At 35.8% G+C, this 144,179-nt stretch overlaps 10 protein-coding genes across 30 annotated transcripts; 3 read left to right on the top strand and 7 right to left on the bottom strand.

Annotated features, from left to right (window-relative positions):
* Nucleotides 1–71,242: 71,242 nt before the first annotated feature.
* On the top strand, nucleotides 71,243–74,993 carry Mrpl3 (mitochondrial ribosomal protein L3). The gene is made up of 8 exons (XM_076309833.1): nucleotides 71,243–71,386; nucleotides 71,461–71,579; nucleotides 71,772–71,859; nucleotides 71,936–72,157; nucleotides 72,248–72,382; nucleotides 72,450–72,610; nucleotides 72,685–72,874; nucleotides 74,701–74,993. Exons 2-8 carry the CDS (start codon nucleotides 71,518–71,520, stop codon nucleotides 74,932–74,934), a joined length of 1,092 nt encoding a protein of 363 aa, XP_076165948.1. The 5' UTR covers nucleotides 71,243–71,386; nucleotides 71,461–71,517; the 3' UTR covers nucleotides 74,935–74,993.
* Nucleotides 74,994–75,127: 134 nt separating this feature from the next.
* Kap-alpha3 (karyopherin alpha3) lies at nucleotides 75,128–80,225 on the bottom strand. The gene is made up of 9 exons (XM_076309820.1): nucleotides 79,896–80,225; nucleotides 78,173–78,275; nucleotides 77,903–78,107; nucleotides 77,665–77,825; nucleotides 76,886–77,112; nucleotides 76,440–76,805; nucleotides 76,119–76,353; nucleotides 75,944–76,035; nucleotides 75,128–75,851 (listed from the first exon to the last, which is right to left on the bottom strand). The coding sequence occupies exons 1-9, from the start codon at nucleotides 79,959–79,961 to the stop codon at nucleotides 75,759–75,761; spliced, it is 1,548 nt and encodes a 515-aa protein (XP_076165935.1). The 5' UTR covers nucleotides 79,962–80,225; the 3' UTR covers nucleotides 75,128–75,758.
* A 3,520-nt stretch (nucleotides 80,226–83,745) lies between these two features.
* Nucleotides 83,746–106,628, bottom strand: Crag (DENN domain-containing protein Crag). 5 transcript variants are annotated; one of them, XM_076325225.1, is made up of 21 exons: nucleotides 106,382–106,626; nucleotides 105,759–105,983; nucleotides 105,526–105,671; nucleotides 105,115–105,448; nucleotides 102,572–103,174; nucleotides 101,827–102,407; nucleotides 101,514–101,754; nucleotides 101,176–101,446; nucleotides 100,489–100,580; nucleotides 99,827–100,077; nucleotides 99,558–99,728; nucleotides 99,002–99,130; nucleotides 98,674–98,923; nucleotides 98,454–98,601; nucleotides 96,508–96,708; nucleotides 92,171–92,395; nucleotides 88,591–88,835; nucleotides 88,260–88,518; nucleotides 87,752–88,150; nucleotides 87,083–87,255; nucleotides 83,749–86,384 (listed from the first exon to the last, which is right to left on the bottom strand). In XM_076325225.1, the coding sequence occupies exons 3-21, from the start codon at nucleotides 105,556–105,558 to the stop codon at nucleotides 86,248–86,250; spliced, it is 4,743 nt and encodes a 1,580-aa protein (XP_076181340.1). In that variant the 5' UTR covers nucleotides 105,559–105,671; nucleotides 105,759–105,983; nucleotides 106,382–106,626; the 3' UTR covers nucleotides 83,749–86,247. The 5 variants fall into 5 exon arrangements, with proteins under 5 accessions (XP_076181376.1, XP_076181368.1, XP_076181340.1 ...); XM_076325235.1 differs by lacking the exon at nucleotides 106,382–106,626 and adding an exon at nucleotides 106,074–106,090; XM_076325261.1 differs by lacking the exon at nucleotides 92,171–92,395 and having other exon boundaries at nucleotides 83,746–86,384; nucleotides 106,382–106,628.
* A 1,319-nt stretch (nucleotides 106,629–107,947) lies between these two features.
* Nucleotides 107,948–112,361, top strand: Ppt1 (Palmitoyl-protein thioesterase 1). 12 transcript variants are annotated; one of them, XM_076325311.1, is made up of 9 exons: nucleotides 108,569–108,804; nucleotides 109,004–109,134; nucleotides 109,294–109,409; nucleotides 109,775–109,884; nucleotides 110,274–110,401; nucleotides 110,798–110,956; nucleotides 111,126–111,243; nucleotides 111,461–111,619; nucleotides 112,138–112,361. In XM_076325311.1, the coding sequence occupies exons 3-9, from the start codon at nucleotides 109,304–109,306 to the stop codon at nucleotides 112,261–112,263; spliced, it is 906 nt and encodes a 301-aa protein (XP_076181426.1). In that variant the 5' UTR covers nucleotides 108,569–108,804; nucleotides 109,004–109,134; nucleotides 109,294–109,303; the 3' UTR covers nucleotides 112,264–112,361. The 12 variants fall into 12 exon arrangements, with proteins under 12 accessions (XP_076181436.1, XP_076181426.1, XP_076181416.1 ...); XM_076325301.1 differs by having other exon boundaries at nucleotides 108,956–109,134; XM_076325290.1 differs by having other exon boundaries at nucleotides 108,569–108,890; nucleotides 109,007–109,134.
* On the bottom strand, nucleotides 112,325–113,943 carry Pmvk (Phosphomevalonate kinase). Of its 2 annotated transcripts, none has more exons than XM_076325377.1 (4): nucleotides 113,384–113,943; nucleotides 113,098–113,303; nucleotides 112,775–112,924; nucleotides 112,325–112,639 (listed from the first exon to the last, which is right to left on the bottom strand). In XM_076325377.1, the coding sequence occupies exons 1-4, from the start codon at nucleotides 113,515–113,517 to the stop codon at nucleotides 112,506–112,508; spliced, it is 624 nt and encodes a 207-aa protein (XP_076181492.1). In that variant the 5' UTR covers nucleotides 113,518–113,943; the 3' UTR covers nucleotides 112,325–112,505. The 2 variants fall into 2 exon arrangements, with proteins under 2 accessions (XP_076181492.1, XP_076181501.1); XM_076325386.1 differs by having other exon boundaries at nucleotides 112,327–112,627.
* Nucleotides 113,944–114,076: 133 nt separating this feature from the next.
* Rpl29 (ribosomal protein L29) lies at nucleotides 114,077–115,342 on the bottom strand. The gene is made up of 4 exons (XM_076325399.1): nucleotides 115,268–115,342; nucleotides 114,983–115,037; nucleotides 114,715–114,779; nucleotides 114,077–114,249 (listed from the first exon to the last, which is right to left on the bottom strand). The coding sequence occupies exons 2-4, from the start codon at nucleotides 115,017–115,019 to the stop codon at nucleotides 114,136–114,138; spliced, it is 216 nt and encodes a 71-aa protein (XP_076181514.1). The 5' UTR covers nucleotides 115,020–115,037; nucleotides 115,268–115,342; the 3' UTR covers nucleotides 114,077–114,135.
* Nucleotides 115,343–116,103: 761 nt separating this feature from the next.
* Nucleotides 116,104–120,318, bottom strand: LOC143155042 (calcium-independent phospholipase A2-gamma). 3 transcript variants are annotated; one of them, XM_076327288.1, is made up of 8 exons: nucleotides 120,268–120,318; nucleotides 118,699–119,101; nucleotides 118,255–118,624; nucleotides 117,972–118,184; nucleotides 117,236–117,444; nucleotides 116,965–117,163; nucleotides 116,663–116,869; nucleotides 116,104–116,568 (listed from the first exon to the last, which is right to left on the bottom strand). In XM_076327288.1, the coding sequence occupies exons 1-8, from the start codon at nucleotides 120,288–120,290 to the stop codon at nucleotides 116,315–116,317; spliced, it is 1,878 nt and encodes a 625-aa protein (XP_076183403.1). In that variant the 5' UTR covers nucleotides 120,291–120,318; the 3' UTR covers nucleotides 116,104–116,314. The 3 variants fall into 3 exon arrangements, with proteins under 3 accessions (XP_076183403.1, XP_076183392.1, XP_076183411.1); XM_076327277.1 differs by lacking the exon at nucleotides 120,268–120,318 and adding an exon at nucleotides 119,694–120,156; XM_076327296.1 differs by lacking the exon at nucleotides 120,268–120,318 and adding an exon at nucleotides 119,363–119,391 and having other exon boundaries at nucleotides 116,105–116,568.
* A 577-nt stretch (nucleotides 120,319–120,895) lies between these two features.
* Nucleotides 120,896–122,054, bottom strand: LOC143145814 (mitochondrial inner membrane protease subunit 1-like). The gene is made up of 3 exons (XM_076309566.1): nucleotides 121,630–122,054; nucleotides 121,315–121,503; nucleotides 120,896–121,131 (listed from the first exon to the last, which is right to left on the bottom strand). Exons 1-3 carry the CDS (start codon nucleotides 121,723–121,725, stop codon nucleotides 120,964–120,966), a joined length of 453 nt encoding a protein of 150 aa, XP_076165681.1. The 5' UTR covers nucleotides 121,726–122,054; the 3' UTR covers nucleotides 120,896–120,963.
* A 2,390-nt stretch (nucleotides 122,055–124,444) lies between these two features.
* Nucleotides 124,445–128,072, top strand: LOC143145792 (apoptosis-inducing factor 3). Of its 3 annotated transcripts, none has more exons than XM_076309530.1 (7): nucleotides 124,445–124,708; nucleotides 125,813–126,105; nucleotides 126,187–126,523; nucleotides 126,590–126,940; nucleotides 127,009–127,214; nucleotides 127,307–127,523; nucleotides 127,598–128,066. In XM_076309530.1, the coding sequence occupies exons 1-7, from the start codon at nucleotides 124,636–124,638 to the stop codon at nucleotides 127,855–127,857; spliced, it is 1,737 nt and encodes a 578-aa protein (XP_076165645.1). In that variant the 5' UTR covers nucleotides 124,445–124,635; the 3' UTR covers nucleotides 127,858–128,066. The 3 variants fall into 3 exon arrangements, with proteins under 3 accessions (XP_076165645.1, XP_076165654.1, XP_076165636.1); XM_076309539.1 differs by lacking the exon at nucleotides 124,445–124,708 and adding an exon at nucleotides 125,240–125,386 and having other exon boundaries at nucleotides 127,598–128,069; XM_076309521.1 differs by lacking the exon at nucleotides 124,445–124,708 and adding an exon at nucleotides 125,393–125,530 and having other exon boundaries at nucleotides 127,598–128,072.
* A 130-nt stretch (nucleotides 128,073–128,202) lies between these two features.
* Nucleotides 128,203–129,070, bottom strand: LOC143145825 (uncharacterized). The gene is made up of 2 exons (XM_076309591.1): nucleotides 128,838–129,070; nucleotides 128,203–128,544 (listed from the first exon to the last, which is right to left on the bottom strand). Exons 1-2 carry the CDS (start codon nucleotides 128,885–128,887, stop codon nucleotides 128,280–128,282), a joined length of 315 nt encoding a protein of 104 aa, XP_076165706.1. The 5' UTR covers nucleotides 128,888–129,070; the 3' UTR covers nucleotides 128,203–128,279.
* Between the last annotated feature and the right edge of the window lie 15,109 nt (nucleotides 129,071–144,179).

The following is a 144,179-nucleotide window of genomic DNA, read 5'->3' as shown; positions in this document are numbered from 1 at the left end:
AAAACGTGACTAACCGTTTCGCTGCGTGGGCGCCTTGTTTTGAGAGAGGCTGGCTTACGTTCCATGTATACGTGTATATGTGGATGCTTTTTTTTTTAATTTAATTTACCTTCTTTCCACCGTTTCCTTTTCACCGAATCGTTAGGTAACTTTAATAAATGTAAATGTTTCGACCGCGAGAGATTTTTGAACAAAAATGGAAACGTGACTGACGTTTGCGTGGACGCCCCGTTTTGAGAGAAGCTGGCCTACGTTGTGTGTGTGTGTATATGTGTCTGTGTGTGGATGTTTTTTTTTTAATTTAATTTACCTTCTTTCCAACGTTTCCTTTTCATCGAATCGTCAAGTAACTTTAATAAATGTAAATGTTTCGACCGCGAGAGATTTTTGAACAAAAATGGAAACGTGACTGACGTTTGCGTGGACGCCCTGTTTTGAGAGAGGCTGGCCTACGTTGTGTGTGTGTGTATGTGTGTGTGTGTGTGTGGATGTTTCTTTTTTAATTTAATTTACCTCTTTCCACCGTTCTCTTTTTACCGGATCGTCAAGTAACAATTATGTACAATCGATATAAACATTTGGACCACGAGAGGCCTGCGACCAATTAGACCAATTCGAGGGATTGCATTCGCGAACTTTCTATTGTTGAAACGTCACAGTGTTCTTTGTCACGTTTGTGTAATCGGTTTGTGAACGAATACAGGCGATGTCTGCGTGCGGATAACGCATTAAATGCAAAATAAAGAGTGGGTTGGAAAACAGTGTTCGGAGAGTTTAAATTGTGTATCGAATGAAATATAAAATACAAGACAGAAAGTGCAGGGGATAGAATAAGATAATGAAGCATAATATTTATAAAATGTACGTGTTGTACGGAGTGAACTGCTTCTTCGTTTTTAATTTTACAGTGGAGCCCGTGAAAACCTATCGAGTTGTTCGGAAAGTCATTTCGTGTTTTTTTTTTTTTTTGGTGAAAATATTTTATCAAATTATATATATTCTCCATTTTGAAAAACGAAACGACTTTCCGAACAACCCAATATTTCAACTATAAACGAGCATCGAAGCTCCAGTTGAAACTGAAGAATAGTACAACTTACAAAAACTTCGAAAAGGATTTAAAAATTACAGGAATTTCAATCAACTGTTAATGTTTCACAAGTTTCGTGTAACAACCCAATATTATCATCTATTACAACTACGATAACTATTACAACATATCGTTCCACCGTACAAGCTCGTTTCAAACAGACGATCGAACGAGCTACTACCATCGTCGAGTTCTACGAAAGAGTGAACCTCCGACGTCCAACGAAGGAAAATAAAAAAAAATTCCCCCGTCGAAGTTCTCGAAAGATCGTTAAACAACGCGACCTTTTCATCGTAACTCGATCCAGGGCGATCGAAATGGATTCGCAACGCCGTCTCTGGAAACTCTCACCACCGATATTATCTTCCCGTGGGTAGTTTCACGGCTCCATGCTCGGGGATCTCCCGCTGTTTGCACAGTTACGCGCAAATCTTTGGTCTGGGCACTGGCTCCATATTAAAACACCCCTATGTGATCCGCTGATGGTAACAAATAATAGTCGAGACGAGGGTCGAAGGGGGTTGCCTCCGCCCCTGCCGCTCGCGCACGGTCCCTCTCCACCTTGGCTGATTTTTCGTCTCTTTTTTTCCTTGTATCACACCCCCACCACCCTCTCGATCGTTCTCCATGAAGCAATTTATCTGCATTATACCCTCAGTTGGCCACGGTGAGTGTTTTGACAGGAACAGCATTATTAAATGCCCTGGATATCTGATCCTCGACACCCCTAATCTGTGTAATATGCGTTTACCTTACGCGCGAACAGACATCGCTCGTGACGACTTTCACATAGTCGGATTTAAGCGATTTTTTAGTTTGCCTTTCTCTCTTCGAAGAAAAATCTTCCTCGATCGTGGATAAACCCAGCAATGTGGAGATCGGTGGGGTAAGAGAACTTTCGACGCTGGTTCTTTGACACTACGGGTCAGTTTCGACCCATTGTGTCCACGTCAAATATCGTTTCCCTGGCATTCGAGTTATTATGGTAGATGATCCTATATTTATTTAGATTCCGTTATTGTGTTGTATTATACACTTAAAAGTATAAGTTTCGCACTATGGGTCATTTTCGACCCATCGTGTCCTTGTCAAATATCTTTTCCCTAGCATTCGAGCTATTATAGTATATGATCCTGTATTTACTTAGATTCCGTTATTGTATTGTATTATATACTTTAAAGTATATAATAAGTATATAATATATATATTTAAAAGTATAAGTTTCGTACGGTTCGAACATTTTCGAAGACGCTAGTATATTTAACACTATGGGTCATTTTCGACCAATCGTGTCCTCGTCAAATATTGTTTCCCTGGCATTCAAGCTATTATAGTAGATGATCCTGTATTTATTTAGATTCCGTTTTTGTATTGTATTATATACTTAAAAGTATATAATAAGTATATAATATATATACTTAAAAGTATAAGTTTCGTACGGTTCGAACATTTCCGAAGACTTCGAACGAATGAAAAACGTTACTATCCAAGCTTCGGTGTTGACTGAAAGAATCGCTATACTACGAATATCAACATTTTTTTTTTCACTTCGTGTTCGATGTCAATTACGAAGTATAATTCATTATTAGAGCAAGCGAACGTACGATTTATAATATTTGCGTGCATACACGAGCAGCAGTTTCGAGAGAAAAAGAAACGAAAGAAAAACGTTACTAATCAAGCTTCGATGTTTCCCGAAAGAATTACTATACTACGAATATCAAAATTCTTTTTTTCACTTCATGTCAATTACGAAGTATAATTCGTTATCAAAGCGAGCGAACGTACGATTTATTTGCAGTTTTGAGAGAAAAAGAGACACGCGATGCTTGGAACAAAAACGAAACGAAAAAAGGAGGCGGAATATTCGAAAGAAATCTCGCGAAAGGAAAATTAAAGGTCTGCAAAATGGCGAAAGCCCCCTGCTAAACGATCCCCGGTTGTCCGATCAAAAAGGTGGCTTCTTTGATAAGGAGTGATGATGCGTAAAAGCGAGCAGTCCCCACCCCTCCGGAACGGAACCCCAACGTGACGGGTGTCTTGTCATAATACAGGCGTAGTACAACTTAATGATCTATTGGCGCGGCGCAGTCGGGGATGTAGCATAATTCTCGACACGCTTCCTGTCGCGTGGATCGACCATTCGATACGTCCTCCTGCCATTGAACGGGATTACAGGCGTACATTGCTAATTTTTCTCATGCCCACTGTCAGCCTGTTATCTCGGGATGATCCGGCTTCCATTCAGGCCACGACATCCTGTCAGTCCATAAAGAACGTGGGATTTTGTCTATTCTTGTCGTCATAAAATCGAGCACCGCAGATAAGAACGACTGGTGACTTTCACAGTAGCTGGAATCTACACGATACTGTGTAGATTGCTCCTGACCGCCGAGTCCTGTTCTGCGACACGTCACTTGTGCTGCACTTAACGTCATCGGTTTCAACCTTTTCGAGAATACTCGAAACGAATCTTCTACTGTTACCGTGACGTATCACTGAGAAATTTCACTCACAATTTTTTATCGTTCTTTACAGGTTACAAGAATAAACATTTTAAAGAACTTGATTAGTTCCCTTTGAAAATACCTAGAATTTTGAGTCTTGTTACTTTTAGTACCTCCACAGACTCTCGAATTTTATTTATTTAGTTAACAGTGGAGATACTCTGTTCAGAGTATGTATCGCACTATAGTTACTCGTTATACATTTATATGCCAATAGCAAAATCCAAAAGTATTGACAAAGTGTAACACAAATACACTTCCAATTACAAGCAACATCAAGTTACTCTTCAAACGTTATAATTCGCAAACCCCACGAATCTTTACAGATCCCTCGAAACTTTCGAAAGTCTCTCTTCCGCACAATATTCGAAATCCAATTTCGATGTTTAAAAAACAAATCGATCCCATTTCGAATCGAGCTCGTGGAATCGTTCGATGGTTTCCACGGATGATCGAAACGAGTGGAAGAATTCTCGGGCCGTTCGTGCGCACGACAATCGACTTTCCTCCTTATCCACTGTTACCAACCGTTACGCTGTCTGACATTCAATATCTCCTTAATTCTGGCTTCCGAAAAGGGACCCGAACATTTCATTTCCTCCAGGTATATATCCTCCATTCACCGTATCCCCGCAACCGATAAATCACTTTTTAACTAGCCTGATAACCCGTTCACCGGAGCTCATCCTCGCCAGCATCGATTCCCGATTATCGGCAGCCATTTCATTCCAAATGAATCACGTGTCTTCGAATCGAAAACCGAACTCAGACTGGTTTTGCGTGTAATAACGAGAGCCGGGCAATAATTGCGGTACAAGTACGTGCCCGCGCCGGGGCACAGTTTAATTCTGAGCGATATTATAATTAAGTGGTTCGAACGTAATGGCCGGCGTCACGTAAACCGCTAACGGGGGCCTCGGTGCTCATCATGCTGCTTTGTTCAAACAATCAGCGACCCGATGGTGGCCGTCACGCGAACGTTTTGCCGCGTTCAAACTGGCCTTCCTGTCTTCGAATCGTTCCATCTCGAATCGCACACTTGAAACATTTATTGACGTTCCTGGGAAACCGGGACCAGGCAAAACGATTAAATTTATGGTTACGTGGACACGTTTTGCATAGTTGCGAAAGGCTTCATAAGGTAACTGTCGCGAGTTACCGGTTAATCGGATCGGTGGCTACGATTCGTTGTTTCGGTTATTTACCGATCTAGCTTGGAAACAATGTACACGTTGAGGGAACCGAAAATGGAATAAAGACAGCGCGCATTCGAAAGAACTCGAGTTTCGACGAGGGAAAACTTGGATTTTAATTGCAGGCAAATTTACTAGGTTATTTGATTAGTTTTGTCGTTTTTTCTATTGTAGAAAAATATTGTGATACTTTGTCTGCAAATTCAGCAAAGAAGAATCATCTTGGGTTTATGTTTTTTCCATTGTAAAAAATACTATGACACTTCGTCTGCGAATCCAGCAAAGAAGAATCATCTTAGGTTTATACTAGGTTATTCGATTAGTTTTGTCGTTGTTTCCATTGTAAAATAATACTATGACACTTTAATTTCGAGCAACTGTAAATATACGAACATCTACATGAAACTTTACACAGTAAATAGCAAACAGTAATAATATCTCTAGAAAAATAAAACGACGAACCTAACAGCTCCATTTCTTATCGAACAATGAAACTTATCGAACAACCTATTACGTCTTAAGAATGTAATATGGTATTATTTTATTTTTGTTATTTTTCGACTTTAAGGGAGAAACTACCCCTTGTGTCAGAGCTATCTATTTTATTTGTATCTATGGAACTCTTCAAGTATAAAAGGTATTGAAAAATGTTTGAAATAAAAATTGTATGGGTAGTTCTGGAGGTTTGTACATTAATAGGTAAATAATGTGTTAATTTTTTTTTTCGAATAGTAGAAATTAGTCGAAACATTTCTCTCTACCAATTTATAGACTTTCGTATACGGTACAATTTTGATTTTAAATATTTCTGTCTCTTTTGTAATTTAAGAGTTGTGTGGGTATAAATAAAAAGTCATCGTTTAAGTCGATGAAATATAAACAGCGGTGAATTCGATATATTTTTACCGAGGTGAAAATCAGAAATTTTAACAAGGAATTACTGTTTCGGGGAATACCTGAACATCCATTTTGAATTTTAAGCAACAAGGAAATACGTTCACCCAGTAATAGAAATTCGTACCGAATTAAAGATATGTCACCCGCTTGACGCTACCTCTTCTACCCCTCAGCCCGGCTCTCGACCTCGCATGATAGTAGATGCGCAGAATCATTATCCAGCTTTCTAAACATCCTACTCACCTGTTACGAATCGCTACAAAATGAAAACTGTCAATACTTTATTACACATACAACGGATTACAAACATGCAAAAAAACTCTAGAATATATCAAATTCTATATTTCGACAAATACTTTTACGTATTTTGTTATCTAACATTTTTAAAAATATAATGTTACATACTACGTTACGTGCGTGTAATATTTTTTCGTAGATGGCATTCAAATGATGTACGCATTACATTAGTGTCAAAATTTGTTTTCAAAATGCAATAAAATATACATAATATATAATGATGTAATTCTTAGATGGATAAACGACGTTAAAATTTAAACGACTCGGTTCTATCGATGAAACGTTGTTCCACAACGATTCGTGCGATTCGTCGCCCATAAATAGGTTAGATCGGTCTGCGCTAAATGTTTCGAAAGGTTCGAACTGCTCCGTCGTGCAGTCACTGTCATAATGATTCTGCGCACCTATGTCGCGCAGCTTGACGGCTGCACACCTATGCCATCAAACTCCTTAGCCCGCGAAACTGATTGTGAGAAGCGTAGAAAGGAGAGGTGGTAGTCTAACTCGGCCATTTGTCTCTACGACGAAACGAATCCGTGCGGCTGGCTGTATTATATAACACAATTTAAACGACTCTGAACGACGATGAACATTAATTTTCTTCTGTTAAAAAAAAAAATTTTTTTCTAACCGTCAAAGTCGTTGTTCTTTTACTCGATGGAACTAACCCCTTGCATATTACGACCGACACGAAAACAAGAATTTACACATTTAGACACAATAAAAAGTACGATGTTAAATTGTAGGTACACTTTTAGGTTAAGTGTCTCTCCGAACTTGAACAACTTCATGCGACGATAACGAACTATGCGTTCAGAGCTTTCAAATATTACACTCGAAATTGTAGTCGGTAAATCAGTTTTCATTGAAACTTAATTTATTAATTTCATAATTTTACTCATTTTCGCGTACAACTGAGAGGTAAACGTTGCTTTACAAGGATTACTATCAGTTTACCGAAAAGCGTCTTAAAACCACCTTAACGAGCAATACCGTGCACGTGTATTTGCTTCGATACGTATAGACGTTAAGGAATCGGAATAATAAAAAATTGAACAAATTGCAACGAAACGTTGGTAATAAGGGATTGGAAAATTGAAAAAGATGGGATTGTCGAGCGAGATGGAATTGCTTCTGGTCGAAAGTCAATGATTCAACCACGCCAAGGAAACGAGCACGGAGAAAAAAAGAAAAGAAACGATTCGACTTACGGAGAAATTTGATCGGGTTGTGATAAACCAACAAAATGAAAGGGCACGCGGCAGTCATGCTCTAATGAACCTATAATTCTCGGATGTCGCTCGAATTAACATACGTCAATCTGGATTAGACTTATCACTCCGATGAGTCGAGTACTTGGAGCAACCCAGCCGACGAACCGCAACCGGAAATTGGCTGCCCGGTTATCAAAGTTTGCGGCTTGCGTGTCTACCGAGCTACGAAGAGAGAGGTAACTAGGGGGGTGGGATACCGAATAGGGTGGGATATCCATTAATAAGCGAGTGAGAGCTCGGTGGTTCGGTAGATTGGGGTGCCAGGGAAGGTAAATATTAATTTGCTCAAGCGAGCGTCACGATCGACTCGCGGCCACGAACAGGTGAAACTTGTTTCGTGCGTTCAAATAATTATGGTTCTTACGTGTAAAGTGAAGAGTGGATGGGTGTAGGTTGTATCTTTCTCCATTGTGCAAATCCACTGCACTCGTTCAACGTTGTTCCGATTGTACGGGACGTTTTATTCAATTTCCTGATTTCACTCGACGAATAGTTCGTTTCGGACGTTATTAACGCGATCGATCGAATTATTGTAATACACGACACGGAGTGTACGCGCTTTGTAACTTATTTCATAGTTTTTTTTTTTTCAAATAACAACGCGAAAAGTAAATTATCACATTTATCCGTGTGGAAGTTATTTACAAATGTATAGGTACACGTTAGTTATTTCAACGAGCTAATTATTTGCTTCGTATTTAAATAAATTCCTCCCGAAATAGCTTTACAAATAATTCCCGATATTTGAGAGCGAATACCATTGAAACGCAACATACTGAAACAAATCGAAAACGTTATATTTCAATACTATGTGTTGTATTTAAAATTCACGATGTGAAATATTAATTAGCAAAGTACACTATTTTGTTGCTAACGAACCAGTTCGGGTTAACCCAGGGGCGATCAAAGTACAAATACTTTTAAATATTGAAATAAATTTACTAACTGGTCCTCGCAACTATTCAATTTAAGGTTAGGTTGCAAAACCTTGCACCTCACTTCTTCCACGATAAATCATGTCTTTGCAAACCTATATTTTGCTTAATTACGTCAAACAAAGCTAATCTATCGTTAAATAAAATAGTAAGATACCTATAGATTCGAACTGCAAACAAAAAAACCAATACAATCCCTATAAATTTAAGGTTAGGTTGCAAAACCTTGCACCTCACTTCTTCCACGATAAATCGTGTCTTTGTAAATCTATATTTTGCTTAATTGCGTCAAACAAAGCCAATCTATCGTTAAATAAAATAGCAAGATACCTATAGATTCGAACCACGAGCAGCGAAACTAATGCAATCCCGGTAATAGTAAGGTTAAGTTGCAAAACTGTAATTAACAGCTCTCCTTCGGCCGGTCTCATCCACGATAAATCGCGTCTTCTTAAACCCGTATCTCGTCCCGTTCCTTCGAACAAAGCCGTTAAATAAAGTAGCGGTACGCGTCTATAAATTCATACCGCGAACAGCAAAACTAATACAATCCCGATAAATGTAAGGTTAGGTTGCAAGGAACCTTGCTCTTTCGGCTCGGTTCTTCCGCGATAAATCGCGAACCCGTATCTCGTCCCGTTGCCACGAACAAAACCGATAAATAAAATAACGAGACACCTCCGTGGATTCATACCGCGAACAGCGAAACCCTCTTCTAATCGTTCGGTACGGGCGCGCCATAACCTCCAGAAAGCTGTACTGGAAACCGGGGTACCTGTAACCGGCGCGCCATAAATCCAGCCAGCTGGGAACCCATTTTCTATTCGCGTTTCCACGATATCGTTCGCGGGATCGGCGCGGCTGCCGTCGCGAGAGCTGAATAATAAATTACGCAGTTAGTTGAAACAATTAATTAATAATTCATGATAGGCAAGGAGGGAATCCGCCAGGTGGAAGGGAGACGGTGCCACGTGGGTGTGGGGTGGCGATACCGGGTATAGGTGGGGAACGTGGTAGGTTGTAATTCGCGTCTGCGTCGACGGGACGCCGACCGAAAATCGGGGGTTGAAGAGACGCGAAGAGGGTGACACATCCACCATGCTGAATATAATTTACTTGAACAAACTAAAATCCCTCGCAGCCGGGATCCTCGTCGCGCTTCCGCGACCGCAACGCGTTGTCCTTTTCGAGCAACCCTTCCTCGCAACCCTTCCGCTCTAACCACCCCCCGAGCCACCCCGCTCATCCATCCTGCCGTTCGTACCGCACCCGCGCTCCTTTGCGAATACTTTATAAGCCCGAAGACGCGGCTCAATGCCGCTCAAACTTTATTCTCTATTTATGTTTATCCGCGGCACCGAAACACGAGCTTTTCCGAAGAGCTCTTTGGTTCTCGAACGCGCGGGGAGGGGAGGGGTGGGGGTAGGTTCTCGGTGGCAGGGAGGGAGGACACGTGGCTTGATGGAGACACTGGCGAAGGAGAGATTATGGCGTACCGGGGATATGAGAACCGTTCGCGGAGAAACCGATACGATTCGGAGAGATTCCGCAACGGTTTCAGAGAATTGGGACGTTGTTGTTGTTGTTGTTGTTGTAATTTTATTCGCGAGTTCGTTCGCTGCGACGGTTCCACGGACGGTTGGCAAACCTTTGGCTGGTTTCACGTCTTCGCGATTTTAATTTCTGGACTCTTTTTCGTTTTCTCGAAGACGAACCAGAGTGTCATCGATGGAATAGACGGTTAACGAAGTACGTAAAGTTAACATTGTTTTCACGGAACTTCGATCCGTAGTACATTCTACTAAAAAGTTCCAATGAAACTAATTTCACGTACGAAAGTTTCCATCGCCTTTCTGTAAATTTCTATATCAATAATCGCTTCAAGATTTATATTAGGTTCTTCGGAAAGTCGTTTCGTTTTCCAAACTGAAGAATGTATAATTTAATAAAATGTTTATACGCTCTAAAAAAATCTTGTTTCGTTTTCATAAAAAAAAAATGAAATTACTTTCCAAACAACCCAGTAGTACCGTTATAGTATTACATATGTATATTATTATAGTATTAATTAGATATCTTGACGTCAAGTGCAACATTCTCGTGACAAACAAAACATACTTCCGTTGAAGAAAAATACCGATGACCTTGAAACCCCTGAGACAAGGGAATCTTATATTTTCGGAGGTATCAAGGTGATCTTGAGTTTTCTAAATGACTTTACATAGTATTTTTAAGTCAGCTCAAACTCACCTTACTATCACTCATTAGATAAGACGTTAAAAGTTAGAAAAACATTCGATAGAAGTATTCATATTTCGTACGAATCTTTTTTCAATCGAATCAAAACAGTCAGATATTTCAAGTAATATTTTCTATCAATTCACCCTGTTCAAAGTTCCTTAAAAATTCGTGTATTTCGTTAGCCATCTATTCTATCGTACAAGCATACTCTCGTTCGTCTTTGACAAAACGAAAACAAGCCCACGAATTAAAATCGCCAGATCGCTCGTCGCAGAGGCGAAAAATCATTCACGAGATTTCTCTCCACGAATCAAAAGCTCACTTCTCCCAAACTTTACGTACATCGTTAACCGGTCTATTCGATCGACGACACTCTGGTTCTTCTTCGAGAAAAGGAAAAAGAGTCCAGAAATTAAAACCTCGGAGACGAGAAATCATTCACGAGAGTTCTTCACGGGTGTCAAAATACCCAGAAAATGAATCCCGGATTGACGACACCCGGATCGAGATGAACCATTGGCGAGAGTGAATTCCGCCACGGCCGCGAAAAATCCAAAAAGGATCGAACGCTGGCTGACTTTCATTTCATAGGGAACCATGGAAGACGAGCATCGTGATGTCGGTGGGAGGTAGGTGGAGGTGGAGGAGGTGGAGTAGGAGGAGGAGAGGAGCGGAGAAGGAGGGGGGGAAGAGGACGCGCGGCACAATCAGCAGGAACGACGCCGGGCGGAACGAAGGGATGAGCCGGCGTTCATAAATCTCGGCAGATTACTAAATCCCCGGTTTGATGAAACCAGGCTACGTACATACGTGTGCCGGCTACAGCGACGAAACGCGTTCGTGTGTGTAGCGATGCAGCCGCGGGTGTGTTGGTATCGCGCTAGCTCATCGGGAGCCGGGCGCTGATAACATTATCATAAAACGGCAATATCGCGCGGATATTGGTCTGATGGAGCGCCGCTGTACCGGCAGCCGGCGGCTATCGAACCGAGCGAAGAAGTGATCTAGTGCGCACGGCTTACAACTTTTTCATATGCAAACGACGAATCGAGACGCTCCGCGACGGGGAACGGCCGACGACCGATTGGAGGGGATCCACGGGAGTGTTGGGGGAGTGTTCATCGGAGAGACACATTTTGACGTTACTTTCGAACGATCCCCGCGAACATTGCGGCGAAATAACCTATCGCGGCTCTTACGGGCTAAATTAACCATTTTCGACGTTTTTACACCGATGGGATCGTCTCTACGATAGTGTATAAAATTATCGATCGGGAAATTTATACAATAGGTGGCTTTCGACGTTTTTACACCGATGGGAATCGTCGATGAGAAACACATTTACATTCTTCGGGTAGGAAAACTTCGTTACTCGTGACCTATACTTGCTATTTATATTTGTAACTTACAACTGTAATTTATGTTTATTATTCGTACCCGTAACTTATAAATAACGATTTCAACGTTTTAATCTACACTCCGTGTGTAAAATTATCGATCGGGAAATTTATACATTTTCGCGTTTTGGAAAAGTAACAGATGTTTGGAGAATTCGACAATTTTTGTGAAAACCTACCAGACTTGCTTTTGGTAATATTTTTAGGGAAAATGGGAAAGAGAAACTCGATAGATTGATTTTTGAACGAATAACGAAACTGCTTAGTTTATTTACGGGAGGAGGGTTTAAGAAACTTTTCTTCCAGAGGTATCGATAATTAAAAGTAGCTTCCATTTTCGTACTTTAATCGCTACCTTGGATAAGTTGGAAAACTTGGGTAAGGTTTGAAAAATTTATTATCCGATTAGAATATACATACTTGCGGATCGATTCGATGAAACCGGATAGTTGAGATCGTTTATTATCATTTCGAAGGAAATTTAATTTCGATGAATTTCACGATCGATAATATTACACGAAGGAAGCAAACATTGCTCGAATTAAGCAACCCTGGTGCTGTCTGCTCGTTATCGAATCAAATTAAGAAGAGACCCAGAATGCCAATCTGCTTTTGCAACTTGTTCACATGCAAATTCCACTTCGAATTGCTCGCGAACTCGAGAGTCGTGTCTTTAATCGAGTTCTAAAGAGCTTCTTTCGAAACTTTAAATGAATACCTTATTTATTACGGGGCAAGTTGGCTGCGTACCTCTCGTTGATGAAACTAATCATTTTTTATTTGCCTCTCCGGTTTGTTAATTAAGTAATAAAACGGTGAACGCTTTTTTTAATGAATTTAGTTCGCAAATTCCTGCGTGTAACTTCCGTGTATCGAATCGTACCGTAAGAAAGTATCGTTTTCAAAACACCGTTGAATTTGTAAAATAAAATTACAATTTAAATTCCACTCTGCACAAATTTTACAAATAATCCATTGATCGTGACTCTGAATATTAATAAAATTAATACAGACCAGTGTCACGTGTATGGTAATTGTTCGAAATATTCGGTTGACCGATTGGATACTTTTTATTTATATATAGTTAAAAGTAGGCACTACGTTAAATAGAATTACTACAAATGGCGGTCTGTGGACGGACACGGTTTTCTAACCGAACCTAGTGGTAACGAACGTGTTAAAATTTCGGCAAAGCGAAGTTGGAGAGCTAAAATCGACGGGTTGTTAAAAGTCCAAATTGAATTGAATCCAAAGTAAACCGGTGGAGAATTTCCAAATAAGCTCGGTGCTACAAGATTAACTATTTATTCGAACGATATAAAAAAAATTACGAGAAATAGAGAAATGGTTACCAAACGACCAAGTGATAACGCTGGAAGAGATTAGAATTATTACCAAATCACGAATCGATCGTAATACCCGAAAACTCTCTTATTTACCAATACCATAATCCCCGATTCGAAATCAGGATTGCCATTCCGCGTTCGCTTGAAAGCGGGGTAGAGGTTTCTATCCCCAGCCGATAATTGCGTTTACCGTTTAAATTCATAATGAGACTCGCGTTTCATCGAGACGAGTTTACCGATCGTTACAAGAAGAAAAATATACAAATTTTAATTTTCCTTAGTAAATGAAACTACATCGATCTTGTCTCGTCGATCGCGAGAAGACGATTGCTTGTATCTGTGTTTCATCAAGACGAGTTTACCGATTGTTACAAAAAGAAAAATATACAAATTTTAATTTTCCTTAGTAAATGAAACTACATCGATCGATCTTGTCTGGTCGATCGCGAGAAGACGATGCTTTTGATAATATTTTTGGGGAAAAAAAACTCGATAGATAGTTTTTCGAACGAAATTGCGTACCGCGAGTCTTATGGGGAAGATTAACAATTTCAACGTTTTTATAACAATGGGAATAATCTACACTCCGTGTGTAAAATTATCAATCTATTTATATATTTTCGCATTTTGGAAATGTAACAGATGTTCGAAAAAATCGAAAATTTCAGTGAGAACCTACTAGACTTGCTTTTGATAATATTGTTGGGAAAAAAGAAAAACTCGATAGATAGTTTTTCGAACGAAATTGCGTACCGCGAGTCTTATGGGGAAAATTAACAATTTCAACGTTTCTACAGCAATGGGAATAATCTACACTCCGTGTGTAAAATTATCGATCTATTTATATATTTTCACATTTTGGAAAAATAACAGATGTTTGAAGAGATCAAAAATTTCGATGAACGAAGTTGTATCCGATGCAAAAAGCAGTTGCTTGAAAGCGGGGAACCACATTTCACTTCTCTCGAACAAACCACATATATAAATATTTTCCTCCCGCGTGAATATCCGTCAAAAGTATCACAATCGCAACAGTATTACCAAAACGAGTCCCAATTAATAAACAACAGACAGTACTTGAACGACGAAGACTAAAACGAGGCTGTAGAATCGTATCCTCGCGACCATGAAATCGTCGTCTCGCACCCAGTGATCTCTAATATAGCAGAAGGCCTAGATGATGAGACTTCGCCCCGCCTCGACTCAGTTCAGCTCAGGTATCAGATTATGAATATTCATGGCGGTGTGTCTGCGCGGTGCTTCATTACACCTTCCACCCCCGGGCGGCTGCCTCCGTTCTCCGTTTCACCCGTTCTTCGTCGCCCGGCCTCCTCATCCCGAGTAGCGTCAATCAATATGCAACGGCACATCGAGCTTTGCTTATCTTCTGCGAGCCGAGCCAGCCACGTTCTCGCGGATGTGCACAAAGACGGGGCCCCGACGACACGAGGGTTGTTAATTGCGAGGGTGTTTAGAGAAAAGTGGAGTTTCGTGAAAGGGTCCCGGTGGAATTGCTCTTTTCACGAGCTTCGGTGACTTTTCTTCCTTTTTTTTCACAGATTTAAGAATCGGCGGTGTGATTCGGCAGAGAGTTTCCAAAATACTGTTCGAAATATAGGTTATGAATTTTTTCCATCGAAAGAAATGATAGAAACGAAATTTTTTAATTCTACAGACCCGCGCACACGGGGTCATCGAATTACGTTCGATGTCGCGTAATTCTTCCAGCTGGGTTAGGTTTCTTCTTCTTGGACCGATTAATTTTTATTTTCATTACGAACGACACGATTCAGAGGTGAAAATGTTAGGTTTTTTTATGTATTTCTTTTTAAGGGTTCTAGAAATCATTTTTAATTTTGTTACTCGTAACGGTATGATTATTTTACTTGTTATTTAATTGGAATTGAGAGAATGAAAGAGTGAAAGGGAAACTTTAATTATATCGATGAAACGTAACGTTGGGAAGGAATAGCAGAAATTTCTGTTTGGTGATCGTTGAGAACGTTGGGTTATATTATTAGGTTGTTCGGAAAGTCATTTCGTTTTCCAAAATGGAGAGTATATAATCGATTACAAAAACATGATTACAAAAAAAAAAAACTATATGACTTTCCGAACAATCCAATAATTCAGATCGGTAATTTCTATCGAATAAATAACGCATCAATTGTTGCTTGTCTTTTATTTAGATAATCTTTATCTAAAGAGTGTTTGTAATTTAAAGAAAAGAAGCTATCCGCCAAGAACAGGATCCGATCAAACGTTTTTCTAAAATAAACACGTCACTAAAGAGTTTAACATTTATAAATAGAACTAACGTTAAATTCCTGCGAGGAGCTAACAATAATAAAATTCGATAAAAATTATCCACTCGAGAAATCTTTATACACACAAATTACAACAGAAGAAACCCTTTTCCACAACCAAAAACATCAACCAAACTCGTCAAATTCTTACACAAATATTTCCCTCAAAAAAAAATATCTTGCATCTGATTCACTGAAAAAGAATTCAAAAATATTCGTAAATCGTGAAAAATTTCTACACACATAAATTACAAAAGAAGAAACTCTTTCCCACAACCAAAAACATCAACTAAATTCATGAAATTCTTACCCAAATATTTCCCTCAATAAAAAAAATATCTTACATCCGATTCGCTGAAAAAGAATTCAAAAATATTAGTAAATCCTGAAAAATTTCTACACACATAAATTCCAAAAGAAGAAACCCTTTTCCACAACCAAAAACATCCTCCAAACTCGTGAAATTCTTACACAAATATTTTCCTCAAAAACGAAAATATCTTGCATCCGATTCGCTGAAAAAGAATTCAAAAATATGAGTAAATCCTGAAAAATGTCTACACACATAAATTCCAAAAGAAGAAACCCTTTTCCACAACCAAAAATATTCTCCAAACTAGTAAAATTCTCACATCATTGTTTCCCTCAAAAAAAAAAAATATCTTGCATCCGATTCGCTGAAAAAGAATTCAAAAATATTCGTAAATCCTGAAAAATTTCTAAACGTGCAAATTACAAAAGAAGAAACCCTTTTCCACAACCAAAAACATCGTCCAAACTCCTTAAATTCTTCCACAAATATTTCCCTCAAAAAAAGAAAAAAAAACGAAAATATCTTGCATCCGATTCGCTGAAAAAGAATTCAAAATTGTTCGTAAACCGCGAGAAATTTCTATAGACATAAATTACAAAAGAAGAAACCCTTTTCCACAACCAAAAATATTCTCCAAACTAGTAAAATTCTCACATCATTATTTCCCTCAAAAACGAAAATATCTTGCATCCGATTCCCTGAAAGGGAATCCAAAACAGTTCGTAAACCGCGAGAGTATCTTTAATCCCGCGTGGAAGCAGCACCTGTACCCCGTAAACGATCGCCCTTTCACCGTACCGAGCAGCACCCCGATACAAAAGGGTACCACCGCGATGGTCGGTTTCGTGCAACGCTCCCGACCCTCGGACATATGCGCCTCTTTCGTTCCCCCACCCTTCTCAATGGAACGCTCGAGCGAGGTAAGCATAAAAACGATGACCCGATTAGCGGCTGCGCGTATCGGCTGAGATTACACCGCGTCCCGACGCTGTCGTGTATTAGTCACATGACCGGCCAGATTTGACGTTCTGGCGCCCCGCCGTCGATGGAATTAATAAAGCGCGGCCGAGCAATCTGCTCCCGTGCCGGAACGCTCGCTGGCAATATAACAAAGTGGACGGGGGCGCCCCCCGTCGCGTCGGATCCTGCATGATTCGATTAGCCTCAGATTGACCCCACGCTTCTTCTCTTCGTCTTGCACGTACCACCACCGCCCGGTTTTCCTTCGCCGGTTTCCTTCTATCCCCCGTCCTTTTAACCTGTCTCTGGATTTCGTGCCCCCTCCGGTTCGCTCGCTTACAAGTCTCGCTTTTTACGCGACTCGCAGCCCTCGCAGCGGCCGGTTCGCTCCATTAGACTTACGCTGGCCACTTTATGTCGGGAAATTTGCAATCTTTTCATTTAATATATCGAAGCCAACGCGACCGGGGGCCGGGGGCATGCGATTTGAATACATTAAGCGGACACCCGGGTACTTGTCGGCCCCTGTCTCGCGCGCGTGCATCGCTCGGGAAACGTGACGACGTATACTCGAACGAGGAGGGCCGAGACACGATCCCTCGATGGGTGGGTTTCTTTTTTTCTCTCCGAGTACGCTCGGGGAACATCCGTGAGCCACCTCAGACCCGATTTCGGATGAAAGATTTTTCTTTCTTTCCTTTTTTTCTTTTTTTCTTGGCCGGCCGTGTAGATTAAGATCGCATTAATTTCTTGGTCAGCCATGGGGACTTTTAGGCGTATCATTCGATCGTTAATCTTTTTTCCTTCGTTTCTTGAACGAATTGAAGTCGGTGGTAAATTTCTTATTATTTTTGGGCGTTACGGGGTCGTATTTTGTATTTGTTGGGAAGTAATGTTTCCGATAGGTTTGAGTAATCTGTCGAAGTTGGTGAAATTGGAGAAACGAGGTGTATGTATTTTTTCTCAGTTACGAAAACCTTTTGAAGCTTCGATCGAGTAGTTCTTGAAAACTGATAATATCTCGTGCAAACTTTATACGATTTCCAACGGAGAATCATGAACGTAGATCTAGCCATTACTTTATTAGTAAGTTTATTAGTACTTTATTAGTACTTTATTCATTAATTACTTTATTAGTACTTAAGCATCGTTAATTTCGCTTGTAAAATATTCTAGACTAGTATAGTATCATAGATCTCTGTATCACGTTACTTCGTGATTTATTATCGTTATAGTTCACCTATCTTTCAATAGTTCAATGATTTATACTTTTGCATTCTTATTCCCTAGAAATTTGACTTTCCAAGGAAACGAAAGCTCATCTTCTTTCTTCAAATTTGATTATGTATCCACATTAGAAGAGCTCACGTTTCAAAACCAACAGAATCGACGAAACTGTCCCTACAGTCATTTTTCTTTAATTCTTTCAATATTAAATGCCATCGTCTCAACTTAACCAGTTTTACAATTTTCCAATTCCTCGAGTTCTCGATCGTTCGTCGAATTTTCCCAGTTTCTTTCGTCGATCGAAGAAAATATTCAACGAAAAATTTCGATGCACCACAGTGTCCCGAAGCGAGTCGATGAAACGCGCGAGAACAAGCACGGAAGATTCATCAAACGAGCAGGAGTCTCGCACGATGAAAAGGACTGTCGCTGAATCTGCTTATACGACGTGGCAGCGAAACCATGGGACCCCATCTCGGCATTCTAATGGTAATAGGCATGCAGTGAATATTACTGCCAGCATTTGGTACGGTAGATACGGATATAGAGGGATGCTAGTAAAATGAATGGAAGAGTCAGGGGTTAATTTGCGACAACACGTATAAATGTAGTTAATACTGGCTGCCAGGGGAGTAGATATCGGCCAAGGGTGTGTTACCCCCTCCTCCCTCCAGAAATATTGCCACCAACAACCCTCTGCAATCGAAACTGCACATCTGTCTCGATGCTCATATTAGAAAATACCTCTCGCGAAGCTGTAAATTTTTGCACGTTCTCTGAAGTTGTTTCGCTGGTTTGTAAATAGAAGCAATAAATTATCAATTTATTTAACAAGCGTAAGTATAATTCGAAACTCGAACACGTAATGGAAAAATACACGAAGACGATTTAGAGAAGAGTAGCGGTGCATCGAGTTATTTAACATGTCGTAAGTATTACAGTACGAAGACTCCGTTAGTTATTAAAAAAAAAAGAAGTGTGTATGTATATTAAATATGAAAATTCTGTACACTGTCCGAATATTTTCGCAACTGTGTATCGTTTCGTTCAGAAATCGTTGTGCAAGAAAAAAATTACCGTAATGTAACTATTATTATCTATTATAACTATTACAATTTGTATCATAATTGTATTATATTAGATAGAAATGAATACGGTAGTATTTTTATAATAATTATAATCTTTATATTTACTAAATGGTTGTAAATTAAATACGGTAATATTTTTATAATAATTACAATCTCTGTATTTACTAAATGGTTGTAAATTAAATACGTTAGTATTTTTATAATAATTATAATCTCTGTATTTACTAAATGGTTGTAAATTAAATACGTTAGTATTCTTATAATAATTATAATCTCTGTATTTACTAAATGGTTGTAAATTAAATACGGTAATATTTTGATAATAATTATAATCTCTGTATTCACTAAATGGTTATAAATTAAAAATATAAGTCAATATTTTTATAATAATTACAATCTCTGTATTTACTAAATGATTGTAAATTGAATACGGTAATATTTTTATAGTAATTATAGTCTCTGTATTTACTAAATGGTTGTAAATTAAATACGGTTATATTTTTATAATAATTACAATCTCTGTATTCGCTAAATGGTTGTAAATTAAATATAAGTCAATATTTTTAATAAAAATAGTAAAAATAGTTGTTTTCACTGTTGCGAACCCGAATAAAATAAACAATACCTTTAGTTTATTTTCCGTGAGATCGAAGTGCCGGGTTCGATTCCTAGACTAGAGGTCGAGCTAGACAGGTAAAGTTAGAAGATGATCTTCGTTATGGGCACCGTCCGGTTATATCGAGTTAGGGACGACTCGGACAAGGTTGAATGTGGCTGTTAAGTATAATTCGATTAGACGTTAACCTTGCAAGGCTGGGGAAAGATCCGGACACCGGGGACGAACGAAGAAACTCCATGAACTTTCATTATGTTACCTCACCCGCTCGGTTGTCTGACATTAGTGTTAGCAGTAACGATTTCCTCCGCTAAATTAAAGAAGTTAAATATACGTAAGATGACCGGAGAGCAATCTCACCGAGCGGACCGGATTATATCACGAGTTGTGATTCGTGTCCGACCCGGTTGACGAGTATCTACAGCTTGATTCGCTTTTATCCGTGGCACGATACTAATGAAAAACTCGTGTCAATTTTTCAAACACGATCGAACCTCCGTTGTCCAAATATTCAACCACTCGAGCGTTATACTCTTGTAATTTCGGTTGTCCGAAGAAATTTGTCGGAAATGGGTGGCTCTTTCGTAGCCACGTGGCAAAAATTTAGCGAAAGAAACAATAGGCTGTGTGACGCGTATCGAGTGAAAATTTATTAAATATATCGACTTATATTTAATTTACAACCATTTAGTGAGTATAGAGATTGTAATTATTATAAAAATATTATTAGAAAGTGTTCCTTTCTATCTAATACAGTACGGTTACGATACAAATTATAATGGTTATAATAGATAATAATATTGGGTTGTTCGGAAAGTGATTTCGTTTTTTTTTTGGTGAAAATGAAACACGATTTTTTTAGAGCGTATAAACATTATATTCGATTATATATTCTCCATTTTGGAAAACGAAATCACTTTCCGAACAATTCAATATTATTATCTATTATAACTATTACAATTTGTATCATAATCGTATTATATTAGATAGAAAGGAATACGGTAATATTTTTATAATAATTACAATCTCTATACTCACTAAATAGTTGTAAATTAAATACAAGTCGATATCTTTGATAAATTTTCACGCGATACACGACACACAGCCAATTGTTTCTTTTTTCACTAAATTTCAGCCACATGACTACGAAATAGCTACCCACTTGTGATATTTTTTACAGCACTTATTCGTAAAATTGGAGGGATAGTAGTCGGCCATCCGAGAAGGCAGAAAACTCCATAAGACTGTCAAATAATCCGATGCTCGGTTTATGCCAATTGTTTCTTTTTTCACTACAATTTCAGCCACGAAATAGCTACCCGCTTGTGATATTTTTTATGGCACATATTCGTGAAATTGGAGGGATAGTAGTCGGCCATCCGAGAAGGCAGAAAACTCCATAAGCCTGGCAAATAATCCAATACTCGATTTATGTCAATTGTTTCTTTTTTCACTAAAATTTTATCCACGAAATAGCTACCCACTTGTAATATTTTTTACGACACTTATTCGTAAAATTGTAGGGATCCTAGAAGGCAGAAAACTCCATAAGCCTGGCAAATAATTTGATGCTCGATTTATGCCAATTGTTTCTTTTTTCGCTAAAATTGTATCCACGTTGCTACGAAACAACTACCCGCTTGTAATATTTTTTACGACACTTATTCGTAAAATTGAAGGGATGGTGGTCGGCCATCCGAGAAGGCAGAAAACTCCATAAGCCTGGCAAATAATCCGATGCTCGGTTTAACGACTGCTAAGTTCCGTAATGGCTGTCCGGAGGAGTGCAGGAAGGACCATGAGGGCATCGGTGAAAAATGGAGACGTTGGCCCGGGAAGAAACACTGGTCGGTTCGCATCATATATCGCCCGAAAGGAGGAAAACTACTCGAAAGGAGGGTCAAAGACGTCCGTTCCGTGCTGCAAGATGGCTGTCGTGGAAAAGAGGGAGTTGGGGGGAGAGAGAGGCGCGCAGGCAGAGCGTCACCGAAGGCGCAAGATTTGTTGCCATAAAGAAAATTGCTCGGTGCTAATGAAGAAACATTACCTCGACGATATTGCGCCCTCTTTTACCACGCCTGCTTGTATTTATGGATGAGGAGATAAAGAGGATCGATCGATTCGAACGTTGTCTCGGAAGAATGAAGTTTACACAAAAGGTGGGCGAAGGTCTGATGACTGGCCGACGGGGCGGGTTGAAAATATACAGCAGCAAAAACCAAGCAGAGAATTGCCCATTCGGATGGCTTTATCGTTCAATAAAGTATCCAATACGTGGAAAGTACGCTACATAAATTAAACCTTCCGTAAAAATAGCCCTTCGACCTTGATATTTCGTCCATTGTGCTTGGGTCACCTTGGAAACACGAATTTTCAGACAATTGTTTCGTGCGATCTACTCGCGCGGCTGTTCCGCTCGAGACGATTCGTGAATCGATTTTTCGATCGGTATAATTTTTTAACGATGCTCTGAAAAATTTACCTACAAAGTTTCACTACAATATTTGCAAAACTATCGACGATACGATGGATTGAAGGTTTTGAAGGTATAATGTTTGTAGAGGTTTGACACTTAGTCACAATATCGCTGTTGTTAAAACAATGTCGATACAATGATACGGTGTTCTAATTTTTGGACTATCTACTTTCAACAATTTCCAATTTTGCTCCTTTGGGACTTTTTGGTCCTTTATTTATTCACAATATCGCTGTTGTTAAAACAATGTCGATACAATGATACGGTGTTCCAATGTTTCGACTATCTACTTCCAAAAATGTCCAATTGTGCTTTCCAAACACCTGTTTGAAATTTACTTGTCGCGTTTCTTAATTGTTCGATGTTTCAGCCATGTTGTTTCTCCTCGCTCGCATAATCGACAAGAAAAATTCCGCGAAACATACCTCCGGAAGAATTAGAGCGATTACGCGACGACCGCGTAGTCTACATATCAAATGTGTCCTAATTCGTGGCAGTTGAACTAACTTTGACCAACTAGTGTCCAAGCGGAAAACTACATAAATGATGCAATATGGTTTATTTTGTTTCGACTGCGAAAATATAATATTAAAGTTTCGTTAATTCGAGAAACCAAGTTCCTGTCAATGGTAGCGAACAAAACCATAAGATTTCTACAAATCAGCGTAACTGTAGCTTCAGTTGGACCAGGTCATCGGTAAAGATGTTACATATTAAGTTATTCGGAAAGTCATTTCGTTTTTCTTAGTGAAAATAAAACACGATCTTTTTAGACTGTACAAACATTTTATTAAATTATATATTCTCCATTTTGGAGAACCAATAATTTCAAGAGTAGTTTTCTTCCTCGTGCTCGTATCTACCTTTTCGATCACCTTCCCAAAAAATGCCCCATGATACGCAAACTTATCAAAAGCTGACCTACCAAAAGTTATCTTTCCATAACTCGCTATCAAAACTCGTCAACCACGTATCGACGAGTTTCGAGCCGCGTGAAAGCCGAAATCTGGTTTCAATTTTTCCCCGTGAGATTCCAAAATCCCAAACAAACCCATAACCCAAGTATACTTCCGTTTCGATCGGCCGATTAACCTCCCGGTAATTAATTCCGTAGAGTCTGACGCATTAGCGCAAAAAAGCAGGCCTCTTAACAAAGAAAAACTCGTTAATCATCGGGCCCCTGTACCGTGGCTCTCCCACGGGTGGAATCTATCGTGCTTTCACTACCAGCAGATCGATCGACCGGGCCAGAAACTCTGATAACGAGATACATTCAGTAACACACTGATGATTTGTGAAACTGTCCGGTCAGCAAGTATGTCAGAATGTGTACGGGGTCCGCGCAAGCGCAACTCCTTTTTCCGACCCCATGTATTGACGCAGTGGTCACCCTCACTGACCAGCACCCCTCTGTTCCGTTCGAGCGTCCACGGAGAAGGCTGTATGTCTTACGGAATGCCTATGATGCCTTCCAGCAGCCCTTCCAGATCCTCCACACCCTACCCCGGAGCAACCCCCTCCAACCGGACCCGTCTTCTGCGACAGCCACACGCTCGTGACAAGTGCGAGGCGGTCATCCAATAACCCGCACCGGCCACTGCCCACCACCACCCTACACCACCCCCCTCGTGGACCAAACCCCGCAACGGACCTGCCAAGTTATTGAGGACTCAGAGGAATTAGGAAACGGAGAGTGGCCTCCTCTTCTTCTTTTCTTTTCCCCGGTTTTCTCTTGCCGTCTGCTCCGCGCGTCTCGACCACCCTCAACCACCCGCCGATACTCCCCCATTCTCGATCGGTCCCTCTCAGAGGGTTATGACCGGCGACCACGAAATACCCGGAATTTCGCGTAGTCGTTCTTCTGAAATTCGATCGGAGACATGGACGACCTTTTTAACCGGTAATGAAGGCCTCCGCGCGGAAAGGAACAAAAAGGGGGCACGGGGTTGGAGGAAGCAACTCTGGACGAAAGGGATGATATGGAATGTCCTTATTGCGACCAGAGATGCTCTTTGAACTCTCGTGGAATTGTTTAATCGGTGGATAATCTTGTACGGTTTTCTTCTTTTTTTTCTTTTTTTGTACGTTTCTTTTTTCGGAACTTCGTTCCACTCGCAGGGAACGAGTGTACGGGGTGTCTCGAAAATCGTGCCAGAGGAAACGAGGCGATTCTTCGTGAAAAAAAGATACCTCCGGGGCTAGGAGAATTATATGGAATGTCGTTATTGCGACCAAAGGCTCTTTGAGCCACCGAGGAATTGTTTAATCGAGAGCTTCGGCGTCTTTTGAAAATTTGTTTCGGTTCTGGAGATTTGATACACGGAATGTCACGATGAGCGGCGTACGAACGAGAAAAGGGTTCTCGGTGAGAAATCGAATAAAAAGTGCGGGATGAAATTTTTCTCTATGATTTTCCGTTAGCGAGAGACAACGTGTTCAAATAACCTTGAATATCTAGAAGGTGTACGAAACAAATCGACGATACACTCGAAAATGCACGTGCACTTTATATATGTTACTTTATATATGTGAGTAGCTTTTTATATAATTTCTTCAATAAAATTCACCTTTGAATTGTATTATTTTTATTTACGAAAATATACAGATTCAATACGACTCGTAACTAAATCCATGAGATTGAAATTTTGAATTAATCTAGTGCATGATTTTCTGTTAGTGAGAGACAACGTGTTCGAATAACATTGAATATCTAGATGGTGTGCACTCGAAGATGCAAGTGCACTTTATATATGCAACAACGCGAGTAGCTTCTTATATAATTTCTTCAATAAAATTCACCTTGGAATTGTATTATTTTTATTTACGAAAATATACAGATTGAATACGGCTTGTAACTAAATCCATGAGATTGAAATTTAGAATTAATCTAGTGCATCCATAATCGGCAGATTTCCAAAATTGTTCGTTTCGATACCGAAAAATTGCGCGAGGATGTTTTCTTCTTTGCGCGTTTGAAAAATCATCCCCCCAAGCCCTGTTCACTGAGACACTCTGTGTAAAAGCAAATCTAATTACTATAGAGGAACAACATGAAACGGAAACTGACAAAGCAAAAGGTGAAGAAGAAAGTGGAATGAAACGGAAAGATGTGTGTTTCGTCTAGTAGTGAACACATTAGAAAAATTACCTACTACGGTCATGAAAAGCTGCACATTCTCAGATAATTAAGAAAGTAGACGACGAAATGGACCTTTTGTGTATACCATTTACTATGAGATTAATTTGATAATAATAGACGGTAGTAAAATGAGAGCTCTTGACTTTTACTTTCTATTTAATCAATTTTCAAGATTCTCTACTATCCAGTTTCTTAGTATACCACAACGTATCGTATAGTTGTCAAATTTTATTAATCAACTCTCTATTACCGATAACGATCTTCGAACTCGTGTTTTCATACTCTTCTTTCTTTAGAATATTCCTATATATACTTTCATATATTACCAAGGGTTAAAATTTCACCAATTTTGTTTCGCTCGTGCCAAATAGAAAATAAACAATTTACGATCGAAACGTTTACAAGAAAATAACAGCTCGTGCTCGTTGAAGCTACTCATTTTATTATTGTGTTTTCGAATACGACGTTCGCATAACAAGTTTCTCTCGCCTATATATACTTTCATATATTACCAAGGGTTAAAATTTCACCAATTTTGTTTCGCTCGTGCCAAATAGAAAATAAACAATTTACGATCGAAACGTTTACAAGAAAATAACAGCTCGTGCTCGTTGAAGCTACTCATTTTATTATTGTGTTTTCGAATACGACGTTCGCATAACAAGTTTCTCTCGCCTATATATACTTTCATATATTACCAAGGGTTAAAATTTCACCAATTTTGTTTCGCTCGTGCCAAATAGAAAATAAACAATTTACGATCGAAACGTTTACAAGAAAATAACAGCTCGTGCTCGTTGAAGCTACTCATTTTATTATTGTGTTTTCGAATACGACGTTCGCATAACAAATTTCTCTCGCCTATATATACTTTCATATATTACCAAGGGTTAAAATTTCACCAATTTTGTTTCGCTCGTGCCAAATAGAAAATAAACAATTTACGATCGTAACGTTTACAAGAAAATAAGAGCTCGTGCTCGTTGAAGTTACTCATTTTATTATTGTGTTTTCGAATACGACGTGCGACACACGCTGTTTGTGTTGGTCGTTACAAATCACGGAGCCCCTATCTCGTAGCAAACTTGTATCACAGTATTGGAGTCGATTTTGGAACATCTGGAATTCAGTGAGCGATCACGAATGTTTCTCAGGGTGTTCGACAAAGTTGACGGAGGGTATCCCATTACTCTGTCCTTACACGTAACTCATTTGTCAGCGATTCCTTCTTAATCTTTCTCTATTCGACCTTACAACCGCTCCTCTGCAAGTCCTGACCCATAAACTTAGAAACTAATCTAATTTACGGCGAGCAAAAAGGCTGGCCAGCATTCACGATCAGCCTTGCACCTTCGAGCGAGTCATTTGTCCCGAGATTCCGAACAGAAAACAAGCATCCCTTGTTTGTTACGTGAGAATGAACCGTGCAAAGCCTCGGACGGTGTTTCCACGGTTAATTAATTCGTTTTCTTCGATATCGAGACCGAAGTACGTAACAAACTCGGTGAATCGTAGATTAACAAAGATGTCTACCTGGAATGAAGTTCTCCAGACGCAAGCTGCAGAAACAATTGCTTGCGGAACACATTGTAGCCCGAAGTAACTAAAATCGTATTTATCGCGGAACATTGTATAAAAAATGTATACGGTGTGTAACGATATCGTGATTCTTAGATATTAGATTGTCGTAGGTAGTGAGAAGATCGATAAAATAACATCGATTCGATGAATCATAGATTAACAAAGATGTCTACCAAAATGAAGTTCTCCAGACGCAAGCTGCAGAAACAATTGCTTGAGAAACACATTGTAGCTCAAAGTAACTAAAATCGTATTTATTGCGGAACATTGTATAAAAAGTATACGATGTGTAACGATATTGTAATTCTTAGATATTAATTTGTCGTACGTAGTGAGAAGATCGATAAAATACCATCGATTTCTCGTAAACTTATTTTTTTCAACGTAGACTAACGATTAATAATCAGCTCGTGAAATACACATAATGGTTCACGTGTTACGTAAGACAAAAAAAGAAATCTGTAAGGTATAATCACCTAATTGTGATTTAGTAGCAAATAAAATAAGTAGCCATGTGAGACTATTCTATAATTTGGAATCATTTTTATTTGAAAAAATCTCACGAAACTATTGATAACATTCTCGTAGACATGTAAGAAAAAATGTAGAAATTTAATATTTTACTGCTCGATAAAATTTGATCGCTAAATTTTGTTTAGAAAAGAAATCAATCTTGGGTCTCGAGAAGTATGGTACCGTGAATGTTTTTTCTTCTTCTCTTTGTATCTATATGTATTTTTGTACTTTAATTCTCTGCTCCACTAAAATTCTACTTCTCTTTGTGCGCCAAAGGTTTCTTCCCGTGCAAATAAATAATCTATTCACTATTAAAGGGAATGTGAACACTGTCGAGTAATTTTGTCCGGGTAGCTAACCTTACGAAGCCTGACTAAAACGTCTGACCCAATACTTACGTTAGTGTATTTCCTTGAGAAGCTGGTCGCCTAATAGGCAGATACGGTTCGCACTCTCTGTCTCTCTCCCACTCTCTTTGAAGAGAAAAAAAGAGTCGAGACAGTAGATTTATCCCTCAACGACCCTAGCCAGTGAATATTCTAAACACCGAAAATAGTAACTAAAATACAGAGAACAAAAATTCAGTTAAACTTTCTCCTCCTTCTCAAGGAAATATCTAATATCGTAAAAAAGAAACACGAAAATTTCGCTTTATAATTCGAATTTTTATTCAACTAGTACACAGATTAAAAGTATTATATCTTTTATTCAAAATACATATATATCTGTGAGCTCCGTTTGATATCGTTTGCTCAAACATCGTTCGCAATTTCCATCGAAACGAAATCATCTCGTTTGGTCGAAGTTTTAAAATTAAATACCAACTTTCGATCTTGAGGCCCCTGGGCATACACGGGGCCCACGACACGCTCGTGTACGATAATCCGCCAACGATCGAACCGTGAAAATTTTCATTGGTTGCGGCAGCGCCCGAAACGACAGTGCCCGAAATTGAATCGCAATAACGAAAAAAAGGGGGGAATCATTTAAATGCAAAATACAACTTCGTAGCTATCGCTGTCGAAAATATCGAAAAACCGTCATCGTGACGAAATGGTTAAAAACGGCCGTTTGCCGTTACAATGAAACGAGTATTTTGTTGGAACTGCCGGCCAGTTCCTCTGTGTTGCGATCAGATTGAAGCACGGTTGTGTTTATGTGAGAGCGTACAAACGTAACCACCGCTATTGCTTTTTCCTTTGTTAATTACGCCGCGGCGTTCAGAATACGCTGTTCCGTTAAACCGATTATCGTGGAAATGTTATTGTCGGTTCGGTTGTAATAAGCTTGCATTGTACTACCATAAACGATCGATGTCGACTTGTATGAAAGTTCGCTAACGGATACCCTCTGCGAATAAACGGGATCATTTTTCACATTTTTCGGAGAAGGTTCCTCGAACAATCACACGTTCGTTTCTAAGCTGCTTGTAAAATTTGACAAATTTTCTCGATTGTGGTCTCGAAAAATTGGTCTCGAATGTGTTATTGTTCGAGTGCACTCTAGAAAAAATCGTGTTTCATTTTCACCCAAAGAAACGAAATGACTTTTTCCGAACAACCTAATGGAATCGACGAACAAAAACATTGAGTAAATAAAAAAGGAAGAATCCAACGAAAGAAGAATTCCAAAACCATAGTTATGTCTATTCTAATTTTCTTTTGGAAATATTATTGATAGATTTACTACTTTGCACACTTAACAGGGGACATCTGGATCAGGTACTTCCTGTTTTACTTTATATTCTAAATATCTAATTTACCAATTTAATGATAAATGTTAGACAACAAGGACCTATAATTTCAAATATCTAATTTACACGTTTGATAACGTTTCTTATAGAATATTTCTATAATTTATTCGGAAATAGAAGTTGTTTTAGATTCGTGATTCAAGGATCGATTTCATAATTTATAATTGGGAGACATTCGTTGAAAACGGAAGAACAATTGAAATCTTTCGCGTGTCTCTGTACAAGTCTAATCTCTGATTCTCCCATTCGAAAGTTCCATTGTCCGGCTGGAACTCAATGGAAAAACACAACCTTCGACATCCGGCGTCCCTTCTCCAGTGCAGTTAACCCTTTCGTGACTATGGCTGGGTTACTGGAGACCCGAGAGTCGAATATCTACTTTGTAGCGGTAACGCAAAAATCGGTGTTCAACGAACGACAAAGAGAACCGTTTTCTATCGATCGCCTTATGAACAATTAATTCTCGACAGAGAATCTAATCGAAAATTAATTCCCACGAAAGTTTAACTTTTCCGTTATTTTTCACGAATTCTGTCGCGCGAACCGTGAATTTTGCAACGCGTGTAAATTTACGACACAAAGGCGCTCAATTCGAAAAGCAAGAAACAATATTCTAACAAACACGTTATGGACGCTATAGCAACCACAGGCAGGAAGGCAATAAAATTAGTAAACAACACGAACAATCGATAACATTCCAAATGTTACACTTGCGTGGACAGCGACGACTAAATTAAACAAACATACCGCCAAATTGTTAAATACGTGTCTGTAAAATTCAAATCGCACGCAAAATTACAAGTTTGCACGGAGAACGTAACAATGTGAAGAAAATATAAATTATTTATACCTTGCGAGTATTTTCCTATCTCCCGTTTGTATATAATAATCATTCGTTCGAAGGAGAGTTTAAAAATACGATATAAAATAAATCTACCAAGTATAACACGAAACCTATTTCGAACTACGAAGACTGTAAAATATTTATCAATCGACCGCAAAGTGAATGAAATATTATAACAATCACCAGTAGGTGATTTTTAATTTAGTGATTTTTAGATTTTTAGAATATGTTTGATTTACAGAGTAACTATAACACGAAACCTACTTCGAACTACGAAGACTGTAAAATATTTACCAATCGACCGCAAACTGAATTAAATATTATAACAATATAGTTATAATTTTTAGTTTAGTGATTTTTAGATTTTTAGAGTATGTTTGATTTACAGAGTACGTAATATTTCTCCTTCTTTCCTCGCCTTTAACTCTACGATGCAACAATAGCTCGAAACAAAAATAATTCCTTATTTTCCTCCCATCTGTATTCAAAACTCAAACTCAAACTCAAACTCAAACTCAAACTCAAACTCAAACTCAAACTCAAACTCAAACTCAAAGAAGAGTATCGGTTCTCAAGATTGAAAAATCTCTCAAACGTAACCAAAATCTCCAAAACTCCCCCCTCCGTGTAAACTCAATAACGATACCAACGTGAATCAACGATACACGGTATCCAGCTATACGAGCCCCATGCGTAGTGAAATTTTACAATTGAATCTCGCCCCGGTATCATCGACCGATTTCTCCACACCTCTACGCATCCATATCGCCGTGTTGTTTCCGTACCGGTGACGTTGTTTCCCGAGAGCCCGAAACCGAGCCAGCCCCAGCACGTCGTTTGTCCCTAAAAGAACGCGAGTTACGTCGAACGACACCCTCCCCCGTTCCCCGCGTCCTCGACAAAAGAACTCTCGGAAGACTGTGATCGTTCCTGGTCGGCGCGCGGACTAACGGGTATCCGGGCCGGGGTGTTCGCTTCGAGAGAGTATCCGCGGATGTGTGAGCACGTTCACAAGGAGAAACGACGGAGATGAGGCGCGTTTATATGAGCACGCACACACGCAAGCAGGTCCGGCGGTCGGTCCAGTGGCCGTAGCTGCGGCCGGCAGCTGCGGGGGTGACGATCGGGGCTTCACCCCGTAGAGGGTGGCGAGGCGTTGATCAATACGTGAAGATAGAATCCGATGCTACCCATCCAGCCCCGCCGCCCCTCTTCGAGCCTGAACCGTTGCCCGGTCCGGCTGAGGGTATCGCGGCTCAATCGACTGATTTGTCACCCACGCATCATTTTCTTCGTCGCAGGAGGGGCGACCGTACGGGACTCACGAAACCGTCCCCGTTACCAAATCGCAGACCTTATGGCATCCGCTTCGTTAGAACTCCCTTATTAGGGCTTGGACGACGGAGCAACCGGCGATGAGAAACCGGAGGCATTTTCGGTCGTTCAACTGGCCCTGTCGGGACTACCGGGGATCGAGCAGTTCGCTTTCGCGTAGCTGCTAGAGACACTTTTGGAACGGACTGTGTGTCCGTACTTCGACCGAATTCTCCTCTACGGACGAATCGTAAGTTTCGACGTTGAACGCTACGCGGCCGGGTCCGTTCGTAATTAAGATAATCTTCCACGTGACGAACGTCGCCATCGGTCGTGCGCCACTCGTCCGAATACGATCGAGTTATCCCGGACAGTTACTGTTGAAGATTTCGACGCGATCGAGACTCTCGGTTTTGCAAACACTTGACGAAATATTGATTATGAACGGAGTATCGAACCTGGAGGAAGTATCGAGTATGGACGAAATATCGAACATGGGCGAAATATCGAATTTCGACGAAGTATCGAACCTGGAGGAAGTATCGAGTATGGACGAAATATCGAATCTGGACGAAGTATCGAACCTAAGCGAAATATCGAACCTGGACGAAATATCGAACCTGGACGAAATATCGAACTTGGACGAAATATCGAACCTGGACGAAGTATCGAACCTGGACGAAATAAAGAAACTGGACAAAATATCGAACCTGGACGAAATAAAGAATCTGGACGAAATATCGAACCTACACGAAATATCGAACCTGGACGAAATATCGAACCTGGACGAAATATCGAACCTGGACGAAATATCGAACATGGACGAAATGTCGAATCTGGACGAAATAAAGAACCTAGACTAAATATCGAATCTAGACGAAATATTGAATCTGGACAAAGTAAAGAACCTGGACGAAATAAATATCGAACCTAGTTTATCATTATTTCACAGGTGGAACGTTCCATTATTTCTCTTTGCAAAGTCTGCAGAGAGAAGCTTTTTATATGATTTTTTTCCCAATAGATGTTTCTGGGGATTCTTCGATGAGATTTGGTTTATTTGCGGGCGAATTCGTGGAAGATTTCAATGCGTTTATGGTGAGATTTGGGTTTAGAAAGATGGAGACTGCGTCTCCAAAATTTTGTTTAAAAAAATTTTGTTTAAAAATCAATCTTTCACTTTCGAACTCCTCCACTCTCGATATCGAAGAATACCCTCGAGTAATCCATCCAGCGGAATTTTTGACAATAACCACCTTACAAGTTAGGAATCAAAAAAACATTGGTTCACATTCAACTAAAATTCCACACCGATTGCACAATCAAATTTTGTTTAAAAATCAATCTTTCACTTTCGAACTCCTCCATTCTCGATATCGAGTAATACCCTCGAGTAACCCATCCAGCGTACCCAATCTCTGCGCGATAAAGACAAAAAAGTAACAAGACTCTTCGATCAATTTCGCATAAGTAATCCTGTAAAGGGTAGCTGAATCGCGGGATTATAGAACCGTTCGAATCAGCGGATTGTACAGCCGAGGAGCTGTAAAACCGTACGGAACCGGTGGATCGTAGAATTCAAGAAACGTACGAGGATCTCGCGCGACCTTTCGTAAAAATGTGAGAACGAAACGCGTACGATTCGCGACGTTCGAGCTTCGACGAACCCGTGCAGTGGAAAATGGCCGCGGCAAACTTCTTTCCGGCAATTTCGACGACGGGAACGATGTCGCTAATGGGATATGAAACCCCGGGAAAACAACGGGCAACGCAACATGGGGGATTAGCGCGATCCTAGGGGGGTGGGGGAGGGGGTGTTGGTTGTCCAGAATTTTCCCGAGAGCAGACAGAGGGAAACGTCGACCCGGTTAACAGGGATCTCGCCGTGAAAGGAAAGTTAAATCCCTTTACAGTTTATACGACAGGCGCGGCTGTTTCCAACTTAGCTGCTTTAAGGTCATAAAGCTTGTCCGGGCGTGCAGAGGACGGGGCATTTATAACTAACGTAACGCGTGGCCGTTTAGCTAAATAATTAAAAGATACTAGCGCGGGCGCGCGTGTTCTGAATACCGACCCTTCGTGACACTTCACAACGACGAGTCTGTTTTGTAGTTTCATTCGGATGCTTGAACCCTGAGGAGACACCCAGCGGCGAATGCTTCGAGAAGAATCGTCTATGGGGTTTGCGTAGGTTCTGAGAGCAGAAGCTGGAGCTGATAAGGAACAGGATATATTGATTATGAGAAACTTCGAACGTTGGTTCGAGTACGGTGGAATCTTCTTCGATACTCGAACAGTGTAACATCGAAACGTAGCTGCTACTAGAGGTGCTAGAAGTACCATGCCCCAAATCTTTCCACTTCTTCTTGTGGAAAGATTTTTTTATTTCAAATTTTGATGTTTGTATTTGGCAATAACCAATGATAGCTAATACCAATAATAGTTAGAGACAGAACCGTGTAGAGTAATCTGTAATACAAACATAGGACACGATGTAGCGTTTCTCGTGGTATTTTAACGATTATCGAACCATTGAGAATCCTTCTTAGAAGTATACTCGTGGAACAGATACTCGTTTTGAATTTCGTGCAATGAAAGTTTTATAAAAGAAGTTGTTTTGAAATTTTTCTCGGGAAAAGTTTCGTGAAGTTTACGAAACAATTTCTGAACGCGATAATTCCCGTTTCAGAGCGACAATTTTCCAGCCGGTTCCAAGGGGAGGAATCATCCCTCGCGTTGTTTATGTTTCTTCGGCTCGAGTGACCCGTCAACTCGAGCGACCGGTCTCAGGCGAGAACGATAAGATACCCACGCGGGATCGAATTTCCGGCTACCGAGCGCATGTAATGCGAGACTCGATAGCTGTGTGCTCTCTCTCTCTCTCTCTCTCGCTCGCTCTCGGCGCATCCCCGTCCCGTTTTCGAGCGAATCGGCGCAGCAGTCCCGACTTGGTTGCTTCAAAGCGGGAACTACTGTGCGTGGATCAGACACCAGGGACCTATCGTCTTACCACCTCGATCTCCGTATTTACATCCGATGGATTTTTACACCGTGGTCGGCTACAATCTACGATTTACGTTTGCAACGATCGATAGAGTGCAGTTACTACGGTTTGTCGACCGTTGAAAGAAACTATCGAAAGTTTCTGAACCAGAAGACGTTTGGAAGTGTATATTGAAATTTAAGACGATCACATCTGGAGCGTTTTGTAAAAGAAATTTCTGCAAAACTTGAAAATTAGGCTCGAGCGAGACGAACGTTCGTACGAAGTTTTTTTGTTATTTTTGCAGGAATAATTCATACCTAATATATAGAGCTCGTTCTCTCCCTTCAGCTGATTGAAAAGTTCAAACAAAACGTATATATATATATTTTTTTTTTAATGTATAAGTAAAACGTGCGTCAATCCCTAATATATAGAGCTCGTTCTCTCCCTTCAGCTGATTGAAAAGTTCGAACGAAACGCATATATATATTTCTTTTTTTAATGTATAAGTAAAACGTGCGTCAATGTTTCAGGATAAAAAGGATTTGGAAGGCATCGTTTCTGCATTCGAACGACGAAGAATACAAATTTTGATCGAAGGAACTTTTCGAGACAAGGCAAGCCAATATCGCAACCAAGCATCAAAATTGATGCTCCTTTCGGTCGATCGCTTATGGCCGCCATGGGAGCAAACTCGTTAAGAAATCAATTGCCTCGGACCCGACTTCGGTTGGCTCTCTTTTCCACTCGTTCGACGCAAGAAACTGCCTGGACGAACTGGCAAGGAGGTTCAGAAGGAGTCAAATAAACACAGCCGAGCCACTCCAAATGAAATCACGCACAGAAGAGCTTTTTCTTCTGTTCGAGCTTACAACATTTATCGACAACTTTGGGAAACTAATTTTTAGCACCTTTTCGCCCTAATTCGCAGTCTACTGTAAAATTACGCGCTTCTAGAATCACCGTAGAATTGTTCGATCGAAAAGTTATCGTTCCGTAGAATTATCATCGTGCTGATAAGAACTATTAATTAATTTCCAAGATTGTCGCGATACATAGAAAAAAAAAAATTCGTTCATCAACCTGCTCTATTTCCACATCTCGATACAAGATCACCAAATGCTCCCAGACTCGTCGGTCCGGTTCTTCAAAGTTCTCCTTGCAACAAACAATAAATCGAACGAATGAGATGTAATCCCACTCGTACGAATTATGCCTACACAAAGTAACTGTTAATTAATTTCGAAGATCGTAATAATACTTAAGAAAAAAAATTAATTCGTTCGTCCTCAACCTGCTACATTTTCACATCTCGATACAAGATCACCAAATGCTCCCAGACTCGTCGGTCCGGTTAAATCAAAATTCTCCTTGCAACAACGACAAATCGAACAGTTAATTAATTTGGAAGATCATAGTGATACCTAAGAGAAAAAAAAATTCATCCATTCTCAACCTGCTACATTTTCACATCTCGATACAAAACCACCAAGTGCTCCCAGACTCGTCGGTCCGGTTATATCAAAATTCTCCTTGAAACGGAACGACAAATCGAACGAATCCCAGGGCCAGGTTGAAGAGACACCTCGATTTCGGGCACCGAACCGACAAGACCCCCGGTTCCGTTCCGCGTGAGAGGTACAGAGTATCGTTAGCTTTATGTTAATCCTAGCCGGGAGCACTGCGGCTGACAACGATGCTGTCACTGTTAATATCGCCGGGTGACGTAGTAGTAACTAGTTGCTGGTATACCTGCCGACCAAACCATGCACAGGCCTCGAAAGCGTATACGTGGAACGTGCTACCTCTCTATGGTACACAGGCTTCGGGGGAGGGGGGGCATGGTACTGTAGCAGTGGCGAGGGGTAGCGACAGGGGTGGCAATCAATATGGGCCTCAACGCAAACACGGCGCCGCTGTTGTACTAACATCAAATAGGCGGATAGCGACCGGTCGCCTGCTTTGTGTGCATTGTCTGCTCTACTGCTCTGTATAAACCAGCCGACGTTTTTCAGACACGGATCCCGCTGATCTCCTGGATTGGCTGCTAGAAGATGGAAGACGGATTTTGGAAACGCGAAACGTTTGCGGGTCTCCGTTTCCGGTTCGTTGCACCGGCTCGGACTCCACGAGCAATCGTATTCTTCCATCTTCGATCTTCGCGCGGGAATTTCCTTCTTCGAGAAAAAAACCCTTGAACCTAGTATTTATTTTACCGATACTTTCGCTGGATCGAGTCTTGTGTGATACTTATCGGTGAAAAAGTATAGAAAAAAAAAATTAAATATATTCTTCCATCTTCAATCTCCCAGATGACCCAGAAAGTAATTTTTGAAAATACAAGAGACTCGTGTTTTTTTTTTTTTTTATACGTGTGTTAGAATTTTCTAATTACCGAAGTTATGCGGAATACATAACGAATATTTGTTACTTTTTTTAGACATTATTTTTTAATAGAATGAACCATTTCTTTATTGTCAAAAACTAACGCATTATGTACTATATTTTTATTCGTCATCGATGTCTATCGTGTAAGGTACATCAGATCGCGTTAGACTACTCTATGATTAATCCATCGAATTGATATTTTTGTTGGTTCGTCGAATCGCAATTGCTCTTAAAAATTGTAAGGGATGTTTGCACGAGAGGTGTATCTTATTCGGTCGTAAGGGCAAAAATTAATGGCGTTTCATCCTGGATCTCCTAGTGGACTCTTGGCTAGGGCCATTCCAGCAAATCCTACCTTAGACGCGCTTGTTGGTTGGAAACAGTCCATATATGTGGAGCCTTTAGATTAGACTCAACAACGAGCAAACCGTAGTTTATTTTTTACTTTCGTGATAAAATAAAACACACATCTGTATACAAATATTTTTCAACGCTTAAGAAATATTACGATTCCATTGTGTTAAAATAAAACACTTAAGAAATATTACGATCCCATTTTGACAGAATAAAATACACCTCTTACAAAAAAATTATTTTCCAATACTTGGGACAGTTAAATGTCTAGCTTCATTTTCGACCAATTATCAAAAACTATCCGATCGCTTCGATTACGTATACATTTAAATTAAAAAAAAGTATCTTAACAGGGATGGTTCAAAGATTTAAGATCCAGTTAAAATTCCACCTGTAATTCCAATTAGGCAACAAATCTACCCAAAACAAAAACTTCGGTTTCCGAACTAAAGGAAAGCTGGCGTTGTAAGCCAGCGCGGAAGTAAATTCCTACCAACGAATTTCCTTTGACGAATTAAGCTCCGCTCCCCTTGAAGCGGGTAAAAAAAAAAAAAGAAAAAAAAGGAAAAATTCGGCGGAGAGGGAACAATAGCGGGAAATAAATTATGCAAGATTACAAAGAAGGCACGGTTTGAGGGGACACTTTATATTATCCGGGGACAGCGGTAGCATAATTACCACCCTACGCGGCCCCCGCCCTCGCTTCTCTTTGCTCTTGGAAAACGAAGAAGAAGCGGAGGAAACAGCCCTGTTATGAGATGCGAGCTGGTTTTCTTGGCCAGCAGTTTTCCGTGCCATTCTTTAGTAAGATTTCCCCAACGTAAACAGCCCGAGCCTGGTTCCAGCATGGTACTTGACTTGATTCCACCCTGCCACCCTTCGAAACGAGCGAGCGCACTCCACTTTGTGTGCTCTCGGTCAACGGATACGCAAAACAGTCGAATTACCTGGACTTGCGTTTCGACGCTTCAGTTTTCTTTCGTTTCTTCGGCACACCCTCGAGTTTCTCCGTTGCAATCCCCCCGGGGGAACGAAACACGCAATTTTTCATCGACAACCCAATCTACCCTCGATTAATAATTCTTACGGTTCGAGCACAGTGTAAAGACAGTGTAAAGAAACGATGGATCGTTTCGCAATTTAATCAACATCGACGCGTGCGATTGCACGTCGAACGTTTGAAATTTTGTTTCGTTTTATTTAACGATTTAATTCGTCGCGACGAATAAAATAGAAATCGTGCGGGTACGAGACTATCGTGGAAGCAAGTGAAACGACGAGATAAGAGCGCATTTGAATAGTATCTTACATCTTAAACGACAAAATTATTTAATAAAATTATTTTTTACAAAACAAGGGAAAGGAGAAAATTTTATTTTGCGCAAGATTCTGGTTGAACTGGATAAGATTCTTAAAAAATCAGTTACGATTTGAAGTTCTAGCCAAAGATTGCAATTTTAATAAAATTATTTTTTACAAGACAAAGAAAAAGAGAAAATTTTATTTTGCGCAAGATTCTGGTTAAATTGGATGAGATTCTTAAAAAATCAGTTATGATTTCAAATTCTGGCCAAAGAGTGCAATTTTAATAAAATTATTTTTTACAAGACAAAGAAAAGGAGAAAATTTTATTTTGCGCAAGATTCTGGATAAACTGGACGAGATTCTTTTAATTAACATTGGTTGGAAGAGAAATTCTCGATGAAAAAAAAAAAAAGAAATAAATCTTGTGACAAGATGTCGGGCAATTTCATCTCCGCGTATTCCGACTTTGTGTCCCCGTTGACTTCCTTTCGCGAGCTTACGTCAATTTGAATATTGAAGTCGCATCTTTGAATATTGAAGATGGCCCTTTGAACATCGAAGGCGCGATCCTCATCTATTATAAAACCCTCGAACTCCCTGAAGGGTGCAGACACTCCTGATAGCCAACGCACAGATTACAATCGTTGTTCCTTTCCGCAAACTTTCGCGTCGAATTTAAATATTTGCTGTGAAATCCGAAAAAGAACCGGATACTCGACTGTAGTTTATGAAGTCGTTCGTGATTCATTCCTTACGACTCGCAAATTGAAAATTCCAGAAAACTGAGTCACGACGAAAATTAACATTGCAAAAATATTAGGCCGCACAGAAATCGAGAATTAGAGAAATTAATATGTACAGATATTGAGAAGAATAAGAGGTTAAAGTACACGACGATTATGCGAAAAATTGGGGAATTTAGAAAATGTAGATTCTCAAAAATTGAAATTTATTGGAACCAGCAATTGAAGGAATAAGAGATCGAAGTATGTATCTAATATGTTGCTCGATCAATTTTGTCGTTCGATAAGAAATGGAACTATTAGGTTTGTTTTATTTTTCTAAAGATGGTACCACTGTTCGAGGAACACGTGTGAAGTTTCATGTAGATCTGTCGACTCGAGCGATAAATTTTGGAAATTTTTTTTGTTACTTTAGATACAATACGTATCTATAATATTTTGTTATTTTAAATACAGTACACAAGATTGAGAAATTTCGAATATGCAGATTCTCGAGAATTAAAATTTATCGAAACCAACAATCGAAGGAATAAGAGATCGAAGTATGCATCTATTTTACGAAAGATTGGTAAGTTTAGAATATCCCGATTCTCGAGAATTAAAATTGATTATAAACAACAATCGAAGGAATAAGAGATCGAAGTATGCATCTATTTTACGGAAGATTGGTAAGTTTAGAATATCCCGATTCTCGAGAATTAAAATTGATTATAAACAACAATATACGGAAACATAATTCGCGGAGCGGTGATATGAAAGAAAGACCGCTACGAATGAAGACGGCCTCCTTAAGTCGGGTAGTGGAAAGGGTCGAGGGTTGATGGAAACGCAAGATGTTAATGAGGCTGGAGGGTTGGCATTCCTAGCGGCCTCCAAGACTTCCAAAGATTTCTCCTTGATGACGTCAGGATTTTGCTCTTTCTCTGCTCTTCGTTCAATTATGACGCGCTTATTTTCAACGCGCTTTACAAAATATTGCGTCATGGTTAGAATGAATGCAACAACGATCTTAAGGGATGTCGATGTCAGTTTTAAGGACTGTCTCCACATCGGCGTGGAAGGATCGTCCGCCAAGCGGTCAACGGTTTGGTCGTTTTCCTTTTGGTTTTTCTTTCTAGTTCAGTTCCAAGTCCAGAGTCACGAAGACCACACGACACTGTCGTCGTTCACATCAAGACATATCACTGTATACTTGTTTGTTCGGACTTTGTATTCTTATATGTACAAAAAATATACTACTAGATACGCGAGATCCCTGCATATTACAATAAACTGGATATTATAATCTGAAGTTTACAACAGTCAATTATCACAAAAGACCAGTAACCCCGAGTTTCTGTATGGTTGCGTTTACACGATGAACTTAAAAATTTGAAACATGCACCGTTTAAGTCGTTTAAAGTCTAGAACCCTCGAGTTCGAAGTGTACCGATGCAACGCCCAAATTTAGTTTTCTTAAAGTACAAATTGATTATATTCCGTTAAATATAATTACGAATCGTCTTCGAATTTAGAACTTGGAAATAAATAATATCTACCCTGCACTTTCCTTGGTTAATTTTAATTCTCGCTCCATTATTATTAAACACTTCGAATTATTGAGCAGGAAATACGTTTTATTACAGATCCCTCGAAATAGCTTAAGTGGTTGGAATAATCGATCATCGAACGTTCCAATTATAACCAAGTAAATAAACATTGTTGAAATTATCTTAACGAATTGGAATATAGAATGTAAAATATAAAGTGTGATTTACGTATAAATAAAATTGGAACAACGATTGTTAGCTTTTCCATATCTCTGTTTCGTTCTAACGGATTCTAATGATACGAGAAACTTAATTTCGATTGTTATTTAATTTCTGACCGTGCACTGATATCGGTGAAATCAACGAAACGACGATGTCATTTTTCCCCTTCTTCTTCAGCAATGGCGCTTGCGACCAACCCCTGCTGCTCTTAAATTATTGTCCCTCGAGGTGGAGCATACCGCGAGGGCGTATCATTGGACAGATATGATATTTCAACGCAATGGATTGGTTCCATCCGACAGACCAACAAACCAATAACGTTCCATCCTCGTCGCACACGCACTCGACATTCAAAATTGTAACGCGCCATAGATATTTGTTCAACGATTCATTTTTATAATTACATCGTCCTATGTATGATACAGCTCATTCGATACAGAGAATATCACGTATCGGGTGGTACAATAAAAACGATGATTCTACCTGAGAATTATTTTACAAAATTACTTTAACGCGGTATATTTTCATAATTGTAGAATAAAAAATTGGAGAACTTGTGGAAATGTAGTCATAGAATTGCAGTGAGTTTACGCGTAAGATTATCGAATAGTAGAATTTCAGAATTATAGAAATCTAACGAAACTATAAAATGTAGCTTCTAAAATTTCTGTACTATTATTTCTAACAAAATTATAAAATGTAACGTAGTAAAGTTATATATCCTCCGAACTAAGGAATATATACATAATTTTAAGATTCAGAGTACGGTATAAAATATAGAAAAATAGAAAAATAGAAAAATATAAGCAAATCACCAAGATTTATCAATTCTTACTAAAGAATAATATTACCCATGAACAATCGTCAACATAAACACCCGTCATCTGTATATATATATTTATCACAAATTTAACGAAATTTGAAAATTATTCTACAACCTCGACAAATATAATATATATATATATACACACAAAAATTTTCTCAAATATTTTTCTATAAAATTTCTGTACTATTATTTCTAACAAAACTATAAAATGTAACGTAGTAAAGTTATATATCCTCCGAACTAAGGAATATATACATAATTTTAAGATTCAGAGTACGGTATAAAATATAGAAAAATAGAAAAATATAAGCAAACCACCAACAAGATTTATCAATTCTTACTAAAGAATAATACTACCCATGAACCATCGTCAACACACACACCCGTCATCTGTATATATATATTTATCACAAATTTAACGAAATTTGAAAATTATTCTACAACCTCGACAAATATATATACACAAGAATTTCCCCAAATATGTTTCTATAAAATTTCTGTACTATTATTTACTGATATCGATAGGGTATCGATAGGGTATCGATAGGGTCATATCGATGACCCCCGAATATTTGGTAACAACCATCGTGCAGCGACTATTGGTTTGTAAATCTTTCCATTTCCGTTGAAAACAACCGGGACCGGTATCAGAAACTCCAATAAGCTTATTTAAACTCGACGAAGGGGATTTGTCAAAGAAAGACGCGCGGTCCGTTAACCAAACCAGGCCCAGTGGTGAAAACCGGGATCGTCTGGACTTATAATTTTCCAAGAGTTCGGCAAGATTGCAAACGTCAGGTACAGCGGAACGCCTGGAACATTCGGCAGAGACTGAGTTGCGGTGAAAACGCGAAGCGGCAGCGGTTGCGGGGAGTCGAATCAAGGGATAGAGGGTGGCTGTCACAAGCACACCAGCCGTTACTTCTGCCCCGGTAAATCCTCTGCTCACCGGATGATCTTCAACCTCTACGATCGGTTTCTAATGCCCCTGAAGAACCAGCGTTTTGACTTCCCCTATCTACTTCTCTTCATAATTGCCTGCCGAACGATCCTGCGTCTCATCGATGCTAAACGGATTTTTCAACGAATTGAACCTAACCCGATTGAACATTCCCTTAACTGAGTTCAACCCGATTAAACCTTCCGGAATTACTTTCACGGTTTATGTTTCAATAATTGTGCGCGCAACGCGTAAAAGAACGCGTGTAAAATTTAAACAAAGTCAAACAGAAAAATACGATTGAAGTACAAGTATACGTGGTGCGTTTCGTAACTTGAGCATTGAGAATAGTATCGCGATTAGTGGGATAAGCGTACTCGAGCAGAGTGCTGGAGAATGTTGAAGGGTTGCATTCGGGGAAAGGTCATCATTTTTGGAGAGATTGTTTTGGTAAATTGTCGCGATGCAAAAGCGGTATGCGCGAGAATAACTCCACTGTGTACTATTTCTCCGTGTTTTATTATAATATTATTACAGAGAAATGTAAACTCCTGCGTGTTCGTGGACTCGTACCACTGCCATAATGAATCTTTTCCTATTTGACAACCAACCAGAGTAGACACTGATCGTAAATTTAATTTTACCGACACGAGAACTTCTTTACGGATGAAATCTGGAAACGTTGTTTACGGAATTTTTTTTTTCTTTAGAAATCGAACTCTTTGGCAATTCGAATCGACACAAACCATAAAAATTAATCTTATTGAGACGAAAACCTTTTTATAGACAAAATCGATTCAATCTGTAAACATTGTTTACACAATTCTTTTTCTTTAAAAAAAACAAACTCTTCGACAACTCGAATCGATCCAAATCATAAGAAAAATTGATCTCACCGGAAACTTTTTTATAGACAAAATCGACTCAATCTACAAACGTTGTTTACGGAATTTTTTTCTTTAAAAAATGAACTCTTTAACAACTGGAATCGACACAAACCATAAAAATTGATCTTATTGCGACAAAACTTTTTTATAGACAAAATCGACTCAATCTACAAACGTTGTTTACGGAATTTTTTTTCTTTAAAAAATGAACTCTTTAACAACTGGAATCGACACAAACCATAAAAATTGATCTTATTGCGACAAAACTTTTTTATAGACAAAATCGACTCAATTCGCAAACATTCTTTACACAATTCTTTTTCTTTAAAAAAAACAAACTCTTCGACACCTCGAATCGACCCAAATCGCAAGAAAAACAGATCCCACGGACAACGTTTACGGAAAAATTGTTTTCCCAACTTGTTGGTGGACAATCGAAATTTAAATACATCGTTTTTCACCGACCAAAGTACCCCTGCACGTAGCCCGCAAAGAAACAGACCCATAATGTAGGGAAATTGCGCGGCACCCCCGGGAACGCGGTGCTCAGACTCACCCCCTCCCCCTCCCACCCCTCTCAGCCACCCCCAACCTCCGCCTTCATCGGTATATCGGCCGTTTAAAAAGGGAATCGCGGTTTACGCGAGCCCCACCCCTCCTGCCTCGACGTATCAATTTATAAGCGGCATCGGGAAATCAAGCGAAGAAGTCACCCCCAAAGCGCGCACATCCCTGGAAAGCAGCCTAGCTAGGGGTGGGGGAGTTCGAAACGGCGGTTCGAGGCTTTGTTTTATACTTACACCATTTCGGGCTCGTGATGCATTCAGACGAGAAACTCCCCCAGATCCCCGGGAAACTACCGTGGGGGAAACCATGGGGTACGAGAAGGGGGGTGACGGGTGGTGGCCATAGCGGAAATCAAACTGCAATTGCCATTTTTATTTCCACGCGGTTTTTCTCAACCGCCGTGCGTGATTTTCATCCGCGCCGGATGAAATGTACCTACCGAACGACCAAGGGAAAGCGAATCCGTGAATCTATGGTGGATTCGTTCAGTGTGCTTTCGTAGAATAATTTGAAAAACGAATAATTTCGCGAATTGAGTCTTTTGGTTATGTTACGTATCGTCTGTGACAAAATTTGGAAAATACTTTGGACGAGGTATGGGAAGAGATTGTAATTAATCGTAATTATAGATCGTTTGTAAGACAGACGAACGTCTCGATGAAAGTTTTCACGTTCTGGTTTGTCCTTAAGGAATTGTAGAAGCTTTGTAACAAGGGACAATTTTGTGGGTAGAGTTTTCTAGTTTCGCATGGTTCACAGAAATTTCATGAATCCTTTGGGACTAAGGAGACAAGACTCTGTAATTATCGATCGTTTTTAGAGTAGACGATAAATTTTGCGGGGTTCTGGAAATCGGTAAACCGTAAATTGTAATGAATAGAAAACGTCTAGCTACAGAATCGCGAAAAGTAGCGTGGAAGTAAGGGATGAGAAGATAATAAGTACTGGGTTGTTTGATAAGTTTTGTCGTTCGGTGAAATTTATTGAACAGTACTATATAGTATAGTAGAAACTAGTAATCACAAGTAGTAGTGAGTAATCAAAATGTAGTAAATGAACAAAAAGTAGTAAGTAATCACAAGTAGTAGGAAGTCATGAAAAGTAGTGAGATATCACAAGTAGTAGGAAGTAATCAAAAAGTAGTAAGCAATCAAAAGTAGTAGTAGTAGTGAGTAATCAAAATGTAGTAAGTAATCAAAATTTAATAAGTAATCAAAAAGTAGTAAATAATCACAAGTAGTAGTAAGTCGTGAAAAAGTAGTGAGATATCACAAGTAGTAGTAAGTAATCAAAAAGTAGTAAGCAATCAAAAGTAGTAGCAGTAGTGAGTAATCAAAATGTAGTAAGTAATTAAAATTTAATAAGTAATCAAAAAGTAGTAAATAATCACAAGCAGTAGTAAGTCATGAAAAAGTAGTGAGATATCACAAGTAGTAGTAAGTAATCGAAAAGTAGTAAGCAATCAAAAGTAGTAGTAGTAGTGAGTAATCAAAATGTAGTAAGTATTCAAAATTTAATAAGTAATCAAAAAGTAGTAGTACTACTACAATAATCACAAGTAGTAGTAAATCATGAAAAAGTAGTAAGATATCACAAGTAGTAGTAAGTAATCAAAAAGTAGTAAGCAATCAAAAGTAGTAGTAAGTAATCACAAATAGTAGTAAGTAATCAAAAATTAGTAAGCAATCAAAAGTAGTAGTAAGTAATCACAGATAGTAGTAAGTAATCAAAAAGAAGTAAGAAATCGAAAAGTAGTAAGTAATCACAAGTAATAATAAGTAATAAAAAAGTATTAAGTAATCACAAATAGTGACAAAAAATCACAAGTAGTAGCAGGTAGCGCAAAAAGAGAGTAAAATTCTGAAACAATGATAACGCAGAAGTCCAGGAACGAACGAGCGAAGGAAAAGAGTGTAAGAAACGTTGAAATCGTTGAAACACGTGACCGTAAAACTGAGAAATTCTGCATCGAAGGTAACGGAATGGTTCGACGATGAAACCGTATTATTTCGGAGTTTAACGATCGCGAGACATAGAAGCGTGTGCACGATACGGTGTACGTGTGTGCGTGCGTGTGTATTGTAGAATTACGATATTACGAGATTCCCGAAATCGCGAAATCATGAACCGGGTTCGCCTCGTCCGAGACGAATTCTCCCCGAGAAGGAATATAGTAAGTCCAAGAACACCCGGCGCTCGCGGCCCCGCGAGAATAACGGCGGCAGTATCGTTTGGCAAATATTTCAATAAATCAGCGCGGCGGAAGGCGGTGCGGCGGTAAGGTATACAACGCACACCTTAATGTCGCATAAATCTCCCACTGGAAAATTACACCGATGCGAGACAGAGCCGGCCGGAGAGGGAAACAGACGCGAACGGGGCGCAAAGGAGAGGGACGTAAGCTCGTAGCCGGCGGAGGAGGAGAAAGAAAGAGTCAGAGACTCTTCGGAAAGAGGTGGGGGCTGAGTCGAAGGGGTGGCAGAACCCGAGAGAGGCGCAGCTTCGAGATCCAGAGGGGTGTAAAGCGTACATTTCCCCTCTCCTCTACCAAGACCACCACCACCACCACTACCACCACCATCGACGGAGAGTTTCCTCTTTCACTAGCGCCATTGCAACCCCAAAGCCAGGGGCAGCAACAGCAGCAGCCGCGGCGACGCAGCAGCTTTCCCCACTTCAGAAGAAAAGCACTTTCATAAATCTGCCAGCAGATATATGTGCGCACAATTTCCGAGATCCGGCCATTAAAGAGCTGCTCCTCGGCTCTACCCACCCACCGACCCTCCCTCCCCCTCTATCGCTGTGAAACAACCCCTTCCAACTTGCGAACCACCGTGGATCAGATCTGGGGAGAATTTATTTCAAATGATATTTGATCAACGAAGCTTACGAACGAAACTCACTGGTCCTTTTACGTGTAATATTTGTAAATATAACGGACAAGAGGTAACGTAAAGGATTTTCGATTTTTTAATCGAGAATTTATTCTTATAACGGTACAGTGGCGAAAATGACTGATAGAAAAGCTTCTTTGTAGAAAATAATTCTAGAAGAAAATATTTTCCAAGAAAGCAATCGCGAGAAATTTTATAACAAAATTTTATACTCGATCTACCGGAAAAGATTAGCTTTGAAAATTCAAAATTGAAACGGTTATTGAGAAATCGATCACAATGGTCCAAGACGGTACATTTCGCAATTTACGTGATATTTAAGACAAATTCCCGGAAAAAGATTCAAATTTGTCACCATCCTCCGGTACCACGCGATAATCTAACCGCGATCGAGACTGAAACGCGTCGCAGACGTTAAAACAAAAGCAAGATCGAGAGTGAAAAAATACCATTGATGAATCACAAACGAGAAAGTGTTTATTCTCGTAAAGACAGAAACAAGTAAATACGAATACTGAAGAGAGAAATCCAATTTCAAACGTGCACCACGTCGCCCAACCATCATCCTGTTCGGTAAAGTACCAAAGAAATTCCTGTTTCTTTTCCAAAACACTCTAAACGATATTGATATTATTTTTGGGCGCGAGCTCAGCGATTGGTACCAAGTCGATGCAAATTATATTGAAAAGGAATAGTAGGAACGATTCATCGGGGACGAATAATTCTTTCCGCGGATGCATCTTGATTCTGCCCCTATCCTCGTCGTTCAGTCACCCAAAGAGTCTCGAAAGCACGGCTATGAAGAATAAACGGCTAAGCAATGCCAGCGAGCCAGCCCCACCCCTGTTTCACCTCACGAAAACTCAACACGTTTAGATAACACTGGCTGAAACGCCTCACCCCCGACCACTCCCGACACCAAGCACCACGTGGAGTTCACCCTTTCCCCGACAGAGAGACGGCTACCCCGCGGACCCGGGAAACACGCTGTAAACAGTTTACTTCTAAACCGGGGAGTTACCTATGTATTTTCAGATAGGGGTGAGTTATGCTCGCCAACGCCCCCGGTGAACGCGGACCGTTTTTAAAGATTTATCCCACACCTTGTCGCGGAGGACCCGGTTGATAAATAAGCGAGATACGACGAGTTCGGAGGGAATTTCAAGGATGGCTTCGTTGAATTGGAATTCCCTTGATTTTTCTCGTTCGTCCGGTTTGGAATCGTTGTAAACGATGTATTCGATACAGTGGATACTCCGGTTGAGTTGAGTATGACGTCGTGTGAAAGAAATATAATCGGTCCGGAACTGGGGATTCGAGTAGGTATATTTCTTCTTGAATGAAATTCTTATTAAATAGAAACTTATTGGAAGTTTTGTCATCATCGTGTCGATTGTATTATTCTACGGATAAGTGAGACAATTTTTGCCCTGATAAATGAAATTGAAACTGACCATCACTGCCCATTTTCTATTGAATTCTACAGCTGATCATTTCGAGCACTCAGAAGGTAAGTAACTGTAGTATGATATAAAAATGACTATAACTTGGGAACAAATGGCTATAACTTGAGGTCAAAGAGGACACGAAATACATTGTTTATGAAGGAAAGTTTGATTCGGCCGAATGTTAACAACTAGTGATTCGCAGAACCGATTTCGATGCGATGTTCGCTAAACGATTAAGCGTTTATCGAGGGAGGTTCGAAGCTATGGATATTCATGGTACGGCTTTAGGGAAGTGAATAACCATCTTCGTTATTGTGTCACAGGATTTGACGATTTTTAAAATATTTTAGGTATTTGTTAAACTCGTTGGGTCAAAGTGTGTCGAGTTGTGTTGAGTACAACTTGTTGTACACTTCTGTTGAGAAAGTATTTCAATGATTGTTTTCGAGCTACCATAGAACTAAACATTCTGAATAGAAACACTGTTAGGAAATTGTTCCTTGACTTCTCAATGAAAATGTGACGATAACTCGTTATGCGCAAACCGTATACAACGTGCAACATCGAACGAGACTTCTTTCAATACTCGATTCGATCAACTGCTCAAGAAATTCTCACAAGATCAACACGTTAGGTCTTTGGTAGCAGACGCAGCTCAGTTCGTTCTTAAGAATTTCTGGATTACAAGGATGGCTGTAACTCGAGAACAAGCTTAAACAGAGCACGCGTTTATACGAACTCCGATGCTAGGAAATGAGTTCTCTGGGCGAAGTACTGGAGAATAGTAGTACCTGTAGAAGACTACCAGAAGAGAGATTGTATGGTAACTGACGATCACGACTGCGTTACTGTTAAACGTCGCGTCACTTCCAGGGACATTCCATTCGTCAGTAATCGAACATTCCAACTCGCATACTGTTCTTACAGTCGTGCAAAAAATATTAATAACGCAAACATTACCTCCAGTAGACTCGATTCGAAGAAGTTCATTTCTTCTTCGATCTTAGATCATCCACAAGAAACTTTCTTTCTGCGTCGATCTTAGACCATCGTCGAAGAACTTTTTCTCTTCTTCCATTTTAGACCATTGTCAAAAGCTTTGTTTATTCTTTGATCTTAGACCATCGTCAAAGACCTTTGCATCTTCCTCAATTTTAGACCATCCTCCAAAGCTTTGTTTATCCTCCGATCTTAGACCATCGTCAAAAAAAATTGTCCCTTCCTCAATTTTACGCCATCGTCAAAAAACTTTTCCTCTTCTTCAATTTTAGACCATCCTCCAAAGCTTTGTTTATCCTCCAATCTTAGACCATCGTCAAAAAAAATTGTCCCTTCCTCAATTTTACACCATCGTCAATAAACTTTGTCTCTTCCACAATTTTTCACCAACATCAAAAAACTTTATTTTTTCCTCAATTTTAGACCATCCTCCAAAGCTTTGTTTATTCTCCGATCTTAGACCATCGTCAAAGAACTTTGTCTCTTCCTCAATTTTAGACCATCCTCCAAAGCTTTGTTTATCCTCCGATCTTAGACCATCGTCAAAAAAATTGCCTCTTCCTCAATTTTTCACCATCGTCAAAAAACTTTTCCTCTTCTTCAATTTTAGACCATCCTCCAAAGCTTTGTTTATCCTCCGATCTTAAACCATCGTCAAAAAAAATTGTCCCTTCCTCAATTTTACGCCATCGTCAATAAACTTTGTCTCTTCCTCAATTTTTCACCAACATCAAAAAACTTTATTTTTTCCTCAATTTTAGACCATCCTCCAAAGCTTTGTTTATTCTCCGATCTTAGACCATCGTCAAAGAACTTTATCTCTTCCTCAATTTTAGACCATCCTCCAAAGCTTTGTTTATCCTCCGATCTTAGACCATCGTCAAAAAAAATTGCCTCTTCCTCAATTTTTCACCATCGTCAAAAAACTTTTCCTCTTCCTCAATTTTAGACCATCCTCCAAAGCTTTGTTTATCCTCCGATCTTAGGCCATCGTCAAAAAAATTGCCTCTTCCTCAATTTTTCACCATCGTCAAAAAACGTTGCCTCTTCCTCAATTTTAGACCACCCTCAAAGAACGTCCGCTCTCTTCGCTGTCACCGCGAATCAACCAGATTCCGCGGCCGGTCTTCCCCGTTACCCTTCGACCGGTTCACTTTTTCCGAATCCGGACAATTTTCGGGCAGTCTGAACAAGATCGTTCCAGTTTCTCAGACTCGAGTCGCGCGTGTATTCGCCAGAGCCACGAACCCACCACGAGCAAAGGGTAGCGGAACCGAGGGGCAAGTTCTCTCGCGCTAGGGGAAACAGATGACCGACTTAACTGCGGCATATTATACGAATTAATTAACCCCCTCGTGACTGGGACGGACATATTATTTATCTCTCCGGAGTTTCTCCCTGCCTTCGGGAAACATCCCCGTGCAGCCAGCTACCCTCATCGCCGGGCGAGCCGGCATCGTTTGTCTATCTTTCTATATCCACGCTCGAGTAACTCACAATTCCACCTTCAAACCGGGACAAAGGACAGGCCAAGTTTGCTCGAAGCTTCCCGTCCTCGTAGATAAGGGGAAGTTCTTTCGACCGGGTTTTAATCGACCGGGTTTTTACTCCAAGATTTCAGTGGCCGAAGAGCCCACCGGGATCAGTCCTCGGTCGCCTTTGTTTTTTTTTTTATTTTTTTTTTATTTTGTTTTTATCGAAACACGATACTCCGTTTTTGACAAACAACGGAACGTCATGCCAGAGTGTACGATATTAATTGCAGTTTAATCTTTACACTTTCTATTTTTATTTACGATTGTACAATGATAATGTATCGTAACTCCATAATCGAAATAAGACATTGCAAAAAATGCGCAACCATTTGAACAAATTCGTCGTTTACGACGGATCACTTTTGTTATATGTATATCGATCGTAAGATAATTTATCAACCCTGTAATTCTCAGGATTGGATATACAATAAATTTAAACTACTCGAGAGTACTTTGATACTTGGTTTGTTTACTCTAGAATTTGTAATATTTATTTGCACGATTCTTGATCAATTTCGATAAAATTGTCCGTAAGTATTACCTGTTGAACTCGAGGAAATCGTTTGGAGAAGAACAAAGATCGTTCGATGCTGGAGTCGATTATGTAATTCGATCGATCAAGATTCAAAAATTGTCGACCTCGCGAAAAATTCGAGGAAAGGAACAATGAAAACGACGAACGATTGGATATAAACGAACGAACAGGCTAAGAGGAAAAATCGATATGGAGTGGCCATCGGCTCCCGGTAACAATCAAATTCGACGAAGAAGGAGAAAGTTTAGGATACAGAGACGGCCCTCGCTTCTGCAAAACTCCGCGCGAAGCGATATAAAAAGGGAGAGAAGTGCTACAAAGGGGATATTGCCCTTCTACGTATAAGCGCAGCGAGAGATCGTTAATTCTGGGCGGTGATTACGATCTAAATGAAAGGAACGCGTCCAGAATAACCGGCAACGTATTTCAGTATTTCCTTGGAAATTTATTTGCTACAATATTTTAAAAGTAAACGTTGCGAACAGTAGAAACGTGAATGCTTGACGTGCAACCGTAACAAACGCTTAAATGTACTTGATTCGTGTACGTTTTAGTTCGTTGAATCGTCTTCGATGTATAATCTATAAATATAGAATTAAAATCGAGAAGAATAGCGCGACTAAACGTAACGATATAGAAATAGAAACGAATTGGAAAATAGAATAGCGAAAATAAATACGTACTGTATACGCGAATTAATCGTTGATTAATACTGAAGAAGAAAAAAAAAATTCTTTCCACGATTCTTGTTGCTCCATTAAACGAGGCAAGGTATATATGGAAAAAGAAGAAACGGAAAATATAAGAGATAAACTCGACGAATCGAAATCTGTATAACAATGGCTTCTCCAAGTCCTGTGGTTAAATATTTCCAAATATTGTTTCGGTTAAATTTACTCGTGTCGCGAAACAGAATATAAAGTAAATCATCGTATTTAATATACAGCGTTTATAGCGTTTACAGCGGTTATAGTGTTTTAATATTGGGTTGTTCGGAAAGTGATTTCGTTTTCCAAAATGGAGAATATATAATTTAATAAAATGTTTATCAAATCGCTCTAGATGTTTATTAAAACACTCTAAAAAAATCGTGTTTCATTTTCACCAAAAACAAACGAAATGATTTTCCGAACAACCCAATATTTACAAAGTTTCGTTCCAGAAGAAAATTCAAGAATCTTCATACCGGTGTAACGATAATTCAAGATAAAAAGAAACAATAACAATAAGATTTGTCGTTCGTTAAAACTTATCGAGCAACCTAGTACTGTTCGATAAGTTTTATCTAACAACAAAGCTTATTGAACAATTTAGTGTACTGTTGAATAAGTTTTCTCGAACGACGAAACTTATTGAACAACCTAGTATATATAAAAACGTTACAACGATAGACGATAAACGCAACATAGTACTATACCGTTTGATAAGTTTCATCAAACGACAAAACTTATTGAACAACTTAGTGTACTGTTGAATAAGTTTTCTCGAACGACAAAACGTATTGAACAACCTAGTATACATAAAAACGTTACAACGACAGACGATAAACGAACCCTCAGGGCAAAGAAATTTCTAGAAAAACTTATTAAGCAACCTAGTACTATATCGTTCAATAATTATCATCGAAGGACAAAACTTCTCGTACAACCTAGTATACATAAAAACGTTACAACGACAGACGATAAACGAACCCTCAGGGCAAAGAAATTTCTATAAAAACTTATTAAGCAACCTAGTATTATACCATTCGATAATTATCATCGAAGGACAAAACTTCTCGAACAACCTAGTATACATAAAAACAATACAACGATAGACGATAAACGAACCCCAAGGGCAAAGAGAGTTCTAAAAAAACACGAACCACCTTTCGAAGCGGTTCGCGCAGGGACGAATTAACCCTCGTTCGATCCTGGATCGTTTGAATCCACAGGTCACCGTGGAACCGGGCCCGGATGATCATCGTCGAGAACGCGATCCGCTCGGTCGGTATCCAGCGCGATGATCCGTACTCGGTTAAAAACCACGGTGTCGCGGACACCAGTTTGGACATCACCGAAAACTGGCCCAAAGCCGTCGAGTCCATTTACCAGAGCGTAGAGCCACGATCTCGCTCCCTTCTCAAGTCTCTCACCTGTTCCCCAGGCCAAAGGAGTGGCAAGGAAGCGAGCCGGGTGGAGAAGGCGAAATACATTAGGATTGCATCCCCACCAACGTACCGTTTCCCCTTCTCGCGGTCGCGCCAAGGGGTAGGAAGCCGGACGAGGGGGTGACTTGGTTGTGGCTGCGTTCAACGGGGTGTCGGCAGCCCCGCCCGTCATATTCCGCGAGGGCCAATCCCGCGTGCGCTTTTTATTAGATCCATAAATCCATCATATCGCGGGTGAGAAAACCGACCCACCCAACCGTCCCGTACGGTACCCTCGCTTGATCCAGCCATTGGCCGGGGCTTATGACTTCGCGAGCCGAAAACGCGGGCCGAGTTTATGGCGGTGGCGCAATGCGGACGTTCCTTCGACCCACCTCGTTATTAATATTGAATTTTTGCCCCGCGAACGAGACAAGAAAGCACCGAGCGGTGGGAGAGCGGTGACGATGGGCGGTGGGTGGTGGGGGGTGAGAGGTCGGTCGTAGAGAGCGAACCTGCGCACGCGCAACACCGAATTGTCCACTTCTCAGCCCCCGAGACAGCCTGCCGCCAACCCTTCCCGAACTTATCACTGTCCGTGTCGATTTCCCTGCACCGGAACAGCTGAGTCTTACTTGAAAAATGCAGCATGGCGAGCCAAGATGATCGCCGGATGGTTGCTTCTCCGACACGGGGTGCGGGTGGGGTGGTACACGGGCGGTGGGTGGATCGGTGGGTGGGTGGGTGGGTGGGTGGGGGAGGGATGAAGGGCAACGGTGCGACTGGAAGACCAAGGGACTCCTTGACGGACGCGGGGATCAATAACCTCCGATAGCATACTCGGAAAGCTATATACGGGGCCATTTCCAGCAGCAATAAAACGCCATAGCTACGTGTATTGCGATTCTCTTGCCGACCTCCTATTGGCCGTAAAACACTGGCCGGCTGAAAGGTTGAATTTTATCGTGGGGGGGAAGAAATATCGATGCGAAAAGGAGAACACCACCCCGGCCCGCTGTGGAATACATGCATCGGGGGTGTCTTTGGCTGGGGTTGAATTGTTGCAGGGGTGCGTTCGTGTTGGCTGAACAGAGACTTTGATGGGACGGGGATAAAGAGTGAAAATAATCGCAGTGTATGCGCTACGGGGGATTCGCGCTCGGGTATTAGACGCGTTCTTATCAAATTATTTCGAACGGGTTTCTCGTCTCGGTTGTTGTCGTGATAACTTTTTCCAAATTTTTTCATAATTGTTGCTTGCACGAATCGTGGCTAATTTTTAACGAATTTCTCGCGATAGACCCCGTTCACCGTGGATAAATAATACGTACGCGAGTATCGGTACTTGTGAATAAACGGTTCTTGGAAATAAATAATATTTGCGGAAATATGGAACCAGAGTGTGTATGGATATTTCGGATAGTTTGTACAATATTTATTTCGGTTTTGGATATTCACAACGAATTTAGTTCTTCGAACATTGCACGACCATTAACGAGACACTAATCGTATTTTTCAATCGAATGTTACTTTTTGTTTCTTTTTTTTTTTTGTTTTTGAATTTTCCAGAGAAAATGTTTCGACACTCGAATTGATTGATCTTGAACGATTGTGGTTATTAAATTCAAATAAATGTAAATTACAACGAAAAGTCAGTAAACTCGAAAAAGGTGAATTAAAACGCTTCAACGTTAACCAATAGGATTTTCTTACGTATACAATAGCACTTTTTATTACGCGTTATGCGTCTGTATGTGAAAAGTTAGGTACGGTTCGTTCCCTTTTTACGGAAGCGTGTAAATGTTATCTCCATGCGTTAGGGTGGTGTTGGAGAGTTCGGAAACCCTAAGGCTATCTTCCTAGGCTCGAGGGAAAACGAAACCATGCATACCTCTAGTTGTTTCTTACACGAAAATATTTTCGAAACTTGTAATTTTTGTTAATTTTAACGTCGTAGACTCTAATAGAGCATTTTCAGTGATGCAGAGTTGACGAGAAAATTATTTATTACTATCATTGTATTTAATCGATAATAATGACTATATACTCAACACCCCTTCTCCTATAATTTTCTTATCGACAATAATAGCAATATTTTCTACAGTGCTTACTATACAACAACCTGCACCAGTCGTTCAGTAAAACCAATATTAATAAATTTTTTGTTATTTGATATTTGACTTTCTCGATACAATATTGACGATAAATAGAAATTGAAAATACATGAAAAATTATTCGAAAGGATGTATAGTAGTGTCTTTAGTTTCTCGCTGCACTGTTCCGTTCGTTTTTTACTTACCGCCGCCAGATGCCATAAATTAACTCATGCACGTCGCGTGTGCACACGCGCATCTCGTTTACCCTGAACTTCGAAATTGCAAGTGAGCACATCATTTCCGTATTCGGCCACGCTCACGATCGAAAGCTAAATCTGGAACGACGAACCTCCGATTTTTACTCGAGAAATATTAAAAGCACGATTATGCGAAAAAAATAGTCTCCTTACGATAATATCCAAACAGCTTTCCTGGGAGACGAGTACCGTGAGCAGTATAATCAAAGAGGGGACGAACAAGTTGCCTCTCTCCCTAAAAAAATTTTAACGAATTTTCTCGCTTCTTTATGCATCCATAAAAATATCAATATCGATATTTACAAAGTTCCGAATATTTTGACGAAAAACAAAAAAAAATTGGATTACAAAGTGACCATTCTTGTTGAATATGCATATGTATATATGTCTAATATGTAATTGATATTTGTAAATTTAAAAAGGTATTTTAAATAATTCTTAAAGAGAAGCAAATTTTACGTAAAATGGTTTAATAAACTTTTTCTCCGTCTTCTGTGATAAAGACAAAATTTAACGAATTATTCATTGGACAATCGACCTACAATTTTTCCTGCCTGGGCGATTTTTCAAACATTTGAAATTTGAAGATTTACTAATTTTTACGGGGAAAGTGTCACTGCCGTTTCAGTTGAAAAATTGTTATATCTAAATGCATTTTGAACGATTTTAAGGACCTTACGATTTTGAACACCTTAAATCTAAAAATAGAATCTGCAGAGTACCAATCATGACAGACCACATGCATCTGACAACGAGTGACAGTGATTTATTCGGCTATTGACCGGAGTTCGTCAAAGTATTGGAAAATTAAGAAAAATAGCTATTCTTATATTCAAAAATAAATTATGTAAAATCTTCGCAGATTTAATTCACGCGATACAATCTCGAATAAAATTGAAACAAGTAATGGAAATATATATTTCTCCTTTCATAACGAGCATTTTATCGTTTTAAACAATTTTTGAAAAACATCAGGTTCAACAATTTCAGGAATTTCAATGTTAACGAATCTTCCGGAACAACGATCATTGTCATCGAGACTCTAAGAATTTAAACAAATTTTCAATAAATTCTACTTGAAACGATGTTCAAATACTTGATTCGTTCTCTCGAATTAAATCATTGCGAGATAAAAAAAACCTCCATCCATCGATTAGAAATATACTCACGATCGATACTCATTTTTTCTTCTCTTTTCCATAATTCGAATTTAAATTAAATTTTCGAGATACGTTTTTCATTGTCTATATACGTTACACTGTAAAATATGGAACACACGAATATAAAAAGACACTTTTCAAAATGCTTTTCAAATTCAAACGTAGATATCTGACTAACTTTTCAATCACGAGGAAATTACAAGGAAAATTTTCCATCGTGAGTAAATCCTGAGGAAATTTTTCAATTAGAAGGAAATTCCGAGGAAATTTTTCAATTACGAGTAAATCTCGGGGAAATTTTTCAATTGCGAGTAAATCTCGGGAAAATTTTTCAATTACGAGGAAATTTTTCAATTATGAGTAAATCTCGGGGAAATTTTTCAATTACAAGAAAATTCTGAGGAAATTTTTCAATTATAAGTGAACCCCGGGAAATTTTTCAATTACGAGGAAACTCCGAGGAATTTTTCAATTACGAGTAAATCTCGGGGAAACTTTTCAATTACGAGTAAATCTCGTGGAAATTTTTCAATTACGAGTAAATCTCGAGAAAATTTTTCAATTACTAAAAAATCTCGGAAAAAATTCTCAATTACGAGGAAATTCCATGAAAATTCCAAGAGAACTTTGTTCAATTACTAATAAATATACGAATAAGTGAATCGTTCGATTACTAAAATTCAAGATGTAAATTTTCCCGGAAACTCTTCGTTTCCGAGCATTACTCGATTGTTCGAGCACCTTTACCCAAGGACCCTTTTTTTTTTTTCGAAAAAATTCAGCGCGCGCAGTTCCATAATCGTTGTTCGACAGATTACGCGAAGTGTTACACACAGAGTTCGGTGGAACGCGATAGTTTGCGGCCGCGGTCGTCGCTAAGATGCAGAGACTCGGTTGGCTCGGTTCGTGGAACAGCGAGTTGGTGGTGCTGACGGTATGTATCGATTGTTCCACGATATAATGCCAGCCGTGCACATATGCGAGCACGGGCGCAGTCCTCGTGCGAACCGGCGAATTTGTGTGCCCAACACCGACGCGTCGCGTCTTTTCCAGCGTGTTTTATTCAGCCCGTGCCCCACCAGTTGCTACGTCCCGATCTGGCGAGGGGTAGGTAAGTTCAACCGGTGCCTGTTTTTCGAACTGCTCTCACCCCTTGCCGCTCGAGATTCTCCCGGAGAGAGACTCATTTGTGCGTTTGGGTTTCCACGAATGTTCCGATTCTTTTGTCTACAGGGACAGGAAATTGGATGGGAAAGTTTGTATATTTTATTATTTCAATAGGGGAGGTGTCTCGGGGATTTGAAGGTTGCGAAACATAGCCCTCCCGGACAGGGGTGTACGGATTTATTAGAAGTATATCGAGAATCGAATGTCGATTGAAATCGATGGTGAACGATTAATTGACAAAGGATTTACTAGGATTATGGATCAAGGAAGGCGTTATTCTAGGAGTTTGAAATGGAAATCGATGGTTGAGAAATATGAAAAACTATTTCGCGTAGATCGATCATGGGTGTTTAATAATCGATGTGAACATTGCGGACAGGGGTATATGGATTTATTAGAAATATATCGAGAATCGAATGTCGATTGAAATCGATGGTAAACGATTAATTAACAAAGGATTTACCATTTTATTATGGTTCAAGGAAAGCATTATTCTAGGAGTTTGAAATTGTAATTGACGGTTGAGAAATATGAAAAATTATTTCGCGTAGATCAAAGATCAGGGGTGTTTAATAATCGATGTGAACATTGCGATGTTTTGGAGAGAATCGACAGTGAAACGTAACGGTGTTTTTAAACGATTTTGATTAATCGCAACGAGGCATTTTCGATTAATTTTGCGTCGCGTTGAAAATAAGTATGTTGAAAGATTGTGAAAAATTGATCGAAGCACCGGGAAACTTAAAAAATACGGGACGTGGAGAGAAGAGGAATGTTTCGAATTATTGAAGGTAGAAATAATTTAAAAATCGAGTACCGCGAGGAAATTAACCTACTCGGTAAACACGCCTGGCAATTTAAACGAAAATCAAATCTCAGGATTGTTAAACCTGTCGCAGAACTTTAAAAATATTTTCGTACACAAAGCAAGGTTATCAAAAAGTAAAAATCGCCTCTGTGCGTCGAAATACATCGATAGAATGCTACGCGAAAATTTCAAAGACACCCCTCGCGAACGCGTACCCTCTTCGATGGTTTCGAAAAAGTAGAGAACACCGAGCACTCGACGAAAATTTGAATCACACGGTATTACGAATCGACGTTGTCGAAGGAGAAACGTATTTGCAGTACGAGACGAGAACGATCGCGAAAAAGGAAAAGGAAAACGGGAAAAAAAAAGGAAAAGAAAGCTGTAGAATTTCTTTGGTCGGGAGCCTACGTCCCTCTGAAAGGTCCACGGTGAAATTAGTCAGCATGAAAATGGCGTTCGCGTAACGTTCGAAAAACCTACATCGTACTCGAGCGCGGAGCCCAGAGCGAGCAGCCATTACCCTCTGGAAGGTCCAGCTTGTCGAGGGAGTCTGTGCTCGAAGGAGGTCGACAAGCGAGTAGCGTCGGCGCTGCCCTTGCAAGCTTCCTCGTGTATTGATCCTCATAATTCGGGGGGGAGGGGGGTGTTGGAGGGCATCGAGGGTGGTAGGGAGGGTTGAAGAGGGTTGAGAGACGGCTGGCGGGGCTCAGCCCCACCTCGACGGCCGAGAAACGTATGTGTCGGGGGTGGCTGGAACGGCGGAAGAAAGGACGGAGCATGGAAAACGGAGTAGGGTGACTCCGACCAATAATAATCCTGTAGCGTTATGATAATATCATATCATAGCGCGGCTCATATCCAGCTATTTTACGATTGGAGGCCCGGATCATCCAATCGGATCGCGTGACCAATTTCGTTCATATTCATACACGTTTGCTTCTGCGTAGATGCAAACTCAACCTCCGGGAGACTTAGCCTCTATTGGTTTTAGCTTGTATTGTATTTTGCCAAAATGGCGCTGCGTTTTTTCGTGATCGATCATTTTTCGATTAGAATTCGAACGGAAGCTGTGGATTTTACGATTACGCGAATTGATTATTTTTTTAATGGTAATAATTGAAACAGAAGTGATGAATTTTACGATTACGCGAATTGATTATTTTTTTATCGGTAATAATTGAAACGGAAGTGGTGGATTTTACGATTACGCGAATTGATTATTTTTTTAATGGTAATAATTGAAACGGAAGTGATAGATTTTACGATTACGCGAATTGATTATTTTTTTAATGGTAATAATTGGAACGGAAGTGATGGATTTTACGATTACGCGAATTGATTATTTTTTTAATGGTAATAATTGAAACAGAAGTGATGAATTTTACGATTACGCGAATTGATTATTTTTTTAATGGTAATAATTGAAACGGAAGTGATAGATTTTATGATTACGCGAATTTATTAATTTTTTAACGGTAATAATTGAAACGGAAGTGGTGGAATTTACGATTATACAAATTGATTATTTTTTAAATGGTAATAATTGAAACGGAAGTTGTGGATTTTACGATTACGCGAATTGATTATTTTTTTAATGGTAATAATTGAAACGGAAGTGGTGGATTTTACGATTATACAAATTGATTATTTTTTAAATGGTAATAATTGAAACGGAAGTTGTGGATTTTACGATTACGCGAATTGATTATTTTTTTAATGGTAATAATAGGAACGGAAGTTGTGGATTTTATCTGCGGAGAGCGTTTCGAAATCGATTATTTTTCTGTCGTAATAATTGTTACAGAAGTCGTAGATTTTTACGCGAGGGTTTCCATTGGTGTTTCGATACGACAATCGAAGGGGGAATTTTTATAAATAATTTTGACCGTATTTTCATTGATTGATACTTGCTTTTTTCTTCAAGTGGGATCGAGAGGCTCCCTTTTCGAACGAAAATTTTACTTTTCGTTTATATACAAATTTACAATAAACACAGACGCGGATGTTCGAGTTTGTTTCTCGTGTAGGGCTGTGTATTATGTTTAATTAACGCGTATCGAAATTATAAGCGCCGAATAATAAAGAGAAGAAACCAACGGGACACAGAATGAACCGAACGACGCGTTCGTACCTTGTTTCCCGAAAATAAAATACCAGTACTCCGCAACTTACAACGTTAACGTTCGATTTACAAATCTACGACTTGTTGGAGATAACGGTCCCCAATGTTTAGGTATCCGAATCGATCTCACGTTACAAACCGTGTCACGCGATTCGGTCGCACGTTCGAAATAAAGTGCTCTCCAGATGCAGCTCTCGTTTTTAACATTCCCAGAAAATTGGTAATTTTGAATATCGATTAACGCGTCGCGTTAATAATAATGAATAACCACGGCTCTCTCCGAGCAATCGTAAAAATAAAATACACGCAAATGGAAACGCGTACGATTGTACGAAACGTGAACATTCTCGACACGTTCTGAATCTTACAATTTTTATTTATCTTTCCGTGTTTCGGTAAACGTCGTCGCTCGGTCGATAGTTAACTTCGTAACAAGTCGAACCAGTTTTCTAATAATTTACTTTCAAAGTTCACGACTGTACATACTCTTGAATCGAATGGTTCGACTTATTTTTAACGATTTGGCTTGCTTCTCGCGAATCGTACGAAAATGGTGAATCATTCTCGGATGGATCGTTACTCATGGTGAGAAATAAATACTGGTGTATATTTTTCATAGTCGCTATTAGGTTTCGGGGAATCATTACGGGATTCGCGTTTCTTTCTCACGAGTCCAATGGTTATCGATTTCTTCGTAACATCATCTTCCAATATCGAGTATTGCAGCATAATCGTGATACACTTCTAGATTAAAATTAACGTCTACTTCCCTTTCATTTTTCAACGAATGAAGCATATTTATTAAATTCTATTGAATAGATTATTAAATTCAACTATTAAATTCAATTTGTGCGTGGAATTGTTTTTAACGTCGCCTCCAGCACTGTTCCAAGTTTCTTCATAATTTGTATTTTTAATCCAAGTCCATTGTCTCGATCAATTTAACCAATTTCATCTTCGAAACACCCATTGGGCATTTGCACGATATTATTCGTATTCGAACGTTGCGTCTTTCTTATTTCATTATTTAAATATGTTCCTTCTGAACCACACACACTTCCTTTTATTTTACTCTTTATTGTTGTAGTCACCGAACACGATTTTAAGTGGTCGAAATATGGTAACGACCGAAGTGTCACACATAAGTATTTAAATGATGATCCGTGGAAAAGAAAACTCGTCGAAGAATAATTTAAATAAAACATTTCGCGTTTCAAATTTATTAAATTGCATCTAGAAAAACAAAAACATAATTTCAAGCACCGTAACGTGGCGTTCCGCCATCGTTCCAAAAGCAATTGCATTCCTGTGGAATATCGTGTTGATTCTTCGAAAGTGAAAAAGAAATCAGCACATCCACTATTGACGTCGCGTCATCGTCGTTGAATCACCTCTCGATCAAGGAGAGGCCATAGTCGAACGTAGAGAAGCCCGAACTATACACGGTTACATTATAATTTTAATCGTAGGGTTACGATTCTGTTGCCCATAATAGCGGGAAAATTTAAATTTTTCCACCGACTGGTTCCAAGGATCAAAATGTATACTTTTGTAATCGGAAAAAGAAGAACCGATAATACGTCAACACCGTAGACTGTATTTTAAAAATGAAACCTCAAAATTTATACTTTTGTGATCAGCGTAAGAAGAGATTTCAAATTATAGGTTAACCATTAACGCGTCCAGTTTGTTTACATACTTTGTTATAATAATTTATTAAAACATTCCGCGAGAAGAGCTTTTCAATCGTAACTTTAACACCTTGACTATCACGCCAGTTTCTATATTTATAAATGACTTCGATGTTTGTTCAAACGTTAGCGTAAATATAGAAAAATATTCGATAATTCGTCTGTGCGTTTGTTATTCCATAGTATCACTAACGACAAGGAACGTTGTTTTAATATTCACAAGTATTAAAATTTATTCCTGGCAAGCATTTTAGAGGAACGTTGTAATTTCAGAACGCCGGTCACCAGTGACCACCATGGCATTCAACGTAAACTCTTAAATATCTCGATGTACCGTTCAAAAATACCTTAGAACGACAGAAATACTTTTTCCGCGATATTTTCTGGGATTCCCCCAAGTCTAATAACTCTTCAGTTAATAATCAACGTGTACAATGTATCTCGATGTACCGTTCAAAAATACTTTAGAACGACAGAAATACTTTTTCCGCGATATTTTCTGGGATTCCCCCAAGTCTAATAATTCTCCAGTTAATAATCAACGTGTACATTGTATCTCGATGTACCTTTTAAAAATACCCTAGAACGACAGAAATACTTTTCCCGCGATATTTTCTAGGATTCCCCTTGACAACTACAGTTTAATAATTCTCCAATTAATAGTCAACATATACATTGTATCTCGATGTAGCGTTCAAAAATACCCCAAAACAACCGAAATACTTTTCCCGCGATATTTTCTGGGATTCCCCTAGACAACTCCATTCTAATAATTCTCCAGTCAATAATCAACGCGTACATTGTATCTCAATGTAGTACCTTTTAAAGATACCCTACAACAACAGAAATACTTTTCCCGCGATATTTTCCGGGATTTCCCTTGACAGCTCCATTCTAACAATTCTCCAGTCAATAGTCAACGCGTACATTGTATCTCGATGTACCGTTCAAAAATACACCAAAACAACCGAAATACTTTTCCCGCGATATTTTCCTGGATTCCCCTAGACAACTCCATTCTAATAATTCTCCAGTCAATAATCAACGCGTACATTGTATCTCAATGTAGTACCTTTTAAAAATACCCTACAACAACAGAAATACTTTTCCCGCGATATTTTCCTGGATTCCCCTAGACAACTCCATTCTAATAATTCTCCAATCAATAATCAACGCGTACATTGTATCTCGATGTAGTACCTTTTAAAAATACCAGAAAACGAGAGGTACTCAATAATTGTCGCGGTTTCGTGTGAAAGATTTCTCTGATGCAATTTGCACGGGAAATATTCGTAGAGCCGCCCGGGGGTTCCCTGGTCGCCTCAAAGGTTCCAGGCTCGCTGCGGCATCGGGGAAACCCAGCTACGTCCCCGGTGAGACAGGGTGCACCGCCAGCGGGCCACTTTCGACGAGACATCGCAACGGGCCAAAGGTGTCGGCGTGTAAGTATCCCCTAGAAAACGGGGATGTCGTTGAGGGGGAGGGGGGCGTTGGGGGCGTTGGGGGGGGCTGTGAGGTGCGGGAGGTGGTGGGAGCCGGCCGGTGTCCGAGAGGAAGCAAGGCGACAGGGTCCTCGGGCAAAAGGAGGAAGCCGAGTGAATTTTTTATCGGTAAAAACTCCATTAGAGAGAGAGAAGCGCCGGTGTTTGTTATTGGTCATCCTCGGAGGGAAGACGCCGAGCTGGAGGGGCTTGTCCGGCGCAGAGATATCCATTGATCCGGGGGGATGGTAGATCGCGAAGGGAGTTGCATCCCCCACCGCCCCCAGCAGCCGAGGCATCTACAATGTTCCTTTCGTGCGGCTGCTATCAAAGAAATCAATTACCCGGCAACACACGCGAGTTCCGAGCTCCTCCGCTCCGCTTGTAAGGTGGTGGTTGGCCCGGCAGGAGGAACGCGGCCGCCCGTTGCACATATTTATTTTATTACTGCCCACTCCTTGCGCACCAGCGCGGATGGAATCCTTTATCAAGTTGTGCCGCGCGGAGAACTCCGCCTTTTTCTTCGCGATGCGATCGATGGGGGAACGGCGTCGATACCGACAGCCTCTCAAAACCCTTTCGAATCGTTTCGAACGTATCGCGCAAAACCAGTTAGACCTGGTCAAAGTTCCAGGGGATGCCGGGACGATAATACGGCCACCGTCGGGTTCATAAGAGGCGGGGAGGGGGGAGAAAAAAAAGTATAGATGACGCGTTCAGCAACCGTCCACCGGATGAAACTTTACGTACGTTATAATTTCACTCGCTCTTCGCGGCTGCAGAGAGAAGAAATCTGGTAGCGCGTAAGAGCGCTTGTATATTTTTTTTTTTTTTTTTTTTTATTAGATATCGGATACGAGTGAAACAGCGATCAACGAGTGAAGACTTAGAGAAGCAATTGTTAAACGTGCAAACCGATGTAAAATAACCAAAGCTGGAAGATGGATCGAATATTTTCAATTTGTAATAATGTATATTTAGTTACGAGATGGGACGTTAATAGTCCTATCGTTCAACTTGTGTCGATATTATTGGGTTATTCGGAAAGTCGTTTCGTTTTCCAAAATGGAGAATATATAATTTGACAAAATGTTTACATAGTTGAAAAAAATTGTGTTTCATTTTCACCAAAAGAAAAAAGAAATTACTTACCGAACAATCCAATAATTTCGTTTTCCGGTGGAAAATTAACAGTAGTGTGTATTTTATTGCATTTGAATACATAAGGTGTGCTACTGTTGTCTATATGTATATAGAATTTCACAGAAATGGTTCAGGGAATGAATCTGTGAACTGGGTTGAAAATATACGGACACAGTTTTACGTGTTTTGGTTTTTGAGTTACGAACGATCAATTCCTCGAGTTTTGCGTGGATTGGCTGACGACTCGAGCGGGGTAAATTTCAAGGAATTTGGTACGTTTCTTTAAATTTACATCGAACGATATCTAACTGTCCGATTACTTTCTAATTTTAAGGATGTGTTAACGAAACATCGTACAATAATTTACAATTATAATTCTATAGAAGAAAAATGTAACAAAAAATATAAATAATGTCCAAAATTTTTAATCGTACGTCAAATTTCAAAGCACTGTTGGAAACACGGTACAATTACCGATCGTAAACTTTATCAAACTTCTTTGACAAATAGACGTAAATATACCGAGCCAACACCCTCTAATTACTTATGTACTTATATATATATATATATATCTATAAAAAACAATTAAACCATTCACTCCCAAGAATGCCCATGTGTCCTCCTAATATTTAGATTCACTTAGCTCTTAAATTGAGGTGCCAATTTTTCTAAATCCAAAAAACTCTAATATATACTATACTTATATTATTACCTAAGTACGCATGTGCTCTACGCTCTTACGTCGGATCGTGTCACTTCCGTAACGCCATCTAGCGTGTCAACCGTACAACAACTAGAAGCGCGTCGAGAAAGAGACGGAGACGCCATATTCCTCTTGAACGACAAAAATTACTTCAGCTCGGTGTGTTTCATTCTCGAATGCAAAAATCACCGATGTTACATTCGTACAACCGACATTGGAACGATTCCTCGCGTAAAACTGAGTCGAAAATATAGAATACAGTTTCTTTATGTGAAGCTTCGTTTTCGAGAAAACTGAGTTAATCCGTTAGGCCAAAACTACGTACAAACGTTTTATACGTCATATCGGATTGTTCGGAAAATGATTTCGTTTTTTTTTTTTGGTGAAAATGAAACACGATTTTTTTAAAGCGTATAAACATTTTATTAAATTATATATTCTCCAAAAAGGAAAACAAAATGACTTTCCGAACAACCCAATGCGTCACGTTGTCTAAAAACTATGTGTTTTAAAGCAGTTGACTACACGAACGTGTTCCAGGCTCTGACACGCTACCGAAACGCCACCTGACGTGTCCACACGTCGATCCAAACACATCCGTATAGTCGCGACCGTAGAAAGGAATCTAGATTCAACATCAACCGATAGATGGCACTCTTTACGGGCCTCGCTCGGTCATACACTTACCAAGGACGAATCAAAAAATTCTGACCAATCGAATCTTTTTTTTCTTTTCTTTTTTTTTACGCGGAAAAAAGAAAGACCGAGTACCGAGCCTACCTACTGAAACATTTACGGTGACCATCCTCCTCGCACAATTTGAGGGGAGACTACTGAGAACTGTTACCAGTGTGACAGAACCTTCCGAATGAAATATCTTTAGCGCTCATATTGTTTACGGTTTATCGTTAAAACGTAACGATTAAAATACTGACCGAGTTTGTCCACTTGTGTAATGGAAATTCTAAAATTGAACCTAACCCAGAGCTCGGTTTCTTCTCCCAAGACACCGACGGTGGGCCTCAATTCTTAATTAGGGACATCCGCCAATGATCCAATTTAGGGGCTTTCCCTAATTCGTGCAACGACCTGCGTGTAAATACTTCTTATCCCTTCTTGATTCTCCAGGAAACTGGCCGGTAAATTAAAGTCCTTTCGGTTCGCTGCGTTCAATCGATCGCTGGACCATTCCTCGAGAAAATCGTTTCGTATATTCCATTCGTTCGAATAACATCCAAGCGTACCCAAGTCGTCGAGACACGCGCTAGGGATAATCACGAATACGACGTTGTCCACCTTGAACTTGGACGTAAACGTAAATGCATCAACGCGATCCTCGACACTTGCCAATTCTACGGTTCGAGATTACGTAACTACGTATAAAAAAAAAAATTGTACGCGACCTAAAAATTTCTAGAATAAACCAAAGCAAAATACTTGCCTTCCCCTAGGAAATACACAACAGTTCTACCCAACGATTCGTGGTGGACGTCTCGAATACCGAGAGTACACAGGAACACCTAACCTATACGCGCGTTCGTTCGCAAATGCGTTCGCGTACGTACGTACGTACGTACGCACGCACGGAACGTCTCTGTTCGTTCTCGTAACTCGCCCGTTGCGCGTATGAAACGCGTTTCACACCGAGGCGTCTCCGATTCTTCGAAAATCAAGCCGGCGCGTCAGGTTGTGACACGTCCAGGGTGGGGACGGTGGTCGGACAGGTGAACGAGCGAGGTTGGACGAGCACGATGAACGCCGGCCGGCTGCAGGAGACCGATAGGATACGGGGGCGGTGTAGGATCTCTTGACGCGTGCATCGATGTCCACTGGCTCCCGAGGGAAATCCACTTCATGATGGGAATCCCATTATTTCCCGAGCGATATAAAAGTAGGTAGTCCACGTGCTGTCCGGTTCAGGCTATTCCACCTCCCCCTTCCCTACCCCCACCCCCCAACCCCGCCTACTTTCCAACCCCGTCGGACCGTTCTTTTTCCCCCTTTGCGATTGTCTCTCGATCCATTCGCTATTCATTCCGGGCCCGAGACTTGTTCCGGGCCAAGGCGACTACGGAAGAACATTTTTACTTCGGAATAATACAACGTTTCGCGACCACTCTCGGTGTCGAACGTTTCCGTATTTCGGATTCTTACGTCCTCGAGATTCCTTTTCTCGAGTACGCACGGTGTTCGCGCGCGCGCGTCAAAAGTGTTGCGTGTTCACGGACGAGAATCACCGTTGGGTGAGAAAAATAGATTCGATGTCAAGATCAAAAATTTTTGATCTTTGTCAAGTACGAAAGATGTTACTCGATTTTAGCCTCTTTGGTGCAATTTTCCTAGAGAGCGACTAGACTTGAGACTCTTCGAGGCATTTAAGGTTATAAAATGTTCCAATTCTGTAAGACGTTGATACGCACCTTGGGGATGTCTTTTATCGAGAAGAAATACTGAAATATTAGGTTGTTCGGAAAATCATTTCGTTTTTTTTTTGATGAAAATTTTTTTTTTTTTAGAGTGTATAAACATTTTGTTAAATTATATATTCTCCATTTTGGAAAACGAGAAACGACTTTCCGAACAACCCAATAATATCGACAAAAGTTGAACGATTATTAACGTCCCATCTCGTAATTAAATATACATTATTACAAATCGAAAATATTTAAATTTTCCAGCTTTGGTTATTTTACATCGGTTTGCACGTTTAACAATTGCTTCTCGAAATGTTCACTCGTTGACCGCTGTTTCACTCGTATCCGATTTCTTACAGGGAGAGCTGCGTTGCTCGTTTTTGCTCCGCCAATAGAATTACGATTATAATGAAAATAATTCATCGCCCCTGAACGACGATTTTACTTACACCGTTAAGAACGAATTTACCGAAGTCGTAATAGAATGACCGCTCAGACGACGCCCAGGCAGACGAGTTTAAACTCACGGCAATAGGCCACCAAACCTTCGACCAGGAACGAATGCGAAACGAAGGTACACGACAGATGAAGAGAAGGTTTGCCTCTCAAAGTCCTTGACCGGTCAATCTACTCGACTACGGCGTTCAATATTTATAAGAATATTAACCAAAAGTACTAAAATATTAAGAAAATAAGAGCAGGTGTATCGAAAAGAAAGTTAGTCAATGTAAAATTATTTTCTCGTTTCCTTCTTTGCATTTTATAGAAAAAAAAAAAAAAAAAAAAAAAAAAAAAAAACGCCTTACATCGAGACATCAACTTCGTAGCTTGTATCGTAAGAGATTAAATCTCGATTACCGAGCATTGAGTACATTGGTTATCTAGTACAGAATATAATTAATGTGTAAAAATATTATTTATATATGTACATCCATGGCAAATCGATCACTTTTTTTGTACACAGTGAGCTATCCTCACATGGTAAAGATAATTATGATTACAGAACGAATAAAATCTGGCGATCATTAACGAGGATTTATTGTATCATCTTTGTCGTATACATACATAGACGCCACCATAGGCCGAATCTACCAACTTGGCTGTGTTTACATTGTCACTGTAGCGTAATCCACGGGCTCCCAACTTGAGTAGCTTTCCTCTTGCCCCGTATGTACAGAACAGCGGCATTTACCTCGGAAAAGCACGATACATGCATCCAACGGCATTAATTATTCTATTTAAAGGGAAAGTCACCAACACTTGTACTAACCAAGATAAATTCTAGGAGGAAGAACTAACCTTGGTTAGCGTAGAAACTAATGACTCCCCGTAAACTGAACGAATTATGTATAATCTATCAGATATAGAAAAGAAAGTGGACAGTGAACTAGTACAGACTTCTAGCGGGAACACACCGAACTACTTTTAAACTAATTTTGAAGAACAAGTAGTGCCATCTGTGACAAAATGTCCAACTTAGTAATGAAATAGTTCTCCATTCTGTTGTTAGATGACGCCACTAATTTCAAACCGACACTGCATCCACAAACGAAATAAAAATAGTACAAAGTTTCAAGAACTATTTACCCCGATGAAATATTTTTAAATTCTTGTTTCGTCTCTATCAACCGTATCCTAAGGTCAGGTTTACAGAGCAACCGGAAAAAGAAAATGGACGAAATAGCGACAAAATCGTTTCCTCTCGGAACCATCAATCAAGCCACTACCCAGAACACCGGTAGAGTTGACAGTGTCACCAGTTTCATTCGTTAAATCGTTGACTAGAAGAAGTGGGAGAAGGTAGCACACAGTGGAGACTGTCCTACTCCACGTGTCGTGCGCTGAAAAATTGGAATGGGGAAACTCACGCTCTACCGCGTGTACGAAATAAATTAATCGAAGTTCATTATTTGTAATACGATTAAATCTCTAAATGCACGAAAAACACAATGAAAAACTAATTTAATTAGTAACTCATGTTATTTTACTACTTTATTTCTCTTTTTATAAACGATATGTAATAATAATTTTACTTACAAAAGTATATAAGAAATCCTATTATTTATAAATAATAAGTAGCAATTTATTTAACAATAGTAACAATATATTATATTTATTCTTATATCTTAAAAAATCATTCCAAGTTTGTAGCAAATTAGTTCGATATTACCTAGCACGAAAGTCCTCTTGATTTTGACGACTTCTACAGCAAGTGTACGTTTCCATATACTCTCTACAATCTAAACATTCTTCTATTTCTAACATATATATCAAAGAAAAATATATTTAAATTTCGATCTGTTAGTAATATAGTAATTGCTTCAGTTAAGACTGCTAAAAATAATAATAGAATAGTTGAAATTAATACATAAATCTAAAATTTATTTTATTCTACCTAAAAATAAATAATTATTTTCCTTGAATTTTTGTCATAAATTATACACTGAGTAATATCATTTGTGCAATTATAATGCGTCTGAAACTATGACCGTCTTTTCTAAAACCTTTGGAGTCTTCCAAGTCATGCAACGCATGGTGGTAACACTGTAGATAAATAAGAAGTATTCTCCCATAGATATCTAGTTAAATAGATATCTTTATCAGTTACTTTTATTTTAATAGCTCCATCTATCAATATTTCTGCTAACGGTTTAAACGTGTTGCATGTTCACTACAGTTTTCTACAAAATTATGAGAAGACTGATTGATATATTATAATTTTTTCGTTTTCGAACTACGTGATAAGTAATAGCATTAATTAATCACTTATATTCATGAAGAGCTTAGCCTGTTTCGTAATAATTTGTACTTATTTGCAGGGTTACGTTAGTGTCATACTGTTACGATATCATTTACAAAGTGTTAATTTTGTAAATATGATAACAATACTAAACACTTTTAACAGTTTCCAACTTTTTAACAAATGTTTCAAACTAAGGTATGAAAAGAGAATAACTTATAATTATTAACCTAACTTTTAAAAATATTTTTATTGTACATTCAATATTTGTAAATATGTTATTATTTAAAAAAAGAATTTTTTATTTACATTACTTTCTTCTTTATAACTTCATTTATAAATGTAATTAACTCGAATTTTATTAACAATATTACAATAATTTATGGTCAGCATCAATGCGATAACAGTACGTAGTCGTGGCAAAATGAATCGACCAAAATTCCGTCCCCCAGAATGGCTTCCAAAAGTAAATCGAGTGGTAAGTATTGGTAAAATAAAAATTACATTTTGTTTTCTTCCTATTTTTCAAATAATGTATATTTTCCTTTTTTTAGTATCATGATGAATTGCTCACTAAAGAAAATAAAGAATTTATCTCAGAAATTGTAGCATCAAAACAATTTTTTAACTTTAAAACACCATTAAATACAGAAATAATTGTACCAGATGCACAATGGACTCCAATGTCCAAACGTACTGGTTTAATTGGTAAGAAAATAGGAGTGTATCCAATGTGGCTGAAAAATGGACAAAAAGTAATAACTACACTAATACAGGTATACAATACTCGCTATTGTAATTATATAGAACTATCTTTATACTTCAAACAAGCCCATTGAATTTGTATATATCACATTTTGTTATAGATTATAGATAATGAAGTTGTAAAATATATCCCACCAGAGAAGTTTGATCCAGTAATGCCTAGTAAGAAACATGCACGAATTAAAACAAAAAATGGTTGCCTTGTAGTAGGTGCACAGAATATTGATCCACAGCTAGTAAGTACATATAATTTTTATTCCTCTTCAGTGTTCCTACCTAATTGAAACCCAATATTCACTACAGATTACTAAAGAATACTATGGAATATTTAGTACAGCAGGAATTACACCAAAGAAAACACTAATGAGGTTTGTTGTTTCACCAAATGCTGCCCTTCAACCAGGAACTGTTTTGAATGTAACCCATTTTAAACCAGGGGAATTTCTTGACATTAGAGGCAAAACGTAAATATTTTACTGATATTTTACTTCTATATTAGACATCTAATAATCAATTACAATAATCTTTATAAATGTAGGATAGACCGTGGCTTTCAGGGTGTTATGAAAAGGTGGAAATTTAAAGGTATGCCTGCCAGTCATGGTGTAACTAAGACTCATAGAAGACCAGGTAATATAGGTTCAGGAGGTACAAAAGCTAGAGTTATGCCTGGAACAAAGATGCCTGGACATATGGGAAATCGTTGGCGAATTCTCAGAGGTGTAAAGGTAATTAATAATTATTTTGCTTACATACTTTTAACAAAACTATTTGTGGTTAAGTAGAGTAATATTTTTATTCATTGCTATTAATCTTCATAATCTTAACTCAATAATGGTAACCGAATTATTTCTAACTTTTCATTGATTACTTTTCGATTTATTTTGACTAAACAGACAAATATAGTTTTCAATTCCAATTATTAATTATTATAAATTAATAGCATTAAGAACTGAATGACCAAACTAAGACTTTCTAGAAGATTTTATTCAATTGTAAAACGAAAATTTACTTTTAATGAGTTAACGTATTTGCTTTTTATAACAAAAAGTGTAAGAACACCTTTTGTTATCTATTTCAGAGTGAACAGCAAACTTGAATGACAAGTAGTGTTCTTTAAATCAAACGAGTTTCATTTGCATAAACAATACTTATCAAATATATGTTAATTTTAATGGAAAATTATACAAATTTTACCTGTCAAAACGAATTAGACAATTCAGTATTTCAAAATCTGTGCAAGATGAATGCAATTGGAATGGATTATACTTTTTTTTGGAGGTAGAAAAAAGATAACAGTCAAGAGCTCAGTTATTCTAGCCTTTATACTTTAAATTGGATAAGTCTAAGAAATTAGTAGTTTGACTTTAGCCCCCAACATGGTTAATACTATTATTTCTCACAACTTACTAAAATGTAGTTTTTGTATGTTTTATTTGCATTTACAAATAATTGAAATTTGAGAAGTACACTGTATGAAGGGAAAAATATATTGATGAATTGCATGGACGAATATAGTTTTATGGTTAAATTTGATTAAAAACAAACATTTTCAATGGAATCATATAATTATATTCTATGCGTTTAAAATTTTTCAATTAAATTGAGTATTGTTCAATTAACACCTTCAAATGTTTTATTAACTGTTTCGAAATAGTTACTATTTATATGTGAATATTTTGTTCTAGTTTGTATTTGTAAATTTTCTATGCAGATAAGTATGTAGATTTATCTATTAATTGATAGGAAACATAAATCCACAAATTTTATTTAATATATCCATCCATTTACGACGATTACATATTATTATTCTATTTATTATTTATTTTAAAGTACTAAGCTAAGATGTGAAACTATACTGCATGTTTAGAAGAATGATAAAACGTACATTAATGATAATTTATTAATATATCAACAAAATTGTATGCAGAACCAACTCTTTAAATATTTTTTACTCAATAGCTTTATACCAAAAATATGCAAAAATTATTGTATGATTCCATCTGAAAAAGTACAATTGCATCTTCTTAATATATTGTTATACTTAATGAAAATATAAGAAACTCAAAATTTGACATCATTAAATAACTGAATTTTTTCTATTACTTTCTTCCACGTGCCATTAAAAAATAGCTGCAACTTGTCTCAGTTGTATGATTCATGCTTTTTATAACAGCAAATGAACTTCAATTTGATGTATTTTAACAGTAAGAAACTTCAAGAATTTATATATAATTGCAATATTTTGTTAAGAACATAAACAAGGAATGAAACACTAACCCATAAGTAGTACGAAACACTCATGTTTTATCTTTACCCAAGAGTTCCAAAATTAAATATATTTAAAAAAGGCTTAGTTTTTAATCATTTCTAATTGCAAAAAGTATTCTCTTGCTATATACAAATACTAACGAAGATTTATTTTGCACAAGAAGCCCATCTTAAAGGAATTAATAGATAATTACAACAATGTAAATGGATTATGTCATTATAATGACCAATGAGAATAACATTTTGTAGAAAAAAAATTAATAGTACCATTCTTGTCTTGCAGATATTACGGATAAACACCAAATATAACGTAATGTGGGTATTAGCTCAAAATATACCAGGAGAAACGAACACCATGTGCTATTTGTACGATTCACTCCTTCCACATAAAAGAACAATTTCGCCGCATTTTCCTACGTATGTACCGAACGACAAAGATACACTTCCTGATGATATTTATGCTGATGATGTTCACGCGTTCAAAGATGTCACGATCGAATTCACACCTGAATCATAAGTGTAATAAGATAGTAAATAAAAAAATGTTTTTATGATAAAAACATCATGCTTTATGAAGATGATTGAATCCCTTTTAAATTACAAACCGTCTTTTCTACATGATCAGAAATTGCCAAATTAATGTAATAGTTTTATTGTTCGTCTGCTTCTTCTTACAGAAATGATCCATAGTTGTGAATTAAACTAATAAAGAGTAGTCAATCGATTCATTTATTTAGTAATCAATATTATTATAAATTTAACATGCCTAAAATATACACGAATTGTTTTATAAATGTAACATCGCTAACCAAGACTCATCTCGAGTTAGAGTAGACAGCAGCATGATCAAGCAATAAAAAGGTTTCTTACTTTTTTTCCGTTGCTCTTCAATTTAGAGAGCAAAATAATTAGTACACTAGAATAATTTAGTTGGTACGTTGCATATCCCTAGCTGCGTCCGGCTAAGTTCCGCTCCGCCAGATTTGTTGTATGTACGATTCAAAAAAAAAAAGGTAACATACATATCGTTAGAAGAATCAGAAGGGAAACAAAAGAATACAGACTCTCTTGTTTCGGTAAGAAACACCTTTGCTCCGTAACTTTTGCCCCTATTTCGTTTCGATATCCCTTTTATTGGGCAAAAAATCAATCAGTCACTGTTATGCCTTTGGATTAGCAAAAAAAACATGATTCTTGGTTCAGCGGTGGCATATTGATATTGCCACGTGTTGTCATTGGAGCAAGAATGAGACATAAGAATAGGAAAGGGTAAGCAGAATGGCTCCATAATGGAGTTTGTCGGGGGACGGCACGATCGGATAAGAAATAATGGAGGCCCTCTCAGAATTTAAAACCTTCGCTCGGAATAGTTGACGTCTGGTCAAACTCAAATGTACCTTCTCCGACCTGTGGCCCCAAATTCGTATCATCCACCTAAAATCATTACAAAAATATATTTTTTTACAAAATTGTAAAACTACCAGAGGTGCTCTTATACTAATTAGTAAATTAAAACAAATATATACCTCTTCGGAAAAGTATTGCTCGATAATGTCATACGCTAGTTTATAAATGTCTACATTTTCATGATTTTGCAGCGCTTCGATTTTATCCAAACCTGAAAGCCGATGTTAAAAGATATACATAAATGCTTTAAATAGTGCACAAAACAAAATAAATCTTAATGATAGAAAGACCAACCTGAACACTCTTCGATCATATTAGCCAATTGTTCAACTTGTGGTCCAGCAAGTTTGAGCATGTTATGTATACCATCTAAAACAACCTGCACAACTTGAGTATCTTTACAGGAAAGGAGATCACAGAAAGGTCCAATGACACCTTCTCGTATAAGATGCACAACTTGTTCTCTGTTACCACTTATCGTCAAATTGCTAATTGCCCATGCTGCTTCTTTTTGTGTTTGGAATTCACCCTGTTAAATACAAAATATATTAATGAAGCAAAGTCAGCTGTTCAAGCTAATAGCTTTCATTGATTTCGTAAAGACTGTCTTCTCACCTTCGCCAAATTACGAATGATAAGTGGCAATAGTCCAGCATCCATAACAGCCTGGACTTGCAACTGATTGCCTGCAGTTACATTAGAAAGGAACCAGACTGCTTCTTTACAGATTTTCTCCTTCTGATGAGTAAGTAAGTTGGGGAAATGGGCAAGTGCGTCAGAGTTTAATACAGTCTGCGTTTGCTCATCTGTACCCGTTACTATATTACCAATTGCCCTCAAAGCAGCAGTTTGTACCTTAACTTCTTTGTGCGACAAAAGTGGTATAAGACGAGGCACCACGCCACTGTCTATGACCATTTGAATTTGTTCGTTACCACCGTCAGTGAGGTAACTTAATGCCCAAACTGTATCAACAAGAATCTGTAATACACATTGATCATAATGAATTGTTTCTATTATTACTTATTGCAAATTTATTAAGAATTACTTTTATCACTTACATTAACATCTGTGTGGTGAATGAGTACGTTAAGAGCAGGCAAAATATCCTTAATTGCTGGAACAGGTGGTGGTGGATCTTTATTTCTACATAAGTTCACAATCACCCATGTTACATTACGTAAAAAACTAATAGGTATATCCGGCTTAATAAATGTTAACAATGGCGCTACAACGCCAAGTCCAATAATATAATCCCTAGATTTTGGACCATCTCCAATAATATTTCCTGCAAAAAAAAGTATTGTCAATAAATACTACATTCTTACATTAGTTATTGGGAAAGCAGGAACAATATGGTTACTACAGAATATAATACAATTGAAATCATAAAATTATAAAAGGATTCTTTACGTAAAACCAGATGGAATGTAGAGAATAAATTATTTTTGAAACTATACTACAGATCCCTATATTTTGCAATTAAAAATTTAATGAAAATATTTCCCTGTAAGCAGTATTTCTATTCATGTTCGTATGTATCGGTCGCAACATAATTTATTTATTTAAATAACAACGTTTTTTGAAATGTCAAACAATTAAGGCAGAACATATTTTAAATATTCTAAGATTTAAAATGATATCACATTACATCAATAAGAATTGAATTGAGAATAAAAAAAACGAATTAAATTATTTATTATATTTCCTTAAATTGTATTAAATTGAAATAGTATATACTTTGTATATCTACAAATGCTTGAAATTCGGAACAGGAGAAAATTATTCTACAGTTCCAAATTAATTTCTATATTTTTTACTTTCATATTAAATTGGATACCTAAAGCCCATACAGCTTGTTCACAAACATTCTGTTGGCTTGAAAGTAACAAATTCAAAAAATGGGGAACAGCGCCGGCTTGTACAACTGCTTGTGTCTGGGGTGATGTTCCGCTTGCAATGTTTGTTAAAGCCCATGCTGCTTCAAATTGCAAAGGTGGACTGTAAAAATAGATTATGGAATTCATTAAGTATTTTAAATCATAAGAACTATGCACGGATTTGGATGCTCTCAATACCTATTGTGCTGTTCAAGACAACGAACTAGGATTGGTAAAATGCCACTATCAATTAATGGATCAATTGGTGGATTACGATCTGACGATAGTAACTTTCTTGCAGATTGTACAGCTTCTAATTGAACAACTGGATCTGAACTATCAGCATTCATAACCAGCTCTACCAAATTAATTTGTGACAAATGTTTATCAGCATCATCTTCATCTGAAAGAAAATGTTTTTATTATGTTCCTTATTCACATGGTTTACAAACTTGCCAAAATGTTTACCTGTAAGGTCAGTAATAGGCACATTTCTTCGTTTTTGTAAAGTCTCATCACGTTTATTTTTGCGCAATTCCACTGTCACTTCATTTCTTCTTCTTCTCATTTCCTAAAACATTCAATGCATTAATTACTCATAATTAATTAAAAATATGATTTATGGTATTATATGATTTGAATAAATTCCAAATATGATGCTATTTTAAAAAGTAATTTACAATGTACCAATTTTTGTCAATATAAATAAGACATAATGTAAATTCTGTAATTTTAATATAATTTTCAAATTTCTAAAACACATTTTAATAATATACATTAGCATTAATATAAAATCATGTATAAAATTAATAATATAAAAGATTAGTATTATTACTAATATATAATAAAGTATATCAATTTTTATTTGATTCCAATAGAACTATTCAAAGAATAACTATATATCTAATAATTTCAAACATATTTAACTTTAATGCATACTCATGTATGCAACTTAATAATAAAGTAAAGCATAAATAATGTAATAAGTACGTGTCATATTGTTTAAAACGTATTGTAAAGCAAAATCAATATTGTACCATAATACTATTACACATTAAAATCGACAATATAAATACTTTAAACTTAATAAACAACAATACTTAAAATTTATTACTATAGCCTTTAGAGCAAACTTTATAGAAAAAACCACATAATAAGTTATTAGTTCTTCAAAGTAGTTTATCACTTAGTTTGGAATCAAATTTCTTAGGCTTACAACTTACTACTGTTCATGAATGTCATTCACATAGTAAAGATGTGCTTTGTTTTAAAATGATAAAAACACAGTAATAAATACCCAAATATTTTGAAAAATATTATACTTAACTTATAATTATACTTGCAGAAATTATTAAACAATAAGCTATACATTTTTTATTCAATATAATTGCAGAACTGTATTTCATTTTGTTACTTTATGGTAGATTATTATAAAAAATTATCAGTTTGAATGCAGATTGCAGATTTGAATAGATGTTTATGACCCATGCGGTCACAGATTAAATGCCAAGTTAAGAGGTTAAGGTTCAATTTTACTTAAATGTACAATATTGGTGCAGATTTTATTTTTACATACTATTTGTCCAATGAATTGTAAGAGTTCAAACATACTTTAATAAATTGTGATTCTTTATAAGAATAAATGGTATTATTTTTTAGAGATAAAGAATTTGAATCAATCCTATGAGTTTTCAATATTGTTTGTAATATTTTTAATTACCATACTAATTGTAATATAAAGTTATAAAGTAATTACAGAAATGATAAATCTATTATAATATTTATATAAACAATACTGTAAAAACATTGTAAACATGTGATTAAGGTTTCCAGCAAATATTTGAAGTAACGTGTCTAGGAAGTTGATCACTTTTTCCGTGATTAACTATCCGACCCTATCTTTTTTGCGACGTATTTGACAATACTCCTAAAACCAACGACACTTTCCACTTGTTCCGAATACGATGATTAACGATACGGTGATCGATTTGAAATTATTGTGTCCTATACAAAATATTCACGCGGAAATGTCCGAAAATTCAACAGGACCGACAAAGTATAGAAATACATTTCACTATCTCGGAAAAACTAGTGAGCACAATAATCTTACAATCGTTTGCTTCGAACGACTGCCAAATTTTCCAGACGCACAAGGCAACTATGCACAATGACGAACAAACTGGATACTCACTTCTTGATCTTTGCCTTTGTTCTTAAAAACCAGCATTCGATTCTTGTTTAGCATTTCCGCCGCCATTTTTTCAATAACCAATCCTCCGTGCTCGCGTATATTGATATGTGCCGGCACCCGGATGCTCGTGTTATTGTGAAAAATCCCGTAACCGTGTAACTGCGGCCTATTTACTTCGACAAATGCATACCGTTGCACGACAATCTTAATGTACGTCAATATGCAATATCATGCATAACACCCGTTCCTCTAATCACGATCGCCACACGATATTCTCTGTGGTCACGTTTTCTCAACACGAACGCAGCGTTTCGACCGTTCTGAAAAGAACATGGACCAAACCTGGAAAGGTGGCGCTTCGGAAGCATCGTGTTTTCACTATGTTCACCATTGTGTTCTGCGAAAGGTGATACGACTGGTGGCAAGAATAGCGCCACGAATTCTTTGTCATGTTTAAGTCATGTGTTCGGAAGATAATTTGTTACTTTTATACCAATTAAATTATAATACATTAAGATGTATAATATTTTTATTTAATTTCAGAGAACATTTTTTAAATCAAATTCAATTAATTTAAATGTTGTGTATTGAGGAGCATTAAATACATTCTCTTTGAAAGGATTCATAGCTATCTTCACACTACCCTTTCTCCTTTATCATATATGTATATATTTATGGTATGTATATTAGATATATATATTAGGATTAATTTATTTTATTTTAGAAGTCTTAACGGTTTGTATAGAGTTAGAGAGATCAAAAGATCGATATTTTTCAAATTATACTTTCTGAAAATATGAAGCCTTAACAGACAACATTATAAAAAGGAAAAAAGATGCGGGACATATTCAAAAAGGTACGGGAACGCACCTACGTAGCAGTAAGCTAGAACCGAAAATAATTTAGACAATGACAGACGTTCAAAATATTTTTCGCAAAATGCGAAATTTTTAATAATGTTGTTTGGCACATAACTCCAAAAAACATTTTAAGCGGTACTCTTTATAAGCAGTATTCTAACATATTTAAGCATACTTAATTTTATGAGCATCAAAATAAGTCAATATTTTCACCAGTATTGCAACAAAGAGAATGAAGATCATCGGCGACCTGAAAATTCATGAAGCAACAAAAGAAAAGAGGACAGGGGCCAGAAAATTAAAAATTGCATATGTATATTTTATATCGCTTGAAGGATTTATTTATAAACCAAGAATAGATGATTAAAGATCAAATAAAATTTAAGAGTTTAATTTTTGCAATACATGTTGCTCAAATTTTAAATGCGTTTTTCTCAAAACGATATTTTTAATATTAGTTGTTACAATATCTCCAAGAACCACTACAACCAATTCACTTGAAATTAAAAAAACTTCCATTTTGCAATACTTTTTGATAATTTTTTTAAGATGACCTTAAGAAGACCTTTTTTTTGAATGTTTAATTGTATATAAGCCCTTAAGGCTTGGTCTCATTAGATCATCTTACTGTAGACACCACCTATACATTCACGTACTGTTTTAGTTATTGCACGCCTAAAATGTCGATCGCATAAGGGCGACTGGAACTTTACATGATAGCTATGAATTAATAATACTTTATCAATAGATCTGCGATATCAACGATTAAAATAATTAATTAGTCCACTTAATAAATCATTACTTATTAAATGTGTATGATTGTATTTTATACTGACGACATGTTAGTGTTGGCCGTCGAGGACCATTGAGAGAGTGCCGAAGACGGTGCCCAGCGCGTTGTCAAATGGATCAGGAAGATTGGTTTGAAGTTGGCGTTCCATAAAACCGAAATGTTGATACATGCACCTCAACGAGAATTACCACTTCCCCTAATTGGGGTAGGTGGGGTCAATGTCGAGGTGAAGTTCCAGATGAAATATTTGATAGTGATCCTCGACAGCCACTGACATTTTAAGGGGCATTTCGACTGTCTGATCTTGCGGTTGCCTTTGCAGATTGTCCATAGTTATAGGACGCGTGTCCTATGATGCGACGACGGTCTTATCGGGAAGTACCCTCTTTATTTTATTATAGTGATATTCTAGGGTATTCTCCATAGATTAGGGAATTTCCTCCAAAGATTGGCAATGTGTTTCTTACGCCTTCTGGGGAAACCTTAGTTTATTGATAGTTTTCCATAGTACTTTATTTATTCGTCAAACGCTAAAAGGGTCGATAACTTCAAGTATAATTAATTTTCAAACATCCATTTATTTTTCTCCGCAAATATAAAATGCTATCAATAGTTTTCCACTTTTAACAGACATAGGAGATACATTCTTTTTGTAGAGTTGCTGGTGCCCCTCCCTCTATGAGTATACCTGCGCTACCGAAGGCGGAGAGGTAATACAAATCCATTCTCTGCTATTGGGTGTGCCGCTTAAAAAGCTAAGGACGGTCGTGAATAGTGTAGTCAGAAAAATAAGCTAAATCCCATGTAAGTATACCTAACTACGATACAATAGGAACACCTGTTACTTCTTCCATTCTACCCGTGCTACTTTCCCCACTCTTTACGTATGGGATTTAGTTTGTTTTTCTGCGGACGCTGGTCGTGATTCTCAATCTTATGGAAAATAAAACTCACAACCGTTTTTTAGGACTCATACATACGAATATGAATAAGCAAAATTCAGATTTATACTATTCAATAATAGGGGGCATAGTCCGGAACTAGGGGACAGCAGAACCATAAAGAAAATGTTTTTTTTGTAAAAACCAATGTACTGTATATATACAAAATACAATGTAATAATGCTACTCACGTTTTTTCACTACAAAAATTGATAAGTATAGTGATTTATAATTTGTACGATACACTACTTTTTAATTAGACACAATAATAAACTATCTTTTCAGCTGTACACACGCAACTGAAACATGGCGAAACTTGATCGCTCTTTTTTCTATCTCTACTATTGTTCGGCACTTTAAACCTTAAAAGTATCGTTACTGTCCGGTACTAGGTGCCGCTCTGTTTTAGGGGAATTCCCCTTATACAAACCATGGGAAACTGTAGAGCGGACATTTACTCATCACATGGAAGACAATTTAGTTACTGATTGATGACGAATCAGAGTTGCGCAGTCTACGGCTATATCATTGTTTTACTGAACTATGAAGCGACTCATCCGTAACATTGCCAGAGCGGTTCTACAATCTTGAATGAGTCGAAAAGAAGTATTCAAGTACAGAGGAGGAGCCGCTTTCAGACATTGACCGCCAAGAACTCTTTATCTTCCAATAGTGCACCGGCACAAAACCACCGAGACATGATCCCATTTTGCATCTATCATTGGTCATCGAGCCATCGACAAGTGCCCGCAGTTCCCCACATCCAATACCATCGTTCAGCTTCACACCCAGCTACCAAAAATTCTGCAACAGCGACATCAGAATCCGGTTCATCCAGTAACTTCTATGACACAGAATCTACGTACATATCCCCCCCCCCCCTAAACATAAAATAGTGTAAGATTTATGATAGGTTAATCCATTACGATCACTTGTATAGCTTGCAAAATTGATTAAATAACTATTGCAGTACCAAGAGCTTGTCTGGGACAGACAATGATTAACCCATTTACTATTACTGTAAAGGAAAGTAACAAAATTAAAAATTGATCAATTAGAAAGAAATTTGTAAGAAGGCAAAAATGATCCAAATATAAACCTTTTGCAATTGTCATTAATTCAATCGATGTAGGCTGTTTTGTTGAATAAAATAAAATACACGTTTATAACGACATTATTGTATTTCATTAATAAAGACACATATGAGTTTAGTCAAAGATAAGTGACTACAACAACTACACAGATAAAAAACTCATTTATGTACAATACCATGACTGACTTTTATTTATGTCTTATATTCATAATGTAATAATGAACGAATATACAGTAGTACATTTTTACAGGGTTCATAGTGAAAAGTGCATAGCATTGTCACATTAAACTATATATATATATGCATATTTCATTCCTATTATAATTTTTAACAACCAATACATTGTACAATTTACTTATGTGAAGAAATGTTCTACAAATATCAGGTACATATAATGTTGTATTTACTATTTTTGAAATTAAATATTTTTTCAAAGCAATATTTTGCAGAGAATTCTTACTTCGAAAAATGTATTTGTCATTAAATTTAGATGTTATTTCAATTTTTCATGGTAACATAATTAATTTGCAATTTTATCATAATAGGTAAAGGGCAGATATTTAAATCAAATCAAAGTGAATTGTTCGTACCTTCGAGTACGCATTGTCAACCGATTGGGGAGATCCCTCCGTTTCACAACGATTGGATAGGGAGATCTCCCAGTTTTGCGCCTGGCCGGATTGTGTCACACTTGTCATGTTTATACTTATTGAAACTAAAGATAACATCGATAGACACTATATGAAATTTGATTTTGAAAAGACATGTATAGATACATACATGTAAGTTTGTACATATTGTTGATGTACAGATTCGTTTAATCTTTTTCAAACCTAGATTGAGTTCTATGTGTAAGATTTTCCACTTGAAATATGTAACTATGTAATAGAGAAAAAATAGTTTTTAATAAAATTGATCCACAAAACTATTCGGAAATGTAGTAGTGATATATAATCAATATTTAATGAACTTTGCATTAGTAGTGCATCAAATTATTCAGAATATAGTAATAATAGTGATAGTGAAACGGTTTATGATAAACTTAATCGATATTTCTAGAGAGATATGACAAATTTCATGTTAATAATTCCCCTATTACAGGATTTATAAAAGTTTAAATTAAAACATGTTATCGCGCGGTTCACGGAAAATGTGCCGTGTTCAGTCCAGCTCCTAGTCAGGCGTAACTCGTGCGGTTGGCAAAGTGTTAAAATAAAAATTTTAGAACTCGCACATTTTTTATATCATCTTTCACATAAGCATAATACAAACATACTAAATTAATTATAAATTTTCAATGTGTCAAAGCTACATCAAACGTTCTATATAGAAGTAACATTTTGTCATGGACATCACATTTTACAAAGAAAACAAATAAATATCCATTTTTAATCGCAAACATGAATGTAAAAATCATTGTATCGTAGTTAAAAACATAAAGCTTTTATTTCTTGCATGCAATAAATCTTACGGAATAAATATGAATCTAAATTTAAATTGCAACTTAAAATATATAAATTTGCTATGATAAATGTTAAATGGAAATCTATATTGCAAATGTAAATAGCACTTTTCATCGTGAACGCGTAAGTTACTGATTGAATTATTGGTCATGAATTATTTAACTGTTCTGCCTAAAATATAAGAAAATGAATATTGTCTTTTGTAATATTACATGGACGCCAAGTTACGTTATAAATCTCTTTGTTCAAAACACAATCGTGGTCACTTAATTCAGCACTGCCCAGCGTAGGGGCTCCTCAAGGGTCTGCTTTCCCTTCCAATCTTTCTCTCATACAGCGAGCCTTTGTCGTTAAGGAAACCGCGCAACGATAAAGGAAGTGTTCATTATAGGCTAGACTTATTTATTATATTGTGACGCGAATATTTTCTCATTCATTTCTCATTTATTTGTAAATTGCTTCTCAGAACTAACTATTCAAAATCTTCATTTTATATATATATATAGATTTTAGAACGATCATATCATCGTAAGAGCTATCTTATTAAGTACCGTATTCAGCCGCGTCTCTGTACCATGGTAACTATGGGCGATCGGTTGGGACGGCATTTGACTCCCGGGAGTTAACTTTGGACAGCGCTGACTTAATCGGTACGTTTATGATCAAAACGTTGTTAGAAATATACCAATTATATAATTCGTATATTGAAAATTGCGATTGCGCTACTCATGTAGTGCATGAATTCATATTAAAGCAATTGAATTTATAGTTTTACGATCAAGTCAGTTTCTTTGGTACTGAACGATCTTTAATATCACGTTCATAGATATAACTAAGAATATTCACATTGCCATAAGAAATTATATGCGCGAAAATGTGTATACGCAACCTATTTTCTAAATAAAAAATTATTTATAGTAATTGCATACTTTAATCATGGAAATTGTATTATTCCACAAGCGAATTTGTGACATCAAGTGTCTTAACAGATATTTTATTAAAAAATCAAAGTCTTTGCGATATTCAAACATAATGATCGCACATATTTGTCTAAGAGAACTGATTCACTATTAATTTTGTAGGATACATATTTTGTTTCCCAACGGAAATCAGACTTGAACAGATAAATCTGTAATAATTCTCATGAATATTCTATTCATTTTCACAATATATTACACCTTTTAATACCGTTCGCATTATTTTTACACGCTGAGTTGTTTAAAATAATGTCTGCAGGATATTGACATCATTGTAGGCGGAGCATCAATTTTACACAACAGCTTTTCTTCACCCTCTGTTAATCTTTCTAATGATGACCTATATTCTCTGTCGAAAACACCTAAAACATGCCAACAATTTGTTTAAATTTAGGAGACTTCGTTTATCAAAGAACGAAGAGTTTGCGGATTACTTAGTCTTCGAAAAGCAATATTTTGTGTACGCGATAGTGGTGTGAGATCGGGCGAGATCTCGATATTCTCTTATTGTTCGAGATCCCGATACTCAACTCAGGTTATAAGCATGGGCAAGTAGTGAGGATATGTGGCATCGTTTCGAGTTCACTTGATGTTAAATAGTTACTAGGAGGAGACGGAAAACTGATGAGTCTCTTTATCTTCTTTCAATTGTTGACTCTCGGGCAACCGAAACGATCGCGTCCGATTCTTGCCGAGCCCGAGCCGAGTTGATTCGATATCGGGTTATCTGCTCATGCTTTGGGCCAGAATCGAGTTACAGGATTCTGAGTAATACAAAAATATCGAAATTCCATCCGATCCCGATCCAGTAGCACAAATTCATCAATTCAGGCACCGTATTATCAACGGTATTATGCGCGTATTTTCGACAATTAGTATCTCGCAACAAAAATTCAAATGCAATTTTGTCGTTTTTATTTTTCATCTTATTTTGGTATGTAGATTTGTCAACAAATTATCATAGGTACCTCAAAATTCGTAGCGATCAATGTGACAAACAATCCGTATAATACTAGAAACATTCTGGCGATAGGTAAAATTATAATAACGCATAACGTACCTTGATCAATATTTCCTCTACCCAAAACGGTAAATGCTAAAAACAAGATATCTCGATATATAGAAAATAGGGTTTGGTCAGGTGCTTGATTTCTGCTTCTTTCTAAGGCCACTCTTTTTATAGGTTCCGCTAAGTCGTTTCGACGAACGTTCGTAATTACTGACTGCATTAACCTGAAATAAATATAAATAATATAATATTTACTTACTGTTCGTTGGCGAAAAGAAGGCAAACAAGTGTTTACATCTCCACTTTAGTTTACAGTTACCTCATCAATGCGTGCGTTGTCGCTATTGGCCGAAAATGGTGACGAAGATCGACAGCGACCAATAGCGACTGTAGACTGGAGCTAGTAAACTGTAAACTAAAGTGAGGATGTAAACATTCGTTTGCCTTTTTCTCGTGAACAGACAGTACATGATCACGAAATTCTTACAAACTTTTCAATTATAAAATGTTATGCAGTTATATGTTGTTTTATGGATCAGAGAAATTTAAAACATTACCATTTTATTAGTTATATAAAGTGTTTAAAGAAGATGGGACAAACCGAAATGGGAATTTTCTTTACGTATAGAAACGGCCAGTGTGATGTATAAAAAGAATTGGTCAAAACGATCTTAGATGTTATGTATTTACAATGTAAAGCTCTATATGAATTCTACTTACGTTTTATCTGCAACATTGAGCTTCCATTGAAGGTACATGGGTAAACGATCCATATGAAGTCTCTCGTTATCCCACATAGTTTTAACACCTACCACACCATAATTTATCTGATCTTTTTTCTTATCATTATCTAACCACAGGTCCGGGAGGTGACTCGTTAAATTAACCCTTTCGAAGTACCATATAAGATTCCAATATACTATTGGATGTTCCTCGATAAATTTATGCTTTGTAAGACATGAATCACCTTCTTGACTTAAGACACTTTCTAATTCCTTTCTTAGAACTAAAGGATTCAAATATGGCACTGTGGTGGGTTCTAATAACTCTTTTGGCTTATCCAACAGTTCAACTAGTGCTCCCATTAAAGGATCATTTTTTCTTTCATTTTCTTCGCATCTTTGTGAACATAAAAATGCATAAGCATTGTAAACACACAATATACATAAGGATTGTACATATATACATGCATATATGCAGTGATATGGTGTATATATCCTTGTATTACCTGTAATCTAATATCGTTATAGTAAGTAGAGGGACTGTTGCTTTGTCACAATATTGACAGACTGTATTTAAATTTGAATCTTCTGGTTGCCAACCAGCCATTATTTCTTCGTCGTAGAGTATGGAGGCACAATGATGACACCTACTAGCACTAGAAAGTACGAGTTCAATAGCAATTCGTTCATCCAGTTCTCTTGATCCTTTTGGATATAAACATTCGGCTAAATCATACAGCGTGTAAGGATCTGTGTTTCCATCTCCTAAAACAATGTATCATTGAAAAATTATGTATTTATTTTCATCGCAAGAATAAAGTTTTTAACATTACGAACCAGACATTCTTAGGGCTTCATTTCGATCTTGCAAAGATCCGTCTGTCATGGAATCTAACGATTCGTGTGATGCTCCGTGTGTTATTTTATATTCACGTTCTTTAAGTTTGACTGGTGTGCTAGTTGCAGAAATAGCTTCTTTAATTTCATCAAATTTTTTTACTACCGTTGTAGCAGCCGATTTTAAGCTATTTAAGCCGCCGAGTATTATTTCATTAGATTTTTTCCCCGTCAGACTAGTAGGGCTGAAACAAATATTTCCAATAAAAATAATGTAAAAATAATGAGAAGTTATATTGTAGAAACTCATTGGATTTATCTTGAACTAAATTATATCACCGTGTTAAAAATGTATACATTCTCTAGTGAAAAAAAAAAAACATAGACAACTTCGAAATTTTGAAAATTATTGTCTTCGAAAACTTTCTGTTGGTCGTAAATTTTCCTTGCAAAATAAAAAATTCTTTTCCCTACGGCATTGATCCATCATCAAAAACAACAAACATTTTGAAGAGTTCACGGTAGAAGAGATACCTGTAGATACTGAATATGTGGAAAAGTTTACGTTATGAATGATGCACGAGCAAATCTTGTTTGCAGTGAACTATCGTGAGCAAAAAACTTTTGAACAATGCCGTTGCATGTGCAATATTATAACATAATTGTTTTAAAACACATAGTAATGCAAAGAAGACGCTTCTGATCTGGTCGGTGTTGCAGGTCTGTCTTGAGTCAATGCACATTTTCTCTAATGCTTTGTCTTTTTCTTTCGAAGATTTTTTTATTACATCGATGTCCCTCACTGTTTACGATTTTCTACTTTATTGGAAGAGTCCTTTGTTGCAAAACATTCCGTTTATCTGAAGAATAGAATTAAGTGTTCGTATTGCGTAACACTAAATAAAACGCGTTTAAGTTTTAAACAAGTATAGATTTTCGAAATAAAATATCAACACGAAAAACGGAATTTACATCTGATCGATTTCATAGTATTTAAGGGAGACCATTCGCATGAAAATCAACTACCTGTGGTTTTTCAGATAGAATTTGGAGAATGTGTACTTTTATATAATTTTCGATGTTGACTTTAATGGTCTAAAAAGCAAATTTGAAAAAAAAAAATTTGGAGAATAATTAATCAGCCTTCTCTTTGACAGAAAGCTTGCTCTGTAACTGTGTAATTCACGCTATTCTCACAATATTTATTAATATTTAATGTTATTCATTTTTTATATTTTTCGTAAAATTAATTCTAAGTAAGTTTGTTACCAAATTAAATAATTTTAGACAATGATTGTTAATCTATATAATTAAGTAATTTTTGTGGTGTAGTAGAGTAATGCAAGATAAACAGAAATTGTAATAGAACAAAATTTCACTGCGTAGATACCTGTAAGCTATCAATAAAACCTATTATTATAAAGAATAATAATAAATTGTAAATAGTAATAAATTGGTATTCCTCTTTGCATCTTCTACTGTCCAATATCTTCATAAATGACAATAAAACATGTTTCTTGGATAGGCGGGCCGTTTTTACCGCGTCTCGTTCTCCAGAACAAATCATTTTCTGAATTTGTTAGTAAACGGAAACTATAAACAGTTTCATTTATTAGCCGATGTATAGTTGGTGAAACAAAGATAACGATCTACTTAAGTTAATTTCGAGTTATCCACTTAGAAATATTTCTGTTAGGCAGATACCTCTAAATGGGTTTTCCTGCGAAGTAAGGGTCTATTGGTTACAAGAATGTGCTTATTGAATCTGGATTAGGTCCATTTTTATTCTTTAAGAACAAATTGTTCCTCGAGGAATTACACGGTAATACTATATGGCGATACTTCAACGAAATTGTAACGCTCAAAGAGGATTTCTCGAGGTTGAATTGTTGGCGTACAGACAACAGCAATACTGGTCTTAGCATCCTGCTGTGTTCACGAGATCTCTATATTTGTTCCACCAAATATGTCGACTTGTCTCATAAAGACTCGCTTACTTTTTCTCGATTCTGAAACACGATTACTAAACCAGGTTCACACAGTACATCACTGGGACAAGTCTCATAGACACGCACCTAAATACTTATCTCGACCTTCAATCACGATTACTAAGCCAGATTCACACAGATACATCACTGGTCCAAGCCGCCATAGGTCCCAAGGAAGAACACTCATTCTTGATACATTACGTATTGAACTAACGAATGAAACACGATCCATATTACGCAATATCTCGCTAATTATTCAGTGTTGGAGCAAACGGCCGAACATAGGTGAAATATTTTTCGGTTATTTATCTACCTGCATATTTTCATTACAATGAATGTGTAATATTATACATTTCGTATGACCGCGTGGTACATACCGAGTTACGTAAATAAAGAAATTCTTAGTAAATCTCAGAAATAGCGAAATAGTCGTGTCCATGTCATAACGGAGTTTAAAAATTCCCAATAAGTCGTTATGCCCTCGTGATCGCGAGTGATAACGAAAAACAGCCATCGTTGTTACAAACGACTCGTTAGCAATTGACAGAAGTCGGTGATCGCCAAATGCGCGTGCGTATGTGCAAGTGGTCGTCTAATATTTCAGCAAATGGGCAAATCGGACTAATTGTCTTCACCTCAGAGACATCGTGAGGGACGCTCGGTATCCTTGCGAGGTGCAAACGTAAGAAACTCGATTAGGTGAAATTGAAAACAGCGATTATTAGCGAATTTTTCAAAGTGTGTTGCGAGTTTCGAAAAAGTGTACGATTAAAACAAGTATAATACAGTTTTGTTACACTTAAATATACTTCGTTACTCGAATACCAAGTATTACTCGTATCCCATCACAGTGATTATGTATTAATAATTATCATTCGAATATTTTTTTATAGCCTTTCTATATATCAAGTTTGCAATAAATTGTTTATTACCGTTATATGTTATACAACGCGTACAGTATTACGCGATTTACAGCATGATTCCGAACCTGTGACAACATCTCAGACAATTGATTACTGTTATCTCTTCGACTTACAGACCAAAATTGGACGAAAATCGCAAGTGACGAAATCGAAACTTTGTTTTCAAGTTGTAAACTTTATTTTCATATTATTTTAGCTTGTAGAATCATCCTCTCAAAGGATGCCCATCCGTATATTTCAAATAGTGTAGGGTACAACATTGTGGCAATTTCACAGTCCAAAGTCCGTGATAACTTCTCGGGCAATACTGTACGTATAGCAAGTTTAACAATGTCGTTTCAATGTGTACTCCGTTAAAAGTATTAACATTCAATTCAGTATTGAGTTAATAGATTGTTGAACACACATTTAGTAACAAATATTTTATTCGAATTCTTAAATGTATAGTTTTTTTTTTCCACACGATATAACGTGAAAGATTAAGTGATTCTATTTTTTTGTTTTTATTAAACACCAGACTGACCGTAGGATATCGAGTATATTAATATATGCACGTAACTCAAACGTATACATGTAATAAAAATGAAAGTCAAGCAGTGAATGTGATTAAAAACTTGGTCCATTCATGTTTGTTAGTGTAGATTCCAGTTAAAAAAACTTTTGCCTTACCCAAAACTCAGCTTCAAACTAGAGCCTAGACTTGATAGACTCGAGGTAACGCTATCCTTTTGAGACCAAAGACTGCTTATTTCTAGCCTTTCTCTTTCTTTATCTTGTTCGCCTTGCTGTGCCACAGAATAGGGCATCGTTTCACTTCTTTGCAAATGGCCGCCTATTGCTACATCACTTTCATCTACGGTTTGGTGAAATGTTGCGCTACGAGGCAAGACATTGCTGGAAGAAGTTATAGGATGAATGTAAAGAAACTTGTGATAATACTATGTTGTGAATTACGTTATAGGTACTTTTACAGTGCTGTATATATAATATAATATTCTCTTCTCTAATAATTTACATTATTTTTTTTTTTTTAAGGTTTTTATTACCAAATATGAGTACGCTCAGTAAGAAATCTGTCCAAGTACAAGGTCTAAAAAGATGAACAGATTTCGTCGAAATTGAAAGGTATCTCAAGATGAAAGTTAATTATAACTCGAATAATAATAAATTCACGCTAACTGAAACAAGCGATAAACGTGATGAATGGATTGGTCGAACATATTCATTGAAATTATTCGAAGAGCTTTTCAATGAATCTTGTACACAGATCAGTCCCTACGGTAGATTCGATTTGGTGCAAAGAATTTTTTGAAAAAATACGATCTTATCGTGTTACCATTTTTCGCAAGTATGAGCAATTTTTTCACACAGACATTCTTCGAGCAAAATTCAGACGAGGACAATTCATTTCTCAAGAAGACGAGAATGGGTTCGTTTAAAGTGGAAAGATACTCGTCACGTTGTATTTCTATCGACACAACGTACTCTGATATTTCTGTTAATAAATCCACCGAAGTCGCAAGTATAACGATCGGTCAACATTGATTAACCCTCTCCGATGGAAAAGCGAAAATCTAAGAAAGCTGCGTCGAATCCATTAGCTATCCCTGGTGTGATAGGAGTAAATCTGACAGAGACTTAACCGATCGAATCGCTTCGTATGCCACGTGTCTACGAAAAGGAATAAAATGGTACCGAAAACGCGGACTGGGACTCCCATTCGGATAAACATTGTACATTCTTCGATTGTTCACGAACACGTAACGGGAGAGCGAACAAACATTCCAATTAATGTTCGTCTCGGATTCGTTAAACGTTCTGGAACAAATGTGACTGCGGATCTCCAAAATTATCTAACCGTGTACATCATCCATTCGAAAGAGCTAATGTGAGACACAACGAGATTCGTAGACAACACACTGTGTGCTGCGTCAATCTATAAAGAGCAAACGAACAGGTTCGCAAAGATACATCGATCTGTGTCCTAATTCACATCGAATATACAACGTGGAATTCAGATGCACAGTTCCAAAGGTGTACCGTGGAGTGTCTGCGAGCTGCCTTAATTACAATTGGACAATCCGACGCACCGATCAATGGATCACACTTTCCGTAGATCTCGTTTAGCTGTGAAGGTTACCGAATCGACAGATCTCCATTCTTTCCAGAACTAAATCTCTGAGTGCCACGTTGTACCTATAATAATTTAATTTCTGCACATTAATGAAATGGATGCATATTGTACGCTATCGAATGAAAAATAAAAATAAATATGTGCTTCATTTTTAATCTCAGACTTGTATCGGTTTCAGGTGTTCGTATGTACAAGTCCGGGTTATTAATAACCGTAGAAAACACAGATGTCATTCGTTCGTATACGATGATGGCGCGCGATGTGTCGACAAAATTTACAGCTCGATAGAGATCAAAGTTTCGAAACAGCACCTCTGCCGCACATCGCACCACTTTGCAAACTGTATCTTTCCTGTATCTCATCTCTCGCAGTGAATGAACGTTCACTGTATCGCAAACTTTCTGCAATAAAGAAGTCGAACAAATAAAATAAACAAACGAAATGGATTGCAAGGGATCGGGCTCGCTCGTGATCGTTTGAACGTGGAGGATAGTTTTCCTTTTTTTTTTTTCATCATTCCAAGAATCGACCATTCATATCTCGGTCCGGGTTCGAGTCACGCACAGAATGAACGAGACAGAGCGACAGTAAACGTACCTCGATCTACAGTGTGGAGCTCAGATGTTTAGATCTTGAAAGAACGCGGGTTCTATCGTTTAAAACCTTCAACCCTTTGCACTCGAAACTTTTCCGCTACCAGAAACCAGCACCTCGCTGAAATCCTTCAAATCGTGTAATTAATTCAAAACATTTTCGTTTCGATGTTTCGTATACGTACGTTTACATCTTACAAGAAAGGAGTAATTGAATTTTAATTTCAATTCCAAAAATTGTTTTCCCAATTGGAGAAAAAGTACACCGAATTGAGCGGCGATCGAGGATCGCCTCTCGAGTGGAAAGGGTTAAGTAGTTAGTAACGCCTACAGGATCTACGGACAGTGTCATCGATTGGTCGCTGCATCGTCTTGTTTAACAGACACGCAAAATGTTGCAGACGTCCCCTTAGGTTTTGCGATTTGAAATTTTTTAGGTCTGTTTGGAAAGTGATCCTTGATAAAGTTGCAAAGCATTTAATTTGGTACGATTCTTCCTTTTGTGAATGTCATCGAGGTAGTATCAACTGTCTGTTAAATTGCAGTGATTTCTGTCTTTCGAGCTGCGTAAACATTAGTCCTGCCAATTCCTGGAATAGCTGGTTCGAAACGATGTCATAGATTACTAACGAGTCATCGAAACAGAAAAGTAAAATTTTCATAGTTTGCATCGTTGTACCACTGCTTTGAATATAACAGCGAGAACAACACCGAACACGGGCAAATATTTGAATAATTTTTAACTGGACGAGGAATATGTAACTGTCAACGAGTAAAGAAGATACATAAAAAGAAAGAAAAACGTCTCTACTTTGCGTGTAAGATTTTTCTTATTTAAAAATAGGCAAGAATCGTAACGAGCTACTTTGTAACTTATTAAGGATCATCTACTAAACATTTAAAAAAATTGTATCATAGAAGAACCTGCGACTTTCTCTTTATAAGAGATTCAGCTGCGTTCGTCTCGTCGCTGTTATACAAGCTGTGTCGAGAAACAATACTTTTATCTTACGGTACCCCTCAAAACTATACATCTGAGATCCACGCTATACCTGCAGCAGGTAACTTGAACGATTAGGCATCTAATAATAAATTTTACCGATGGAGTGATAAGATTTTGACGATGAACATATTTAAACATGTGCGAGATACATATGTATTTGCAAAATGTCGAAATCATTCGTCTTATATATAAATAATTAAAAATAATCCGTATAAGGTCGTGTTTGGACTAATTTTCATCGAGAAAATGTTGCCAATATATTGGTAATATTTATGGGCATGATTTCGATACTCTTGTATTGTTCGGGTCTTAAACATTTCCCAAGACTAGATTGAGTTACAGGTGTGAACGAGCAATGATAACTTCAGATTGGTTCGACAAACATCGGACGCTATCGGTTTGAGTTGACCATATCATCTAGCCACCAGCTCCGTACAATTTAAGAAAAGACGGAACAGAAATTTCATGATAACCTAACTTTAAAAAAAGGAGTAAAAGTAGATGAATTATTTTATATTAATATTTTTAAATATTATTAAAAACTTATCATCAAATTTCTTTTCTGTCTCCTCTTAATATGTACGTGTGTATATAACTAGTGACCAGATTTGAAACCGATCGCGTCCAATTTTTGTCGAACCAATCCGAAATTACATTGTCCGCTTACACTGCTCGAATCTGGTGTGGTCACAAATAATACAAGAGTATCGAGATCTCACCCGATCCTGCCCGAATTTTTCCGATCCGCCCCGATGTTCGAGTTCTTAAAGCTTAGGCGATCATGCACACCTTCAATAACTAGTTATATTTAAAATACCCATTTTGCAACACAAAATGCTGTCCCTTTTTGTAAATGTTCATAATGTCATCTGTTCACTTTAATATGTGTGTTTAGAAAATTCCATTTTAATTATACTATGTGAAGAATATAGAAACTATTCATTAACCAGAAAATATTTTTAAAAAATTCATTTTCCGAATTATAGCTATGGTCACAGTAACTTTGTGTAGTAGAGTCGTCTAAAATTGAACAGTCCCGTTTATAAACGAAAATCATTACGTAAAAAGATCAAATAAGATATACTAAATAACTGTGAATCTTTTTAATCTTAAAAGCCAATTTATGCGTGAAAAACATATATGCAGATTAATATCTGTAATATGTACAAAAAATTTGAGTATAAAAGAAAAATTTTATTTAATTTTGGCTTAATTTTCGCAAAAAAAATGATCGATTTAAAACAATTACCATATACTAATTACAAAAAAAATGTACCTTCGAAATAAAAGCGGTCCTCCCGGCCGTTCTTCGACGTTATTAAAGACTGTCAAAGTACATGTCGAGCAGTTTGAATCATTCTCTTCCGAAGGTGAGACAATCGGTGTTTCGTCATTAATTAGAGCACCTAGCGGATCATTTTCTGTAACTGGCGTACGTGTGGGACTTTTTAACGGCGATTCTAAGTTCCGAACCAACCTAAAAGCAGCAAATCAAGAAAATAATATAGAATCTTTTTTTATAAATATGTGAAAAGAATAAAAAATAAACGAAATTGAAAAAGAAAACGATACTTATGATCTTGTCTTTCTAGATGATTTGTATATTGGACCCAACTTAGATCTACCTACATTACCACTGCGGAAAGAACGCCGAAAAATGTACCTAATAATAAATCGAATTAGGGATAAATTCAAACGCCCGGTTCGAAGTTTACACGCAATTACGGTGGGAAGTACATCGAAATAAATCTTCCTGGAGTATAAGTACCTAAATACGTATCATTCCCCATTTCTGCACATAGCTTTCAACGTTTGTCAACTGTCGGTGTACTGTACCCCCTCCCTTTTCTAACTCCGCTGCATTTCTGACATCAAATGTAGAAATTTAGAAAAAAGGACGCAAACGTTGAGGCTTGAACTCAAGACCTCAAGATTGTCGACCAATCACTTTTTTAATCAACTATTACCAAACTGTTCTTATTCTAATGTTATAAACTTCATTTTGTAGAGGAGTGATAAACCTAATCCTAAATTAATTATTTTCAGATTTCCTCCATATATTCCTTGTATACACAGTATGTATTGTAATAAGTAGCAATCCACTTTGCCAGTGGATTGAGAGACACAAAATCGATGAAAAAGGTTCGTATAAACATGTCTTACCTAATGTTGTAATTTTTAATCACAAATTGAACTAATATAACTGATACTACTGAATCTTATGTAGTGCTCGATAAGCTCTTGATATCTCTTGAACGTGTTGACTATTTTTTTCCGCACGTCAAATTACTCAAATTCAGTTACATTTAATGATAAAATTCTATTTCGAACACTTCATACAGGGGTAAGTAGCTGCACATTGCTGGAGTATAAAAGTAGTTATAACCTAGGAACAAAGTCACAAAGAACATACGTTTATATGACCATTTTACATTGCTTTTGTGTTTCCTATCTAAAATAACATATCGAAATTTTTTAACTTATATTATAAATTATTTTCAGACTTGTTTCAATTCACGTTTGCGGATTTATATCGAAATTTGGGGTATACCCTGAATTTGCTTTGAATAAGAAAGTAGTTCTGCGCCTAGATTGTATAGTGAAGTAAAATGGTTATTATATTCAATTACCTTACAATTATGATGTCACATTTCATTGGTTTACGAAAAAATATTTTAAGTATATTATTCTTTAGGTAAGATGTTAATATTCTTAATAATAACAGTATTTGTTATATATATGCATGCTTATGAGGTACGAATGGCGACATACGTTTGGGAAAAAAGAGCAGTTATTTAGAACTATGACAAATAACGATTAAAAAAATGAATTTGTATCACTCTGCCGTCACACCCTAATTTATATTTATATTACCTGTTTCAATGTTATTCAATGGATATCTACTCATATTTACTGATCCTTTAATTCCTCACATTTCATAAAGTACTATTGTAAACAGTAAACAGTAAACAGTACACAGTAAACAGTAAACAGTAAACAGTAAACAGTAAACAATAAGTCATTCTTATTAAGAAATAGAATTATATTCTTATCGCGTTTCCGACTGTATTAAATAGTTGTTATCACACACATACTTGAAAATATAACAAAATTTTTCCTCCAACAATATATCAGTATATGAAAGAAAAGTATCATTTATTTGATTTTGAATCAAAATCATAGGAGAATCTAGATAAGTGTTCAATAAAATTGCAAAATTACCTGTGAGTCATCTGTAAGTTATTTAGTTCGTCTGTTTGCATAACATTTAATGCTGCTGCATCTTTAACAATACTATTTTGTCGAGGGAGCTTTTTTATTTCCAGAGGACCATATTCTGGTAAATCTGAAGTAGAACTTCCTTTAGTAGCTGCATTTAAAAAGAAACATATTACTAAACTCCACTTTAAAAACTAAAATATTGAAACAGATTAATACTTACAATCACTATGTGCAGCTTCTGTGTCTTGAGAATGAGAGCTATCAAGACTAGATCTAGAAAATGCATGTTCCATATTTGGATATTTGCCATCAACAGTTAATAAATCTGCGGTAGAACTTAATCTTCTTCTAGCACTTCTTTTACCAGCTCTTTTAAATAATGCTGCTCCAACTATGGCATTTCTTAATTTATTCCACATCAGTTGACTGGAGTTAGTCATGTCCGATGGCCAAGTTGCTTCGAGTACAGCCTAAAGATTTCATGGGAAAGTTATTTTAAACTCAATAAAATCTACATTTTGTTGAAAAATATCAACAATAACAATGACCTTGTTGTAAAATCCATAAGTAAGAGCATTTGGTTGAACGCCGCTACGTTTCATATGAAATAATAATTTTACAGCTAATACAGGTTGTCCATAAACGCCGCAAAGTTGCATCATAGCTCTGTAACAAACCTAAAATCGACACCATCTATGGTAAGATTCGTTAATAAAATAACAAGTTAAGACGATTATTTAAATAAACACACGCAGAATATATAGTATCTAAAATAATCACGAAGTAAATCTTCATTTTTTTTTGAGAATATAACAAAATGTCTAAGCATGTACAAATAAAGGGTTAAACATTATGACAGTCAGATTATCTTCGATGTTAAAAGAATATGTAAATTTGATAGATATTTTAATCTACATTTCGTAGTTACTATTTGAGTAAGTCACGTGTCCCAGAATATATGACTTTGAAAAAAGGCTCTACTAATATAATTTTTTAAATAATTTCTATCTGAGACATTTTATTGTATTGTCACATTCAACGGCGATTTGTTAGGTAATAATCTTAGATACTGCACTCTGTGTATTTAAGAATAGAAAAGTTTACTTCTTCAATAGGATCAAGATGTAATTTCGGCATTTTAACTAATAAATCATAAGCATGGTGTAAAATAGCAGCTGGTTGGTTAGATCCTTGTAACATAGCTGGCAAATGTAAGAACCACAGACTGTAGCAGGTTCCAAGTAGACATCTTCCCCATCTATCTGGCTTTGCTACCTAAAAATGAAATATTACTTATGAATTTATAATCAATTATATATAATCTTAAGTCTTTATCAAATAAAAAGAACCAGTTTTAGTTCAAATATTCATACCTGTTTACGCGCCATCCTTTGTGCCACTTTAATTTCATGTTTGGTTCTACGTGCCATAGGACTTCCTGGTATTATTCCAAAGGCACATAAATTCGAATTTTTTACATTGAAATGTTTCTGCGGCCTTATTAAATCAGGATTTAATTTAAATGTACGATATATAATTGGTGTCTGATTTGGTCCAGCTTCAGGTGGAGGTATAAATACTGTTCGTTCACTGTGCTGAGATTCATCCAACTCCAAAAATTGTACTAACCAATAAAATCAATAATTACAAACCACGTTACTAAGAATCATTTAATTATTATAAAGTAAACTTAAATGTTTATATTAGAATAACCGATCAATATCGAATTTAGAGGGCAGAAAAATCAGAGATCTCAAGCAATTTGGTCCATAGAGGACAATTCACACAATTCATATTTCAAAACTATAGTGGGCACATTAACAATGATAGTTCTATGCTACACTTCTTTAAAATTTATATGATACTTAAAAAATTTGACAAATCTTGGAACTTTTCGAATAATGAATAGTAAAATGCAATATTGGATATATCATCTTAGAGCTAAGTCACCATAATTATAAACTACGTACCTTCTTTAAAATACTTTCATAAATGAAAAATGGAAAAATTGTAGTATTAAAAAATGCAACCTTACCATTTTCTTCATCAATACGTTCGGTGCATTCGTCAAAAAACGCTAAACCCGCCATATCCATATCAGATACGAAACTTCTTTCTTCTATAAATCTAAAAAATACAAACTGCAGTGATATACTAAAGAAAACTGACAAAAAAGTAGTTTCTACACAAAAGCATGTTTGCGAATCCCTTAATCATGTTACAACTATTAAAAATTTCGTTTGAATGTGTTTATATAGGGTGATTATCTCATCAATGGGCTCAAAGACAATGCCGCCACCTAACATATAATAGGTTGCTCAATAAGTTTTGTCGTTTGATAAGAAATAGAGCTATTAGGTTCGTCGTTTTATTTTTCTAAAGATGATATTACTGTTTGATACTTACTGTGTAAAGTTTCATGTAAATCTGTCGACTCATTCATATTTTTACAGTTGTTCAAAGTTAAAATGTCAGTATTTTTTTACAATGGAAAAAACGACAAAACCTATTGAACAACCTAGTATTCCATAACAATATGGCAAGATGCATACTTCACAACTTTAAGATTATTGCTTTCAAGTTATGCGCACCTCTTTGGTATAGGGCATCCTCTACATGTTTTTACTTGTCAAATGGTTTTAGGATATCATGTATTGTAGTCACGGTATATACTGGATATCTGTTATACAATGTTAAAAAATAGATATTGAGAAAAACATACCTTATGAACATTTGTGTCTTCACTAACATACTGTAAAACTTAGCATGAGCCTTATCCCGACTTCTAAGAAACGCTTGTATATTAAACAAACTAGTTGGATCAGTTGAACCAACTGTTGGCGCTTTTGTAATTGGTAATAAGAAAGCACGGTATCCTTTTAATATTGTAGCAGTAAATCTTAAAAAAGCATCTTGTATTTCAAGTTCTAAAGCTTGCTCTTTTCGTTTCTGCTGAAATTCTTTATCGACACTAAATTCTTCATCGTCCATATCTAAAAATAAAATATGTACGTATGAAAAAAAAATTGTGAAAAAATTGAGCAATAACACTATACACACCTTTCATAGATGAATAACTTTTCCCTAATGAAATCAACTTTGAATAGAGATGTTCCAACCAATTTCTCAACTGTCTAGCTGCTTTTTTTGGTAGCAGTTTTACATTTAAATATTTTTTGTCATCACAAATTGCTATATTGTTCGTGTCCAAATTTACACAATTAACGTCTGCGGGAGGATCGTATAAATCAAAAAATCTAGAATCTACCCCAATTAAAAACGGCAACGGAGCATGCAGAACCTGAAATGTAAAATACATTTTGTATTATACTATATTTATTTATCAATTGTCAAATATAACAAGTTACATTACCTCAGCTAAACCTAATGGACACAAAGGTATATATGGACACTGCCATTTAAATGGAAATAATATCATAGCAATAGCTTCACTTACTGATGTAAGTACATCAGGACGTAGTGAATGTACAAGTATTTTCTGTTCAGTTAAGATTAACAATAATATAAGTAAACAATTGTCAGGTCCTAAATTGATGAGTAACTGTCGAAAACTGGCACCAGATCTCGGTAGTGCTAAATCTTCCGGTTGAGTTAAAATCAATCTGTGCTTAGAACTTAACTGTACAAGAATTCTTGGTCTCTGTGGGCTCGGAAACGGTATATCGTACAAAAAATATGCTATATATTTTTCAATAGGAACGTTCTGGGGCTGATTATTGACCATACTATGTAGGTAAACTAAAAATTTTTCAAACGTATCAAAAAATGGCCAGTGAGATAGAATGCATATAGATTTACTAATATTTAAAGATTGAGTGGTGGGATCTGTATATTGCAACTTTTCCAACTGCAGCAGGGTAAGCTTTTTAAGTATCTCACACTGCTTGGATGTTTTCATCTTCAATTGCTGATTATCAACTTCTGCATGTTCGACTGAAACAAAAATAATTCAATTAAATGAGAGGATAAATAAATTCAGTAATCAAGCGATTATAGGCACGAATTATGAATATTTGGAACAGTGTGACAGAAGATCGAGATGTATACGTTCGACTATCGGTTGCGAAAGAAAAATACATGTGAGTGTGTTATCATACCAGATATCTTTATCTTTTCCGTGAGTTCTTCAACTGGCTGCTGATCTTCTTTTGACTTTGAATTATCTATTTCTGCTTCAAGTTCTTCGTAAAACGTTATTGCTGAACCATATATTTTTTGGGCTGCATCAGCAACTGTCAATACAAATGTTGAAAACACAGGTTTAGGTTTGCATGCCACTTTGGGCCAGCATTCTATTGTTGCTCCCATTGGTAAACAGAACATTGCAACAGAATTTGGAAAAACAAAACTGCTGTAATCTGCTGTTGGGTATTTATATAATACAGCAGGTTTAAATGATATTAAATTTGCACGATTCATAGATTTCTTGTAGCATAAATATACATCGCTACCCAACATGCCTTTGTTCAAATTTTTATTGATAACACAAAATGCATGTGGAGGAGTTTCTCCTTTATTTGTCAAAATGACACATATATCTGTCACAACTAAAGAATTGCATGCCATTTTACGACTTGCACGTCTGTATGTCACAAATATTTTTGATGTTGAATTATTCACATTTGCTAAATGTCCTTTAGGGGTTCCCAATACTATTTTTGCATCTTGCATTATACGTTCTTTTCCATCATATATTACACCTGAAATTTATACTTCTTGTTAAATATATTCCATAAAAAATAGTGCTAATTGAAATTTTGTAAAATTATAAATTAATCAATGCATACCTATCTAAAATATAGTTTGATATAAAAAATTTGATTAATTAAACATGCACAGTTCCATATTTTCAACTTTCAAACTAATTTCAGAATCAACAATTTAAATTTTTAAGTAAATAAATTAATTAAAAAATTTCTTTGTTCAAAATTTTCACAATATTTATAATATGTATAACATTTTAAAATGAAATTTTTATAATTGTATAAAAAATGTATTAACTGTTGTATGATTAATTAGTCCATCCTCTAAACTGCATTGTTTAAATAACTGTTTTAATTCACTTCCAAAATATCTACGAAAATTTGAATGCATTTTTATATTCATTTTAATCGTATTTTACACATAAAAATTACACTTCCTTTACAAATTTATGCTTTCAAATACATTTCTTATGTAATTATATGAAACATTTTATATAATATCTTTCACAGAGACATGAAGAATATATGTACATTATTGCATTACATTAGTACTGTTCACAGAAGAAGTGCAAATACATCCCCTTAGAATTAAATGTCAATTTTGAATACACTTATTATATGATAATTAAATGATAATTGAATGTTATGATATTAAATTTCAGTATAATATATATTTTGTTTCATGTATTTCATAAAATAAAATCCAAAAGTATGAAGTCTGAAAATTAGAATGGCTATCATGTTAGATTTAATTTAATTAATATTTGATTTAAGTTTTAATAAGTACAAATAATAATAAATAATATTTGTTTCCCAAGTTTTTTCTATATTTTTTATTTTTGTTTCTATTTTACTTTTACAACTATTTATTGAAGTAGTTTTGTCTATTAAAAATTATTTTTATTTTTACAAGTATCTTGAAAGTAATAATGACTATTTCAAAATGTAGAAAATGTAGAAAATACATAGTAACCTAATGAATAACAAGAAAAACAAGTTAGAACAGAATATTTTAATCATATGTATGTAAAATTTATAACAGGATACAATAAAGAAATTATAACAGATATCATCAGATCATTATATCTTTCTTCTTTCGGTATTCATTGCTCTTTTTTAGAAGATATTTTAACCATAATCTGCTACGCACTATAAAAATGACAATGACTGGGAAAACAAATATAAAAAGCAAACTTTAGATTTTACCCTACCATAATTTTTATGTGTGAGTAACCAAAACAATTTACCTTTGCTTCTATTACTGATCAATTTCAAATGTAATTTGAAATGGTCAGTATAAAACTGAGTGTGAAAACAGAACAGAAGTGGCTACTCTGAAAATATTTCTATGGGACTTCTAACTATTATATGAAGGTTAAAACTAAAATTTCACTAAAATATTATTAAAACTTTGTTTTTACTAATGTTAGAGTTTAATATGTAAATAAAAACCTGAAAATTTTGAATTGAACACATTCAAACCATAATTATCATATCATATTCTTCTAGCACAAATTAAATTAGAATAAACAAAAACAATATCTATATCACATGTAATATTTGCATTACAATTCAATACATAAAATAAATAATAGTACTTTCTAAAATAATATATACTTAAAGTATTTTTGTGTGTGAATACAATCAGCGTGATTACGTATATATTCTGTCATGCATCAAGACAACTAAAATTAAACAATGAATATTGGAAGTTGAACTTTAAAATTTATATTTTTTATATCTTAAAAACAAAGACATAATCTAAAAAGTACTAAAAGTTTAAAAATTTGTTTTATCTAAAGAAATAAGCACATTTACATTTTATTGCACAATCTTAAGACACCATGAATATAAACTATTATTGTAAATTTCATTACATGAAAATTACAGTAAATATTGTTACAATTTTCGACATAATATTTCATATTTTCTCTTACCTATATCAACTAAAGGAGGTTTGTCTCGTCCTCTCCGATAACATAAATAACATTCATTTGTTCTTAAACTTCCATGGTTTAAATCAGCAGGTAACCCTGTAACAGTATATTCTAACAAATTATATCCTTCTGGACACTGTTCACCTAATGCTGGGAAAATAATGGCAAGATCAGTAATTGGAGGTTTCATATGTATGTCTTTGACATGTGTTCCTTCTTGATACCAATCTTCTAATTTTTCTTGACTTTCATTGTCCGTATCAAAATCATTGTCTTGACCAGGTAAACCAGCAATGACAAAGTAGTCCGCTACCCTCCTTTCATCCATGACTATCTAGTTATAAAAGTTTACAAACATTTAGAATACATGGGATAATTGAGTCTACAATTTTATAGAACAAGCAAATTCACCAACTTTAAACAGAAAACTTCTTCACATGGCATTGAAATAATCCTTCCCAAGCTTCTCCCATATATTTTAAAATTATTGTTGTTACTTTCTGTTAATGATAATTTCACTCAGATAATCTTTAAACGAATTATTTTGTAAAAACATTCTAAAAATAGATAAAAGTCATTATTATCTAACTATTAGTATTTATATTAATGATTAAAAATAGGTATAACACAAATTATTGAATTACCTTTCAAAAAGAAAAGTTATTTGAATCATTAGAGTTTTCTCAATTACATCTTTGTTTCAAAATTATCAAGGTTATTATTCGGTAAAGGCGTCAAACTTGAATTTTAGAAAAAAGAATAATATATCTATACATGTATTTACACTGTTCACTATTATTTCGTTAAAAATGTGTCTTCTTGAAATGCACAATTAAACGCATACTGATTTACACTGTTCGTAAATTTTCCTGCAAGTATAGAAAGTTATGAAATAAATAATTATCTTTTTGTAAAATCTTAATGTTGCAAAACATCAAGACTGTACTGATATCGCCTACACTTATTCACTGATATTTTATATATCTTAATAATGACATCAAAACGTTTTCCACAATTCGTTTTGAAAGTTAAATATTTCTAGGTTATGTGTCATACCAACTATATTATGTATATACGTTTACTCTAATCACGAGTGACGTTATTGAAATGTCATACAAATTTTCAATCGAAAACCAAACTTTTCTGGATATTATATGTTTTTTTTTTCATATGACTAGAACAAAAAGTTCCACTAAAACTCAAAAATGCAACACATAATTTCCAAGTAAGAATGATAAGAATATAAAATCGTAAAACTATAAAATACCTGCGATTTTTTGTACGATAAATAAATCGAATCTATTATTTTTACTTTGAAAAAATATATGTATACAACTGCTTTTTATATTTATATTGACTCTTGCAAAGTACGATTGCACAATACATTACTAAATGTCACAAATATACATATTAAATCGAAGAAAGTGTAGCTAGCTAATAAATATTAATAAATATTCCAAGTCAGCCGGATTCGCATAGGTAACATATGATGCGTCTGTGCACGTTTCTTAAGTTTTGTAACAACGTTAAGTTTCTCTCGTTTATTTCCCTAGAATAATTATAATAATATAATAGCTTCATGGTATAATTATTACATATACAAGCTCAAATTAAAAAATATTTCTTTCAAATAAATAAAAATATAATTAGTGACATATAGTGAGATCACCTTATTTTATATGAAACAGATACCTTTCAAAAATAGAAGTCACATAAAATATATTTAGTATACCTAATGTTTATAGAATATAATTCATTTTATACTTTAGAATATATGTTGTTATTTAAATATTATAATCTTCAATAGAATATCTTGTAATGCATAGAGGACAATAATTTATAATGTTGGATACCTTGGGGAGCAATATCTATTTGTTTTATATATTTGTGTTTATTTGTTTATTGAAGTTACTAAGAAAGTACCAAACTAATTTTAAATATTCTAACGTTAATAAAAGTAACAGATGTCAAAATCGTTAAAATTATATATATATAAATATACAGAATATATCATTAAAAACGATCCATCTTAATATCCTCGTTATTTTAGATAATAAAAGCAAATGTTTCTGACAAAAGTTGTATGTGTTTAAGGAGGACGTGGTATGGTAACAATACTTTCTTTATAGTTGGAGATGTAGAGGAGATTTGAAGGTCAAGCTCGTTTTTTAAATAGAATGTCCATTTTTATGGCAGAACTTATTAGTGTAACGAATTTTGAGAATAAAAATATCGAGATACATTTATTCTAAAACTCTAAGACTAATAATTTCCAAAATATTCAGCTATTAAATTGTAATTTGTAAATGTTGTTATGAATATTACCAAGTAGCATTAATTTCTAACATTTGAAGAGAATATGGCGCTCTAACGCAATCCCCTCTTCTTCTTGACAAATTTCTAGTCGTTGTACAGATGAAATGTTAGATGTCGTTACATTGTTCGTATGCTACTGATAATACAAGATTGTCACTTGCAGCTCCCAATATTTGAAGCTATAATTTCGATGATTGGTTCATAATTCCGCCATCTTAAATAGGGTGATTTATACTTAGCGTAGCGTATCATTGTTTTAAGACTAAAGTTGATTTTTTTATGAGCCACGTAATAACTTACTTTATTTAAGTGCAAACTTCTTGTTAGAGTCAGTCAATAAATTATTATAAATTGAAAACTGATCTTGTTCTTTCTATTTTCTTCTACATGTCGTTTTGTTCAAATGCTACGTAAATTAATAACTACGTCATAATCGTGGTAGATGAGAATTAAAAAACGACTAAACGCAATAAAAGATATGATAACTAGGAGTGTACAAAATCATCCAAGTCTTGGGAACTTGAAATTCGGGATAGCTCGGAAAAATTCGGCAAGAATCGGGCGTGATCTCGATATTTTTGTATTGTCGGACCTTAAATGTTTCGAGATCCTGAAACCAAACTCGGTACAAATATGAGCGGATCTATAACTTCGGATTGGTTCAGCAAAAATTGGACGCGATCGGTTTCAAATCTGGCCACTAGCTATTTACATATATGCGTATTAAGAAGAGACGGAATAGAAATTTGTGATCAATTTTCGATAACATTTGGAAATCTTAATACAAAATAGTTCGCGTACTGTTAATCCTTTATGTAAAGTTTTATTAAATATATTCTATAATTAAACTTAAACTGTTAACCATTACTATGGTCGTTTAAAGATAGTGAAACTAATTGAAACTTAGAATAATTACAATAACATTTGACATCGCACGAAAATTTCTCGATGTTAACGCTAGGTAATGCCACTAGTAGATCCACGTAAAATGTCTGAAGGACTTAGACGTTGATCTTTTCGCGCGATGACTCATTATCGCAGCATACACCGTCCTTCACCTTTAAGTTCGTATCTACAATTACAATTACAATAATGCTGGATTTATGGTTTACATGAAGGTCCGTCTTTATCCCCACTAGTTATAAGAACTGACTTTGTGTGTTGCCGCTAACGGCGTGTACTGTCACAACATTACCTCAAAATAAGTAAACGTATTCGAGTCAAGCATCACTATTTATCTCCCTCGCATTCAATATTTTTCACTCTATTTACCCATTCCGAGGCGAGCAAGAATTCCTGAAATATCTACCTCTTGCGATAATTGTCCAGATATGGTCATAGTCGACCAGCGAACCAATATTACAATATTTGAATGTAATTTTTCAGGAAAGTCACAAACTAAAAAGATTCGACAAAAGAAGTGCTGTTTAAAATAAAAGATTAAAATTACTATAAGCTTTGTAATAATCATTTTTTTTCATTCTTAGTTTAACATTATGATTAATTTGTTGTACTTAAATTCTAGTGTATAAACGACATTTGAAATATAACATAAAAATAAAATACGTTACAGCAGCAGCGCGTTTTAAATACAATAGCAGAATATTTAAAAATTTATGTTGAATATATATTTAATAGTTGGATATTACCAAAAAAATCTAGTCAAAAACATATTTTTCATACCATTATTCTACTATAATAATAGTAGGTATTTTTAAACATTATACATAATGAAATTCTAAACGAAATTTACTTTCTATAAAAATGTTAGAAGTACTGTATTAATTATTAACTACGTAACATTAAAGCTACAAAGTGTAATATCAATTAATTGAAGCTAATTAATTTATTTTCTGTTTCTAGGAATTACAAAATGATTATATTGGGAAAACATACTTCATTGTTGTGCCTCCTTTTATGCATCTACAAATTGAATGCAGTTAAAAGTTCTCTTCCAGTCGTTTTATGGCATGGAATGGGTAAAAATCTCTATTATTTTTAAGTAGCATGCAAGTGTACTTTCCTGCATTTTCATAAAATGTTTATGAAAAAAAGTTATAATGAGAAAAGAAATAAATCTAATTATAAATAAAAATTGCTTTATTGATGTCTATATGCTTTAAAGAAATTATTGAAACTTCAATCCTTAAACTATACTTAATTTTAATTAAATTGATTAGAAAATCATAATAATACATGTTTATTTTAAAACAGTTAACAAAGTAATATCTTAAAATGAAGATATCTATTGCTTTGTTGGAAATTATTAATGTGACATTATGATTATTATTTTATTCCATTACACTTTATAATATCATAATTGAAATACTATGTACAATTTCAGGTGATAGTTGTTGTTTTTCATTTAGCATGGGAGCAATAAAGAAATTGATAGAGGCAACAATACCTGATATTTATGTTTATTCTATTCGCTTAGGAAATAATGAAATAGAGGTAAATTATTAAATTTTTATCATTGTAATAGCTATCTATTTGTATTACATACATACATATCTGTTGTTCTATTCTTTTATAAATTTTGTAATTAAATCAAAGATTGTATACCATAATTTTTTTTTTATTTAATATAGTGTATTTCTAATGTTAGAACTACATAGTATTTGGTGCCTCAATTTAATCCAGATTTTGTAGATATATAGTGTATACCTTATGTAACCACTTTATTGTAAATAATATCGATTATCAGGTCTTACCACACAATTGTACCAATAGAGGTATGAGCAGAGATTCAAAGGGAGATACATGTATAAGGAAAAAAGTTAAAGTAGCATAATAATGTAGAGTTAATAATATATTATGACTACTATATCACAATGTTGTAGGATGTGGAACACAGTTACTTTGGAAATATCAATCAACAAATATCAAAAGTTTGTGAACAACTATCGAAAAATGAACATCTCAAAGATGGTTACAATGCTATTGGATTCTCACAGGGTGCTCAGTTTCTGTACGTACTTTATAAAGTAGTGATAAAATAATTTAGTAGTAATTTCATTAATATTCTAAAAAACTATTGTACTTTTTTAATTACTTCAATATTTAATATACTTACAAAAGATATTATTGAATACTATTCAAGAACTTATAAGTTTCAAAGATGATAAATTATTAATAGAATACTAATGGTAGTGGAATTTCATTTGTTCTCTTCATTTGACCACTTTTGTGAGTTATTTACCTCAATGCTGTACTTACACTCATCAACCTAACCTAACATCAATTCTTGTTGAGCGATGTAGAGGAGTCTATGATCTCACTTTGAAATCGAGTATTACTGTATTTATCTTAATAAATTCACATATTTATAAATCATAACCAACACATTTAAATTAATTTATTACAGAAGAGCAGTGATTCAAAGATGTCCTAATCCTCCAATCTCAAATTTTATTTCTGTGGGTGGACAACATCAAGGTGTTTTTGGATTTCCAAATTGTGAAAGTTTGGGACATGATACTTGCAATCGTATGACTCAAATGATAAAATATGGAGCATACTTAAAGTATTTAATTTTAAAAATTATATTACCTTTTTCAACTACATAGAGTTAAAAGCTAATTCAAATATAATATTGTGCTTTAAAACTCATTTTTTATTATTTAAGTATTATTTTTCAAACTGTTTTAATTTTTCTGTCTATAGTATTATAACATTATTCTATTTTATGATAGTTTCATCCAAGAAAAGTTTATTCAAGCTACATACTGGCATGATCCATACAAAGAGCTAGAATACAAACAGAAGAGTATATTTTTATCTGATATTAATAATGAACTTCATATTAATCAGGTATATTATTAATAACGTATTTGCATAAAAGTGATACTTATTTCAAATGCAAAATCATTTTATTAAACTTATACTGATCCATGCCATAATTAGAAAAAAACAAATACCTTTTTCAAGTCACTTCCTCTCAGTTCATATACAATTGTTGATATATTACTAGATGTATAATTTTAGAAATACTTATATCATAAGTAAAGGTATATAAATTTCTTTCTAGACCTACAAAGACAATCTTCAAAAATTAAATTACATGGTGTTAGTAAAATTTGCTAATGATACTATAGTTCGGCCAGTAGAATCAGAATGGTTTGGATTCTATAAACCAGGGCAAGGAACGCTGATTCAGACCTTGGAACAAAGTGACTTATATCATCAGGTACAAACATAAATAATACAAATATTGTAGAATTGACACATTGGTTATGGAACAGTTTCAAAACAGTTTTCACAGCCATCACTCTATATATTTTCGTAATTTATACTTTTAAAGCAATATTTTTCTTTAATCAAATCAATCAAATGTTTCTGCAGAATTCACACTTCCAGATACTTAAATGACTTATAAGATAAAGCCACAGTAACCGAAACATTACTGTTGTAAGTTGTAACATGTATGTATATATGCATGATGTGGCAGTCAACATGTTAATGACACAAAATTTTCAAATCATAAAGATTACTTCATTAATTACTGCTGTTTTTACGTTTCAAATATTATATTTCTGACTTCTTTAATTTATATTTGTCATATTATTAATCTATTGAAAGATTTATTTTATTTTTATTCATTACTTTTGTACTCGTTAATAAACTGATACAAAACATTATTATAAAATTGGACAAAATAATATATTAATTATATGTAAATAAATTAATAAAACCTCTTCTTTTTAGGATCGTCTAGGATTAAAAATGCTACATGAATTTGGAAAAATCCATTTTTATAGTGTACCTGGAAATCATTTACAATTTACAAACAGTTGGTTTATTAACGTTATAATTAAAATGTACTTGATGTAATAAACAACATAAATAACGCATTAAAAATATGTTATATTACTGTAACAAAATTTGTTTTTTTAATAATTGTACCAAATAATTTTGTAAAATAAATATTATATTTTATTTATATACATAGTGTGATATTTATTACAGATTTTTCACCTTAAATTTCTTGAAAATGTAACCATCAACTTAAATACCAACCCGACTGTACATACAGGAACTTTTACCTTTATAGATACAATGCATTTTATATTTTGCTAATTAATGAATCTTAGTATCTGCTGTAATATAGGCTCTATGTTATCATCATTATTAGTTACTTTCAAGTCCCATGATTTTATATCATCCAAATCACATTCAGTTTCTGAATCATCAATACCTACATAATATGCTTTTGTACAATTATAATGCCTCAATGTTGAAACAATTTTATTTTTTAATTTGAATGTTTATAGTTTTTTTCAATTTTTCACTAAATTATGCATTTATCTTAATAAATTTTGTTACTATTATATTTAATTCTTACCTGGAGTAAAAATCCAACCACGTTTCTCTCTAATTAAATTATCTGATACAATGTGAATTGTTTTACATATACCTTCAAAGTTTTCCACAAACCATTGTATATCAGTTTTTCTTCGTACATCACTTACTATCCATACTGATTTGCTATATGCTAAGAAAAATTTGTACATATTATTGATAATAGATGAGTTTTACATGAAAACATTCTTTGAAAATAAAAGCATATAATATAAAATGATTAAGTACAAGTAATTAATGAATTCTACTATAAATCATTTACTGCAAAATAAAAAATAATTAAAGAATAAAAAAAGAAATATTTACCATTATACATGTCTATAGCTGCACGACAAAAATAGCCATAATCTTCTTTTCTCATGTTTTCTCCCCATTGAACCATTTGAAGACGATAAGTTTCTTTATACTTTCCATCTCCCAGCAATTGATTAATATCGAGGTTTGAAGATTTAGCCCAATAAGATTTGATCGGTCCTGACAATTTTATAATAACACTATCCTCAAAACCAACTCTAACAAACAGGTATATCGTTAATTCCGAAATTCAGTATTATTACCATTACTATTGTTAATATGATTAAGAATTTCTTACCTTTCCTGTAGTACGTTTGTAATAAAATCTTTGCCCGATTTCCTTTTACCACTAAATAATAAAATTATTTGTGGTTTCATTGAATTTTTATAATTTATCGAGCATTGCTTATCTGTAACCTGTTCGGCCGCCATACTGAAATCTTATAATTTGAAGATCGATTAAAGATAATCGTATTCGATTAACGATCACCTTTTTAGATGAATTTACAGAGTATGTTAAGTCGGATGAATAAGTTCAAACTATTTAAATATTCTTTGAGATTATATCAAATGTAAACATTTCTTTGAAAATGTAAAGTATTACTAGTAAAGAAATAAAATTGTTCTTATTTTTACCAATTTCATATTTTCTTTTCTTTGATACCTAACCTCATTTTTATGAAAAATTAGTTTATCAATGGTCACCTTCAAACGAGATACTTGTTTTAATTATAATAATTATCGTATATTTATGTAAAAGCGTCAAGTTTATAGTCAATCCTGATCGAATTCAAATATAAAAACTATAAATATACATGAATACCGTTTTTTGTAGGAAAGCATAATATGTAGATACATTTTTTGAAATGCAAAATTTAATAAAAATTTAGAACGTTTAACACTCATGTTCTTTTATTATATTATGATTAATAATAAAAATTTTGAAATAAATAAAAAATAAATAATGGGATTACACTACAAATGGTACTCGTGCAATGCAAAATTGTTTTTTAATTTTTATTATAATAAAGTCATTAATACACAAAAACCTTATTTCTTAGCCTCACGGAGAACTTTACGTTTTGCCGCTTTTTTCAACTGTTCTTTTGGTTTTAAATTATGCTTTTTTGCAAAACGTTGATTCCTTAGAAATTTCAAATCCATCTAAAAATGTAAAATAAGATATGAAAAATATTTAATAACAACACATTATTTGTACTAAACAATTTACTAATACACATGTACACTTTTACAACGTTACAAAAAGTTTAATTATTTAACACACTAATGAATGCAAGAATACCTAATCTAATATTAAAATAGAACGGAATTCTTCTTAGAGACATTATTAAATCAAAAGACAATTAACATATATAGAAAATTTGAAGAAATGACATTGCTAAAAATTCGTGACTATTTTTATCTTATCTATATAATAACTGAAAGAACTTGTGCTAAAACTCACAATAATGTGGTGCTAATTCACAAGTAGTTAATATATTTTTTGCTTTGAGATCTACAATTTATAAACATATAGACAGAATATAAGCACTATAAAAAGACTATAATGTAAAAATGTATCTATAGTCATAAAAATTGAAACTATTGTTTAAAAAATAAAATACTTACACCAAGTGTGGACTCATGCCTGTAACGTTTAGGTTTTTTGATACCATTACGATGGGCTTTACGATCTGCAAATCAGCAAAAAATATACATAATTACAATTAATTTACTACAAAAGTATGTTATTTTAATTTTACATCACACACAAGTATAACACAAATGAACTACACATTTGAAACTTTGTAAAATTTATATGACAATGTCTGTTTATATACTTGGATATATTTTTATACGATCAAATAATTTTATGGATATTTCTTGTTATGCTTACTCTGATTATGATTGGTGTGATTTTTAGACTTTGCCATTTTTTCGTATTATAAAATCTGAAAGAATAATATTTCAATCAGTTATAACATGATACGTTCTAAACAACAATAATTGAGGTTAAGTGACTTTCGAAGTGGACTTTTACAGTTTAAAGAATGATTCCAAAACGAATATGCAAAACTGTTACAAAATATGTTTTTCCGTTTTCGGTAATAATTTATTAATAGCATTATATCAAATATCATACAGATTATAGGGATATACAATAATAAAATTCTATACTTACAAAAATTATGCAAACGCACTCGGAAACGGAAGCGTAAAGAAGGAAAATGATTTTGGATAGTAGCGCCAGTTGTTTTCGCTTTTGTAAATTTATTTTAAACTATATTTATTATTTAAAATCCAAATAGTTTTGAAATTATACATTTTTAAAGACTTTGAATATATTTGGAATATTATAAATATTACTTAAGATAAATTTAATAATTATTAGAAGTTTATAGAAATAAATTTTTATTTTATTTAAAATTTTCTTTGTATCAATATATTCATAAATTTTTACACATATTTATAAAATAGAAAATAATTTAGAATTCAAACATAACAATATATTTGTCCATGAAATACAAATTGTATATTTGATAATAAATACAATATATACACAATTGCCGACACATAGTACTATAAAGTAATTAGAAATTTTAGTTACTTAAAAACAACAAATTAGGAAAAATACTGAATCATTCTAATGTCACAATAATCGTGGTACTATAAATAATACAAGTCTTTACTAACTAATAATACTTAATGTCTCACTTTGAAATAGTTTCTTTTGTACATACTGTTACAATAACAAATATATATATATACACATATATATATCTATATACACATTATGTGTGATAAATGTGTGACAAATGTTTATACATATTATTAAACGTAAATCACAGTAAGAAATATATTAATTAACTTATTAAACTACTTATTTATATAAAAAATATGTCTAATAAATCACATTTAGATTTAACATTTCAAGTTTAACATCGTTTTAAAAATGATTGTTTACACATACATGTAAACTATCATTACATATATGCAATTAAATATGAATCTTTATATAATCTTTCAGTATGAAAGTATAATATAAAAGTCACATATTTTGAATTAAATGTTTAATAGTAATAGATATTAATTTTACGATTTTAAACAGTTTAATATTGATGAAACCAAAAGGCTATATACTATATGTGATTTGCATTTAGTGCTTTCATAACTTTTAATGAACTTTTATAAGTTATGGAATGCATGTTAATCAATGAAATAGATAAGTTCATAGACCTGACATTTCTTTTTGTAACGTAATCCAATCTATAATTTTTTGCTGGATTTGTCTTTTTTCTAACAAAACTTCAGCAGCTCTCTGAAATTTCTCCTCGTTTCTACGTATATACATTTTTGCATCTTGTTCTAATTGATTGATCTTTTCTGGTCGTATTTCTACCATCGACAACATTTCCTCTAAATATGGATTAAAACGGAAATAAACATGTTCGGGAAGGAGATCGTTCAACATTGTATGTACGGCTGTGTAATAAAATAATTGATATTATTCAAATAGATTTTTAATATAAAACATTGAAGTGAAATTCTTAAGAATATATTACTTTACAAATTATACCTTCTGTATCAGTTGCACTGTCTAAAATTTTATAAAATTTTTCTCTCCAACTTGAAATTGCTAGTTCTGTTGATTCATTAGTGTTTTCATAAATTCGATTTATTGTTCTTCCAGTTCCAAACGAAATTACACATTGAATTGGATTATTTGGCCACAATTGCTTAGCTTCATGTATTGCAATTGCACATGGATTATTTACCAGTATACCTGTACAATTTAGTGAATTAAACATTTTAATGCTTATCGAATTCCTCTAGCTCCAAAGTAATCATCATTTTCAAACTCCATTGAGCCATACATACCTCCATCCTGATGAAGAAATTCACCGTGTTTAAATTCTTCAAAATAACTAGGTGCTGCTGCAGATGCTCTTATAGCTTCCCACAGTTTGTGCTTGTGAGATCCTATGTATTGACTTTCTACCCTGTGAGGCAAAGTATAATTTCGAAACACATAAGCCATTACATGTGCATGATTTACTACAGTAGATATAGCTGAAAACTAAAGAGAAATTTGTATTAGAAGACAAATTCGTTACCTTTGGTAAAATTTTTCAAAGTATGAAAGATATACCTTTGGAGTATTTGGATCACGAACAGTTTTTATGAGAACTTTATTACCCAAATTTTCTTGCAATAGTTTTTCCCAGAGTGGAGTGTCATAGTATGCATGACTCCACACTAAATTACTTGTACCTTTTATAGCATTTTGAGTAAACACTTTAATACTTAATTCCTTATATAATTCTGATATTTCATTTAACGATTTTCGTTTATGTCCACCTGTAAAATTTTATTACATGAAAATGTATACTCAAAAAGTGAAATTATAAATATAATTAAGTTACACCTATAACAAAGACACTATTTGCTTCCACTTTTATGTACAGTTCAATATCATTAACCAAAATTTAAACTCAAATTATATAGACGTTTTATTTGATATTGTAACAAAATATTAGTTTCTTTAAACATATGAAATTAATCTTCTTTAAATGTTTGTAATTTTCTCTTTCAAATTAACATACAATTACATATAATGACAATGTTTATTAAAAACAAAGTGATGAGGCATTTTCCAAAATTATATATAAACTTTGTTTGAAATATGGAACAAAAGTATACAATTACTTACTTTCAATAGAAAGCATTGGGAAAACTAAATATAAAAACATGAATAATAATTGTTATCTCATTCAAAAATAAAATATATCACATATATTTTTAAATATTATCATTTTCTTAAATAATTGTAAACAAGCAAGTATGAGTTAACAAGTAACTAAGAAAGAAACATATTGCTTACATACCTAAAGCAGCAACAAGTATAGCTCCTGTACTCACACCACATATGTAATCAAACATTTCATATGTTTTCTTCCCTGTTAATTCCTCAAGCTTCTTTAACATTTCTATAACTAATACTCCACGCATACCACCTCCATCAATTGAAAGAATTCTAATTCCTCGACCAGGTAATGGATCAACATAGCCTAATAATGCTAATGCTTCTCTGATAGATGCTGTAAAAATTTATATCTTAGAATTGTTAATGTTCATTAAAAAATTCAATATTTCTTAATTACTTTGTACCTATTAGTTGTTCACTTTTAGTTTTTCGTCGAACTTTAAGCAACACTCTGATTGCTCCCTCTTTGATTGCATAATGCCTAGCTTCTGGATATTGATCAATGTGAGTTAACAAATCTTCGATTCTTCTCAACTTTGAAGCATTTGATTCAGCAGTTATAATACTCTTTAAAACATGGCGCGTTCTTGTTGTAATGCTGTGCTTCGATATACTTTTATGAACATTTACTTTCCACTTCGGTGGAATGACTAATGTAGCCGTTTTACTTTTATTAGTTAATTTAACAACTAAACTATCAAACATTTGTGAAAGACCATATGGCTGTTCTTTGATTTCCAGTTTTTGTTCGCTTGCAGTCGTTTCACGAATTTGCTGTAAAAATAACCAAAAAAAACAAAAATTAAATTTTTGCCTCTTATATTCTTTGAATGTCATATCTAAAATACCTGATGTACTTCTTGATCCTTAACACAATTAGTTGTCTTTTTTTCTTGAGATTTTAATACAATTTTATCAGCTTTCATCTTATTATTATCATCACATTTTTCCATGTTTAATACTTTATAATCATTAATATTTTTCATGAATTTGACAGATGATAGTTTCTTCAAAGTGTCAATTTGTGTGTGCATTGTTCTATGTAAAAAACCTATCCAATCTTTGGATACAACAATTTGTAGATTTTTATTATAATTAGAATTGTACAAGTAATTCTTTAATTGTACTAAAAGTTTTGAATAATTTTGCATAGACATTTTTGTTTTCCATAAAGCATTTAATCGATCATACAATTTATTTCTGTCAATGTTTTCAACATTGTTTTTTTTTGCTGTACTATCTGTCAATTGTCTGTAAATTAAAAATATGACCCATGTATGTTTGCTGTTGTACCATTCTTGACAAATTGCAAATCTCTCTAATATTAAATTGTTGCATTAATATGTTTAATTTAAACAAGCAAACAATGAAATACAATTAACCTATAAAAATAGTAGAACTCTAATATTGTTGGTAAACATGACTATTATTAATTTGGACACAAGTCTAATGTCTCTCTAGACATATTTATATATATTTGTATACATAATATACTTTTACGTACGCACACACCTGGATATACACATACATTGATATGTATACGTAAGTGCAACAATTCGATGAAGAGGGGGGAGAAATGAAGAATGACGTACAATTAAATTATCTGTTTATCAAAATGTACGAATATACTGTAAAATGTAATGACAACTGTATGATGAAAATCAAGGTCGAAAAGAAAATTACATCACCTTTAATTCTACCGTAAACAACGCATTATTTTTAAATGTCAATGAAATAAAAATATCTAATGTGAAATACATCAAACTGCATGTAAAAAAAAATATTAATTACTTATTTCTGAATGAGAACACAGTAATGACTATTAGTTTAATATTTAACATACCTTATAAAAAGAATAAATCTTCGATAATGTTTTACGTTTATATTCCGTGACATTTTTTTTATTTCTTTATTATGAGAAGAAGAAACGTAATACGAAATAAAGAAATAAAAGTTATGACAGCAATGATTTTCACAACAAATAATTTTAGGACATTTAATATTCGTTATTAAAATATGTAGATAATTAGAAATAGCTCTTCGTGGGTTTTAAAATGTTCCTTTACTGAATTTTTAACACACAAACAGTAAATCAATACACTGTTTCTTTACACTATTCAGACGAAATATTCCGATAATATGAACATACTTCGTTTAACGTCAGTTCATAACCGTCGCATAATTCTTTAAAACGAGCACGTTGAATATAGTAAGTTATTTGTCACTGCCCTGTTTCTAAACTAAGTTCGCTGCGTTAGATTCTACTTATATAAAAGAGAGCTTCCGACGTATTTGGGAGGGCTTAGTTGTAAATAAAATCATACGATACTATTCGACCAACGAGAATCGTTGGCACCTGTACACGAATTTAACATTTTCGCAGTTCAATGTTTTGAAAAGAATAAAATTCCTATTACCTATGTTGTTTACATTTGTGCATGTAAATAATATTGATGATGTTGTTTCTATTGCGGCTCCCACCAATTTGCTAACACGAAATGTACATCGCAATCGCTTGAAAAAACACGGGTCACGTGTTTTTTATTAAGGTACATACATAGTACATGTTACCATGCAAACAATAAACAAATGAATATTTATAATACAAAAATTGTAAATATTTACGAAAATAATTTTATTTACAAATTAATACTTCAGTAAAATATTAAACGGTACATAATAAAATATGTACCATTATAGAACAATTATTTCATGACTGTCAAGTCTAAAATAGTGATCATGATTCACAATTTAAGTTTGAACAGATGTAAAAGCAACATTAAACACTTAAGTATTTTATAAGGAAAAATTTCGTTCAATCTATGTATGTACATATATATAAAGATTGTTTTAATTTTTTATGAGTATCTTTTTAGTTACCACATTTTTATCTTTTATTTATGAAGTGGTATCAAGAATTGCTTTTTTTTTATCTTATCTACAAATGTGTTCTTGAAACAAATTCTTACTACCATAAGTAAATCTTTATCAATAGATATTGAAAATTATATGCCTAAAGGGATTATAATTGTAAATAAAATTACAAACAATAAAAATAATATATTTATTCTACCAATTATTTTATGTACAGTGGTTACCATTAAATATAAAGATTAGTCAGGTTGTTCACTTTCTGTTATAAAAAAAGTAATATCTCTTAATGGTAGTATTTTGCATAATGCACGTGATCGTAACAGACCCTGTGGAACAGGTCCATATGTGCGAGAATCATCTGAATTATTGTGATTATCACCTTCCAACCATACGTGTCCAGTTGGAACCTAAAACATTATATTCTTGAGTTTTGTTTCCAAAGTTAGATTGAAAATGTTGATTATAATGTTTTTAAATTCATGTGTAGATTTTATACTAGAACCAAATGATTGTGACAAAGTGATAAACTTAAGTTTTGTGTATCAAAAGAGTTATAATGTATAACAACTCTAAACATAAATGTTACATACTATGATTCCACCTTGTACTTTATCTCCGGGTAATCCTACAACTCTCTTGCATATATGCTGTTTCGGATTACAGGGAGATTTAGAGATAATTATATCACCTCTTTTAAGTTTTTGAAATATTAAAGACATATGTTCCGTGATTAATACATCATTACTGTATAAAGTTGGCTCCATAGATGGACCTGCACACTATATAATAGGAAAAATACAGTCATTAACAAATGGCCATATAAATAGAACAATTCAAGCAAATATTATATGATCCATTAGTTCATTGTTACAAAAATGTATCTATACATGTTCAAATTTTCTTACCACTACAATACTTCCTACATATTGAGAAACACAGTGTATCACACAAGTATATTTCACGAAATTGCCCAACGTTTTATAAAAAAATTTTCTGGACATAATTATCAATAAACACAGATGACACTACTGTAAGTGAAACAACAGAGGTTAGCTAGAAATTGAACTTGTACTATTCATATTAATTGTACTACCAATATCAAGTAATAAATGCTTCTATATGATTTTACGTGGTGGAATTTTTGTTTGTCTAATAATATCTCATGTGTAATATTGCAATTTGTATATTACATACATACACACACGCGCGCGCGCGCACACACACATCACACACCATACATATATACATACATACAATAGTATATAGTAGAATAATACAAATTATAACAGAAAAATAAGTTATATGCAAATGTTTATTCGTAGAAACTTTTATTACAAAAAAAACATCGGTACTTGAACCGGAGTAACAGACAACGTGCAATAGGTTAGGTATGAAGAAATATGCACATGCGTATACACGTGGAATTTTAGGCAAAATATATAGATAAATACTTAAATTTCGATTTAAAGCACTCAGGCGACTCTACAAGTTTTTAAATTAAATAAGATTGTAATAATCATAAAGATATAAATTAAAATAAACAATTTAAAAAAATAAAATACCCAATCATACGTATTTAATAAATAATAATTTAACCTCTAAATTGATAATTTATTCTATATATCAAATATAAAAAAGCAGTTGTTATTTAGCAATAATATATGTATGAACCAATAAAATTCTTAAAATTTGAATTACTTTCCAAACATTCATTTCATCAGACCTGACACTATTGAAAACATTTATACTGTATTTGTACTGAAATAAATTATTGTCCAAACTACAAGTTACAGCAATTTTATTAATCTTAATCTGAAAAAGTATAAATAATGTATAATATAAAAACTTTATTGTCATTTCTTAATAGATAATATATAATGCATGTATGTCTATATGTTGTGTAATTTTTAATGTACTTTAAATAATTTAACTATGTCAAATGTCACACAGGAATTTTAAAATGAAGACAGGTGACCAAACTAATGCGTCTAGAGTAAGAATATATTATTACTTGTGAACAGATGCACACCAAGTAAAAAGTACTTTTTATTTAACAATTACAAGGAACCTAAAAAATAATGGTATAGAAACATGCATTTCCAGGTACAAGACAGAAAGGCAAGACTTATCTACAGATTATAGCCTAAATCATGACATGGACAACCTGTTACACAATACAGAAACAAGTGGTAAAATCGAACATATTCAGAGACTAAAAAAAAAGATTTTAACAAAGAAGCAAATGAAGTGGAATTGATTCCTGGGGAGATTATTCTCTTGACTTACATATCAAATAAGATTAATGTATATCACTTTTATCACTTAAAGATGCAGAACATGCAAGTTCAATGAGACATACATAAAAAAAACAATACCTTGAAACAGAAAACTCAAAATGTTTACATTGTCAAAAAGAACATAGAACATTGGATTAATTATGTAGTGTAGTATATCTAGAAAAAGAAATAAAAAAATTCAGAGCATACAATGATTTGTATAATAACAATTAGAATCTGGAATGCAGAAAAAACATGACTCTGCAACACAGAAGGTATCAAGATTGATCCCAACTATAGAAAATTTCTCACAACTGAAAAATCAATTTCAAATAACAATAACGACAATGAAAGCTTGTGGTGGATAAAAGAGGCTTGAATTAATTTTCAATGCATGGAAACCATCAACAGAGTAGGATATCAAGCACGAAGTCATATAATAGTTCAGGAAGAAATATTAACAAAAATAAAAACTCTTTTAACATTGTAATGAAGAAAATTTTGTATGTTGTAAACGTTTTCGTTTTATCAATTACAGGATATGGAATTTTATATTCAGTTAATACAAAATATGAAGAACAATGAAATATTAATGAAAAAATATATTCCTACCACTCTTGTGTTTTTCTTCGTAATTTTGTATGCAACACGTTTGCATCATTATTACTAATTATATTCCAAAACTAAATAATAAGGCTTCTTGTAACATAAAATGACGTGTTAAACATTTTAAAAATTATCTTTTGTTTACATGTGACATTACATTGTCTCCGCTATCTTTGCTTCACTTCGCTCGTGGATTCCTATACACGCGTATTATACACAGGTGCGTCTATAACTGTATATGGTCTAAGGTCCATACAAAGAAATCGATTTTGACGCCCCTAACAGTGTAGTTGGTTACTGTTAGAATTGCTGCAACAAGTTGCTGACAGCATAAGTCGAATGAAGTAAGAAAATAAAAAAGAAAACGACGACGTTTGTTTATCATTGTAACAAATAGTTTTCAAATTATATAATACAACGTTGTGCAAAATTATTTAAATAATTTATTATAATTTTTCTTCCAATTTAATAAATAAGTTTATATTTTGTTATTTCTAAACTGTTTATTAGTGATATCTGATGTATTTTATATAATGTATTAATTACAGAAAGTGATGATAAAAGTCATTGTCTTTAATTTGAATTGAAATCAAATAATTATTACTAAATATTACTATATTTGGGGAAATGAAAGTGTGGATCAGTTTATGCTTATTTATATTTAAAAAATAATTAAAACATTGGAAAAAAATTGATTAAAAATATTTCAAGTTATCTAAGTAACTTCATAATTGACTACATCTGTTTATCTTATTAAAAGTTTTTTTATTAGAGTCTTTATTATAAAGTGTTTTGATAAATAAATAATGATCAATTGCTCTATAAAAAAGTGAAAGTTTATCTAAATGCTTCGCTACAAATAACTCAAGGTCAATCGTCACAGTTGAAACGATCTTTAGCAATGCAATACTGGTTCAAGCATTTGTAGATTAGGATAAATCGAGATAGTCAGTTTATTTGTAGATACCGCGATAACTGCGATTCCAACTTGTGGAATATCATTTACGAGTGACATTACTATACATAAGAATGGGTGCCAGCAATTGTAAAGGACTTCTTCCAGGAAGTTCTAGGGTTACGCCAGACAAATCGTCCAAAACAGGTGCGAACTATATTAAAAAAAAAAGTATATATTCGCAATTATGTCCAACAATATTTCATAACATAAATCGATGTAACTCTCATGCCCTACAGTCATACATGTTTGTATGTATGATTCACATGCATATGTAGAGAACCACTAGATAATACTATAGTACTAAATATGTACTATGTAAGTGCTACTATTTTAACAAAATTACATTAAATTTTAATGTAACAATGTTAGATCACTTTATTAAAATTTCTATATAAATTTATAAATATATAATTGTAACATAAAATTGTATCGATTTTTTGTTGCGTATAATGGGTGCTGCTATCACTGGTCGATTCTTGTTCTTTTATAAATAGTTAAAAATGTCGTGCAATACATGAATTAACGATATTCTTTTAATTTTTACTTATTGATTATCATTTTTTCGGAGTTGATTAAACAAATACATATAACACGTCAAATTACATAGTGAAATGTAAATCGCTCTATAGATTAAGCAAACATGTAGGTGAGGTACATACATACACACATATGCTTGAGTAGTAAAATCTTACTACAGTTCATACATGAAGCATGCTTGTTTTTACGACAGTAACCTGTTCATAACGAGAATTCAATGTCATTTTACAAATTCGTTACATTATAAGTGATCAGTAGTAATTATAAACAACGAGATGATTAAAAGTAAAATATTTTAACAGCATATGTTTTTGTACACTGTGAAACATTTTACGCGTCTAGCGCGTAATACAGTTTCTTATGTTCATTTAAAGACATACAAAACGAATATGTCAGAATTAAAGTCTGAGAAAAAAATTTATATTTGCAGTGAGTGTAATAAACCAAAAGAAGATATTAGGTCGTCACGTAATAATTCAAAATGTTGTTGTAGTTGTGAGTTAATGTCTGTCCATTCAAATTCCAACGATATTATAATATAACGATTATTATAATATACAATTTTTCACAATTATAATAAATTAAGTATTTATTATCTATATACCTATACACAAGCATATTGTGATTTAATATTATTATGAGAATTTTACGAATAAATAAAAAATAGGTACATAATTTTGTGTGTAATCATAATGATTTACACTTATTTAGGTAAACCAGAAAAATATGACTATATTGAAGATGTGGTGTGCAAAGAAACGGATATCAACGAAAATGAAATGAAACTATTGCCACTTGGAGATGCTGGAAAAAAAATTTTGTTAATTAAACAAAAAGGACAGTTGCATGCTATTGGTACAAAATGTACGCATTATGGAGCTTTGCTTCATACAGGAGCATTAGGAGATGGAAGAATAAGATGTCCATGGCATGGTGCATGCTTTAATATTAAAACAGGAGATATAGAAGATTATCCAGGCTTAGATTCTTTACCGTGTTATAAAGTACTCTAACAAATTATCAAATTGATATGAAAGAATTCATAAATATTACACTACTACAACAGGTGTTGTTTAATTAAACAGGTAAATGTGGATGAAACTGGACTTGTACATGTAAAAGCAAGCCATAAAGATTTAGATCTGAATAGACGTTTAAAAAAGATGTGTGAAGTAGATGCCAGAAATGAAACTACTGTTGTGATAGTTGGAGGTGGACCAGCTGCTGCAACTTGTGCTGAAAGTTTGCGACAAGAAGATTTTACTGGAAAAATTATTATGATTTGTAAGGAAAATGTACTTCCATATGACAGAGTAAAGGTGTCCAAGGTTTTGGATTTCAATGTTGAACAGGCAGCTTTAAGACCACAATCATTTTACAATGATCACAATATTCAAGTAAAACTTGGTGTAGAAGCTTCAGGTAATAAAATTATCATAAGTTGTGTTACTGTAGAGGAACTACATTTCAGTTTACAATTTATTACAGGTTTAAATACAAATGAAAATTTTGTTGTGTTAAGTAATAATGATAAATTAATTTACAATTATTTATTTATCTGTACTGGAAGCAAGGCTAGAATGCTCGATGTACCCGGCAAGGATCTGTCTAACATTTATGTAGTAAGAAATTATACCGATTCTCATGATATACATTCCAAATTGTCAACTACAAAACACATTATAATATGTGGACTAGGCTTTATTGGTATGGAAGTAGCTGCATATTGCGTGGATAAATGTGCATCTGTTACCATTGTAGGAAAAGGTACAGTACCTTTACAAACAGTTTTTGGGACAGAAATTGGCAATAGAATTAAACAAGAATTTGAAGAGAAAGGTACTATTTCATTTTATGATTTGATTTGTATTAAATTAAATCGAGAATAACAAGAAATTTTGTTCAAGGTGTCAAATTTATATTTGAAAATAGTATTGCACAATTTGTTGCAAAAGAAGATAATGCTAATACTATAGGTTCAGTTATACTTACCAATGGCACAGTTCTTCCTGCTGATGTAGCTATTATTGGAATTGGTACTACATTTTACACAGATTGGATGAAAGATTCTCCGATTGATATGTTGCAAGATGGCAGTGTGAGAGCAAATAAGGTACAATACTTTATCAGATGATAAATATTTAAAATATTCTAAATATTCATTTTAGTAAATGTTAATTTCTAATACTCTGTGAATATTTTTAGTATTTGAAAACAAATATAGAAAATGTGTATGTTGGTGGTGATATAGCATATGCACCATTGTTCAATTCTCATAGCTCTTCGGCAGCAATAGGTCACTATCCTTTGGCACACTATCATGGGAAAATAGCAGCATTAAATATATGTGCAAAAAGCACAGAATTAAATAGTGTTCCATTTTTTTGGACAACATTATTTGGAAAAAGTTATCGATATGCAGGTATGTTTATAATTCTTCTGATACACTGGGATGTAAAAAAAAGAATACTTCTAATATATTTATAATACATTCAGGTTATGGAAAACCAGATAAAGTGAAAATTTATGGTTCTTTGGAAAATTTGGAATTGTTTGCATATTATATTAAAGATGGTAAAGTTATTGCAATGAGCAGTGTTGCAGCAGATCCTGTTGTATCGGATTTTGCAAATTTCTTATATGAAGGAAATTCATTGACAGAAGAAATGATTGATAAAAATCCATTTGGTTGGATAAGAAATAAACCAAAGAACTTGCTTGAACGATTTGAAAATGAATGTAATGTAAATCCATAAACACAAGCTATTTAAGGATAATAATTATTTATGTTAAAAAAAACTGTTAATTCTTATTTTATTATTTTAATATTATATTCTGGAATGCATTTTTATAGTTATACATTTTAAGTTATTATTTAAAAATAAAATTAAGGATTTGGCATTTCAAAGTAATGCTGTCTTTGATCAATAAACAGGTTCCTATTGAAATTAAAAAATCCTTATTGATGTATGTAACGTATTGGAAGCATGATTTCTTGCATATCTTTGAAGTTACAAAGGAACTCTATAACAGTTTTTAATACATAATAGCATTGTATTAAAAAACTAATTATAGAAAAAGTGGTAAAAATAATATTAACATTTCATCATTGGTCGAAGATCAAATACATTTATTTATAATTAAACAATAAACTATTATATAACCGGTAAAGTACATATTAATCCCAAACTTCTTTTACCATCAAATGATTCAATCGATCTGCAATGGTAACCCGTTTGTTAAATTTAAGATTTCTTTCTTCTTGCCACTTGTATAAGAGGTCATTGAATTTTTTTTCTTTAAATTCACTCATATGATATAGTGATTGTTCTTTAGTAATATAAGGGTGCCTTAATAACAACATGTTTTGTTCCTCTCTATCGAGATCCATCTTAAATTGTATTATATCTTTCATAGTTGGTTTTTTTTCAATCCGGTGCTTCCTAACATACAGAAATACATGCACACACATATTTGTATGTATAATATGATGCATTTATACGATTAACCGTATGGTTAAAAACAACAATAACATTATTAGTATATAAAATTATTATAAACAGTTATAGGAATATTCATTGCAAAAAGTGGATATTTTTTTACTAAAATTATAACAATCTTGATTTTTTTATTTTTCGTATTTATATTTTTTTTACTACGTCTACACCAATATTTTTAGTATAATTTGAAGTTAACCTTTAAATAAATGTTTTAAGACAGCAAGAATTATACATACCCTCGAAATCGAAACGGAATATTATAAAGAAGTATGCTTGTAATACGCATCTCGATTGCAGTTTTCCTTCTCTTTTATACGTTCTTTTTTGTTGTTACAGCAATTTTCAACTCACGTAAACCGTCTACTTTTTTTTTGGTTATGTTTACAAATCATGAGCAAAGCGACAACTCCATTTTGAAATTATAGTGTAAGCAGAGAAGGCGGACTCTATTACATAACTCGATTGGTTAAAAACATTTTACCATTTTTAAAATTGTTACAAATTTGGAGATATTATTGCGTACCCTGCCTGATATTTTTTGTATAATGATTTTCGTTCAAATTAAATTAGTCGTTCATAAAATATTCAATTACTTTGAATTATTCTAGTGATTTTGAATAACTAAGAAAAACGATTTATTTCATGCTTGAACATCGCGTAAGTGACCTAAAATAAACAAATGACAAATCTACCATAGTAATGAAAAGTAGTACACGTTAAAATATTTTGTCAGCTATTCTTTTTAACACTTATGCATATATAAGCTTCATTTTAAAATATAATATTACATTCATAACAATAAGTTTAAACTTTCGTAAAAACTATAATCATACATGACAGGTATATTCATGAGTGGAGAAATAAAAAAATCAACAAAAGTTGCGAAATATTCGTTTTTGTTGGACATTTCGCCTGGAAAAAAAAAGACCGAGGTATTGTGGCACATTCGATTGGAAAATACCTAGTCGTACGACTATAGATGTATGTTCTAGGTTAGTCGAGAATCGATTCCTTTTCAAGCGTCCGTGCTGCGCGATAAAAGGTATTTAAGAGGTTGCATCATTGGATGATGCAAAATCGTAAATTTGAATGCGATATACACGATTGGAACGTCACGACAGCGTAATATTTGAAGTTTTCACGATCACAAACGTATCGCGATGCTCTATGTTACAGTATTAAAAGTCCTATTCTCATGTTGCGTGAAAACGGACCTTAAAGGTTCGCGCCTGTTCTCTGTTAGCGGTGTTCGCGCATCCATAGTAGCGTAGTAAGATTTCCTTCAACTGAGGGTTATTCCCGTAGTAACATTTGCAACAAAAAATTACCAGCTCTGGCATCAACTAAGCATCTACCCGAAGAAAGAGTTTCGGTTGGTACTCGAGCTGGTAATTTTTCCGGGAAATGGTAAGAATTAACGCTTCTCGGTGTAGTTGGGCATACTATGGAACGCGTCGAGTAATTCGCGGTACAATCGAAAGGGATATTGGATTGTGTTCGAGGGTCGATAGGATCGGTGTACGATGAGAGAGGGTATTCACGACGAAGGATCGAACAAAGACAGAGTCGCATTTCCATGAAAGAATTGATCTATTTTATAGCATTTCAAATTCAAGACAAAAAGAAAAGGTGATTCTTATAATTAATAACAAACACGTCGTCAAATTACGAAGGAGGTTCACGCATTCAATTCCCGTGTTAATAAGCGAGACTTTTGGTTTTCATCGCCACTGTTTTCTTATTTGTCGTCTGTCTGCCTCTCTCTCTCTCTCTCTCTCTCTCTCTCTCTCTCTCTCTCTCTCTCTCTCACTCTCTTCGATTTACGTATTCGGGTTCATAAATTTCCGAACCCACACGTTTCCTCGCTCTTATATATTGGTCAATTGAACGACAACACATCCTTGTTTTGCAATTAAAGGAGAACGCGCGCAAAAAGTTTGTAGCTTCCATCCTTGATACGCGTTAAGAATAATACACAATATACGTACAACTAAACGAGAAATAGACGCAAAGACAGATGGACAGACAGACAGGCAAGTAGACAAGTTACTCGGACAAACGAGTGGACTATGCTATTCAATATGTTATCGTGTGGCATTCATTTGACTCTCGCGATCTACGCGCAACCATACCTCTCTTTCACTTTCCTCTTGTTTGAAATATAAATCGAATTTATAATCCATTCCGCTTCGACACCCTTGATCGATCCCAAAGAAAAAAAAAAAAAAAAAAAAAACGCTCTCAAGGTCGCGATCGTGCACGCGCATCGGTTGGTTATGCGCAATACCTTCGTCGCGTTTCAACTATCGTTACCGCTGGTAACTTTGTTTTCGTTTTGCTCTCGTTTGAATGTCGATACACCTCCCGTTAATTTCCCGCCCTTTGAACACTGTTTTGTTTTGTCTAATCGGGGAAGCTGGGTGCCAGACTCGCCACTCTTTCCGCTAAAGGTTATCATACAAAATAATTAGAAAAATGTACAAAAATTCATAAAAATAGTAATAGTTACACAGTACAAATTACATCTGGGTAATTAGAGTAGTGTGATTGAGAAACGAGCATGAAAAATTACGGTTCCCTACTAATGTTACGCTTCGTAACGCACTTTGTTTTTTTTTTTATTTTTTTTTTTTAATTTTTTTCCTTTTTTCTTTCCATCTTTTTTTTCCTTTCTCGCGCGTGTACGCGTACGTGTGTCTGTTCTTTTTTTTTTTCTTCCCATTTCTTTAACAATTGCCGGTTCTTTCCCGTCTAGTTCGTCGTTGCTCCGAACGAGATAAATCGTCGCCCTCCTCCACGAATCAGGAAGAGAACGCCTCGCGGAATAATTTATACGTTATTCGTAACTAGCAATACGTTGCACGCGTACATATACAAACACGGATATCGGTACGCCAATACTTTGCCTCGTTGGTCGATTTTCATCAATTCTTTGTTGTTGCTTCTCAACTCTTTCTCCCCCGTTCCTCACTTTCACTGGATTCTCTTTGCGATAGGTCACGTTACATACATCTACACGTATATCAGCGCAAAGTGAGTTTTGCTGCACCCCCACTGTCGCCGTTTAAACTACCGGTATCGGTACAAAATTACTTAGAAAAACTTAGTTCCAGTTATTATTAATATAATAATTACGTCCGTCGATTCGACGGTCTAACACGGGACTATTGTGGGAATCTAGATCAAACGACTTTTCGCATTTTTCTGTACTTGCGCGCGCGCGCGCGTAAGTATACATACGTGTGTGTGTGTGTGATGTGGTACGGTGTGGTGTAGTGTGCAGTTGTATCGACAGTTTCGTTGACCGGCAATAGTAATACGTTACTAAGGTACTTTACTTGTTACGTGTAACCGATGTACTTTATCGTGCTCGCGAATCGAAAGTAATTCACGTCGGGTGCTCTGCTATTGGCTACGAATCTACGAATTATTATATTAACGATAACCGGGAATCCTATCTGCGCTTGCTAAGTCAGGAGTTGTTTACGATTTCTAACAAAGAAACGCATAACATTTACGTATTAACGATAAGTGAACGATGAGAATGCGAGCACAGCATAGTGAATAATAATATTTTTCTACGTGGCACCGCACGTGTATCGGCCTCGTTCGCTAAACACGATCTTAATTTTATTAATGCCACAATACATAGCACACTGCTCTTTCGCGTCGTGGACGCCTAGTACCTAGGTACGAAGTACAGTTTCGATCCTTATCCTTACCCACTAATCACCGAGGGACTCGGCGAACCAGCCATGTATACCTATATACATTCCCTTTCCGATCGATTGTTCGATTCAACCCCGGAGCGAAAAACAAGGATCGTTTCTCGTTCTACCGGTCCCTCGTTTACTTCGAGCGTCGCCTCGCGCGATAAGACTCTCGCTATCTTTTGTAAAAAGATTCTAAAAAACTTGCCTCGTGGGTTGTGAAAGAACATAGAGAATCGCGTGTAGTCGAGGAGATTAGTAGTTTCGTGAAATACAGAAAGTCAAGGAACGATAATAAAGGGATCGCGCGCGCGCGATGAAGAAGTCATCGAACACCGATGCCAGATTTGTCGATCGGTCGAGTCGCTCGATGGTCGAACGAACGGGTACGACAGCGCCGCGACACGACCGAAACGCAATTCTCTCGAGTTGCTTTCGGTACACGTTTCGTAACAAGGGCCGTTCGAACGGAATAATTACGTACCAGCGTGGTCGGTTTTTTTTTTCTCACGTTTCGCGTTCCTCTCGCGCGCATCGCAGCGCTGCCGTCAAATGCGGTGCAAATGCTACGCGAATCAGTGTTTCGTGCGTTATGTACCGGTTAAGGTTACGGTTACGCGCGTGCGCAACGAAACGCAGTCTAAAACGCAGTCACGCCACACACCGAGAGCACTCGCGCGCTACACACCAAACACAACGTTCTCGATTCTTCCCACTTTCGTCTTCGATGCGTCTCCCCTTCCCCATCACCCCCTCACTGGTCTATCGTTCACGCTCGCTTTTCACCTCCCTTCGTTCGTTTCTCAATCTTCCCCGCCAATCACCCACGATTCTTTCTGTTCCGCTCCGTCGTTCGCACGCGACACCGCTTAAATATACACCTATAATAATATTTTCTGCGACCAAAAAAATAAACTCTATCGTGTTGTGTGTGTGTTATCGGCTAATTAAGCTACAATCGTCGATCGTTTCACGGCTACGATTACGTTTAATCGATTACGAAGAAGGTATCTCGTCGACCTCGAAGTGTAAATATTGCACGATCGCGTACCGATGCCGCGGTGCCTTTTTCCTATGATATTTTACATACACGTCTTCGCTCCTCTCTCTTTCTCTCGCTCATTCGCTCGCTCTTTCTTTCTCTCTTTCTCTCTCATTCTCACTCTCTCGTTCTCTTTCTTTATCCACCTTGTATCCCTACTATTTGGACGAGAGCCGAATACGGACGCATCTCAAAAGTCATTCGATGAAGGGAAAAGAAAGTTGCGCGAACCTCGAGAACGTCGATCAAGATTTCAACGTTTTTTTTTTTTTCTTTTCTCTTTTTCTTAAATGCAACGCACTCGCGAAAGAAACGTCGCCGCAAAGATTCTAGTCCAATCCAATAATCGATTTTATCGGCGCGATTTTCGTGGTCCAATTTCTTCTCCCTTCGTTTGTTTCTTTTTTCCTTTTTTTTTTTTTCTTTCGCAGTTTCCTAATACATACCTACGTTGGCTTTTGCGGAGCCGATCACAGCGTGAACTCGAAAGCAATTCGCGACGTCTTACCTCGAGCACGCGCGTTTCGATCGAACGAATTTGCAACAGACGCTAAACCCTTCGATCGCGGTTCGTTAATCCTCTTTCCTCTCCGGCTCGTTCCGCGCGCAGAAGAAAACGAGTGTGTCGCTTGCTTTCATTTTTTTTTCTTTTACCCAGACACTACGAAAAACCGCGCAACGCGCGCTCATTGTTCCTCTCGATTTATATCGTTTGTCTCGTTTGTTCGTTCGTTTCACGTTCCGTACGGATCGACCGTATGACGAACACGTGCTTCGACGACGATCGTTGAACATCGAGTACGATGAAACGTTGCGGATTAAAATTCCAAAGCTCTCGTCTGTTCCGTTCACGTTCCATTTATTTATTTATTTATTTATTTATTTATTTATTTTCGTTTCCTTTTTTTTTTTTTTTGGTTTTATTTTGATCCGGGAACGTTTATTTAAAAAAATTAAAAACCGCATGAAAAATTGCAACCGCTCTCTCTCTCTCTCTCTCTCTCTCTCTCTTTCTAAAATTAACAGACGTAGTCAGTACAAAAGTTTTGATTGTCCCAGCTTTGAAATTCTATTCACGCATCACCGACGAACGCTTGTTTCTTCCACGAGGAATCGGATCACGATTTCTTAAAACGAACCCTTACGAATCGTCGATCCGTCGCGGTATTTTCTGAATCGGTTGTGCACGAGACACATTAAAGTTACCACGGAATAAAAAAAACATCGCCGAATCGGATCGAGCGCCAATTTAGGCGATTTACGGTCGATTTTCAACGAACATCGTAAAACCCTTTTCAACTTTCGAAACGTAAAACTTGCCGCTAACAATACACGAGTCGAGGAAATTTCGTTGCTCTCGATCGCGAGATACGACGATCGAGCGACACTCCTACAGGTAGATAATACTGAGTTGAAGTTCTTAGGTAGGTCGATAGGTTCGTACCCGCGCATAATCGTACGGTAGAATTGGACCTCGATTTTTCGAAGTTGCTCGCTTCGAAACTTACGAAAATTGTGTTTCTTTGGTTTTTTCGTTTCCTTTCTTTCTATTTTTTTCTTTTCTTTTTCTTTTTCTTCTTCCAGTTTTGTCGTTTGCTCGGAATCGGATCTTACGGAGAAACGACACGACGCAACGATTTTGAGCGTCGCGATGGATCGAAATCGACGTCGTGGCGTGGTAGAAAGTAACGTTACAAATATAAAAATAAATTCAATCGGTAGAAATTATACGGATCGCGTCCCGATATAGTGCGGAACGCAGACTCTGTTTCCTTCTCCAACCCGTCCCGTTAAATTGTACTTGGTCGTTACTCGTTAACAACATGAAAGACGATCGAGAAGATTTCAACGAATGCCACCACGCGGTGATGTTTGTTTCAAACGGTTACCAACTCTTCTCACTCCGTAACTTGTTCGTTTTTATTTATAGATCGACGGCACTACGATCAAACGATAAGGTGATAATGCGATAGCGTAGTCGTGTGTATATATATATATATATACAATATATATTATATACAATACATATATTCTAGTACATTATATACAATATATATAATATACAATATATATATTATATACAATATATATTATATACAATATATATAATATATACAATATATATAATATACAATATATATATATTATATACACACATATATATGTAATATACATACATCTATATATACACACTTATATATATATGGATATACGTCAATACGTGATTTTAATACGAAAAACTGTACAGGCTAGCGTTTAAAATATCTACTGGGCCATACAACGTTCATTTTCGGTTCGATCGACGATCGCCCGCTCTCGTTGCAAACGGAAAAGTCGAGTATGTGTGTGTGGGTGTGTGTGTGTGTTATCGTCGATTTAAATGTCACGTTGCTGTCAAAAAAGAAAAAAAAAAAAAAAAAAAAAAATAGAAGAAAAAAAAAAACTCTCTTTGTACTCCCCTCCCGCCCGCGTATTCGCTTTCTTTCGAAACACTCGTACCCTCTCTCGATTTTATCGCGTTCCACGGCTTTTAACTTTGCATTTCCACTCGTTCGCTTCTTTCTCGATGTATATACATACGTACGCGTTCACTCCGCTCTCGAAACCATAATATCGAACGACGTGTCGTAGAGAAAGGGTGTAAAAGGTCGGATCTTCGCGGTGATATCGTGTCCCCGGTTAACACGTTAAACGCCACGGTAGTCCCTGAGGACCAGCGTTCCGAAGTTACAACGATTACAAGACACGAACTCCAATACTTGCAAACTTTATGTATCATTACCCTCGTTAGTAACGCTATGAAGTAAAAAGAACATCGACAAATTATCGAATGTTTCCATTTTTTACGCTACGATGTAAAAACACTACAGGTTTGAATAAGTATCGTGGACATCCTTAATACTCGTAAACTTTTAAAAATCATTACTCTCGTAAGTGATACTATAAAATAACAAGTACCTCGACAAATGATCGAATGTGTCTATTTTTTACACTACGGTTCGAATAAATCTCCTTATTACTTGTAAAGTTTAAAAAATTATTACTCTCGTTAGTGATACTATAAAATAACAAGTACGTCGACAAATTAACAATGTATCTTATCTTTTACACTATGGTTCGAACAAATATCATGGACATCCTTAATACTTGTAAACTTTTAAAAATCATTACTCTCGTAAGTGATACTATAAAATAACAAGTACCTCGACAAATTATCGAATGTGTCTATTTTTTACGCTACGGTTCGAATAAATCTCCTTATTACTTGTAAACTTTAAAAAATCATTACCCTCGTAAGTGATACTATAAAATAACAAGCACGTCGATAAATTATCGAATGTAATATCTATTTTTTACACTACTGTTCGAACGAATATCGTGGACATTGTTAATTATAGAAAACTGTTGCTGCGTTTAACGTGTTAATCCATGTTTTTCGTTTTCGTCTGCGCGCGGTAGCTATCGTTTTCCCCATTCCCCCGTTTTCCAGTAAATCCACGCGGAAAATTGTTTTACGCGTCGCTTGTAAATCCGAGACGGTGACGCGGTTCATTCCGCGTCTGAGAAAAAGTCTAGCTTGGACGCATGTAAAAAAATATCTGGAACTACGAAAATCGTCGGTTTCCGTTTGCGTTGCGTTGCGTTGCGTAGCGTAGCGTTGAGTTGCGTAGCGTTGAGTTGCGTTGCGTGGCGTTGCGTTGCGTTGCGTTGCGTTGCTCCTGTCGCGGATTCTTCGCTCCGTTGCGATGGATGTTTGTTGTCGTCGCGATGCGGTGTTTTTTTTTTTCTCGTTTTCTTCTTTCTTTTTTTTCTTGGTCTTCGCGGACACGCGTTTGGAAAATACTTGGCAGAAGCTCGAAAATATTGTCTATGACGTGGAAATTTTTCGGGTTTTTCGAGAATCGTTCGGTAGAAAAAGCGAAGCGTTCTCGTGACGCGGGTGTTCGATCGACGACCGTGCGTAGCCATTTTCTTTTTTTTTTTTTTTCTCTTCTTTTTCCAGTGTTTCCATTTCGATCGACTCTTCTCGCATCCCCCGGTGGTTTTTCCCCCGGGGAGCTCCGTGTCGGTGTCGTCTTGCTCGCTCGTCGCTGGAGAATCGCGGTACGCGTCGAATCTCGCGCGGTGCTCGATAACCGGGAGAGGACTTTGATCCTAGACCTTTCGACGTATGAAATATCGCATAAACAGTATTGCTTCGACGTACTTTAAACGCTACTCTAGCACAATAACGTGGTATTTAAAAGTAGTTTTACGTATTCCTTAGACGATTAATCGTTAATTCACGGATAAAGAGAAGGTGCGTCGCTTTAAAAACGTTAGCTCGACGAAGTCGTAAAAGTCGGAGTAAGATACGAACGTGAGAATCGTTCTACGTTCACGCAGTGAAACGATATATGGTAACTTCCTCGTTAGTACACATTTTTTTTTTCTTCTTCATTTTATTTCGAACTGCTACAACGATTTAAATATACGTGTCTATGTAGTCGAGCGTTTGCCACATTATTCTCCGTTTGCTCGTTACACCGGTAATAAAAGACAAGGGAAACGCGTCTAATTAAGGTGGTGTTAAAGGGTGGCAATATATATAAATCCTGTCCGCGCTGAGAGTACTACGAATATTTTCACCGATGATAATAACGTGGATCTCTCCATTTATACGTGTAATAAAATATAAATCGTACGAGTATAATAATATCTGAAAGGTTCGATAAAAACAGGTTGCTTCAAAATTGTTCTAAATCGGTTGCTCGCGTCGCGCAAAAGAACGCGCCAGTTGCTCGCGTCTGTCGTCGCTTTCTATATTTCGTCTTTTTCATTTTTTTCTTCTTTTCTTTTTATTCCTTGTTCCGTCACTCGATAAACCCAATCCGAACAACGACGTATATCGCGCGCTTGTACGTACGCGCGCGCGCGCGCACACGTGTGTCTCTCTCTGTGTGAGTGTGTGTGTTTGCGTGTGTTCGTTTGTTTGCGAGTGTGTTTGTACGTTTACGAGTATGGGTATGCGTGTGATTTCAAAAATTGGCAAAACTGTAACAAAACCAGCTTGCTTCTCAAAGTTTCGCATTGTTACGGCGTTCCACGTAACGTATTCGTTTCGAGTACACGGGGTCACGCGGAGTCACGCGGAGTCACTCGGAGGCACTCGGAGTCACTCGGAGTCACTCGGGGTCACGCGGTGTGTGCCCGAGGCGCGCTAAAAGTGTCATACACGCACCCACACACGCGCACGCGCACACTTGCGAACGATGGTCGCGACAAAACTCCAAGCTTTCGTCTTTCTCTCTCTCTCTCTCTCTTTCTCTCTTTCTCACCCTTTCTTTCTCTCTGTCTCACCGTTCGTCAAGAATTTCGCGCGTCGAAAGAAACGGACGCGTCCCGATAATCGAGAAACGATTTTAACGTTGCCAGCGTAAGTGCCACCGAGTCGAAGGAAATTTTCGAACGTAATCGACGCCGACACGGTTCTCGAACTTGCGCTGGAACGATCTTCGCCGTTGTCGAAATCGGAAATCGAAGCCCCGCAACGTTCTCGATCGTTCTCATACGTGTGTGTTCGATGCGCGCGCGCGCGCGCGCGTGTATGTGTCTTTGCTCTCGAAAGAATACAGAACCGTACCGTACGCGAACCAACGAGCAACCGGATCTATCGATCTAACGATGATCTACCGAGCCCTACCGGCCGCGCATCGAGACCGGTCCAACGTGTACAAAAAGTTTCTCGCCCTTTTCATCTAAGCATAGAGAATATTACACAGTAAATGCCTATATAAAGAGATTATTTCGAAAAAACGAACGATACAAAAAAGGACTGGTAAGATGCGAATTGGCTAGCAACGCGCCCCAGCCGCGTTCGCAGGCTCGCCTCGTCGATTAATAAATGTTCTTTTATCGATATAGTACTTTATATCGTCGCTACGCTAGGCGCTAAGAATTAATTATCGTAAATCTCATTGTTTCACTCCGTTTATCACGCATACACGCATTCCTGTTTCCGTCCCTTTTTTTTTTTCTTTCACGAGATCAGTTTCTTTCTCTCTCTTTCTCTCTCTCTCTCTCTCTCTCTCTCTCTCTCTCTCTCTCTCTTTCGTTCGTTCGTTCTCTCTTCGAATCTCTCGTTTACAAACTTTTCCGACACCCACCGAGAAAAAGTGTTCGCACGCTCCGAAACGAGATCGACGATTTTTCGTCGTGTCGCTCGAGTTCGCGCGTCGGTGTCGCGCGAATGATTCGCGCTTCGTCGCGGGATAAGTTCGACGAACGAAACACGCGATGTAGAAACACCGTCGACACCGCTTCGACTTCCGAGGACGAATTCGAACGGTCCACGCGTAAATAACTGCTGATCGTGATTGCATCAAGTGTTGATCTTTATTAAAAATTCTTAATGTAAAATTATTCGAAAGGTAAAACAAGATACAGTAAATTTTTTTTCTTTTTTCGTTTTCGTTTCTTCGTAGAATTCGCCTACCGGTAAAGTGTGGCTACCGTATGAAAAATCTCTACGAGCGACAGGCAAACAGATGAATCGGCGTAACCATAAAACTTAGTAAGGTGTTGTTCTTGTTCTTTGTTTCTGTTGTTGTTGTGGTTGTTGTTGATGTTGTTGCTGTTGTTGTTCTTGTAATTGTTGTTCCATTTAAGTGTAGTTACTTACATAAGGTTACGTTAAGCGTAATGTGTGCAATATCCTAGATCTTGCGGCGCCAATTTCCTTCCAGGCGCCGATTTCGCTTAGACCGTCGTGTCGCGTCGCGTCGCGTCGCGTAGCGTCGCGTAGCGTTGCGTAGCGTCGCCTCGTGCGTGACGTCGATTCGTGACATTTACGGGTAGAATCGATTCGCATCGATTAACCGATCAACCGTTCTTTACTTTAATACTGTGACAAACGACGGTGATAAAACAATCGTTTTCTTAAAATCACGGGAGATCTAAGAAAACTATGTACGTATGTGTTTCCAATGGCGAATCAAGTCCACCAACGTCGGTATCGCGTCGGATGTCACGACGTTCGAGATCACGGGGACTTGATTCGCCTCGGTTTACGAGCCACTAACTTTTACGTATATAGATACGTGTAAAAAATTACAAACACGGTAAAATAATTTCCTCGACGACAAGGGAAGAACGCGGCCAGATCATTTACGCCGAGGGATCTGTCGAAAATCTTCCCTCCGATTGCGTAAATTTTCATCGGTGTTCTTTTATTTTTACTCTCTCTCTCTCTCCCTCTCTCTCTTTCTTTCTTTCAATTTCTTTCAATCTCTCTCTCTCTCTCACTCTCTTTCTTTCTTTCTTTCTCTCTCTCTCTCACTTTCGCGCGCGTTATTTTAATATTCTCGACGAACTCGCAGGAAGCGGGGGAGGAGGATGGATCGTGTACTAAAAGTGAAAAAAATAACAAAACGAAATCGGTGATCTATGCGTAGTCTGCATTTAACGGGAGTACGGGAGAAAACTTGTTAACAAAACAGAAAAAACACGAAACAAAGGAAACCAAGTCAACGGTTGCTATATCCGAAATACGGTTACAAAGTATGTAAAGTACGTAAAACTTTCCTAAAGCGACATCCTGGGCGAATCGATAAAGCGCCCCTTAACGTTATCGACGTTAGTAAAAATGAATTTAAAAATAAAAATCACGGTCGAACGATAATATTATTAACACTATGCGCTACGATAACGCGGACAATGTTAAATTACAGGCGAACGTAGAAATAACGTAGAAAAAGGATATCTCTCGAATCGTGTATACATCTAGTTTCTAAATTAGTAGGACGTTTAAATCGTGTTAATACCTATCGGTTCTTTTTTTTTTTCTTTTTTTTTTATCAAAGTTCAAGGATCGAAGATACAAACGAAGTCTTTTATGTAAACGAAAGTAAAAACGTTCTCTCGTTCGTTCGTAACTTCCGTGCAACTTTCGTGGATCGAGGATTGACTAGTAATAATCTTGCCTTCGTTTTGTCTTTTTCCTCCATTTTCTTTCATTTTTTTTTTTCTTTTTTTCTTTTTGTTGCTTTCCTTCTGTGTTAGCGGTTCCGCTAAGAAAAACCTCTGTCGATATTCAAGACGCGACCGTCGATGATTTATTTACAAGACGCGATGAGCGTTTTATTGCGTTTCTCGTCGTCGTTTTCCGATACAGCGAAATATGAAAAAGCATACGTTATTAAAAATAGAAATGCAATGTAAAAAGGGGGGCGGGGAGGTAAAATCGCGTCTTGTATAAGACAGACGTTGTGTTCGTTCCTCGTTTCACCCAGAGGTGGGCAGGATACTATCATTGGTATAAAAAAATAAAGATGATCGTTCAAACGAGCTCCGCAAAAACTTGCTTTAATAAAAAATTATATCCTTCGAGTAAGAAAACCTCGCAGTTTGGTAACTTCAAGTTAGGACTTAAGTTGCACTTGTAAGTTTCCTCTAATTGCATTATCGTTTATATTACAAAATCATAGAAATTTGCGTTCACAATTATACGCTAGGACAAAAGTGGATATCTTAAGTAATAGTTATTAGTAACAAGAGGGTTCTACGATAACTTACGAATATAAACGGCGAAATTTTTACAATAAAAACAAACGTCGACGTATAAATGTACATAAAAAGATACGTAGAAATCTGAAACGACGTTTAAAAAATCCAGTTCCGTTATCGCTATTACAACTTTCGTTCCGCCTATTCCTATATGTCTTCCTCCTCTTCTTCTTCTTCTTCTTCTTCTTCTTCATCATCTTCTCTCTCTCTCTCTCTCTCTCATTTTTTTTTTGCCGTTTTCCTCTCGTTTCCATTTTTATATATCTAACAGACGTTTACTATTTTCGTAAAAATTTCCACAAAACAAAAGCAGTCAGAGTTTCTATTTCTACGTAAGAAACACATGCACTGTGCCCGCCTCTGGGATGCACTTTGCTCCGTATTTCTATTCTCCGTCCTTTGTCTCGCACACACACACACACACACAACAAACAAACAAACAAACAAACAAACACACACTCTGTTTCTCTAACTTTTTCTCTCTCAGTTTCTCTCTCTCGTTCTCTCTTTCTCGCTCTTGTTCTCCTTCCTTTCTCACCTATTTATTTCTCTTGCGTGTAAAGTCTATTTTTCGTTTCCAGGCTCTCGTTAAAAAAATAAAAAAATATCTTCTCTTTCCTCTCTTCGCGCAATGCGTTAACTCTTCTCTCGGCATCGCGTTTCCCTCGTTCTCACCCATTTTTTCACTTTCTTTCTTGCATACATTCACACGTACACACACACACGCACTCACACTTTCTCTCTCTCTTGTTCTCGCTCTTGCTCTCGTTTTCTCTCTCTCTCTCTCTCTCTCGCTTTCGCTCTTGTTCTCGATCTCTACCCTTCCATAATTTTTTTTTTTCTTTTTTTTGCTTGTCGCTCTGTTGCTTTCTTTCGTCTGGTAAGAACATTGCACGGCTCCCAGCTCCAGTTTATACTGTCTTATAGCCTTATCACGTTTTACGTTCTAAGTGTCTCCGTTAAACATATACATGTACATACATTAAGATTATCTAAACTACCCCTAGTCGCGCGGCCAGTACCGCGGGCGCAGTGGATTGACCTCGCTCGATGTACTAATTAATTCATCGATTCGTTAATCAATGCAAATCAAACAAAATACGCGGTATCTGCCCCCGTAAAGATGCATTCGCATGGTCCGCGATCAAACTGTCGTCCGGGATGGCAGAATCGGTTTCGAGAGGCAGCGAATACGAATTCGTTTTGTTTGTTTCTCGTCAATTTTCAACGAAACGACAAAGACCCTTCCACGGTCCGAAGAACTTGTCACTATATAGTCCCTGGAAGACCAACGAAGCGACTTTCTCGTTTCGTAGACTCGTTTTGGAAATTTCCGGGCAAATTCCGCTGGAATTTGTTACTTGTGCACGTTTCGTCGATTGTTGATCGCGGACCTCGATAATTGAAAAACTACGTACTCGGGACAAGCTAGATCGTTTTCCGACGTACATCGATCGACGATTTCGCGATCCAGTTTCGACCCTCGGTCGGACGCAATTACGAAAAGGAAAAGAAGGAAAGAAAAGAAAAAAAAGAAAAAAAAAATGGAAAAAAAAAACGAAAAGAGAACAGAAATTTTCCGACGACCCGAAAGGACACTGGCGACTCAAGAGAGGGGTCGACCGTCGCGCGTGCGCGCGCATCGAGCAGAAACTGTTACGATCGTGCCTCTGCGCCGTGATTTCCGTTCGCGGTCCTTCCGTATCGAGTTATGCTTTTCTACCTGTCTCGTATTCCTGCATGCGCGTCGGTCCTGTACGTCGTGTGTACAAATGTGTACGTGTAATACGTGCATACGTGCACGTGTCCATGTATATATCGGTGTCAAAGTGTGTGTTTGACTATTTCTTTGGTACATGGAGATATACATACGCATATATATCTATAATAGACGCTATAATTAATAATCATCATTATCGTCGTCGTCGTCGTCATCATCGTCGTCGTCGTCATCATCATCATCATCCTCATCATCATTATCATCATCATCATCGTTATCATCATCATCATCATCATAATTCATCATCATCATCGTAATCGAATAATAGTAATAGTGATAATCGTAATCGCAATAATAACGGCATTAATATTAATCGCGTTAGAATACTATCAACTAATAGTAATTATCGTAGCGACAATATATAGAAATTCGCAAAACGGAGGAAGAAAAGACCGGGGACGCGCTCGTCCCGGTCCTTAGGACTTCGAGAGATAAAAAAAAAAAAAAGAAAAAAAAGTACAGGAGAAACCAGTGGGACTAAAAGGGGGTGCGTTTCCCGTTC

Source organism: Ptiloglossa arizonensis, chromosome 1 (assembly GCF_051014685.1).
Source record: "Ptiloglossa arizonensis isolate GNS036 chromosome 1, iyPtiAriz1_principal, whole genome shotgun sequence".
Lineage (NCBI taxonomy): Eukaryota > Metazoa > Arthropoda > Insecta > Hymenoptera > Colletidae > Ptiloglossa > Ptiloglossa arizonensis.
Note: the sequence above shows the minus strand (reverse complement) of the source record. Positions and strands in the feature narration are given on the sequence as shown.

Bases quoted from the DNA above. Each gene is read 5' to 3' on its own strand.
- LOC143145814 (XM_076309566.1), bottom strand. From the start codon at position 121,725: ATGTCCAGAAAATTTTTTTATAAAACGTTGGGCAATTTCGTGAAATAT. The intron at 121,504-121,629 runs GTAAGAAAATTT...CCTATTATATAG, and splicing joins ATGTAGGAAGTATTGTAGTG to TGTGCAGGTCCATCTATGGA. The intron at 121,132-121,314 runs GTATGTAACATT...ATAATGTTTTAG, and splicing joins AAGTACAAGGTGGAATCATA to GTTCCAACTGGACACGTATG.
- Crag (XM_076325225.1), bottom strand. From the start codon at position 105,558: ATGCCATGTGAAGAAGTTTTCTGTTTAAAGTTG. The intron at 105,449-105,525 runs GTGAATTTGCTT...TTTTATAACTAG, and splicing joins AAGTTTTCTGTTTAAAGTTG to ATAGTCATGGATGAAAGGAG. The intron at 88,151-88,259 runs GTAATACAAGGA...ATGTTCACAAAG, and splicing joins ATAACGATATTAGATTACAG to ATGCGAAGAAAATGAAAGAA.
- Rpl29 (XM_076325399.1), bottom strand. From the start codon at position 115,019: ATGGCAAAGTCTAAAAATCACACCAATCATAATCAGA. The intron at 114,780-114,982 runs GTAAGCATAACA...GCTGATTTGCAG, and splicing joins TCACACCAATCATAATCAGA to ATCGTAAAGCCCATCGTAAT. The intron at 114,250-114,714 runs GTAAGTATTTTA...TTACATTTTTAG, and splicing joins GGCATGAGTCCACACTTGGT to ATGGATTTGAAATTTCTAAG.
- Kap-alpha3 (XM_076309820.1), bottom strand. From the start codon at position 79,961: ATGGCGGCGGAAATGCTAAACAAGAATCGAATGCTGGTTTTTAAGAAC. The intron at 78,276-79,895 runs GTGAGTATCCAG...TGAATGTTTTAG, and splicing joins ACAAAGGCAAAGATCAAGAA to GAAATGAGAAGAAGAAGAAA. The intron at 78,108-78,172 runs GTAAACATTTTG...ATTTTCTTTCAG, and splicing joins GCCTATTACTGACCTTACAG to ATGAAGATGATGCTGATAAA.
- Mrpl3 (XM_076309833.1), top strand. From the start codon at position 71,518: ATGATAACAATACTAAACACTTTTAACAGTTTCCAACTTTTTAACAAA. The intron at 71,580-71,771 runs GTATGAAAAGAG...ATTTATGGTCAG, and splicing joins AACAAATGTTTCAAACTAAG to CATCAATGCGATAACAGTAC. The intron at 72,383-72,449 runs GTAAGTACATAT...TATTCACTACAG, and splicing joins AGAATATTGATCCACAGCTA to ATTACTAAAGAATACTATGG.
- Ppt1 (XM_076325273.1), top strand. The intron at 109,885-110,273 runs GTAAATTATTAA...ACAATGTTGTAG, and splicing joins TAGGAAATAATGAAATAGAG to GATGTGGAACACAGTTACTT. The intron at 111,620-112,137 runs GTACAAACATAA...TCTTCTTTTTAG, and splicing joins AAAGTGACTTATATCATCAG to GATCGTCTAGGATTAAAAAT.
- LOC143145792 (XM_076309521.1), top strand. From the start codon at position 125,407: ATGTTTTTGTACACTGTGAAACATTTTACGCGTCTAGCGCGTAATACA. The intron at 126,941-127,008 runs GTACTATTTCAT...ATTTTGTTCAAG, and splicing joins ACAAGAATTTGAAGAGAAAG to GTGTCAAATTTATATTTGAA. The intron at 127,215-127,306 runs GTACAATACTTT...GAATATTTTTAG, and splicing joins GCAGTGTGAGAGCAAATAAG to TATTTGAAAACAAATATAGA.
- Pmvk (XM_076325377.1), bottom strand. From the start codon at position 113,517: ATGGCGGCCGAACAGGTTACAGATAAGCAATGCTCGATAAATTATAAA. The intron at 113,304-113,383 runs GTAAGAAATTCT...CCTGTTTGTTAG, and splicing joins ACAAACGTACTACAGGAAAG to AGTTGGTTTTGAGGATAGTG. The intron at 112,925-113,097 runs GTAAATATTTCT...AATTTTTCTTAG, and splicing joins AGCTATAGACATGTATAATG to CATATAGCAAATCAGTATGG.
- LOC143155042 (XM_076327277.1), bottom strand. From the start codon at position 119,746: ATGTCACGGAATATAAACGTAAAACATTATCGAAGATTTATTCTTTTT. The intron at 117,164-117,235 runs GTATATCTTTCA...ATTTCTCTTTAG, and splicing joins GTGATCCAAATACTCCAAAG to TTTTCAGCTATATCTACTGT. The intron at 116,569-116,662 runs GTATAATTTGTA...TTTATTACACAG, and splicing joins CAGTGCAACTGATACAGAAG to CCGTACATACAATGTTGAAC.
- LOC143145825 (XM_076309591.1), bottom strand. From the start codon at position 128,887: ATGCGTATTACAAGCATACTTCTTTATAATATTCCGTTTCGATTTCGA. The intron at 128,545-128,837 runs GTATGTATAATT...TCTGTATGTTAG, and splicing joins ATTCCGTTTCGATTTCGAGG to GAAGCACCGGATTGAAAAAA.